The 144,179-nt window shown below is 33.4% G+C and overlaps 1 protein-coding gene, 1 long non-coding RNA gene and 1 other non-coding gene across 4 annotated transcripts; 1 reads left to right on the plus strand and 2 right to left on the minus strand.

Moving 5' to 3' along the window:
* Positions 1-12,227: 12,227 nt before the first annotated feature.
* Positions 12,228-103,263, minus strand: LOC125060362 (connectin-like). 2 transcript variants are annotated; one of them, XM_047665238.1, is made up of 3 exons: positions 103,172-103,263; positions 14,117-15,155; positions 12,228-13,392 (listed from the first exon to the last, which is right to left on the minus strand). In XM_047665238.1, the coding sequence occupies exons 2-3, from the start codon at positions 15,144-15,146 to the stop codon at positions 12,920-12,922; spliced, it is 1,503 nt and encodes a 500-aa protein (XP_047521194.1). In that variant the 5' UTR covers positions 15,147-15,155; positions 103,172-103,263; the 3' UTR covers positions 12,228-12,919. The 2 variants fall into 2 exon arrangements, with proteins under 2 accessions (XP_047521194.1, XP_047521193.1); XM_047665237.1 differs by having other exon boundaries at positions 103,136-103,261.
* Positions 19,667-19,785, minus strand: LOC125060567. Its single transcript, XR_007118890.1, has one exon. It is a non-coding gene; the product is annotated as a 5S ribosomal RNA (ribosomal RNA).
* LOC125060363 lies at positions 53,523-54,631 on the plus strand. Its single transcript, XR_007118850.1, has 2 exons — positions 53,523-53,578; positions 54,271-54,631. It is a non-coding gene; the product is annotated as an uncharacterized LOC125060363 (long non-coding RNA).
* Positions 103,264-144,179: the final 40,916 nt, after the last annotated feature.

A 144,179-nucleotide genomic window follows, 5' to 3' on the forward strand; every position in this document is an offset into this window, starting at 1 on the left:
TAATTTTACATTTACTGCCAGTTCTCAAATCAAGGGCGTAGAACGGAAGAGGAGAACTGGCAATAAACTCTCCACCACTCTTTTTAATCGCCATGTTTTTTTTTTTACACAACGTTTGTAAGGAGCTGCAACCATCACACCATGTCCCACATGACATTTTAAGTAATTAATAATAATAACGTAAATAAAAACAAAGACTTGTCCCCTATCAGCAGGAGGCATGGTGAAATAGGAGCACGCACTTACATTCTCGTGGGAACAACACGCAAACACATAGTCGAAATAATTAACATCACCGCATACACGAATTCAAGTACGACCAGTCACCACAAGCAGCACCCGTTCACGAGTATGATGCATGGCCAGCCATCGGCCCCCTCGCCATATTTTAGGGAGAGAGACAACCCGACGCATGGACGCCGCCACAAGCAATGACATTTAAGCGAGCATGAACACAACCATTAGAAATAAATAGCGAAGTGAGGTTAACACTTCCTCGTATGATGAAATATAGCATGAGGTAACAGGCTGATCCTACTTAATATTAAAGAAAAATGATCACTCAAATGGATGCAAAAATCTGTTCAAGGATTCAGGGTCGTTGAACCACTGTTTTAATATTATTTATAAAAAGGCTAGTTCCCTGTAAACACGGACTAATAGACCAGTGCAGATAGCCTTTAAAATAAATAAAAAGTGAAAAAAATTACAGTAGGATGAAACCCATTAGAAAAGGAGGGGAATATGATCAAAATGAAAGGAAAAATAAATTACGGTCGATCTGAGGTCGGGAAGGGAAGGGGGGGAGTTTTAAGGGTAAAAAACGGTTTATCTCGATTTCCGGCAAAACTAAAAGTCCTATCGAAGAAAATTAAATGGCAAAGTTGTAGGTAATAAAAAGATCTAAAACTTTTGTATTCACACATTTTTCACATAACCTCAAAATTTATGTGAAAAATTCAAAAAACCAAGTTTTTGGTTTTTAATTTTTATCTTTTATAAATTTCTTTTTTTTTTAACGAAATTTGGTGAAAACTTACCTTTCTATGTCCCAAATACGCTGTAATTTATTTGATTAAAAATATTTATTTGTTCACCTTATTTTGAATTAATATCGAAAAAACACCCTAATTTTCAATCGAAAATTCTGACGTCAAAATTTCAGCTTTTTTCAAAAAGTTGGTGTGCTTTCAGTTCGTTGAAATCTCTACTTTCTTATGGTAAAAATATATATAAATATTACCATAGTAAATCTTCTCAGAAAACGCAAAAATCGTATGCAGTAACGACCAGACCTGTCATCCCCTTCCTTCTCTATGAATCTTCTTTAAATTATAATCAGATGCCTATTTATTACTATTTTAAGATAACTTATATATACCTGAGTGACCTAAAAAAAAAAAAATAGCCTTTAGATGGGCTAAAATTTTCGTATTTCATAGAGAAGTAAGGAAGGGGATGACAGGTCTGGGCGTTACTGCATACGATTTTTGCGTTTTCTGAGAAGATTTACTATGGTAGTATTTATATATTTTTTTACCATAGGAAAGTAGAGATTTCAACGAACTGAAACCACACCAATTTTTTGAAAAAAGCTGAAATTTTGACGTCAGAATTTTCGATTGAAAATTAGGGTGTTTTTTCGATATTAATTCAAAACAAAGTGAACAAATAAATATTTTTAATCAAATAAATTACAGCGTATTTGGGACATAGAAAGGTAAGTTTTCACCAAATTTCGTTAAAAAAAAATTATTTTTGTTAAAGATAAAAATTAAAAACCAAAAACTTGGTTTTTTGAATTTTTCACATAAATTTTGAGGGATTGTGAAAAATGTGTGAATACAAAAGTTTTAGATCTTTTTATTACCTACAACTTTGCTATTTAACTTTCTTCGATAGGACTTTTAGTTTTGCCGGAAATCGAGATAAACCGTTTTTTACCCCTAAAACTCCCCCCCTACCCCTTCCCGACCTCAGATCGACCGTAATTTATTTTTCCTTTCATTTTGATCATATTCCCCTCCTTTTCTAATGGGTTTCATCCTACTGTAATTTTTTTTGGTTTCAAAAATTATCGGCACTGGTCTATAAAATAGATTTACAGTTTAATTCCTCAGGGGTTAAAAGTGTTTTGAATTCGGAATGTGGATTTTGTTAGTACATAACCATAGATCACGAAAATTTTATGAAAACTGGCTACTAGCTGTCAAAACATAATCCCCGCACGGAACAAATTTAAAAAACGTTTCTGTAAACGTAAAATCTTTGGTTCTTGTTTGTTTAATTTCGGATTTAAAATACTCAAATATAAAAATAGAAACGTAATCATATAATAAAATATATTCTCCCAATTAATACAGCGTTATTTTATTACTAAGTATTTTAATATCGTATGAAAGTGGTTATGATAATAATAATACATACGGATAGTTAACTTCAATTGTATTGAAGCACTTAGGAAGGTTGATGAGCACAGTTTTTTCACAATTATTTTCTAATTTTACTTAATATTGATTTAAATATTCAATTTAAATCACTTCTGATTATAATTCAGATCCACATATAAAATTCGCACTTGTATAATGAAAATAACTAGGTATGTTTCATAACCTTTTAACTAAGTAACAATAGGTCTTTGTGAAAAAGCATTGCTAAATTTCTTTGAAAAAATAATTAATACTCCTTTATTTGTTTAAAACGTACTACAAAGGTCATTATGGTCATTCAAAAATCTTGTCATAGCTGCTAACTTCACGCATATTCTTTTTTCTTTTTACTTGTAGATTGTCTTAGGGGATGACAGGTCTGGGCGTTACTGCATACGATTTTTGCGTTTTCTGAGAAGATTTACTATGGTAGTATTTATATATTTTTTTACCATAGGAAAGTAGAGATTTCAACGAACTGAAACCACACCAATTTTTTGAAAAAAGCTGAAATTTTGACGTCAGAATTTTCGATTGAAAATTAGGGTGTTTTTTCGATATTAATTCAAAACAAAGTGAACAAATAAATATTTTTAATCAAATAAATTACAGCGTATTTGGGACATAGAAAGGTAAGTTTTCACCAAATTTCGTTAAAAAAAAATTATTTTTGTTAAAGATAAAAATTAAAAACCAAAAACTTGGTTTTTTGAATTTTTCACATAAATTTTGAGGGATTGTGAAAAATGTGTGAATACAAAAGTTTTAGATCTTTTTATTACCTACAACTTTGCTATTTAACTTTCTTCGATAGGACTTTTAGTTTTGCCGGAAATCGAGATAAACCGTTTTTTACCCCTAAAACTCCCCCCCTACCCCTTCCCGACCTCAGATCGACCGTAATTTATTTTTCCTTTCATTTTGATCATATTCCCCTCCTTTTCTAATGGGTTTCATCCTACTGTAATTTTTTTTGGTTTCAAAAATTATCGGCACTGGTCTATAAAATAGATTTACAGTTTAATTCCTCAGGGGTTAAAAGTGTTTTGAATTCGGAATGTGGATTTTGTTAGTACATAACCATAGATCACGAAAATTTTATGAAAACTGGCTACTAGCTGTCAAAACATAATCCCCGCACGGAACAAATTTAAAAAACGTTTCTGTAAACGTAAAATCTTTGGTTCTTGTTTGTTTAATTTCGGATTTAAAATACTCAAATATAAAAATAGAAACGTAATCATATAATAAAATATATTCTCCCAATTAATACAGCGTTATTTTATTACTAAGTATTTTAATATCGTATGAAAGTGGTTATGATAATAATAATACATACGGATAGTTAACTTCAATTGTATTGAAGCACTTAGGAAGGTTGATGAGCACAGTTTTTTCACAATTATTTTCTAATTTTACTTAATATTGATTTAAATATTCAATTTAAATCACTTCTGATTATAATTCAGATCCACATATAAAATTCGCACTTGTATAATGAAAATAACTAGGTATGTTTCATAACCTTTTAACTAAGTAACAATAGGTCTTTGTGAAAAAGCATTGCTAAATTTCTTTGAAAAAATAATTAATACTCCTTTATTTGTTTAAAACGTACTACAAAGGTCATTATGGTCATTCAAAAATCTTGTCATAGCTGCTAACTTCACGCATATTCTTTTTTCTTTTTACTTGTAGATTGTCTTATTCCCATCTCGCTCGCGCACGTTCGGCGCCCGGCTGGTTTAAAAAGAATTCGTTAGTGGGCAACTTCATACTGATAATTTTGTGTCACGGTGCGCGCGCATCGTAAAATTTCACTCTCATCAATTTTTCATAACGCGGTTATAAGGTTACGCGTATATTACGCGCATAATAAGGTTTACGCGTTTCGGTTGCCTGTGTGAAGCTGCTAGTGATTAATAAACAAGTTGGAGATACAGTATTGTACTTTATTTGCTCGAACCTACACACTCCAAAAAAATCAATTATTTAAAACCTACATCGTTTTCTTGTATTTTTATCCACCTCAAAGCTTCTTTGTTGACCTTTTGTTTGAGTATAAAAGCAACACAAAATACTCTGAGTACTTTTGTAGGTTGGCAGAGCTAATGTGATTAGATACTGCCACTTCCAACCATTAGCACTGTGAGATATGACTCGAGTTGAGACTTCGAAGTTTTTGAAAGTTTAAGCTGACTCTTTAGACGAAAATTCTGTATGAATTTTATACTTTCGTTAACTTTAAATGATCAGTTGCTCGATACAAAAAACGTGATTGTTGGAAAAACATATTTTTTATATCATAAATTTTTATCGTATAATATTATATATTTATTTATATAATCATATTTTAACTCGGCCGATCGTCGTCACATTTGATACTAACTTTTTTGTTTTGCTTGGGTTATGCTAGACGCATTTTGAATTTGTTTATATATTTATTAGTAAAGCCTTCAATTGTATATTTTTTTGGTGACTCTTTGTGCATATTTGAATTTTTTCAAGCCAAAGTATGTGCTACTATATTATATATCTAACCACTTATTGTTCTCATACTAATATCCTCCTTATCCTCACGACTGACTATTGTCTGCCTTTCTTCATATTAACAATATATGGAAACGAGATTAGTACGCTTATTTAATTAAGATAAAATTGTATATCGACGGCCACCGAACCGTTCTTTCTGACAAAACAGTGAAACAGTTCACTCGCCGAAGAAAACTAATTTAAAATTGGAATGTTTAAAAATAATAAAAATAAAATAAATCAATGGCGCTACAACCTTTTTAGGTCTGGGCCTCAGATTACTGTATGGTAGGTGATAGTAATAGGCAAGTAGGTGATCAGCCTTCAGTGCCTGACGCACGCCATTAACTTTTGGGGTTTAAGGCAAGCAGTTTTCCTCACGATGTTTTCCTTCACCATTCGAGCGAATATTAAATGCGCACATAGAAAGAAAGTCCATTGGGTTCACAGCTGGGGATCGAACATACGACCTCAGGGATAAGAGTTGCACGCTGAAGCCACTAGGCCAACACTGCTAAAAATAATATTGTATATTAAAATTTTCTTCACTTCTCACTAGAAATTCTAAAATCATCAAAACTAAGCGGACATAATTTTTTTAATGAGATAAACCACAAAATTCGTTATATTGAAAATTCAATATTCAACCTGAACTTAATGTACAATACAGTCAGATATTACAAAATTCATTAAATACCAAAGGTAATATCAACAAAATAAATAATAATATACCAATAATATTGCTTATTATATTGCGTAGTTTACTACACAGCATTTTGTTCCAGTATAATTTCCGTTTATAAACCTTGAAAATACTCCAAAATCTTCAACTGAACCGACAAATTAACGAAATAGATTTCGATTCACGAAAAGTTACTCTTATAATCATTATGAAACTCATTTCGGCAAAAATTGAGAAATTCACGTTACGCAAAAATTGCTTATTTCGCGTAGTCGAGGTGAAATAACAGTTCCCGGGCCTCTTGTACTGTTAAATTAAACCGTTATGCCTCAAATATACGATTTTCGGTCTTTAAATGCTAGCCGTTTGTTACAGAGCGTGTGATGGAAATGTACGCAGTTTGCGTTTTAAATTTAAACTGTATTTTACATGTAAAATGGTGTATTTTAACGATGCTACTTTTAGCATATCGCACTGATAAAATTTTTGTTGCGCGTTCATATTCAAACATTTAAATTTCGAATTTTATGACCAAGAAATTGATAAATAAGGATAGGTATTGTATACCAGTGTGTGTATGCAAAGAATAGCAATATTTTTTGATATATTATTTATTTCTTGGTTTTGTTTTTTATTAAACACGCTGATTTCATAGATGAAGTTTTGACTAATTGATTATAAATACTCAAAGCGTTCGTTAATTTAAAATATTAACTGTCATTAATCAATACCGACGTTGATAGAACTTTTCACTTTAGCTAATGACAAAAGAAAAAATATAACTTATATTTTATATATTTTATAGAATTTAAATCAAATTATTTCAAAAGGAAACCAGGTGATTTAAATAGTCAGTAAATCTCATATGATCATTATAAATGAAAGAAAATTTTAGCTTGGATTTCACCTGGTAAGCAAAATTGTAATAACAGTTAAGATACTTCGTTCTACTTAACACTGCGGCTTTAATTTGATCCCATGAAACACAGGTGTAGGAACTCGTACATAAATACTTTTCATACGTATCGCGTTTGCGTTTATAATAATACGTACAATGTTATTAATGTAATATTTTTTTTTTGGTTTTAGTTATTATTTCTTTTGTTTTTATTATTTATTTTGTCGTTGCTTGTTTAAGCTTTTCCCTTGCTAGCTTGCTTATGTGATGTGTATGTGTGTAAAATTTGTGATGTCATATCTTCTTGTATACTTTTATGCAAACACGTTAATTTAGAACTTATAAATAAATATGTATAGGTATAAAATTTACATGCACACATGATGTCTCAGGTTCAAATTCCGAGTTCTTCTTCTTATAGTGGCATCTCTTTGCGGTTGGCGGAAGGTTGCCGATCATCATGGCTAGTTTAATTTTGAATGCCGCGCTTCTAAACATTGACTTGGTGCTTTGACCAAACCATTGTCTTAGGTTTTTCAACCAAGACGTGCGTCTGCGGCCAGGTCTCCTTCTACCTGTCACATTGCCTTGTATGATTAGTTGAAGGAGCTCGTATTTTTTGGTGTTACGTTAAAGGCGGCCGAAGTAAATTCCGAGTTGAGGTTGCTAAAAAGAGAAATATCGATGATAATGTAAGTTTACATAACTTAGCAGAATCTAAACAATATAATTACTTCGGCTAACATACATATATGCCCTACTTAGATGGACTCTTTTGAGTGGAATTAAACGCAAAACAGTTTTAAGAAATTAATAAATTTAGACGTTAATAAATCTGTACTAAAATTGTAAAGCTTGTGATGCGTGATCTTTAATATATTTTTACTACCTTATATCTCGGAGTTCGGTGTGCCTCTTGGCAAAGGCCTTCATTTCACTCCCATTTTGTCAATATTTTGCTCCATTTTTCATGGAATATAAATACTTATTTGTTGTGAACAAAATCCACCTTCACGTCATTTGACATCTTAAGAGATAAAATAACTCCGCGAGGAAATAATTCAGAGCTAGTTATACTGCTGGGAACGTTTCTATAAAACCGCAGCCCATATAAACAGCATCTTATCTGACGTATCCTTACTCCAAACTCCATAACTGCTTGAGTGTTTCATCCATTATGATATAAAGGTGCGGAGTTGGACAATTTCGTGGCTTCATTTATGCCAACTAATTAAAATGGTGTTAAACTTAGGCCCTTGGGCGTCGTAAAAACTTCTGTGAATACTTAAAGTGAGGGTGCAAGAGAAGGTTTTGATTTAGTTCTGTGTTGAAGTATGTTGGCTGTCTTGTGAAAGTTGCTTGGATTGCACCTAAGGGCTTTGTGGAAGTTTGAAGAGGTTTACGTAGAATTAGCTTGAATCAAATTGTATTTCTTTTAAAAAGTTACAAGTTAATCAAAGCTTATTTTCGCGGAATATAACGTGATTAAATGTTCCTAGTTTTTTATAGAACAGGGGGCAAACGGTCAGGAGGCTCATCTGATGTTAAGTGATACCACCCATGGACACTCTCAATGCCAGAGGGCTTGCGAGTGCTTTGCCGACCTTTTAAGAATTGGTACTCTTTTCTTGAAGGACCCTAAGTCGAATTGGTTTGGAAATACTTTAGTAGGCAGCTGGTTCCACAATGTGGTGGTGTGCGACAAAAACTGTCTTGAAAAACGCTCAGTTGTGGAACGGTAAGAGCATTAGCTCTGGGGTATGTCCCGCTGAAGTTATGATTTGATTTGTGATTCCCGTAGAGATACAGTCAAAAATTGCGTGGACGCATTTGTTCTCGTGTTTACTTAATAGGATCCAGCGAATATTAAAACATCGGCTATAGATAGGCTTTAGAAATGACATTTCAATAGACTTTAATAAATCTGTCATCCTATTGTAGCAGTCTCTTGTTTATAATTTTTCTGTCTTTTCTTATTTTTGATACTAAGTAGTAGTATATGACGCTACTTTATGTATCGTAGCATAATGTATTTTAGATGTGGATATTTATAAATCATTGGTATGTTATTTAATTTAAATTGTATTAGCAAATAGTAGCTTATTTCATACCAATAGTTAAATGACCCAGATTTTTGCGAAGTTATTAGACTCCAGTGCCAACGAACAAAGCATCAATTTGTTTCTTTACGAACTCCAGACTTCATCTTCAGGCTTCAGTGGTACAACTATCAATGTGTCTAAAAAATATATAAGGTTTCTTTTGACCAAAAATATAATCTATAACAAGTACTGTGAATAGAGAAAGCTGATCCTAGATTCCTGACGATTGAGATCCTAACGATTTTGTTCCTAACTTTAATATGGAATTTGGAAGCTGGCATTGAACCGTGTGTCTACGGTATAAAAACCCTATATGGAAGTGAGTACTGGGTCTGTTCTTGTAAAAAATAAATGAGTGGCACTAGAAACTTTTTAGGTCTGCTCCTTAGATTTCCTTATCTGTTTCGAGATCATTTGTCAATCTTTCAGGTGATCAGCCTCCTGTGCCTGACACACGCCATCGGCTTTTTGTGTCTAAGGTAAGCCGGTTTCCTCACAATATTTTCCATCACCATTTGAGCTAATGTTAAAACCGTACATAGACAGAATGTCCATTAATGCACAGCCTGGGATCAAACCTACGACCTCAGGGATGAGAGTCGCTCGCTGAAACCACTAGGCCAACAATGCTATCTGTTTTTGTAGGTTTCAAATAAAACAAAGTCTTCTTAACATCAACCTTTATTTAAATTTATAGAATACATTACACGAGTCATTCCATATGCCACAATATACATTATACCTAAATTAATATGTAAAATAATATTATGCGAAACAAATTTAAATAACAATATTAATATGCCGTATTATCCCCGTAATACATTTATGTACGAATCGTTAAGTGGTTTACTGTTAATATTTTAGCTGAATCAATGTACAATATATTAATGTTAAAGCAACATAATAAAAGGTTTTTGCGTAAAATGTGCTTAATAACTGTATTTACCTTAAGGGTACAGTAGGTGATGAAGCAATAGCGCATCTCCTACTCCAATGTGTATAAATTTACTGACTACGTTATTTCTGTCCCTGTGGAATAAATTGCTTTTATATTTTTCTTAAGTAAGAGGAAAAGTCTAGTTTAATAAGTATTGTAATGAAAGCTTTTTATTGAATTTATTTATTAACATTGACGAAGGTTGATAGCGGAGCTTTTCCATTGAAAATTCTCAGTAATTGCAAAGAAAAGTCCTACGCATTAAAGGTTAATCCATAAACAGTTGGATGAAGTTATACGCGGCCATGTTTTACCACAAAATTTTCTTTGTATTGTGTTTTTGCGTGTCAAAATTTCAGCAAGGAAGGTTAGTTGCCATGGTAACCATTAGACGGCGATTAGGTCGTCAAAGACAGAGACGGTGGTATTTTAAATGTGGAATGAAAATTCTTTAGTATTTGTTACGCTTTCGAAGTTTTATTAAAAGAAAATGATTACCATTGTAATTATCTGTAGCTAAATTCTTATCAAAGGACGTCGTTTGCTGAATTTTAATCCTTTGGGCTTTTTGAAGTCCGTTATTGTTAAAGTAACTAACACGGTTTATTATACATTTTACAATTCGCCCGAGTTTAAATTTGACAATAGAAATAGGAGACACTAAAATATATTTTATCAGAATATTCTAAATTCTCAGCTAAGTGACATATTCGAATGGGCAAAATTTTAATTTTGAAAATAGATTAAGTTGAAAATAACTACGAAGAGGATTTGAAATGAAAAAGCGATTGTGCACTCACTGATGGAAAATTTATTCTAAAATTACCGCAACCACAGAAACGTTAATTAAAATTCAAGTTTAATTAGTAATGGACGTTTTGCGATCGTTTTTGCGGATTGGAATAACATTTTACTAATATGGTTTGTATTCATTGAATATATTTAAAATTGTTTTTAAAGTCCTGCCTTTTCAAACTTAATAAAACATTTTAAATAATCTCACTTAGCGCACAACCTTCTTTCTTGTTTGTTTCGGTACGGTACTTTTAGCCAAAAATTCAGTTAAAGACCCAATACGTTTTGACTTTTTTTTTTCATTTTTCAATACTCAGATTCGTATATTAATTTTCTTAACGTCCGATGAAAAAAGTATCTTTGTAACCTCTTTACTAATGTTTGTTTATCCATGACTTTTTGAAGTTATACTTCTTTAGGCGCGTTATGAAAAATTGGTGAGAGTGAAATTTTACGATGCGCGCGCACCGTGACACAAAATTATCAGTATGAAGATTTTAAACCAGCCGGGCGCCGCGCCTGCGCGAGCGAGATGGGAATAAGACAATCTACAAGTAAAAAGAAATAGAATATGCGTGAAGTTAGCAGCTATTCCAAGAATTTTGAATGACCATAATAACCTTTGTAGTACCTTTTAAACAAATAAAGGAGTTTTAATTATTTTTTCAAAGAAATTTAGCAATGCTTTTTCACAAAGACCTATTGTTACTTAGTTAAAAGGTTATGAAACATACCTAGTTATTAAATTGAATGAATAATATAATAAAAATAATAAATAATTATTATTATTATAATTAATATTAATTAATAATTGAATAATATATTAAATATTATTAAATTATTAACGTTAAATATTTATTATTAATTATTTAATATTTAAAAAAAAATAAAGAAAGCTAAAGAAGTATAACTTCTTACGCGCGTACATAAGTACACGCACCCTTTTTTTGTACTTGGGTTAATTATAGCTTAATGAATGATTCCGAGCGATCCCTTCTTTTTGATAAACCATATATGCTTGAAATGCTAGTTTAGATTTGAATTTCAAGTTTTGAAATAAATCCACTCTCTATGCTAAAATACTACAAAATAACTTTTCCAGTTATATAGGTTGTAGTGTGAAAAGTTTTTTTCATCACGAGGTCAAATGGCAAATAAAATCAGGAGTTACGACAGCTCCGTTCGCCAAATATTTTGTTATTTCAGATAAAATCTCTAAACGTCGGGAGGGCCTTTTAGTTAAAATTGCCTCTCCCTACGAGGTCACGCATCTCTCATTATCATCACTAACTGCGATAGTTTGTCCTTTAATTTGGTCCCCTTAATTCTCTACATAAGGGTACGGGTCAAAACTATTACGATGAAGAGACATTTTTGAAATTCGTGCCGAAATATTCGCTTTAATTATGAACTGACGAACATTGAACGAAATAAGTAACAAATTAAGAATTCTTTAGATAAAAATTATTTAACATATACAAACAAAATGCTTTTAGCTATCGTATTAAGCAACACCACAGTCAAAAACGATTTGAAATCCTTGAATATTGGAAAAAAACTGTATTTTAGTTATAATAACTAATAGAATTAAAATAGATTTTGTAGTAATTTTATACATTTACTAGCTGATCCAGCAAACGTCGTTTTGCCATGTATATCATTTATGATAAAAAATAGGGGTTGATCGGAGAGGGATGAAAGTTAGGGGTTGTATGTATTTTTTAATGCTGTATCATAAAAAAATAAAACAGAAAAAAATATCTAAAAATAAAAAAAAATATTAAGGGGTGGACTACCCTTAACATTTAGGGGGATGAAAAATAGTTGTTGTCCGATTTTCAGACATACCCAATATGCACAAAAAATGTCATGAGAATTGGTCGAGCCGTTTCGGAGGAGTTTAACCACAAACACCGCGACACGAGAATTTTATATATTAGATTAAAAAACCATAAATTACTGTATGCTGTCTAATTAGACAATAATAAGCCGCGTATTATTTTTCAAAGCTAAATTACACTGTTCTATAGATATTAATTATATATAATTGTTAGATGACTTTTACCACGACTGTTGCATACAGATGACTCAAATTATAACATTATATGATATATTTACAATAAAGTCTATACTTAAGAATTTCTTTAGTTACACATCTATTATTTACAAAACGAATCTATAACAAGAAAGATAAATGTCGAAGTTTCTAATAAAAACAACATCCATGATAAAACAAATATTTCTTACAATTATATCACATTTCTTTACAAAATCTCTATATTATATTTACAAAAGTTGTACATACAGATAGATTAAAATATCGATTATGTACATTTTCACAAAGGGCAAATTGTAAGGAACAGAGCACAAAGAATCTCATTTATAACTTAATCTATTCAATAATAATGCGGTGAACGCAAATGACAGGCTATTAGCACAAAGCTATTGAAACTATATTTTTTCCGCCTTTTATAAAATTACCTTATAAACAAGACAAATAGAATGCAACAATAAAATTCTATCGCGGAAACGTAACAAATATCTTTACCCTAACAATAAAAGTAATGATAGGAGGAAAACTGAAATATTTACGCCGATCGTCGATATAGACGATGTTGTGATGAGATTCCTATAATCCTTCGCTTCGTTTTGAGACGGGTAAGTGTAGGTCCTATCGGTTACGCTCTTAACCTCGGCGGGACAAGGCAATAATTCCACAGGAATTTGTAATAACGTTCTTTCGTTATCACCTCTCACTTTCTTGGGTTCGTCTAAGTAACTTTCATCGATTTCATCGTGAAACTCTTCTGTATTTTCGGCATCGTCTTTTATTTTATCGCTATCTACATTATTTTTCGTATCAATTCTCTCGTAGTACGTAAAATGGGAGTTGGGTAATAGAGTAAAGTTGAATTTACAGAGAAAATTTTCTAAAGACGTTCTCACTTTAATACTTTTTGCCTCATTACGTAATTTGTGCATCCAAGCCAGGTGGCAGTCGCAATCGAAATCGTTACCTGTAAAAGATAATTTCATTTTAATTTCTCCCCTAATAAGCATTTCATTACTATTTATTTTCCAACTTAAATATTACACTTGGCAAATTCACATTTTAATTGCCTACTGAAATACCAATGGAGGCTACAAGATATTAATTGCAATATAAGATACAAGTATCACTTATTCCACGTTATTAAATTGAAATAGGTAGACATCCTACTCATCGGCAAAGAAGACAGAGAGAGAGAAAAAGCCGGCGTAAAAAACTCTCGGTACTCTTTTAAAATAGCAAATCATAAAACATCACCTATTTTAAAACAAATATTGCAAATAATTTAGAAGTAGCTTGTCTAGCACTAGTCCCATGCCCTTTTATCAACTAGATAATCGTTAACTTACAGAAATACCAATGGACGCTACAAGATATTAATTGCAATACAACTACATTGATTTAATTTTTTACAGTGCAGCCTTGCGATTCTGTAACTCACACAGCGGTTTTCGCATCGGCGGTCGCTCTCAAATCAGTCGTGAAGCAGTCATTTTATGATTTTGCATTCTGATAAGGTGGGAGCTTGTAGTTTATTGTTTAAACTCGGATTCGGATTCGTTCGGATTTAGTTCGGATTTGAGAGCGACCGGCGGCCGCCGTGAAAACCGCTATGTGAGTTCGAACAGTGAGTTACAGAATCGCAATGCTGTATTAAAATAGAAATTCAATCGTTCATAATTCCGTCTTACCTTCTAAAGAAATTTCACTTTTCTGTAATTTGATGTTATCATAAATCGGACGTAGATTATCAATTGTGAATCTCTTTAACTTATTATGACGCAGGTTGAGTGCAGACAATCCTCGTACTCCTTCAAACAGCCCATCAGCTAATGTTATTAATCTGTTATAACTTAAGCTTAACTTTTTCAACTGTGATAAACCATCGAATGTCCTCTGAGCTAGTTCATATATTTCATTATAATCTAATAAGAGCTCTTGTAAGTTCCATAATTCGATAAATGTAAATGAATTCAATATAGCTATCTTATTTCTTCTTAAATCTAATCTTTTTAAATTAGCAAGTCCGTCGAAACATTCCTTTTTCAAATCGCTTATATTATTTCTATCGAGTTCTAATTCTAATAAATTAACCAGGTGTTTGAATGCACCATCCTCTATTACAGTGATATTATTACTTGTAAGGAAAAGTTTTTGAAGTGCTGGTAGCTCGAAAAAGGTTTCTGTTTCTAATTTTTTAATTTTATTCTCATCTAATGTTAGAACTGTTAGATTTGGAAGGTTGTAAAAAGCGTGTCTATTCAAAACGACAATTTGATTTTTTGTTAGCGTCATCTCATGTACGGATGTTAAGTTAGTGAATGTGAAACTTTCTATTCTAGGTATAGAGCTATATTTAATGCTAAACTGTGTTAACTTTCGGAGGTATCTCAGAACTCTGGTAGGGACAAAGCTCAAGCCGCCATCTGCGCGTACATTGAATGCGAGAATTTCGATATTCATTTGCGACGTGAAACTTGTCCACAGCGGGTCCGTTTTCTCTATTCCGCCATTGAACACCCAACATTCTGTTTTAGTGGCTTCGTTGATTTCTGGGCTGTGTTCGCAGTAGCAGTGCACTTTTGAATCCCTGTCGCTGATGTCGCAAATATTTATTGAGGTTTGAATGACTTTTTCTTTTTGCTTCCTTCTATTTGCGTGCAGAGAATCGATTGCGATGAGCAATAGTAGCAAGGCAGCGGGTATCCTTTGAGCCCGCATACCTTCTATCTGAAACAAGGGAATTTGAAATGTAAAAAACGTCGCCACACATCGAATTTATACACATATATTCTATACATATATGTGTATAAATACTGTTGCATTGTGTTTTTTATCTGACATCCAAAATACTGAATAGTATTATGTAAATCAATAAAATAAAAAAAACAAGTAATTTATTAAAACCATTTAGATTAGTCCAATTTATCACAGCGTAAGCATAATAATAAGAGAAAGAAACCTAAGTTAAAACAGGATATTAAGACTATATTTTTATTCAACAGATTCATATTATAATTTGATAAATTAATATTTTGTAGTTCCTAGAAACTAATTAGAAAATTTATTATTAAAAAAGTAACTAAGCTAAATTTGTTCTAGAAAACGAAATAACTATAAAAATTATTAAAATGATTTCCATGACTTATTTGTGTACTTTTCACGTTTAATAGATTAGTATTCAGATAATTAATTGCATTAAGATTTGTTTAGGTTTTTATTATGACTATTAACATCTAATTAAGGTAAATTAAATAGGTACATTAGAGGAAATTAAAAACATAAATTAACAACTAGGGTCACAAGACTGAGCTGAATTTTAATTGCAAAAAGGTTTAACCAGAGTTAGATGGACTACAAGGGGTTTCTAAGTAGCTTTAATTAAAGCCCTAATTGAAAATGAAATTTAGTGTTTTTATTAAAGTGGGATTTAGTGGAATTAAAATATCTACGCTTTAGTAAAAATAGCATTTAATTACAATGCTTAAACAAACATTTAAGGTTATTAGTTAAACCTTAATTATAATCTGACACACATAATTTAATAATTTATATACAGCAATAACATAATTTCTTCTTTTCTCAAGATAAAACTTTAATTTATATTTGCTTATAATCATTGTAAACTTCAAATATAAATTGAAGTTTTTTTGGAAATTAAATGAATTGATTTATTTTTTAGAAATATTGAGCTGTTAACGTTAGAGACATATCACATTCTGAAAAGATATTTTTATTTTATTTATTTATAAAAGTTTACCACATCATACATAGTACTAAATCTACGGTATATTTTACAAATCTTCCATCTAAAATGTATGACAATTTAAGTAAACATAAGTGTTACAAAAAAAATATAAAAAAGTACAAAATATATACAAGTTTAAAAGTACGTTCGTTTTTGAAATTTATAAAATTTGTATTGAGTGTAAAATAAAAATTTTGAATTCTTTTACGAGATATTACAAGTCTTTAGATCAATGGTGACTATGGTAGTAATGAACTAGCCAATGGATCATATAATCTTGTATATTTCCGTACATAGCTCGCTTCAGCCGACACCCTTGGCACACGCTGAGTGGTTTTGTTAAGCCTAATAGACCAGCCTACGAGCAATTTGATAAAGCAACGGCTCGCTGGTTTCAAATTTTTCGCTTCAATTTACAAATAACAAGTAAAAATTTAAAGAATACACGGTCGTAAAAAGTTCTTGCGTTTAATTACATTGAGTTATAAAAATTTAATTTAAAATTTACGGAATGAAAATCTGGTAAGTTCTTGATGAATTCATAAATTATGTTTTTTATGTTAATTTTGGAACGAAGTTCCTTATCGCGCGTTGTGAAAGGGGGCTAGTCGGAAAAAATTCTTACGAAAAGTTGTCACGACACTTTTTTGCTATTTGCTATTGTAATACACCGGTTCTCGTCCGATCACCGAAGTTAAGCAACGTCGGGCGAGGTCAGTACTTGGATGGGTGACCGCCTGGGAACACCTCGTGATGTTGGCTTTTCATACTGTACAAATCTATCATACTGTTATGATACCAATTAACATATAAATTAATCGAAAGGAATTTCGTTCCATCTGGGTGTCCCTTGACACCTCTAAAGTTTTTTGTTATTGTTAAAATAAAAAAGGGTATATATAATATGGGTGTTGATTATTGAATACCTCATAGTTTTTACGATAAAATATACTTAAAACCGGTATTATTGTACCATTTTAACTACAGAGATTCTGCTTTTCTTCACAGCGTAAGAACAATAGGAGAGAGACAAAGGAGTAATTTAGATACATCTTTATTTAGGTGTAATGAATTAAGTGTGACTATTAAAAACATGGAAAGCGTCTTTCCTCTTCAAACGCTTTCAAAGATAATACCATGAGTTGAACTATTTTTATTTCTAAGATATGTGCATTGAGACACACACACCCGCGCGCTTGCACACACACACTCACACATACGCACACACCCCAAATTCATTTTTACGACTCCGATTGCATGGTTTTCTTTTAGCCCTTACTTATTTTCTTCTATAGTGTCTTATGACAATGACCTAATTGTGCGTGTTCCGGTCCGGTGGTGGAGAGGCTGGCTAGCTGTCACTCAGGTCTCCTGTTACAGAGACCAGTCTCCACATAATAACCTTGTATGTATATGTGAGAGAAGAAATAAAGATTATTATTATTATTTGATTATTAAAAAACTTCAAGCAAACATGCTTCAGCTTTTATTTTTTTATTTTTTTTTTGCGATCTGATCAGTTTGAGACTTATTGCGGTACCTATATCATTTTTTTAAGAAAAATAAATCAGTGGCGATACTACCTCTTTAGGTTTAAGTCTCTGATTTCTGAATCTGTTTCATAATCATTTCTTTTCAGGTCTTAGAGGCGTAGTAGTTGATCAAACTCCTGTGCCTGACACACGCCGTCGTGGGTCCAAGACAAGCCGGTTTCCACACGATGTTTTCCTTCACCGTTCGAACAAAAACACAAAAAAGGCCATTGGTGCACAGCTGGGGATCGAACCTACGACCTCAGGATATTTTTCGACTTCTGCTATAAACTGTACTCAAAATTTAAACTATGTGCCAGGCTGTCCACCTATCACGAGTAAAAATGCAATTTTTACAGTGATATCAAAGCTATAAATGACTCCCTAATTACCGTTTGAAAACTGCACAATGTCAATTCCTTTGTAGTCAAACCCTCGCAGTTGTGGAGTTAATTAAGGGGCCATCCCCAAGTTAAATAGTTAGCTGATGCGCAAATTGGTTAGATTTCATAATAAATTGAGTTAGCGCTGACGCCGGCTAACTTTATTACGTGGAAATTGTTAGGTTTGTCGGGATATTTTATTTCGTTAAGACCATGTTACTGCAACTGACCTAGAAGCTTGAACGTACCTGGCGCGGTCTTTTCGTAATATTTGAGGTAGCATCGTATTCAAAAAGTAAGCTTACTGATTGCAAGTGATACCGCCGCCGCCCATGGACACTCTCAATGCCAGAGGGCTCGCAAGAGCGATTCCGGCCTTTTAAGAATTGGTACGCTCTTTCCTTGAAGGACCCTAATACTTCAGTGGGCAGCTGGTTCCACAAAGTGGTGGTAAGCGGCAAAAACTGCCTTGACAAACGCTCAGTTTTGGAACGGTGGATGTCGAGGTGATACGGGTGGAATTTCGTATTCTGCCTAGACATCCGATGATGAAACTCAGCTGCAGGTATTAATCCGAATAACTCCTCTGAACACTCTCCATGGTAAATGCGGTAGAAGATGCAGAGTGACCCCACATCTCTACGCAACGCCAAAGGATCAAGCTGCTCGGAGAGGGATGTTTGTTTATAACTATGTAATTGTTTTTATGCATTACTGGATACATATACTTTCTTTGATTTAAAAGACAAAAGATTTTGTAGTTTATTGTCCGTTACGTATTTGTCTTCTAAATAATCAAGAATACCGATGAGAAACTTAAAGATTAACAATTATTTATGAGAATCCAACCCAAGATGTCTTGATTATACGCCATAGTTAATATCACTTAGCTTCTTGATAATTTTTCTATTTACACCAACCCGAAAAAACATTGATTGAACTTGTACGCAATGATTTAATAATTCATACGTGAACCATGTGTTCGCGTCTTGCCCCTTTATAAGGTTAATAAAATAAGTATTTAAAAAACTCGCGTTTCAGTGCAGCGTGTTTTGTTAGTATTATAGCTTATCTTTGGCTGATACGCTTAACCAGAATTAACTAAATGAAATATTCAAAGCGTACACAACTAGGTAAAGAAACTGTCAGACATAAGAGGAATGGACGTCGTATCGTAAAATCGCATGAGCCTAAGCTTTACTGCAGGCAAAATGGCTGCCATGTGTTGGTATTTCAGTTTTAGTTTATACAGGAGCCACACGAAAGCGTTTAAATAACATATTTCTTATACATGCTGTGTATTCGTTCCTTTTATTATATTACTTGACTAGTGCAAGTAGTACTTGGAAGTAATTTGATCCTGAGATGAACCATGTTGATCGATGCCAAAACAGTGCAGAATACAAAATACCATCCGTATCACCTCTTCGTCCGTCGTTCCACACTGCCTTAAAAAACTTTAGAGGTGTCAAGGGACACCCGGATGGAACGAAATTCCTTTCGATTAATTTATATGTTAATTGGTATCATAACAGTACGATAGATTTTCTCGACACCAATCTTACGACGAAAAAAAAAAGCCAACATCACGAGGTGTTCCCAGGCGGTCACCCATCCAAGTACTGACCTCGCCCGACGTTGCTTAACTTCGGTGATCGGACGAGAACCGGTGTATTCAACGTGGTATGGACGTTGACGATAGATACATCGAAAATGTAAAATATAACAACTATAGCACAAAGTGTCGTAACAACTTTTGGTCTTAATTTATTCCGTCTAGGCCCCTTTCGCAACGCTCGATAACTTCGTTCCAACAAGACTAATTTAGTTAAGCGATTCCAAAAATAATTTTCATTTCTAATCCCTACAAAAAAAAGCCAACATCACGAGGTGTTCTCAGGTGGTCACCCATCCAAGTACTGACCTCGCCCGACGTTGCTTAACTTCGGTGATCGGACGAGAACCGGTGTATTACAATAGCAAATAGCAAAAAAGTGTCGTGACAACTTTTCGTAAGAATTTTTTCCGTCCAGCCCCCTTTCACAGCGCGCGATTAGGAACTTCGTTCCAAAAACTTAAGGTAGTTTTTTGCCTACTGAAGTATTTCCGACAAGGTCAGTACCAATTAGACTTAGGGTCCTTCAAGAAAAGCGTACCAATTATTAAAAGGCCGGCAACGCACTTGCGAGCTTTCTCGCAATATGAGTGTCCTCAGGCTGCGGTATCCCTTAATATCCATTTGCCTTCTATTACATAAAAAAAACAAAAAACGAAACGCAACTTGATTATAATTGGTCCACAGCTGAGGAATCACAGAAATGCAATACGTCTCTTGACCAATGACAGTTCAACGTAACGCAACAATGTACAGTAGGTGCCACGTTACCGTGCGGTCTATAACTTCAAAATTAAGCATCTAGGCTAGGCAAGGTTGATATTTTCGGATTCAGTGATGAAGATACTATAGTCAATAGTGCATAGAGGTCAGATGCATTTTCGAAAATTTCGACCTGTTCTGTAGGTGCATGCTCTAAGGTGCTAAAAATATGGGTCAAAGCAGCAGGTAACATGAATCGCTGGGGCCACAGAATCAGCATCCAAGGTAGCGCCAACTTATCAGAAACCTACAGCTCACGTTCTGGCAGAACGACACTTGGAACGCCTACAACAAACATACTTCTTGTAAACTTATCTACTTTGTTGACATGGAACGGTCACCCGCATCTCGTAGGCCATACATCGCTTCGCCACTTTTGTATAATCTAAGCATGCCTTCATAGCGGGTACTCACGAGACCCTTACTGCTAGAATTGAAGTTGTTTTGTCAACAAGAGTACTAAAGTGTGATGATACCTACATATGAGCACATTTAAACATGAGCTGACGCTGACATCGCTTGCTTATCACAAAGTCGGCCGATAACCAAACGGTTATCTTACTCAGGAAAATCCGATGAATTTTGTTTATGTCTATTACGTCTTCTGCGTTATCAGTATTCGGTTGAGTAAAGTTCAGCTGACGAGGTCTCGGCATTGTTTTTTATACTTAGAATCATTCATGTACCTAATCATTTGTTTACTACGAAGCAGGCCGCTTGCTGATAAGTTATATTTTTGAGGGAATTCCGATTTTTTTTTAAATAACTTCTAGGTTATCAGTGTTGACTTTCGTCCGGCAACAATACACCTATAAAATAAGCAGTCGAAACGACTGCTCATCAATTAACGTTCAACACTTCAGCAAGAAACATAAACAAAAGGCCGCACAACTTCATCGTGTCACAATGGCGTTACAAGAAGAAAAGAAGTCACAAAGTTTCACAGTAAATGACTTTGCGAAACGAGGTTTTCGTCTACCGTGTGGGGCCCCCTTCAGCGTGAACCGATATTTACATTTTGATAGTGAATATCGACGGTTTCTCCTGTCCATGAACAGAACTGAAGTAACTTTCTTCAACGGCAAATCCTTCCAAGTGCTATACAACTTCGATGGCACAAGAACGGAGGAAGATCGCTTGCTTATCAACTGGGATACCCTAACACCTCTATTCGGAGGAGTGGCCCCATCGGGTTATAGAAGTTTCGTCAGACTGTCGAAGATAGCGAAGTTCGTTGAAAGGCGCATCCATCTAGACCAGTGCAAGGTTGGCTTGCATAACTCCTGTTTCTGTGGAAGAACACCGCCAGATGACCTGGACAATTTTTGGGACTCATGCAGTGATCAACACTTCCATCATTTTTGTTCACTGCACGTCCGCTCGTGGTTGTATCTGTATCTGCATCCGAAGATTTTATATCAAGAATCAAAAGAACTGTTCTACGAGACCGTCTGGCTAAGACACTCGAACAATCTAGATGTCTTGGCGTATTATTCAACGGAGCCCTGTGAAGATACGGAGATTTTATTTAAAATAGGGGTTGTATGTATTTTTGTATGTTGTATCATAAAAAAATATTTAAAATTTGACACTGCGATGGTAGCGCCGTCTGTTGGATCCAAAGTAAAACGTTCCAAAATCAACAACTACTAATAAATTAAAAATAAAATTAATTTTTTTATTTTATTTTCACAATTCACCTATATTTCGAAGCTCTTCAATTTCGTCAAGCGCATACATATGGATGACTGTTCAATGGGTGACTACTCTTCTTGCTCCTGTCGGCACAATATCCGACCAGGTCAGGAGCATTTCGACTACAGTTGTCAAGATAATCACTGGCATCACTACTGCGCGGGCCACGTCGGTCTATGGCTGCAGTTCTACCTGGAACGTGCGATTCTGTTGAAAGAATCTAAGAAGCACTATGAACTATGAACTATGGCTTTTATTATTCAATCGGCGAGATGGCGACTGCAGAATATTGGCTACAGTGGGCTCGCAACGGTACTAACTGGCAGCGTGTATTTCAAAACGAAATCGATAATGTGTTGTAACAATGATGTAGTGAAATGAATATGTATGAGAAACAAGTTTTTTTTTTAAGCACAAATTCTTTAACAAAGTATCATATCTATGAGCCCGCATTACTCTGGCCGGTTATGTGTTCCGCGCCACGATGCCTGCTCGCGCAAAGCTGCTGCATACTGCCTCACGCGCTCCGCAATTAGCTCTTGCTCTTCCTGCTGACGCTTCCTCTCATCACGCTCCTTGTCTTGTCTGCACTTCTCTTCCTCGGCGTACCGACGAGCGGCTTCTCCGGAGTTTCCACTATTGTTCCCCCACATGGTGACTATGTCGAGGGTATTAGTGTTGATTGACTGTATAGCTCCTGGTGATTATGTCGGGGGTAATGATGCTAATGATTGAATGTATAGGTCCTTCCCTCAATTTATACTAATTTGAAACCTACCTAATGTGTTCCGGTTAGCATTTTATAGTTATCAGGATTTTTTTTGTTTTTAACAAAACTCGCTAATGATATCGAATTTAGGTAGAGAAAAGTATTTTGCGATACAAATTGGGCTATATTGATGATGTTAACGGAAAATACATATCGGCATTACCCAATTATTTTCAACGGAAGAAGGGAAAAATGTTGAAGATAATACATGCAGTTTTATCTTTTATTTTGGCACCGATGTCATAGACTGTTAACTTTCCGATTAGCTTGCACAATCATGCTCCGTATAGGAAAAAAATACAGGTAAGCTTCAGGAGATACTCGCTATGGTACAAAAATGCAACTAAAGAGTTTAAAATGTAACTGCAGGCTGCCTGGCATGAGGAGCATGCAGGGAGTCTTGCTACGTGACCAGCAGTCTTACATATGTTATATTCGGTGAAGGGTCCGTTTCACCGAGTATTCCACCACAGCGTTGCAGCGTGCACTCATGTCCGCAAAGAAGTTCACCACGGAACTTGAGAAACTTAGGTTTACATTGATTCATCCATCCACACAATCGTTGGATAATGAACACTCAGTTACCTTCATAGGTGTGCCTGTGTTTCATCGTAGGTATGACGTCGTGAACTATGGTGTATTGTTTTATTTCCCCGAACGATTAATATCATAATGAACCCCACCGGCCCGATAAGATTGGTTAGTTAAGCTCGATAACTTTTTTAATTGGATCACAGAAAATTCACATTGATACCATTTAAATTTAGCGATAACAGCGTTATCGCCGTCACGGTAGGTCGCTCTAATGTCATGACATTACGTGGCAATTTGCCGATATTAATTTTGCTACCTAGAACCAATGTGCACTCATAGGTTAGCAGTTAAGTGTTTTCGCGCTCGCATTCACAGAGACCTAAGGTTAGGGGAACTTGAATCTAGGTCTCATGTTCACATAGCACAACCTAGAACTTCTTAAACAATCATACTTTTCCTGAGTCCACTATGCATCAGAGTCACTTCTCCGCTGCATACATTGGTATCACCCTCCCCTTACCCCGGTCCACCATTTTGAATTTTTGCCCCGTACGGTCTTATGACCATGACTGTATCGCTTTGCTTTACATTCCCCATTTACACAAATTTCGGACGTGTGTAAAATATTATCACATTTATACTTTTGCGGTAAAAACAAAAACCCACCCTGTAGTTTAGTTAAGGGATATAATGGAAAGGTCTTCTATGGTTATTGCTACAATTTTATGTGAATCGAGGTAGCGAAATATATAGAGCAATTGCCTAGAGTCTAGACTTTAAGGGTGGAGGGCTAAAATTATCTTTTATATGTGATATCGTTTGTAGAATTTATTATTAAGTTAGACTATTTTTTGTCGCTCTTTTTATGGCTATAATGGTGAATTCCATAATTTTTAATTAGTGCGCTTTGTATGGCTTTAAAATTCAAATGAAATATTCATAATTTCCCGAAAATATTCTAAAGTACAGATACCGGCAAACATCATGAACAAGTGTCATTGCCTGCGCAGAAGCGATTTTTAGGTATCACTAAGGGGGGAGAGTGACGTGTCGATCGCGTGTTATACACGCGCCACAAAATATTTATTGTATTGTAAGGAATCGATCCAACACAAATAACCGTTAAACACCACCTATCGTTTAATCGTATTAAAAATATAAAGTATGTCAATAGTCTCTCCATAGAACGCAACCAGCCGCAGTCTACTTAAATGAAAATCAAAGCTTTGAATAATTGAAATATAGCCGGACATTTGATTCGGCATCGAGCGCAAGCTTTCCTTTACGATTTCATGAAACAAATCAAATCCGTATACGCAGTGTCGCAAAAGAATAAAAAAGTGAACGGGCTGCAAATTATTTTTTTCGAATCGAAAACCCGAGCACAAACGCTTCACTTTGCTCCGTGTTTTCTGGAACGTTTGAAATCGAAACGCTTTTGAGGAATGCTTTATATTAGTTCTGTGCAAAACTCGAACTAGAGTATTCTTACGATGACTCGATTATTCAAATGCATCGGTTTAATTGATTTCTTTTTACCTTATTTTAAACGATTAAAGTACAGTGTTTGTTGCCACGCTGTTATTTAGGACTAAGGACTAGCGTGATGCTCGCGCTCTCCATCCATATTCCATCACTTAATGCTAAACCTTTTTCATATCTCTAGAAGATTTCTTACTAGCTGTCCCCGTGAACTTTGTTTCTCCTTAATGTGATTTTACTTAGCCTACCTTTTTAGTACATACCAACATGGAAAAAAATTCTATGCTATGTTACATTTTTCGGAATGAAAACTTTTTAGGTTTTTCTGTGAATTTTTCTCTATATAACCCGCTGAATTCAAGTTATAATAGTTCAAAATATGGATTGCTTGTAGAGGGGTGAAAATTAAGGGTTGTATGTATTTTTGTATCTATCATAAAAAAAATAAAAACAAAAATGTATCACTTAGGGGTTTGAAAAGTAGATAGTAGCCGAGTCTCAGAGTTACTGAATATGCATAAAAATGTCTTAAGAATCGGTCGAGCCGTTTCTGAGCAGTATGGGAACGAACATTGTGACACGAGAATGTTATATACATATTAGAAGATTATAAGCATTACTTATCCATGATTCATGTGCATTTTATGCTTGTATTGTAGTTGTGCTGTGTATATGTAGTTTCACACATCTTGCACTTTACCAAAATATAATTTTAATTAAACTATAGGTAACAAATACCGTACTAACCTTAGTCCACGCTTTAAGGCTGCTAATTCTAAGGCAAATTCGGTAATGTTCAAACTACTTTTACTGATTGTTTATATTAAAAAAACTGTGCTTTGGTAATAAATATTGAAGAATATCTAGTTTATGTAGTATGTAGTAGTAGTAGTTCTACAATAATAGCCCAAATGGATAGGCCTTCTACCCAAAGAGCTTCGGCCAACTACTAGGAAATTGCTTACTGTTTCCAATATACGTCTTCTACCACACAGTGTCCTATATGGCAGTACAATTGCCATATGAAATACATTCGTCATCGAGAGAGGCGTGACTATTCTGTCAGAAATTTATAAAGATGGATTCCAAATTACAAACTTTAATTATAATCTATGCTTTGAGATTAATAAGACCCACAGCATAGGACCTGTATTGTGTGTTTTTGAAGCGAATACAATAGCAAGTTGTTCAGTGCCTCAATAGTTCATAAATAACTAACGAGAATGTTTTCTGTTATACCAGCGTAGCATTTTTGCCCATGCATTATATTCATTTTTTATTCATGCATATGCTGCAAAAAATCTTCTAGAATGTAAATGATTTATCGAAGATTGATTAAATTAGTATAAAAAATGTGACGCAAAATATAATTTCTTCATGTATGCTATTGCACCGGCCGCAGAGGCGACTACTGAAAATTAGTTTTTAATGTAGCGTAAGATCATTTTGTATATGTGTTATTCAGAATGAAGAAATAAAGCCTTTTTTGAAGTTATACTTCTTTAGGCGCGTTATGAAAAATTTATGAGAGTGAAATTTTACGATGCGCGCGCACCGTGACACAAAATTAACAGAATGAAGTTTCCAACGGAAGATGCTACGGCATTGTACATTATTTAAAAACAACATTCGAATAATAATAGAATTTATGTTACACTGTAAGAGAATAATAATAAAAAAATATTTATTTAATTTTTCAAATGTAAACTGAACTTTATTGACTATAATGACTCCTTTTCCAGTCTTTGATTATTTAATTGTAACTAATTATTTGCATGCAATCAAAAACTATTTTTACTAATGCCAAAGAAGTAAAACTTCTTACGCGCGTACATAAGTACACGCACCCTTTTTTATTGATATTACTTCTTCAAATGAACGTCAAAGAATAAGCAAGAGCATAGAACTGACGAGAAGAAATGTGAACTCTTCGAGCCCTTTTGTTTAACAAAATATTTTACCATGCTGGTATTACGTAGAGCTGTTGCTTTAGTGCTCCATTAAAAAAACCAACAAAGAAGATATATTGTACTTTCTCAAAACCATAGAAGAATAAAAAGAAGATAAAGGAACATGTTTATTTATTGATCATTTTACTTATTTGAAGTGTGTAGTATCAACTATGTGATCCTTATTTAGTCTATAAATAATCGCAAATATATATAATGATAATATTATGTTGAAGATTAACTATTAAATAAGGTGTTAATATTTGTTTGTACATAAAGCCAAGACGGCAAGGGGCTTGATATAATCTGGGAATTATTTATGAATATTCAAATTCCAGTTTTGACAGTCCCTATGTATTAATTCAGACTAAGTTGAATAACTTCAAAATTGGGGAATTAGAGCGTAAAATACCTTTACTCGTCCGCCATTCTATTCAATGATCTATAATGGACACAAATCGACAAATTTACTAGGAAAAGCTTTAAAACTCTGGGTTACGCCACTGTAAAGCTTACAAAACACGCAGCACTACGATCGCTGTATACAATACTCTTGAGCAAAGTACTCTGCAATACTGTAGTATTGTGTGTAACCTCCACAAAGAAGCCCACATAAAAAAAAGGGTGCGTGTACTTATGTACGCGCGTAAGAAGTTATACTTCTTTGACATTATTAAAAATAGTTTTTGATTGCATGCAAATAATTAATTACAATTAAATAATCAAAGACTGGAAAAGGAGTCAATAAAGTCAATAAAGTTCAGTTTACATTTGAAAAATTAAATAAATAAATATTTATTATTATTCTCTTACATTAAACAAATAAAACCCTATTTATCTTTAAAACATTTTTATTTCATTATACTATTTATTTTTAAGTGACTCTAATGTCTTCATCAGGATTTCGGTTTGTAATTTTAAATTAATCATTACTTGGTTGTGCATCTACGAGGCTTCTCCAAAACTAAAACTACTACTTGCTTTCTGCAACAAATAAGAGAATATTAATTTAAGCTCTGTCCATGCAAAACTTAAAAAATTGTATAATTCATATTATAAAATTTTTAACACATTTATATTAATATAATTATATAAATGTGTTAATAATATAATTTGTAGCACATGCTACAGACCTGGATAGCAACTTTCTTTTATTCTATTTAGAGATAGAGATAATTTAAATATAATACCGGTGTCTTCCTTGTAGGTTTCTTTTGAGTTGTTTGGGGATTCTTGTTGTTCAGTTCGACATGATTTTCTTTAACCTTTCTTTAATCCTACAAAATAATGAAATTGTTAAGTTATGTTGTCACTGTTGTGCACACCTTTGTTTGGCATTTTTAGTATTCAAGTTATGTCAAAACTGATTTATTACCTTGTCATTGTTGGCTTTATTTGCTTTTGGGATAGCAATTGTTTCCAAAATGATTTTATTTGTAATATCCTGAAATATATAAATAACATCTATTAATTTAAGTATCATGGTGAGTGGTTCGCACTCAGGTATTAAGGTGTATTATACCCACTGTCCATTATAAGTGGGAATGGGCTCACATCTGGCTGGACAGAGTTTCGGTACAACAAGAGCAACATGGATGTTTTGAGGTATTACAATATCTCTAACTACCCTGTAGGGGAATAAAGTATGTGCCTATGCTTGAGAGGTTGAACCTTGAACATCACCATCATATTTATAATTAACATTCCTTCCTCGACACCATCACAATCAAATTCATTGAAATCTACTTCAAACCGTTTCGGTATCATCTCTGCCATATCCATTGTGTCTGGAGAAGGTGATGGTGGCTTTGTTCCACCTCTAGTTTTTGATGTTTCACGGCGATAAGATGACAACTCTTTTTTTTTATTCAATTTAGTGCACTTCCACTGATTCATCAATTGTTTTTTGTCTCTTGTCCTTATATTTGCTAGATTAAATCTGAAAAATTACATGTTTTGATTAAATAATGTAATCATTTTTTTGAGATACAGGTACTTATTAAAATGTTTACTTCTCTGTAATATCGCTCCAAGCCTTCATTTTCTCCTTATTAGTATTCGTGTTTAAATCTTTGTTCTCAATTATTGATATATAGGGTCGTAGAATATTTCTAAAAAGTTGCTGTAACAAACGCAATAAACAAAAGCAATGAATAATGGTTCATGTTTCAATTTTAATCAACAATAATACTCGATAATACATACGGATAGTTAACCTCAATTGTATTGAAGCACTCAGGAAGTTTAGCACAGTTTTTTCACAAATATTTTATCATATTAATTAGTATTGATTTAGATATTCAATTTAAATCACTTCTGATTATAATTCAGACGCACATATAAAATTCGCACTTGTATAATGAAAATAACTAGATACATAGATAATCTTTTATTTTAAACAATAATTCAAACTCCTATATTTGTTTAAAAGGTAAATGTCAATGTCAGATGTCAATTGTCATGGATATTCAAAATTCTTGTTAAGCTGCTAAGCTAAGAAATAGAATATGCGTGAAGTTAGCTTATATTCTATTTCTTTTGTAGATTGCGCACGCTATAATCACACTCCGAATTTTGTGTCATAGGTGCGCGCGCATCGTAAAATTTCACTCTCATCAAATTTTCATAACGCGCCTAAAGAAGTATAACTTCAAAAAGGTTTTCTTTTGTAAAGACAAACATGCAAAAAAATATTTAAGCCTTGACTTGTTTAAGCTATCGCGGAATATGGTTAAAAGGAGTATTAAGCATGAGCATACCCCACATACACACATTCACGTACTTACCCTCACTTTTACACTATCATAGAAAAATTAGGTATTACTTAGAATGTATTGAATATTTTTTATTTGTTTGTTTCCTTTTGTAAATTTTGAACCTTTTTGTAGTTAAATGTATTATGTATTCCATCTCTGGCTATATTTTCAGTGTAACTGTTTGTTATTATATATAATTTATGTTAGCTGTAGGATTACGAAATAAATAAATAAATGATCGTAAAGCAAGCGTCTACAGCACTACAATTTAAAATCACTTCCTTTTTGTAGGAATCTCCTGGATGCTTGCTTTATAAACTATATGCTGGATTAACCTCAAATCTTGTTTAAATTGAGCAGAGGTTTGAGACTTTGCAAAAAAGCGGATACCTATATCCACGGAGCACATTAATTTGGGGTTATACGCTTGACTAAACAGAATGGCTAGAATGTGCAATCGGGTGCAGAGCATCTTGATTTTTTCGGATCGCTCATGCGATTACTGGAAGGGCATTCTGTTATCACTTAATTTTGCAATTTAAGGTATTTTTTGTTGTAATCCGTTTGTAATAATTATCTTTGTAATTATGTGTGCCCATTAATTATAGGCATTATTTCATTATAATCAATACGTTTGTGCACGCTGCGTCGTTTGTATTATCGTAGCTTCACATTGGTTCTAATTTTTATAACTACTTTCTTTCCTCTTTTTACTTCTTTGTTAGGTTGCTATAAATAAATAAATAATGGTAGAATAACTATTAATGAATTGCATTTCTTCGTATGATTATAATTTAATTAAAAATATTTCATAATTATTAACGCATTTGATTCACTAGAACCTTTTTAACATTAAAAATTTGTATCATATATGTTTGTAATTATGATTTATGTAATATATGTTTATATTCAAGTATACATTCATTATTTGTTTATAGCGTAAGGGTAATTAACAAATCCTTAATATTTATGTTAGAAGCAGGAATGTAAATGTAAATTTCAAATGTATATGAAATGTATGCATGCGACATGACAAAAAGCCAAATCCATTCAGTTAAAAGCAAGTTGTGGTTAGCCAGTCTCCGGATGACATACATCAAATGCATATTCAATTATTAAAATCATTGACTTGGCGAAACTCCAGCGAGATGTTACTCTCAACTTATATTTTAAATTATTTTGATTTGTTTGAGTTTGCAAAAGATATGTAAAGTACAAGGATACTTTGCAGAGTAGATAAGTTATTTATTTAAGGAAATGTATTTTAAATTACATATACTTTGAATTTTCGTTGCAGTCTTAAAATTAATTCTCTTTGTCGTAGCTTACACGACTTGTATTTGAGGAACGCGCAACTACAACTTGAACTTGTGTACACGGGACTAAAGTTCTCGATTTTTTTTGTATTTTGTATCTCAAACATAAAAAGATTTCCACAACTGAGCGTTTTTCAAGGCAGTTTTTGCCGCGCACCACCACTATGTGGAACCAGCTGCCCATTGAAGATTTGGGTCCATCAGGAAAAGAGCGTTCTAATTCTTAAAACGCACTCGCGGGCCCTCTGGCATTGAGAGTGTCCATGGGCGTCGGAATCACTTAACATCAGGTGAGCCTCCTGCCCGTTTGTCCCTGTTCTATTAAAAAAATCCAAAGAATCGCTCTGCCTTTACGCTTGTGGAATACCTTTCTAGTCGCTATTATTTTAAGAGTACCAAAAATAGTCCAATAGAAACTCATGTAATTTTTGCTATCGCTTATAACCTTAATACTATAAAATGAAGATTGCATGAGATACAGCGTCGAGACTCAGGGATAGTAGCGTAGCGTAAGGTCGTGGATTAGATAATAACCATTTTCTAATGAAATAGATTTTTTTAAATACATATTGTGAAGTAATTTATCTATCAGGCACGTATAACAGTCTTGGTCACACACATTAGTTGTTGGCTGTAGTTGGAAGTTGAAAAATACGTGTTGAGGTATAGTTTTGTATGTGTATCTACTTTGTTTGTGTCATTATTGAATGGCGAAATTAATAAGACTAATTATTTTGAAGCAAATTTAAATGAATCTAAAAAATGTAACGTAAGCTTGCATGGATTTCGTGGAACTTTTTTGTGAACTTTAATCGATTTATTGCAGTCAAATCACATAAGGTAAAAACTTAATTAGTAATAGGTTTTGATTCTTAAAAGATCGGCAACGCACTCGCGATCCCTTTGGCATTGAAAATGTCAATGGGCGTCGGTATCACTTAACATCAAGTTAGTCTCCTGCCCGTTTGGGGGCAAACGGGTTCCATAAAAGAAATATACTAAAATACTTAACATCTTCAGTTACACTATCCTGTTCATACAGACAGACGCAGCCATTTGAAGGACTTCTTATACCTGTAAGGCGATATAGGATACTTCCTGTTGTATTCTATTTTATTTTACAGAAAGACTGCCTTTTTTTACAACGTAAATAACTTTTGTTTTACTCTTTCATATTCTTATAGTATAAGATCCCGATATACAACGACCTTCACCGAGATGCTTATTTAATGAAACGTATTTTATATTTAATTTAATATATCAATAAATATAATACATATGGGTTGCCTAGCAAATTTCAGTCCAGAGTATGTTTAATTAATATAAAAAAAAAAATTTTTTTTATAATTTTGCATGTAGTAAAAAATTTAATTTTTTTTCAATCAATATTTTTAATCAGGGTAGTATTATATATGTATCACTATAACCTTCTTTTTTACTAAAGATGTATATATACTTTAGTGTCACATAAAAAATATACACATAAATAATTAATTGATTAAAAACAACCTAACGTTTGCATATTCTATGGGCTTCATACTTTCGATTGGTATAGAATTTATCAAATAATCATACCGGTGAAATTTTTAAAAAAATATATATTTTTTTAAATATTAATAAACATACTCTGGACTGAAATTTGCTAGGCAACCCATATGGATTATATTTATTGACATATAAAATTAAATATAAAATACGTTTCATTCAATAAGCATCTCGTTGAAGGTCGTTGTATATCGGGATCTTAGACCATTACGATTTTTTGTATATCGAATACGTATTATGTATAATATCTGGTTCAACCAGAACGTACAATGCTAGCTTGAAACTTCAGAAAATATATAATTTTCTTTATTAATATCCTTTTATGAAAAATTATTCCGGCCGGATCAAGGATGCGAACATAAAGCATGAAGGATGTGATTTACAATCTCATTTGTGAGTGGGCCAGACGTTTTAGAAATGCTGCCTCGGTGCCTGCCCCATGTCTGGGAAAACAATAAAATTGAATGATAGCCGAAGCAGTAAACTCTAAAATTATTATAATAACATCTGGAATGACCATTGAATACAGTTGGAATCGATAAAGTTTTGTTTTATTATTCAAAGTAAGTTGGGAGTCGGCAAAACGCATTTGGCGACCACTGTGGGTGAATTGTAGCTATGAATGCGTTTGTGATACAAATATTTATAGTAGAAACCTATATACTTCATTCTAAACAGTTGTTTGACTATATTCTCAAACTTCAAGAAATAATAAGCTTATATGACCATGCATCATACTCGTGAACGGGTGCTACTTGTGGTGACTGGTCGGACTTGAATTCGTGTATGTGTATGTTAGTTCTTTTGACTATGTATTTGCGTGTTGTTCCCACGAGAATGAAGTGTGTGTTCTTATTTCACCATGCCTACTGTTGATAGAGGATAAATCTTTGTTTTTTTTATATTATTCATTAATTATTAAATACTTAAGATGTCATGTGGAACATGGTGTAATGGTTGCAGCTCCTTACAAACGTTGTGTAAAACAAATAACTTGGTGAATAAAAAGACTGGCGGAGAGTTTATTGCCAGTTCTTTTCATCCGTTCTACGCCCTTGATTTGAGAACTGGCAGTGAATGTAAAATTAGAAGCATTTAGCATTTAATATGTATTTCTTTATTACAGTGTACATTGTGTTACCTAAATGAATAAATGATTTTGGCTTTTTGAATTTTATGCTCTCAACAGGTATACTCAGTTCATGTTCATATTTTGCTAACTAGAGTTAGCAAAGTAAAAAGGATGACACATAATATCAAAAATTGTCTTTACTGACGCCATTAGGTCACATATTTGTGTCAGGATTAAGAACGCCAGTAGGATAAGTGATTATTATTTAGGAAGTTATACTCAAGTAAACTTGATTCAAGTAAATGTAAAATTCTATGTTTTTGGCATGACGTAATAATAAATGATCGGAAATTAAGATTTGAGTTTCTTGGCTCATTATTCTGAACGCTTCTAAAGTACTCTTTTATATCTTTCTCATAACTTGATTTTACGCTGTGATGAACAGAGATAGAAGACATTTTTAATATTGCTGTTTTTCATGACCTTAGTTTTTAAGCTTGCGATTAAATTAATAGATAGACTATAGATATATTTTGATTTTGATCGAATTGATTCTTTGAAGTATTTAGAAGTAACTCGTAAAAACGTAGTGCGTGCTAAACCTTATTTGGTAGTCGGCAAATCGGACCGGGTAACTTTTGGCGCGACCCATCTAAGTCAGGAATGGGTATAGTTGACTGACTTGAATAATTTATGACTTGGTACGCCACTAGTCTTGGTTAAGTCGAAACAATCTGTTGTATATAATAATGTCGTTATGTAAAGCTGGTTACGGCGATTGTGCTTTGTTTTTTAAAATTTATACAATAGCATGAGTTATTAAGTACTTATTTTTATTTAAAAAAAGCTCTTTTGATTTCTTATTATCTTTACCTTAATTATGATATGTGATGGATATATTTTTGATAACTAATTACCAAATCGGTTTTTTTTAATTGATAAAAAGCTTGCCAACTTAGGCCGTGAGATTTAAGTGCACATACGATAATTAAAGATTTTTAGTTAACGCCTGGTAGATAGTGCCGGTGACCGTAGAGCTGGTGCTTTCCTCGATCAACATACATGGAATTTAACAGAGTATTGAATAAGAGATTTCCTTTCTCATTTCAGCATTAAAGGTATCATATTTACGCCTTTAGACATTAAACCGTTTTCTATCATAGGCAAAATATATTCCATACGTAATTGAAGGCAACTATCACGATTTTTTCGGCATTATAATTCAAGGTAAAATAGCTAGTAATATTGCCAATACACTATCAATAGTGGTTCGCCAAAATAGCTCCTGTTTAGACCTGCGGGAACCATTGATTTGTGGTCTGGGACGTACCGTCTTCACCGATCATCTATTGATGTTAACTGAACCGGATCTAACCGGTTATTTAGTAAGTTTCATTTTAATAGTTCAGTGATTTTAATGGCATACAGCTTTGTAGTACAAATTAATAAATGACTTTGAATAAAGCTGCAGAGATGTTGTGTTAAAAGGGGTTATCAGGAACTATTTTGAAATTGAACTTTAGTGGAGATCAATATATTTAATTACTTTCTAGCTGTAGCAAACAACAAATTTTCTCTGAATAAAGGAATAAAGTGATATTACCTACATTCTACGGTTACAATCACTGTGATGACGTCATACCCTGTATACCTTAGCCACTGGTCAGGTCAACAGCGAGATTCCATTCCAAAAAAAGCCACTGGTGTAACAAAATAAATCCAAAGCGCGGCAAAACCAATACAGACTAGGGTCTAGAAAAACCGCCGTCACCGGGGAAGGCAGTCACGTACCATGCACTTCGCGCGCTCCTGTGAGCTTCCATCCTATCCTGACCACCCTATGAAACCTGGAGAGACGCTCTTGCGCCAGTCGCTAGCTAAAACAGCCCAACCTGAGTTGTCCTTCAGGGCAACAGCTTGATTTCATATAAAAAAAACTGCCACTGGCTACTGGGCCTATCGAGACACCGAGTCAATGGTTAGAATGGTCGAGGGTCCTCTCAGAAGTTAGAAGGACTGTTTACTTTCCTCCACAACATTGACATGTTAAAAAAATCTTATTAATTACTAGCTGACCGGGCAAACGTCGTTTTGCCATATCATTTATAATAAAAAAATAGGGGTTGATCGTAGAGGGGTGAAAGTTAGGGGTTGTATGTATTTTTGTATGTTGTATCATAAAAAAATAGAAATTAAAAATTTTGTCTAAAAAATAAAAATAAAAATTTAGGGGTGGACTACCCCTAACATTTAGGGGTATGAAAAATAGATGTTGGCCGATTCTCATAGATACCGGATAAGCACAAAAAATTTCATCAAAATCGGTCAAGCCGTTTCGGAGGAGTATGGCAACGAAAACTGTGACACGAGAATTTTATATATTAGATAGAAGTATAATGAAAATTATTCACCTAACTCAGGTGTCATAAAAGCTGGCAACACACTCGAGAGGCTTCTGACATTAAATGCACCCGCATAAAGTCGAATAAGAATCACTTGACTACATAAAATGCAATGATTAATTAAATAATATTAACATCACAGGCAAACAAACAGTTGTGGAATAGGTAAGACAATACACACTCTTTATGTATTGTAAAGTTGATATAAGAAGGGTGTCCCGCTAACAAAATAGAGAACTGAAATCTGAAGAGATTTTTCTGGGGCGATTTATAAAAATAACGAATGTATTTCTTACTAAAATAATATAGATAATATAGTAAAAAATAGTTCCAATACCTATATCGCTCAAGAAAAATTATAACTTTTTCACCAGAGCACAAAATTGAATAGAAGTATTCACATAGTTGCAGCGGAATAACGTTGAGTTTTCTCTGGTCTGATTCGCGAAATGTTATTCTAAGCACGTACTCGCTGTTGAGAGAGACATTAGTTAAATTGTTACTGAAATTACAGACTACTAAAAGTATGCGAAATATGCTTATTTTTCAATTTTATTATGTTTTTATTGATTTTGGTCTATTCAACCTTATATTAATAATTTTTAATTTATATGGTAATACAAATGAATATAGTACACTAGCTGACCCGACAAACGTTGTTTTGCCACGTATATTATTTCTTGGAAACATTGTTTTAGTTCAATAAAAATAACTATATCTACAATAATAAAAAATAAGAGTTAATCGTAGAGGGATTAAAATTAGGGGTTTTATGTATTTTTGTATGCTGTATCATAAATAAATAAAAACAAAATAAAAAATCTCTGCCGCTTTGTGGTTTGAGACATAAATAGTAGCCGATTCTCATACTTCCTGAATATGCATAAAAAAATTCATAAGAATCGGTTAAGCCGTTTCGAACATTGTGACACGAGAATTTTATATATAGAGATAAAACATTTATAGAGTGAATTTTAATCAAATAAAGCACAAAAGTTACACGGTTTATATTTATTTAATAAATAGTGGTATCGCACAAAAGAATAATCACTTTTTTTTATGTAATAGGAGGTAAACGGGCAGGATGCTCACCAGATGTTATGTGATATCGCCGCTGTGCGTTGCCGGCCTTTTAAGAATTGGTACGCTCTTTTCTTGAAGTAAGAAAATACTTCTCAGTGGGTAGATGGTTCCACATAATGGTGGTGTGTGCCTAAAACTGCCTTGAGAAACGCTCAGTTGACAAGGATCAAACGTCAAGGATCTCCTGATACGGATGGTATCTCGTGTTCTGCCTTGACGTCCAATATTGAAACTCAACTTACTGTATCATATAATTCAAACGTACATACATCGTATGATTTTAGTAATTAATAATTTTACATTGAAATATAAAATTTTATCTAATTTATGCGTTTAGTTAGTTAAATTTTTTGTAACTTGGGGTTTTTTTATTTCAAAAGGAAAGCATTTTTTGAATTTCAAACATGCAAATTCAAGTTTGAAACAGTAAAATTCCTGTTTACATTATGTTTATAAAATGAAAAGAGAAATAAATTTGTAATTTTTAAGTTTATTAAAAAATACACCTTTCACCCTCTTTTGTTTTTTCTGTCAAATATATAAAAAAAGAGACTGCATTTCACACAAAGTATTTTATACTAAATAAACTGCAAAGCCACAACGCAAAACAATACAAACCACAACGCGTGGCTAGAGCTACAGCTAATTTCAGTTAATTAGTTCTAAACGTATTGTTATTCAGCCTTCATCGATAAATATACAATTAAATTAGGGAATTTGATTCATAATAGTTGTTCATGTTCAATCAAACCAGACCTTATAAAAACTCAGTGTCATCAATGGCTATACTTGCCCCTAAGCCTCCTCAAGTACACGTCAACATCGCAATCTATCCAGTGCTTCCCGCGTCCAACTTCGAGATCCTGGACAACTCCATCCCACCAACGCAGCCACGGTCTACCGGGTTTTCTCATAATCATCATAATTAATGTGACATGCCTATTTTTATATGGCTGATCGAGCGGGTTTTTTTGATTAATCAATCTGAATGTACAACTTTATTTGCAAATAAACGATATATTTTATTTATTTATTTGGTTTCACTGCAAGCTGTATGCCGTATTTCGCTATACTTAGGATTTTTATGATAAAAACTGAGCAAATAGAAAATAGTGGAGAGTTTCTTTACAGTTCATCATGTTCGTTATACGACGCCCTTGATTAGAGAACTGTAAATGTAAATTCTGAAAGCAGGACAGTAAAGATTTTCTTTTAAATTTTATTTTTAAAAAGATATTTAAAAAAAACTAACAAATACATTGCGTACTTTACGCAAATGATAAATACACAATATACTTTTTGGCGGATATTTGGTCAGACATGCACAGTATAATTGAAACCGCGTTCAAATTGTCGGTAAACTAATTGCAGTTTTCATGTATCAAATAGTGGTTTGTTTGTAATTCACGCGCAGTATTTATTCAATTAATTGTTGGATTGTTTCAAGAATAATACATTTACAATTAATAAAGGAAATAATCTTGTTTGAATTATTGGATATCACAGTGATAAAATACTAAGCAATCTTTCCAAAGCACTTGCAAGCCTTCTTCTTGTAGTGCCTATCCACTACTGAAGGTTGGCGGTCAGCTCGTCATACTTCTTATTCTTTCCAAGCGCATCAGCTGTTCTACGCTGGCCCATCCATTCTCTGATATTGCGGAGCCACGACTTCCTCCTTCTGCCAGCGCATCTTTTCCCCTCGACCTTCCCCATCATGATGATTTGAAGAAGTCGGTACGTGTCGAAGGTGTAATGGTTGCAGCTCCTTACAAACGTTGTGTAAAACAAAAAAACTTGGCGATTAAAAAGAGTGGAGAGTTTATAGCCAGTTCTTCTCTTCCGTTCTACGCCCTTGATTTGAGAACTGGCAGTAAATGTAAAATTAGAAGCATTTAATGTATTTTTTTTAACGTTTATAAGTGTACATTGTGTTACCTACATGATTAAATGATTTTTGTTTGTTTGTTTGTTTGAAGCACATGGCCCAAGTAACTTATTCTTTTTAATGGTCAAAGTGAGCGAGCCTTACGGCAGTTTAAATGCTGCCCGTTAGCCCCCTGTTTTATAAAAACAACAAACAAAACTCTTTATACGATAAAAACACATTCAAAATAAAAAACTTTATCCAACTCCATTAAAACACGTGGATACATTAAGTTTTTCCTATATCACTAAAATGTTCAGCATTTAGTCTTAAGTGCTACGCTCCACATTCAGACGGAATACGAAATACTTCCAGACTAACTGAGCAACGATTATAATTCTAAAAGGCACCCTGTTTACTTTAATGAGATGAAAAACTTTCACAAGACGACTGAGTTAACGTTAAAAGCTACAAAGTACATAAACTTGTTTTTTTTGTATTACCGTAGGTAGTACATATATATGTCACCGTAAAATTGTAAGCACCGTTAGATTGTAATCTATCTCGCGAAATTATAAACTGTCGAAAGATTGTGAACCTCAACGAACAATTTGACAATTTTAAGATTGTAATTTGACGTATTCACTTCGATAGATTACAATCTACCGAATAATACGTTAAATTGTAAGCAGTACGTTGAGTTCACAATCTTTCGACAGTTCACAATCTCGCGAGATAGATTATAATCTAACGGTGTTTACAATTATACGGTGACATTTATAAGATCTATCAAGCTTAGAAGCGTACTTTAGGACCAAAGAGTAAAATGGTAAGTTAAAACAGTCCTAGGCCATATTTACAAGATAATACGTTAACATTTCTAGACAGCCAATTTTGCATGAGTCACAAAATTATTACGGTAATAACAGTATCATCAAATAAAAGGGAAAATGAAACCGTGCGTATAATTGTGATTGGAATTATCTTATATATAAAATCCTTGTGTCACAATGTTCGTTCCCATACTCCTCCGAAACGGCTCGACCGATTCTTATGAAACGTTTTATGCAAATTCAGTAAGTCTGAGAATCGGCTACTATATATATATATATCTTTCAAACCCTTAAATGTTAATGGTGATCCACCCCTAAATTATTTTTTTATGGTACAACATACAAAGATACATACAACACTTCATTGACACCCCTTAACGATCAACCCCGATTTTTTATTTATAGTAGTTATTTTTATCGATAAAAAAAAATGTTTCCTAGAAATAATATACAGTCCAAAATAACGTTTGCCCGATCAGCTAGTGTGTGTTGCAGTCTTTCTTAACCAATGTACTAACCTATATCTGTTGACCAATCACGATTAAATGGATTGCACCGTCGTTATTTTTACTCACGATGAGTTTATTATGAACACAAACGTCTTAACGTCGCCGTTACATATTTATATGTGTATTTAAAGTTGTAGACCTCTTACTATTACGACGGTTTAAAGGCGACTATTACTCAGATGTACGGACTCTATTGGCGAAAAAATTTCATACAAAGTTTACATTAAAACTAGTATCGTAACATTGGAAGGCATTCATGAACTTTGTTAATATTTGCCAATTTTCCGGGAGTAATGATCGATCAGTGTCGAAATATTCATCGAGTCACCTTACAGCGGACGTACGACATTACCTTTATGAAACATACGTAGTGTTTTTAATACATTTAAAGCCAGATCGAAATTTCAATAGTACGATGACGTCAAGATAGATTCTTGCTAGTTTCATTAAATTTATTTTTATATTAAGGACATAATATGAGAAACGATTTTTGAATAATATTCGGCCAGACTAAATTCTTTAGACCATACCGCCTCGTCTTACGTATATTTTTGCTTGCAAAGTCTATAATCGCGTTGGGAAATATTTAGCAAAAGCCTCAATGGACAAGTGATTAAGTTTCTTTTTTCATATTCTTACTGTTAAAAGCTTTGTCACAGACTGCATAGTTTTATAGAATCGCTACAGACTATAAATATTCTTAATCTTTTCCAGGCAACCCGATTAAAATTAAAACAATGATGCAAAACAATCCAAGATGTACAAATCGTTTTGCCAAAAAACCGATTCAAAAATTCTAAAAAACCGATTTCAATTAATAAGTTTACAAATATTATTTACCTAGATAATAAAACTCCAAATCCTGTTTATTTCATACAAAAATTCATGCATATTCATTTCTCAAAACTGTTTCAGTGGAGACTATTTCATTAATTTATAATTAATATAAAATAATATATCGATATTGCTTCTAATTTCTGATAAATCTCTGCATATTACTCACATTTCTGAACAGGTGTTTAGCCTAAAAAATATCATACTCAATTATTATCCAAATCCACCAATATCACATGCTATAACCTCTTTTTTACGAGTAAAATTAAAAAAGTATATTTTACTAAGTTAATTCAAATAAACGTACTAAATTCATTAAACACTAAGAAGAATTATGGCGGAATCAAAACGACAGTTTTCAACAAAGGAATTGGATTCCGTTCTAGATTTGTGGCTGGGATATAAGACAATTTCTAGGAAAAATCACGACGCGGAAGAGAAAGATTCAGAAAAGCTTAATGGGTGAAATTGTAACGTTATCTACGTTATTCCTATTGATCGCTTTATCTATCTTTATTATCCCCTATTAGTTTTATATATCTATGTTGGTGATGGGCAATATTACCGACAAGCTGATACCTATAGATTTGGCGCGAAATCGTAAGACGTACTAGAGAAAGTATAAGCAATGTTTGAGGTGACGTAGTAGGCGACAAATATGAGAATGTATTTTTTTGAAGTGAAACTTCTTTAGGTGCGAGCAATTTTTTTTTTGCGGAACGTCGAGCGATTGATACCGATTGAGAGAGAGCGAGACGGGTGAATTTCCTTATAAAAATTCTATTTTTAAAATTAATATTTCTTATAGAGAATTTATGAAATCTAATATTTCATAAGTTATGCAAAATAATTTATTGAAATCTCAAAATACTAACTTGTTCTTATTATCGAAGAAATACATTTAGGCTATTTTATTTTATTCTAGGCACCTGCCTAGTGCGTAGGCTACAGACTATACTACACTAGGCAAAATACAAATGAATAAGTCTGATTAAAGTAGTATTAGTCTAAACCCACTTTAAACCCTGAATCACAGCCCTATAGATAGTATTAGAAAATAAATTATCGTTCTAAAAAAGTTCAATGTGGAATATACGATAGGTATCACTTATTCCACGTCCTTAAATTTGAATCGGTAGACATACCTACGCATCGGCAAAGAAGACAGAGGGTGTAGGCCGAGAGAAAAAACCGGCGTAAAAAACTCTCGGTACTCTTTTAAAATAGCAAAACATGAAACAACACTTATTTTAAAACAAATATCGCAAATTAATTGGAAGAAGCCTGACTAGTACTAGTCCCAGGCCCTTTTGTCAACTAGACAATCGACCCAAAATAGAATCTAATTCAACAAATCTTAAATTTCCAACACGGGTAATTTACGGCTTTGTGGGTGCCGCACGCTAGCAAAGTAAAAAAAATAATATTTATAAAACGTGCTTCAAAAACACAATAAAATTTTGAAGGGAGAATTATGTTTATAATTACAAAAACCTCTGCTACAGGTGATGTTTTTGTTATAAATTAATCCTATGAAATTATTCTTAGAATAATTTTCGCGAGGCTGTGTGCTTTTCTTCCTGTATATAACTTGCTTGTATAAAACTTTGCACGCAACTCATAAGACAAAACTTAGAATCACAGATTAAACTAGAAAATTATTTACTAGTTTAATCTGTGATTCTAAGTTTCGAAACTTGGGCAGTGAATTAATGACAATCGAATGTGATTTTAATTATACGAAAATAATTGTCTAAATAAACGCTATTAGACCCGAAAATAAACGCGTGACATGCACAGAAGGCTAGTCACCTACTTGCTAATTAACAAAACCTATCTATTAAAACAATCAATAAAATTATCTACTGTTGAGGCACAGACACAGAATGTTATTATAAATAAATAAGTAATTAATACAGTGCTTAATAGTGTAATCAAACCACATTAAACAGACTACAATGAAACCGTTTAATGGTCATTTAATTCGCGATACAATCCTAAATGCCTTATCTGGGTCGGGTCTATTAATCTTTGACCTTTTCAACCCTCAGGGCATAGAATAGCGCGATACAAACAATTTGATACTTTAAACCTCACACACGTACCAAATAAATGCGTTTCATTTAAAGAAAAGAACAAAAGAAAAGAGGCCATAATTCAAATACTGTTTGCGCTATATCGCTGACAGTCAAAAAGGTTTACAACCGTCTTAGGGATTTTGACAGCCCAGGTGGCTGACGGTTGACATCCCAGATGAAAAGAAGTTGTTATTGAGCGCGCGCACAATTTTCGTATTTTTTTTAAATTGTATGTTTATCACCATAGAGCACTGTTGGCCTAGTGGCTTCAGCGTGCGACTCTCATCCCTGAGGACGTAGGTTCGATCCCCAGCTGTGTACCAATGGTGAAGGTGAATACTCGAACGGTGAAGAAAAATATCGTGAGGAAACCGACATGTCTTAGACCCAAAAAGTCAACGTCGTGTGTCTGACACAGGAGGCTGATCACCTACTTGCCTATTAGATTGAAAAATGATCATGAAAGAGGTTGTAGCGCCACTGATGTTTTTTTTTTTATTTATCACCATGTCTTGTCAAGATAAATTGGGATCGAGAGCACTGTTGGTTACCATCATCCCCACCAAAGCTTAGTGCTAGCTAATCATAATATTTCCATCGGCATTCCTTTGTTTCTTATAGCACAGGTGGCAAAAAAGTAGAATGCTTACCTGATCTTAAGTGATAGCGTCGCCCATGGACACTCAATGCCAGAGGGCTCGCGAGTGCATTGCCGACCTTTTAGGAAGTCTCAATGGGCAAGTGATTAAGTTTTCTTTTTTTCATATTCCTACTGTTAAAAGCTTTGTCACAGACAACAAAGTTTTATAGAATCGCTACAGACTATAAATATTCTTAATATTTTCCAGGCAACCCGGTTAAAATTAAAACAATGATACAAAACAATCCAAGATATTCAAATCGTATAGCCTAACATTAAGATATAAAGCAATTAAAGTTATTTAAATACCGATTTCAAATAAATTTACAACTTATTATTTATCTAAGATAATAAAAGTATATATAAATATTTTATTATTAATTACTTAAACATGTCATGTGGAACATGTTGTAATGGTTGCAGCTCCTTACAAACATTTTGTAAAACAAAAAACTTGGCGGTTAAAAATAATGGCGGAGAGTTTATTGCCCCTTTTCGTCCGTCCTACGTCCTTGATTTAAGAACTGGGTGTAAATGAAAATTAGAAATATTTAATATGTATTTCTTTATTGACGTTCATTAGTGTAAATTTTGTTACCTAAATGAATAAATGATTTTGAATTTGGATTTGAAATGTATAGACACAAAATTTGTTTTCTTTTTTTTTACTCTTTAATGTATAATATTCTACGGTTTCGATATTTGTAAATATGTGAGGAACATGTATACTAACAATATGACCTACCCGCTGCATTGCTTAATTTGTAAGTAATACTTAGTGCCTATTTTAGTATAGTAGTTTTATTCTAGGAGTACATTGTCTTCACATATAATTATTTAACTAATGTAAAAAAAATATTGTAAGACATATTTTAAAAGAGTAATTGTGGTGTTTCTTGCCCACACGAAACTACCTTTTGGTAGGGGCAACTAGAATCATCTTTATATTTTATTTGACGTTTAAAAGTGCCATCATTAGGTGGTCTAATTGAAACAAATGATTTGACTTTAAATATATTTCATACAACCTATGCAAATTAATATTAAGATGGCGCCTGGAACGAACTTTTCCGAGATTAAATAAGAAACGCTTTTTAAGCAACAAAAAACTTAATAAAGTTACGTGTTTAAAGCCGGTTCAAACATTCGTATCTCGAATAATAAGAAATTGGAATCTGAGGCCACAGTTGCGCCATCCAACCCAATAAGCAATTCGATTAAATCGCCTAAATTGCAAATATGATTCAGATATTCTGGTACTCACCTAGAAACGAACATGTAAGTGAATTCGAATGTAGGTACGGTAACGTTAATATTATTCACGTGAAAGTGGGTTTAATGCTAAATCTGTCCAAGACATATTCCATAAATAACTGAAAGAAATAGTCTCTTGATATTGTAAATCATTAAGAAAGTTTTGTATCGCGCAGTCCGGACATACAACGACCAATATTTAGGCCTTGGCTTGTTTAAGCTTTCGCGGAATATGGTTAAGGAGTATTAAGAATATCCATAGCGCAAAATCAACTGCATCATGAGCATTCCCTACCTCACTTTTACACCATCACACAGCAGCACACAGCCAAATTAGATACCACTTAGTTTGATGTATTGAATATTTTTTATTGTTTGTTTTCTTTTGTAAATTTTTGAAGCTTTTGTAGTTAAATATTATGTATTCCATCTATATATTTAATTTTGTTTAGCTGTAGGATTACAAAATAAATTACAAAATCTTTACCGAATTACCCGCAGTATATAAATCGTTTTGGTCAAAATAATGAAACGCTACAAGCGTTCGAAAATTATTAGATGCGGTGTACCGCATCTTTATACAGGCGTTCATAAAAGCAGTTATAGCAAATATATTGATATATATTTCAGAGGAAGTGTTTAGGATTTCTAGAAAAATTCGACTAAAAACGAAAATTGTAGAGAGAATACGGCCCTTCTGTTCCTTGTTTTCTTGTGGGCAAGAAATATAAATTAATATTTAAACTTTTAATTAAAAATAAATATAATTACATTTAATATTCGTTTCGGCTTTAACCGACTTTAAATAGACATTAAATATTTTCTTAAATACCAAAGATATGTTGTCTTTAGTTGACATGAGTATATCTGTACCTTAAGGGATAAAAACACAAATTGATTAGATTTTTTACACAACTGGACATCAAAACCAAACATCGAGTGGCACTAGAACCTTTTAAGTCTTGGTCTCACATGTCTTTAATCTAAGAAGCAAGTGGGTGACCAGTCTTTGTCGTCTTTGAGTTTAAGGCTGGTTCTCACGCTGTTTTCTTCTATTTCCATTAAGACGGAAAGGTGATTTTGGTAAAGTTCCCAGGGCATCTGTACTTCTGGAAGGAGCTAGGCTGGCTTAGTTAGCCAGAACTTTAGACACAACGGACCGAGTACGAGTCTAAGTGTGGAAATGGAGTCAACCATAACGAACTTGCTGAGTTTCTTGCCCGTTCTTCTCAGAACAAGGCCTCCTGGCAGACTAATGAACGGATGGCGTAAATTTGACTTGCATAAGTGTACAAACCTAAATGAATAAATAACTTTTGAATTTGAATTACCATACCATAGTACATGGGAGTCGAACATAGGACCTTAGGGATAAGAATCGCACGGTGAAGCCACTTGGTCCACACTACTCACGATTGCTTTAAATCACTGAATGTAAATCTATATATATAAAAATGAAACCCGTTTTCCGTTGTCACGACATAACATGAAAACGGCTTGACCGATTTGTCTGATTCTTTTTTTATAATATTCCTTGAAGTACGAAGATGGTTCTTACGGAGAGAAAAATTAAAAAAAATTGAGTGGAAAAGTCTAAAAACAACACTTTTCTATATTCCCATACAAAATATTCGTAATAATACTTAAAAGTCAACTTGAACTTTAATACCATATGATAAAGTTCAAGCGTTAGTGGAGGGGTTCCGGGAAGGTAAATTTTAAATTTTTGACATAATGTATTTGTTGTCTTATCAACTTTCTTTTTTTTATCTTACTAGCTAGACCGGTGTCCCGAATAGCAGAATAAGTATTTAAAAAAAATAAAGAATCAACTGTTAGGCGGTACGATGTTCGCCAGGCCAGCTAGTAATTTAATAAATTCCGTATTCAATGTTTATTAAGCCCACGAAAGGGGGAAACTTTTAAGCAAGTAATAAACACAATTTATTGAATGGACATCCTCCGCTCTCATTACATATACCCAATATTAGATTTTACCGTGCGATAAATACTAATAATGTCATAATATGGAGCGAACGTTTTCGGTTTAATGAGGGTCTTCATATTAACCGAAATTGTCTCATTATGTTAAATAAATACGCGGTGTTCCCAATGTTTGTAAATATCTACTTTTGTGGCTGTAATGCGATTTTCTAGGATTTCATCTTGTTTTATTATTTAAAATGTTTCAAGCGTTATTGTCTCCTTAAAGCGTTTCGCAATTTTTGTTTTTTGAAGTGAAACATCTTTAGGCGCATGAGGTAACATTTTAACGGATGAAACGCAATAATAATAATATTAGAGTTCGTTTCCAGCCTTTTAAGAATTGGTACACTCTTTTCTTGAAGGACCTTAAGTCGAATCGGCTCGGAAATAGTTCAGTGGGCAGCTGGTTCCACATAGTGAACGACAATGAAACTTAGGTCAGCAGCAGGTATTAATCCGAACTACTCTATTATTAATTTATTATTAATAATAATAATGACATAATTTTGTTCAACGAAGTGTATTGTAAGCCGTAATCCAATAGCACCACATACGACGATACTAAAAAATTACTCACTATACAAGTCAGTTAAAATATACAACCCTATTAATATATAAATCCATATATTTAAATAGAACAACTTTATCTTCTTATAGTGCCATCTCCTTGCGAAGGTTGGCGATCATCATGGCTATTTTAATTTTGTATGCCGCGCTTCTAAACAATGACTTGGTGCTTTGACCAAACCATTGTATCAAGTTTTTCAACCAATTTATTAAATTTCTTGTACATAGTTTTTTTTTAAATAAAACCTATAATAGATGCTATTTTAATAAAACGGTATGAGTTAAAGTTTTTTGTTTAGAAAATCGCATGTAAATAATATATATTTAACTCAAATTGTGGAGTAAATAAATTCTCAGTTAATATTGTTTGATTTTAATAGCGTAATAGTTGTATTGATTGCTATCATATTTAATTACCCTTCTGTGAATCATGTAAAGAATTTTTAGTAAAAATAAATTGAGTCGGATAGTGTTTGGGTTGAAGTCTAACTTCAATAGAAGCAGAAGTTGGAATATATACAACCAAATATCTCTCTAAATGTATTCTGAGGATGTCGTGAAAGCCTTCTTACGTGAAAGAGCGACGTATTGAGCTTACACAGACTAAAACGAACAGCTTAGCTGGAATCTTAAACGAGTCCATTCACTGAAATATGAACCGGGAATGGATTAGTAGTTTGTATAAACTATACTAAATTCTTTACAACTTTTTACTATTTACAAGTTCGAATACACGACTTATATCACACGAATTAAAGGAAGAATTAAAATTTCGTAAAGAGAATTTATGAAATATTAGTATTCTTATAAAACAATCTCCACAGAGCAAGTCGGACCGAGTGAGGGGTAACAGAGAGGAGTGGAACTGGGAACACCGGAAATGTGGCGATTGGCGCGCGGACGTGACAGACGCGGGAGTTTTTTGTTATTTATGGTGGCGTTGTGTAAAAGATTGTCTTCTGGTTGCGTATAATTTTCACTGTGGTATTTTAGTTAATTAAAAATTGTTTTGTAAGGAATAAAACTTCCTAGGTTGAGTGTTTTGTTACTTTTAATATTTATCGTTTGTGATTTCCAAGATCAGAAGTGGGATAACCACGCGTTTAGACCGTTTGTTATCTAAATTTAGTACTTATTAGTGTTCAGTATTGGAGGAACCTCATCTCGGCCGTAAGTTTTATTTCTTATAAAAGCAAAATGTCTGGTCTTTCGTCGCGACTCGAGGGACAAAGGCATAGTCGCGAAAACCGGCGTTCTAGTTGTCGCGAAGCACGTCGCGATAGTGTAGATTCCCGATATACGCCGCCTGGTAGAAGTCTCTATAGTAGTTCATCAAACCGCCGGAATCGGACTTCCAGGCGTCGTGATGTATCGCACGACCCTCATAGCTCTCGTAAACGCCGCGATAGTTCACGCTATGTAGCTTTTGATAGGATTCTTAGTAGATTAGAAGTGATCGAAGCTACACTACCTGTATCCATAGATAGCGTGACTCCGTCGCGTCCTGTGAACGGGAGTAATTTAGTTTCTACTTCATTGGCTGTACAGAGTTCTGCTAGTAAGCCAGGCTCAGGCATGGCTGAAGAGGTTATTGAGGGTAGTATTCCACACACACTGGATATGAAAACCAGTGAAGCAAAGGAGGAGGGGAGCGGTATTGTTGAAGCATTGACTGCATTGTTCAAAGAAAAGTCTCACAACTTTTATATATCGCCCTTTGATCCAAATGTACACGACTTTGATGTTTGGTGCAACGAGGTTGACCGTGCCCGGCTTCTAAATAATTGGGATGATCACGAATGTTTAGGACGGATACGTAGTTGTTTGAAAGGAGATGCGAAGTTGTGGTTAAACGATTGGGTGACAAATGATCGATCGTGGAGTAATTTTAAACTAGAATTTAGATCGTTATGTCCACGTAACGTTGACATGGCTTCTGTATTATTTGAGGTAATGAGTACAAACTCTAATAAGTTTTCTACTTATACGGAATACGCGCGTAAATCTTTGCTACGTCTTAATATCGTTAAAGGTTTATCTGATGAGCTGAAAACCGCTATTGTTGTTAGAGGCATTAGTGATCCCCAAATAAAAGCCGCGGCCGCAAATGCTAAATTACACTCAAAAGGTTTGATTGAATTTTTATCTGTTTATATAAAACCTAAATACGATTACCGCCAATCTAACAATACCGTTCGTTCTTTTAGTAGTTCAGGTCCGTCTTACACGCGAAACCGCGAGGCATCTAGGTTTGATAATAACAAAATTACTTTACATTACATTAGGAATATTTGAAAATGCCCTACGAGTTGGCCAATGCACCAATTGTTTATCAGAGAATCATTTCCAAAACTTTAAAAACTAATAGATGCTGGCAAAGCCCTTACGTATATAGACGACGTTTTATTACTGTCAAATTCAGTAGAGTAAGGTCTTGACACGTTGAAAGAAGTTTTACAGACATTAAATACAGCAGGGTTTTCGTTTTCTATTAATAAAAAAAAAATTACCTTTTTAGACTCAGAAATTGAATACTTGGGGCGATTGATTGGTCATGCTCAGGTTAGGCCGAGTCTGGGGAAGGTCGATGCACTTATTAGATCTCCAAAACCCACAAATGTCAAGGAGGTTCGCCAGTTTGTAGGCTTAGCGGGATATTTCCGTCGCTACATATCGGGTTATGCTTCTAAGACTGCATGTATTGGTAGGGGAGCCCACGATGCTAAATGGGGATTTACTCGAGCGTCGTAGAGACCTATTGGGATGCAAAGCTTAGATAAAAAGAAGAAGAAAATGTTATATGATAAATTCCTTTTCATCGGTGGGGGAAGCGGCTATAGATAGTTAAATATGTAAAAAAAAACTGTTGCATGGACATCCTCGAGCGCGTCAGATATTGATAGCATCTATGCCCTACGTATTTTTAATAATGTACGTATGTTAATCTGATCGTTTGCATGATGCGGGTGGTTGTATTTAAGGGTTGAAAATTAAAAAAAAAAAATTTTATCGAGCGCGTCAGATTTTCTAAGGGAGTGTTAAGTGCACCAAAAAAAAGCTCTCATTCACTAATCTGACGATTTCGATGGGACGCAAACCCACAGCCATTTTCTTAATTTGCAAAAAAAAATCGCAATTTTGAAATACTCAAGCGCGTCAGATTAAGATATATGTGGTTCATCTTTATGTTCTAAACATACTGTCTCATAATCTGACGATTATCTAGAGGGATTCGCCTGATCTGACAAAAAAATAATAGAAAAACGGTTCACCTAAAGGGCCATCCCTGCAACTTCCCGCTAATTCCATTCCTGGGCCCTTAAAATTAATATTTTGAGCTCGCTGAGTTCAAAGAAATAACATTTCTATGCATTTGAGCTCTCCAAGCTCGAAAGTCTGATAGAAGTTTCATAAAACACTATTTTTGGAATTTTCAAACCGCAATAACTTTTGAATGGATCAAGCAATTTTCACGCGGTTGGCGGCATTCGACGCAGTTTTATCTACTTCATAAGTCATTTTGCAATTTTAATTGATCGAACCACAAATTTCGGAGTAATCCCGAAAAAACACTTTTTCGGGTTTCTTTCGTGTACGATATCTCTCGAACGAATCAACCGCTTTTGACTAGCTTGGTGGCGATCGACGTGGTTTTTTAAGCTCAAAGGCGGATTAGTTTTTGAAGTTGATCGATAAAGAAACCACTTTAAAAAAAATATTTCTTATTTTTTTAAGATTTTTCAAAATTTCTCAAAATCTATCGGTACGAATCGGTTCAAATTCACAGGAAATGTAATTTTGAGGGAAATATTTAGAACGCCGTTTAGTAGATTCCGATCGGTTTAAGGAAATGTAGGCATCACGCAGCTGCACGCATTTAACTTTATCGACGAATTTTTGTTATTTCGGCTTGCGGAAATCGTCAGATTATATATTTTTCATTATTCTTGAATTATTTCCTTCAAAATAAAAAAAAAATTAGCTACGCTCGAGAATGTCGAGATGACGTTTTTTTTTTACAACTTTGTTGCCCTCCCCTTTTTTTCCGTCACTCTCAAATTGTCAGATTAGTGGAATATACACTTTTTAGGATGTAATTAACTCACCCTACCTTAATCTGACGCGCTCGGGAATTTCTGATGGTCAATTTTTTTTTACTAAACTGATCCTGTCTCCTTCACGTGCGGCCTTATATATGGGCCTCATATTTTGTGGAGGTACTTAACCGGGTACAAGGTATCCCCCTATATATTAATCTGCCGCGCTTTAGTAAATCCCGAAATCCCCTCTTGGGCTCCCCTACCATATAGCAAAGTTGTTAAGAAAAGGGTTACCATTTTTGTGGGGTGCTGAGCAGGATACTGCTCGCGATTATATAATTCACTGTATGACAAATGAACCGGTTTTAGCGATATTTAATCCCCGGCTGCCTACGGAACTTCACACCTAGTGCTATTGGTCTTGGTGCTATTTTATTACAGGAACATGCCGGTGGGAGAAAGAGGGTTGTCGGTTATTTTAGTAAGTCCACCCAGGGCGCAGAGTCGCGGTACCACAGCTATGAGCTGGAGACGTTAGCTGTCGTACGTGCGCTCAGCACTTCCGCCACTATTTGATTGGTAATTGGTATAGCCTTTAAAATAGTGACTGATTGCAATTCATTAAAATTGACGGAGCGTAAAAAAGATCAGTTGCCTCGAGTTGCGCGCTGGTGGGTATATTTACAAGATTTTAATTTTACTTTAGATTATCGAAAAGGGGCTTAAATGCAATGTGTAATGTAATCCTCCTCTTCCCACTGCCAATGTGTCTCATATTCGGAATCTGAGCAGCTAGGCGAAGATCGCTCAAACCGCTGATGTGGAGACACAAGAGTTAATTTCTAGATTAAGAGACGGGCAGCTTGACGATACTAGGTATGCGATAAAAAAATGATTTGTTGTACTATAAATATACACCAACTGGGGAAGACCCGCGACTCTTGTGTCCGACCTAAAGGGTCACAGACTCAGCTTGTTGAGGGTGTTCCACGATGAACATGATCATATTGGGACTGACAGAACAACTGACTTAATATTAAGACACTTTTGGTTTCCTAGTTTGCGACAGTTTGTAAATAAGTACATAAGTCATTGTCTTGTATGTTTAGCACGTAAAAAAAAAAAGTTCCCAGGGCTCCGAGGGCTACTTTCTGTACAGACAAAACACTGACGAGCTAAAACGAGTTTTTTCAAATGCGGTGTCATTATTTGGTACGCCGTCTACAATAGTATGTGACCACGCTAGAATGTTCGAAAGCGCTACATTCCAAAATTGGGTCAGTGATTTGGGATGCTCGATACATTTCATCACGCCTGGTATGCACCGCGAAAATGGGCAAGCGGAGCGGTACTGCAGGACAGTTCTCAACATGCTACGTGTTGAAGTAGGCAACAAAGGTTCCCAATGGTCCGATGTGCTGTGGAGGATGCAGTTCACTATGAATATCTCCAAGCAAAGTACCACGCAGAAATTACCACTACAGTTACTGGTCGGTATTGACGCAGTTACTCCAGTCATCAGATCGTTAGTGCGAGATGTGGCATTTACTAACTCTAATCCCAATCGGGAGGCTCTTTTAACTCTTCGCAGACAACGAGCTTCGGAACTCCTTGCAACCAATCAATAGCGCCACGATGCCTACGTTAACGGGGGTCGACGGCAGCCACTCACTTTTGCTATCGGAGACTTTGTGTTTGTAAGCAAGACTGCATAAATCACCGGCAAACTGGACTCCGGCATGCGCGGGCCTTACAAGGTTATTCGCGCGTTACCGTGCCACCGTTACGAGTTAGAGCTACTAGCTGGTTCCTATGGGAAAAAGACCCAAGCTGCAGCTGAAAACAAGATGTTGTGGCAAGGCGAGTGGACGCCGGATGCGTGCTCAGTTTTTTTTGAGACTGGTGAGTGATGTCAGTGGTGCTAATGTGTTTAGACCACATAGAGAACATGCAAAGGTATGGGTCTCTGTTTCAAATTTTTGTGGTGCTAATGTTTTTAGGCCACATAGAGAACATGCAAAGGTATGGGTCTCTGTTTCAAATTTTTGTGGTGCTAATGTGTTTAGGCCACATAGAGAACATACAAAGGTATGGGTCTCTGTTACAAATTTTTGTGGTGCTAATGTGTTTAGGCCACATAGAGAACATACAAAGGTATGGGTCTCTGTTACAAAATTTTTGTGGTGCTAATGTGTTTAGGCCACATAGAGAACATACAAAGGTATGGGTCTCTGTTACAAATTTTTCTGGTGCTAATGTGTTTAGGCCACTTAGAGAACATGCAAAATGTATGGGTCTCTGTTTTAACAAATTGTCGCTTATGAGAGCACTAGAAGCCGCTGTCGTTACAACAGTGTATGGCAAGATACTGAGTTTTATTTTTATTTGTGTTAAGTCTGAAGCTATCTAATTCTGTAATATTTGCTTTTTGATAGACCTTATCTGTGTGCGCTTGAGTGCACGCTTGCGCACATAGTACTGGTAATTGAGAAATAGAGATAAATGTCATTTTTCATCCCTCTAATCCAGGATATATGCTTCAGGCTATAACACTAAACTAAGTAAATTACTTACAAGTTCCTTCTATGTTTCAGAGACTGCATTAGACAATAATGAGCAGGTTGCAAGGGATGAAACAAATGAAGAGAGAAATGGCTCTGATGCTAGTGGTGCAAGTAATGCTGCGGTCGAGGACGCCGCACTGTCAGGAACGGCCGTCTTATAAAACAATCTCCACAGAGCAAGTCGGACCGAGTGAGGGGTAACAGAGAGGAGTGGAACTGGGAACACCGGAAATGTGGCGATTGGCGCGCGGACGTGACAGACGCGGGAGTTTTTTGTTATTTATGGTGGCGTTGTGTAAAAGATTGTCTTCTGGTTGCGTATAATTTTCACTGTGGTATTTTAGTTAATTAAAAATTGTTTTGTAAGGAATAAAACTTCCTAGGTTGAGTGTTTTGTTACTTTTAATATTTATCGTTTGTGATTTCCAAGAGTATTTTATATTTTATTCAAAATAAATTGTAGATATCTCAAATGACGACTTTTGTTTGTTTTGAAAATTGTTTTTATTACTGAAGAAATGAATTTAAAGAATTAAATTTATAATTTGTATTAATTTTCGACACTTAATATTTCAATGACAATTAATTCATTGAGAATTCCTAACATATTATCTTCCTTTTTCCCTCCATCTAAGTCTCGGAAATCTAAAGTTTTAGATTTGTATAAATATGAAAATGGTGTATGGTTGTATAAACATGGTGTAATGGTTCCAACTCCTTACAAACATTGTGTTAAACAAAAAACTTGGCGATTAAAAAGAGTGGCGGAGAGATTTTGCCAGTTCTTATCTTCCATTCTACGCCCGTGATTTGAGAACTGGCATTAAATGTAAAATTAGAAGTATTTAATATGCATTTATTTTTTTGACGTTCAGAAGTGTACATTGTGTTACCTACATGAATAAATGGTTTTGATTTGATTTGTTATGTTTAGTTAAATTAATAAAATTAAGAACGTAAACAAAATGTATGTTAACCCAATTATAAGTTTGATTACCAATATAATATTACCTAATAAATATATTGTGTTGAAACCCATATAAATTAGGGACCTATTCAGCTGCCTCGCATTAATCGAACGCAAAGGAATTGCTATCAAAGGCTCACTGGCTATTATTCAACAGTATCCTCAAGACGGGACACGGTTTTGCTCTTGACATGCTTTTGAACGCTTGGATTTAACTTACGATCCATTATAAATTGTTATACCTGAATAGATGTGGGCCAAATGGAATCCTAATTGAGATACGTGACATTAAATGTTATATACACAGTTGCTGGACGTAATTCAGTCATTTTTTTTAGTAAATTAAATGAAATTGATTAATTATGTGTTACAAAAGGTAACTTGTAGGTCGAAACTCAAAATGATTTATTAAGGTTACCGTTTTATAAAAGTCAAAAGTAAAAATGATATTTAAAAAAATCAGTGGCACTACAGCCTTCTTAGGTCTAGTCCTTAGACTTCTGTATCTGTTTCATGATCATATTTCAACCTAATAGGCAAGTAGGTGATCAGTCTCCTGCGCCTGACACACGCCGTCGACTTTTTGGCAAAATTTCCCTTCACCGTTCGAGCGAATGTTAAATGCGCACATAGAAAGAATGTCAATTGGTCCACAGCCGAGGATCAAACCTATGACCTCAGGAATAAGAGTCACTAGGCCAACACTCCTCTAAGATATATAAAAATGATATTATAAAATAGAACAATTCAATAGTTCTTGCAATGAAATTAATTATCAATATAAAACGCCTAAACGCTGCAGTCAATTGTCATAATTGCATTTAAGATTCTGCTATTTATTGTAACAATTTATGTTAGAATATGTAGGATATGTTTATTGTAACAAACTATTACTACTTCAAAGCTTAAAGTTAAATTAATATAGGAAAGTTTCTCGGATACGGAAATAACAAACCCATCGCAAGAAAAAAGATGATACAATATATAAATTTAGACGAATCTTAGAACATTTCACAAACAATACATATATAGTCTAAATTACCACCACTTAAAATCATATACATTTATTAATTCTTACATTTATGAAGGTGTTGCGCACCCTAAACACTATTGTTTATGAGACGGATATAATTAGTTGAACGCTGGCTACAAGAATTGGATTATTTATAAGTAGTTATAAAATGGTTTAGGTCTTAAGTTGTTAGTTGTTATGTTTATATTATGTTTTTAGTGTAGTTTTCTATTGTATTAGTATTTAGTTACTGTAAAAATAGGAAATAAGGAAAATAAATAAATGAATAAAATTTAGGTAATTTTATAGCTAACATACATATTATAAAACAAAACACTTAGACAATATACAAAGCCAAAACATATTACATTGATAAACAATATATTTGAAATAGAAAACATAAGTAAGTACATTAATAGACAAACCGAAAAAAAATAAAAGAAAACTGAAATTTAACATTAAATTAAAAAAAAGACAATTAATACTTAATATTTAAAAAAAAACTAAATTGTTATTGCCAAACAAGTTATTATTATTATTAAAAAACAAGTTAAATTAGAGGAAAAGGGAAAAAAAATCTACGGAATGAAACTCGTTCAGCCATTTTATTTTACTAACTATACATATAACTGTGACAGCAGAGCAGTGTTGGCCTGGTGGCTTCAGCATGCGACTCTCATACCTGAGGTCGTAGGTTAGATCCCCGGCTGTGCACCAATGGACTTTCTTTATATATGTGCATTTAACATTTGCTCGAACGGTGATAAAAAACATCGTGAGGAAACCGACATGTTAGACCCAAAAAGTCGACGGCATGTGTCAGGCACTGGAGGCTGATCACCTACTTGCCTATTAGATTTAAAAATAATCAAGAAACAGATTCAGAAATCGGAGGCCAAGACCTAAAGAGGTTGTAGCGTCACTGATTTTTTTTTATTTTACATATAACTGTAGTGTAAAAAGGCTGCAGTGAATTCATACTCGGTGTCACTTATTGGTTCATATATCATTTTGTTTTAAGACTTCCTCTACCGGTTCAGGGTCCCGTTCTCGCCTACGATGTAATGACTTATGTGTGACCCTAATAAATTTGTACCAACAAAATATATGTAACAACCGTGAGGTTGGGTGTTTAAATCCCTGATGATTAACAAGGGATCTTTATATATGCGCAATAAACATATGTTTTGAGTAAATCAGCTGGGTCAAATATCCACGAGACATGTTAGGCACTGAAGGCCTTTTATCCATCTAGATGGTATGGTTGCTGGACTCAGTATCCGCACTTAGACTCTTACTCGATCCATTGTGCGTAGAGTCCTGTCGAACTAAGTCAGTCTCCTTCCAGGAGCAGATAATTCTCCTGGGCAATTCGCAGGCTTCACGGAGCGACCTCACTGCTCCAAAGATGTATGCACGTTGCTTAGCTACAGCCTCGCATTCCAAGACTACATGGGTAACTGATTCCTCTGCGCTGAAAAAGCCTCTGAACATATCCATCTAAATATATATAAAAGAAAACACCAACGAAAAAGCTAATTAGACATGTAAAAAATAAAGCTTGTAGCACAATTATTTACTGCGATCTTTAAAAACAAATGAAGAACGAACAAAACCATTTCACGCAAACAGTTTAGCGAAGAGTACAAGTGGTCGGATCACAAATCGGTTGTTCAAGTAGCAACCTAAACGAAATCCCAAGTACACGTTATTCTGTTGCACGGCCACGTACTAACTCGGTTACGATGGTAGCTTTGAATTTGACAATTTGTTTGAGTTTGCGCCCGTTTCGCATTTCACAAACGAACTTGACGATGTTTGGCGACTGCAAATTGTACGAACAATGTATTCAAGTGGAGAGTTCTGTTGCTATTTAAAGAAAGTTAGTACTTTAATATTGTTTCAAGATTTTGGATTTTCTGTGTAATAATTAGGTCTTTTTCGGTGAAGTCAATATTTATATGAAAATTTGTTCATTTGTTACCTATGAAAAACAGCCATTGCGCTTCTCCTCTTTTCAAAGAAACTCTTCTTAAAACCACAGCCGGCATCGGAATACTTAGCGTTGACATATCGAACGACATTCAGTTTCGCGGTCATTTGGAGGGAGCACACCAAGCTTTTTGAAATTAGCCTTCAAAAAGCTTGGTGTGCTCAGCAAGGCAAGACGGTACCCCTCCGGGCCTCCGCTTGCAACTATATAAAGCTGAAATTCGGCCCCACATGGATTAATGTTCTCACCTCTGGGAGCTCCCCAGTACCAGCTCCTTCCACTTGACCGCATTCAACGAAGAGCGGTTCGAATCGTCGACGACCAATCACTCTCTGATCCCTTGGCGTTGCGTAGAGATGCGGGGTCACTCTGCATCTACTACCACATTTACCATGCTGAGTGTTCAGAGGAGTTGTTCAGATTAATCCTGCAGCTGACTTTCATTATCGGACGTCGAGGCAGAATACGAAATTCCACCCGTATCATATCGATTTCCGTTGCTCCACTACTGATAGTTTTTAAGGAAAGTTTTGCCGTGCACCACCACTATGTGGAATCAGCTGCCCACTGAAGTATTTTCGAACCAATTTGACGAAAATTTCAAGAAAAGAGCATACCAATTCTTAAAAGGCCGGTAACGCACTCGCGAGCGCTCTGGCATTAAGGGTGTCCATGGGCGGTATCACTTAACAGTCTTCTACCCCTTTTCTCCTGTTCTATAAAAAAAATACGTAATTTCAATTAAGTTAAATCTTTAATTATTATCTTTCCATGAATATCATGGAAAGTATAATCACAATTAAAATATTTTTTATAAATAATATTCTTATCTTTTAACCTTCTGTTATAAAGTATACAAAAAATATTTTTGAATAAATACATTTATAAAACAAAAGAAAGCGTTTTCATTACAATTGAATAATTTTTTACAAGTGGGAAAAACCTCAAAGGCGAGCAGACGAGACCGTAGTAGCTATGACAAACTGAAATACCGTTGTTTAATTTCTCATGCCTCTCCCGCAATATTCTTTTCTATCTTTTCTTTTGCTCGGACGCTCACCATCTTGTATTTGTCTCTTTTGTGTGGTTGAGTTGAAAATGTTTTATGTCGTAACGTATGTGCCGCTGATTAAATTCTGTCAGCGCTCGAGTAGGTAAATAAATTACTGTCCCGCAAAATTATCGAATTACTTGTTCGAAACCTTTAATGCTCAGTGGTTAATAACTTCTATACCATTTAAAATGCAATTAGCAATAATTAATCTATTTTTTTTTGTTTTTTTGTTAAGTCATTTAATCAAGCTACATACGTATAATTTATATTTACAATTTTCTTAACCTACAAAGAAATTAAAGAAAATTTAAAAAGTTTGGTCCCTGTGGCAGTGTACCTTTAACGCTGGCAGCATTTCCTCGCTGTATTGCGATACTTATTTGTAGAGGAAATCACCAGCTCTGTGGTCACCGGTACAATCTACCAGGTGCCAACTGAAATCTTTGATAAGCGTCTGAGCACTTGAACCCCACGGCCCAAGAGTCTGTACTCCAAAGTTTGACGGCTCATTGGTCTAGTGGTTAGAACCCCTGACTGCGAATCCATGGGTCCCGGGTACGATCCCCTGCTGAGACAAACATCGATGTGATGAGCATTTGGTGTTGTGCTTAGGTCTTGGGTGTTTTAATATGTATTTATATGTCTATCTATCTATAATATGTATGTATATCCGTTGCCTAGTACCCATAACACAAGCTTCACCAGCTTAACATGGGACTAGGTCAAATGGTGTGAATTGTCCAATAAAAAAAAAGGAACAAATTTACATTACATTTATGAAAATTAATAACAATAAAATAGTTAATAGTTGGTACAATTTATTTTATTTTCAGCATTACATTTCAGCTGAAAACAATACGTAAACGCTCTAAAACTGATATGAATAGTTCATTATTCCAAACAAAATTCCAAATTCAACTTTTCATCCACATTCCGCACAATGCCTGATGTTATCACAAAAAAAAACAAAAGAATTCTTTTCATTACTAATGACGTTTACCTATTTACCCCGTTCTCCCCTAATGATACGCACGTATGAGCATTAAAAACGTTCGTAATAATAATTCATAGAGAACAAAGGCACGTGATCCGCGTTATTGCTAAGATACTTCATTATCCAGCGGAGACAAACAAAGAGCCTTTTATAGAGAGAGCAATAATGGCCCGATAGTGCCGCCCTCTATAACGATTGTCTTATAACAGACCGTTTTAAAGATAAAAAATGAATTGTCAGCGCTTGTGACGCTATTTCATTTAATTGAGTCTCTTTGTTTCGAATGTGTGACTTGCTTTAACAACTTGATATTTACTGTTTAAATTTCTTTACTTAACAAATGTTTGGATAAATTATCTTTATGCGATTTTTTCATAATCATTTTGACCCAAATTGTTTTAACAACGCATTACATGACGAAAATAGATTTTATTTGAGTATTCTTTTGTAAGTGAAGCAAGACATATTCTCGTTATAAAATTCCAATAATATGAATGAAATAGAACCTACCTACTCTATTTGATTCTGTAAGCTGCTGGCGTGGGTGTATTTGTTACAATTGTTATACTCCTACCTGACATGTTAGTACCTTTTTATTGCGTTGTTCGCATTCAAGGCAGCTTGCTTTTTGATTGCTTCGGATATTTAGGATAATTATTTTGAGGATGATGTCCTTCGATACTGTTTTTACACGCTTTATATTAGCTTCACGTGTATGTATGTATGTATGTAACCGACTCCTTCGGACTCGATTTTGACCCACTTTTAACGGACAGATATAATTCAAACTTTGCGCACCTGTCAAAGATCGATGACAATGCAATAATCCGAAAAAATAAATAAAAAAAATTTAACTAAAAAATAAATAATAGTTAAAAAAAACTAAAAAACACGCTTTTAAAGCACATCAAACTAAAAAGTGAAAAATAATTCCTAATTTAGGCTGAAAATGGTAATGAACATAAAATACTGGTATTATTGTGAAAAAGCGTGGGTTGCTCGATAGACGAAAAATATGGCACAGAGGCTCAACTGGTGTTAAGTGACTCCGCCCTCGATATACGTTCACATTGCCAGGAGGCTTGCAAGTGCGTTTCCGGTCTTTTAACAAATGGTAAAAACAGTATTTTGGATGCGTGAAAAGGTAACAGACATAGTTACTTTCGCCTGTATTATATTTAATTATTATAGAGCAGTGTTGGCCTAGTGGCTTGAGCGTGCGATTCTCACTCCTGAGGTTTTAGGTTCGATAACCGGCTGTGCACCAAAGTACTTTCTATCTGTGTGCGCATTTAAAATTGTATGTCATGTCATGCATGGTATATATTATGGTTTTTGGGCCTAAAACATGTTTTCTCGCGATGCTTTGCATCGTATGAAAAATCATTAAAAACCTTTTTATTTAATCTACTAAAGTCTAGCCTAATTTAATAACTAAAAAAAATAAGTTACAGTTTAATATAAAATACTTATATTGTGGTCTAATAAAGTCCGCCCTTTTGTGTAACTAAACCTAGAACTTATGCTCACACTAAATCTTAAAACAGACTTGGTCCATTTGAGTTTACTACCCAAAAATTACCCTCATGGAAAATAATCAATCGTTAAACCACTAGGCTAACATTGATTTCTATTACATTTTTAAGTTACTTAAAAATTCTAAATCTTTAGCGACGTTGCAGTATTTTACACCCTCGACGTGAAAAAGGCTATTGCAACATAATATATGAATAATATACATATAGTTTCCCTTCTATGTAGTATGTACGTAGTAGAAGTGTACTCGTGAAAATCAATATTTTTATTAAGTTATTTTGGGGTTATAATGAAATAATTTATTAAGAAACAAAAATTACATTCCTACGTTTATTAAATAAATTAATGAGATGGATTTATTAATGAGATGGATTTGTATTAATTATTTCAACATAGAAAATAAATAGACCTATTTCCCTACACTGAATTGTAATTAACTAAACAAAGGGGTATTTGTTGAAATAATATAGAACAGTCGTGAAGTGGTTGTGAATGTTAATTAAATTCTAATTTCTACTAGGTTAATAATTTAGTTTGAGCTACTGGGATCATGTTCCTTGCTTAACAAGTCCCTTTAGCAGATGCTTCTCTAGGTATTAATAAATGTATTGTTACACATAGTCTATTACAAGATAGGAAGATTACATATATTACCCAATACCTCTGTACATACCGCATTTACCATATAAAGTGTTTGAGGAGTTTTTTCAGAATAGCTGCATTCATCATCAGACTTAGAACACGTTCGTTTTTAAGGCATTTTTGCCGCGCACCACTGTGTGGACCCACCTCCCTGTCTAGGTACATCTGAACCAATTTGACGTAGGAAAAGAGCTGACCTATTGTAAAAAGGCCGGAAAAGAACTTTGCCATTGAGACTGACAATGGACAAGCTTATGTAGCTTATAAGCCTATAAAGCTTATCACTTTACATCAGTTAAGCCACATGCCCGTTTTGCTCTAAAACAAATATAAGACTAACACTAACGTAATTGTACCTACTACAAAGAACGGTTCGGTAGCCGTCGATACACAATGTTATACTAAAACTAGCTGACTTGGCCAAGCGTTGCTTTGGCTAAGATTTTGTTATACTACTTAGTAGCAAACTATTCAAGGGAAACGGTAGGAGAACACCAGTCATGAGGACCATGCTTTTTTGGTGGTTATGCCATTAGATTATAGCTTATGTGAAACGTTGGTACTTTCAACACAGCGCCCATCTGTTAGAATTGTGACTATCAAATAATAAACAAAAATTTTGCAATAAAATAATATTGGTATAAATTGAAATGTAAGCTATCCTATCTTTTAAGTTAGATCAAGCTGGACACGGTGTGCAAATTTGATTGATATCGGTTCGGTAGTTTAGGAGTCCAAACAACGTGACACGTAATTTATATATATTAAGATAATAAATACCTCGTTCCAATATATCCTTAACAAGAAGAAAGGCACACACAGTCTTATAGAGAAATAATATTATTTTAGGAACAATAAGAGAGGTGAGACTGATAACCTACTGATACCTTGCCTTACAATAGTCACAAAACCCACAAAAACACTTAAAATTATAAAATTAAGGACGTAACTACTAACAAATGTAATTGGAAAAAAGGTATTCAAAAAAAGAACGCGTCCAACACAATCCGAGTGAAACAAAGAAGTCCGTCAATCAAAAAATGTGACGATCGGCCGAGTTAAAATGTTTTTGATCACCCTTATCAAAATTTATGAAACTAAACTTATGTATTTCGAACAGTAGTAATTAAATTTTACTTTTATTTAATAATTACAGTTTTAAACTTCACAAAGTTTTTTTTTTTTTATCTCGTACAGACTAAAACAATATACACAATCTCTATGGTACACAATTCGAATTTCAAATTTTTAAACATACTCATGATAATATATTGGTTCTTTGATCTTAATTGCAATACAGATCTTCAGAATAGCTTACGGCCATTAATTCAAGTATTACTCACGGGACTATTCATGCGGTGTTCACGTCATTAAATTGTTACGGAAACGTTCAAATTGCTTCAACGATCATTATATTGTACCACAAGAACGTATATTAAACTCGTAATATAGGAGATACCGCACATATTAAACATTTTTGTCATATTAAATTTTTTATTGCTTTGGACATATTGAATGTTTTGCATACTTTGAGTATCAATTTAGTAGAGGTGAATTTGTTTTTGCAGGTTAATAAAGGTTAAAATTCATCATCACCTATATTTATATAATTTCTTAAGCCTTTAACTGTGTTTTGAGGAATACAAAAAAAACGTGTGTGTACTTATGTACACGCGTAAGAAGTTATACTTCTTTGGCGTAACAAGATAAAAATCATTTCAAAACTTTTATCTTTCGCCTTATTACGTTAGTAGAAAAAACTACACTAACAATAGAAAAAAAATTACTCTCATCATTTTACCCTAACGCGTCAAAAGAAGTATAACTTCAAAAAAATAATGTTATGTATTTATAGCTATTGATAAATATAAACAATACTTTTCAAGAAGCAAGCTTCATAGAACATTATTTTGTACTATAATTATCTTAACTGAAATTTACTTTTACAAATGTTAACTATTTGTGAGCGTGTGTGTTTAATTAACCCTGGAGTCATGGGTTTGGTACCCGTATGTGCATCAATGAATAATTATTTAAAAAAACCATATAAGCGAAACTATAAGCTAGCAATTGTCAATTTAAATAAATTTAACTACTAGTCTACTTTTTCTATGGACAACGCCGTTTTGTATACGGATGTGTTGCTGGTCTTTGAAGGCATGGTACACTCTTCTCTTGTAGGCCTAAGTCGTATTAGTTTGGATGAACCCCTTTTAGAAGCTGTTTTTTTTTGGAATGTAATCTCGCTGTTGGCCTTAAGGGCCTTTACAGCTCAGCTCGGGCTACTTTGGCGAGCGTAGCTCGGCCGGAAAGGGGGGTTTTCGGTTTTCGCGCGACTAGCTCTAGGGCGTCTGCTGTGAGATTCGAACCTCGGCTTGGGCCGTCGCGGGTAGGTCAATCGCCTGAATGGCAGGACGGAAGCTCACTGGAGTGAGCGAAGTACGCAGTAAAGGTCCTCGCCTTCCCCGGTGAAGGCGGTTTTTTACCCTAATCTGATTTTGGCTATTATTATTATTGTCCGCGCGGGCGGCTTTTAATTTGTCATTTGCTATCGTGATTGGATCATCCAGATCCGTTAGTATGTGTCGAGGCCTCCTTCGAGCTTTTTTTGTCGGGAAGGGGTAAAATTTATGCTTTTACGCACCAGCGGGTTGGGATGTTGTTTAGCCATGTCGAAGTGGCGTGTGAACGCTAACTTTATTCATTGGGCTATGGTAGGAATGAGGGGGTACACGGCACAAAGTGCTTTATAAAGCGCTCTGTTGTGCAACACCAGACGTCAAGGTGATACGGTAAAGCATGACAATTATAATTGATAGCATGGAAAGATATGATATTAATATGCATTACGACGAACTTATTACGTAAACAAAACTCCAAAATGAATTATTCTAGAAACATCGGCATAATTTTGATATCTATGTTAACGACGACTGCCTTTTACAATAATTATTGCATTCATTCCGAGTTGCTTTTAAAATAATAAAAGTCATAATGCGATGTATTCATATTTACCTACTTTCATAAACAAAAGACTATCAGTTAAAACATACATTTTAAATATGGAACCTTAAATTTATAGACTGAAGGTATAAAATGAAATGCATCAAACTCAACGTTGCATTAAACGAAGTTGTTGACGTAAGTACTGACATTTTTGTACATACATCGCGGTAAATAGATTCAAAGGATACTGCGGTTTCGTAATTTATCATAAAACATGTATGCGGAAATGTAAATTTTAATTTAGCTTCGTAAAAATGAATATGTAAAAGTTAGAAAATACTAATGAACAACTTTTGGCGTTAATATGGCAATATTTCAATACATTTGAATTATTGGAACGAAGTTTTGGAACGAAGTTCCTTATCGCGCGTAGTGAAAGGGGGCTAGACGGAAAAAATTCTTACGAAAAGTTGTCACGACACTTTTTGCTATTTGCTATTGTAATACACCGGTTCTCGTCCGATCACCGAAGTTAAGCAACGTCGGGCGAGGTCAGTACTTGGATGGGTGACCGCCTGAGAACACCTCGTGATGTTGGCTTTTTTTTGTAGGGATAAGAAATGAAAATTATTTTTGGAATCACTTAACTAAATTAGTCTTGTTGGAACGAAGTTATCGAGCGTTGGACCAGTACTTGGATGGGTGACCGCCTGGGAACACCTCGTGATGTTGGCTTTTTTTTTTCGTCATAAGATTGGTGTCGGGAAATCTATCATACTGTTATGATACCAATTAACATATAAATTAATCGAAAGGAATTTCGTTCCATCCGGGTGTCCCTTGACACCTCTAAAGTTTTTATATCAAATTATAAATAACCTATTATTGTACCTACAGTATATTCTTGTTAACTGGTCACTTTAGCTCATAATCGCTTCATGACCCTGGTTGTATATGGTCAAAAGCATAGGGGTTTTGAACTATCCTTTTGTGGGAATTTGTGACTTAAAGTCAAATACATTACTGTAGTTAACGAGGGCCAAGTACAAAGCTTTGCCGTTCTCTTGAAATTTTTTAATTACCGGCTGTGATCGACAGTCAAAAACCCTTTTCTAAAGCTACCTTGCTTTCTCTGTTATTGTTCATGTATAATCTTAGTCGATCTATTTAGTGTTAATATGAAGAATACTTCGTAAACATTTGACTTACATTAGACTTAAGTCTGAATGATCGATTCTACTTTTATCGCCTCTTTTATCATTAGCAATAGTAGTAATAATAATAATATAGGATTGTTACTGGTTTTATTTGTTATCTAGTAAGGATGTCTTATCTTTTTCCTGACTGTTGACGGCTTTTTTCAATTTCGGAGTTGATGAACGGTAGGTTTTAATCATTGTCACCTAAGCTAGGTTCTTCCTTCAGCTCGCTATGTTTTTTTATTTTGATTCAGGTAGGTTCTTGTAAAAATAAGTTGCTATTTTTATTATCGATATTCGATTTGTCTCTGTTTTCCCTTTTTTTGTTTTTTGCATCCAGTTAATTGTTTTATTCTCTTTTTATGAGTTTGGTACTTCTGTTCTCTCCTTAAGCCAATCTTTTTTTATGAATTTTTAATCTTCTCGCTAAGATCGGATAGAGACTTTAAGTTTTTTTTTATTATTGTCGCTTTGTAGAGAGGAGGTTACTTTTATTTAATTTAATTTAACTCCTCTTTTTTCCTATTTTTCCGTTATCGTTACCAACTATTGCATGGGTTCTTCAATCCTTATGACAGTGATAGAAACAATCCGTATTTTTCAATTGCGCAATTTATTATAATGGGCATATAAATATAACAAATGGTAGTACGTCATAGTATAGAAAATAGGAATATCGAAATACAATATTGCAAATTGCGTTCTAGTGAATTTATATTTTTTTCTAAGATAACAAGCTGCATGTTATAAAGTTACTTGGCTAAACAATATTTTAGATTACTCTTTGTTCGCTCGCTTCAGATACACCTATAATGATGTATAAAGCTGGAGTAGAATAAGTTCACCGGTGCTACGAAGATTTTTTTTATACATATTGTGTCTTCTAAGACATCATGGAACATTACGATCAAGCCTAACTTAAGACCTAAGCCTTTTTTTTATGTAATAGGAAGTAAACGGGCAGGAGGCTCACCTGATGTTAAGTGACACTCACAATGCCAGAAGGCTTGAGGGTGCGTTGCCGGCCTTTCAAGAATTGGTACGCTCTTTTCTTGAAAGACCCTAAGTTGAATTGGTTCGGAAATACTTCTGTCGGCAGCTGGTACCACATAGTGGTGGTGCGCGGCAAAAACTGCCATAGAAAACGCTCAGTTGTGGAACGACGGACGTCGAGGTGATACGGATGGTATTTTGTATTTTGCCTTGACGTCATATGATGAAAATTACTAAACTAATTTACAAATATAGATTAAAAATAAATTAGAGAGATATATTATAGGAGGTTTTTTAACAATAGTTTTTTAATTATCTATTCGTATTTACAAACCATAATTTCAGATTTTGACTACTCGAAATTATTGACTTGATTTATTATTAAATACAATACAAATAAAATATTTCGTTTATTTCCAAATAGGCCCACTCGGCGCGTCTCTTTAAATTTTGTGTCTTGCTTACAAAAATCTGTCGTTACTTTTCTATACCTATATCATTTACGTTCCAGTTTAGCTCCGGTGCTGGGCTCATATAAAGGAGTAACAGGAGATTTAAAGTTTAAACTAAACACTTTGGGGTATTACGACACTCCTGGTATTGATATATGATGTATTTTATATAACACTAGCCGTTTCGCGCCCGCTTTGCTGGACGAATTAAAATAAATTTTATGTTTCATTATTTTATTTTTTTTCATATTTTATTATTCTTCTTTTTAACTTCCCGCTAAGAAAATTGAAATATTTCGAAAATCGAGTTTTTAACAGATGTTGACGTTTAGAGGTTCTAGGAAGCATGGATAAATTTTCATAAAAGTAAAACAGCAATAAAAAAATGAAGGAACGTTGGAATTTAATAAATAAATAGCCATAAACCATCTAGGAAAAATTTGGTATAATGGAATGGTGGTAGTTTCATGTCGATACGATCAGTGGTTTAGGCGTGATTGAGCCTCAAACGAAGACCATTTTCATTATATATATATAGAATTTAAACTTTTTAATATAACAGCTATTAAAAAATCCAATTTATTGAAATAAACAATAATAAAAGATCTAAAGGTAAATACACACACTAAAAATTCAAGAGCTGACGAAATGAATCAATTGCAAAATTCGCGTTCATCAACTTATATAACAAAGCTTGTTGATAGAAAATGATTATAGAAAATAGATTTTGCTCCATTTATTTACAGAACTCATTAAAAATTGTTTAAATTGAAACAGATGTTCACATATTGAAGTTTTGCTTCATAAAAGTGTTACTACCGCGGCAAATGTTTCAGACGGCAAACTGAAAAGTTTGTGAAGTGTTTATTCGGCGAGCAATTCACGAACAATGTGTCTTTTGAGTTGTGAAATTTAAGTCTGTTGTCTGTCGATAAAATTTAGTCGAAACTAAATTTAGAATTAAGATTTAGGATCTGATAAACACTTGTTGCAAAAGATTTAGTCAAGTTTATTACTAGTGCAAGTTGTTCATTGTGCATTTTTTTCCCAGATTTAACATTTTAATTTGTTATTTCCTAATATAATACAAATACGAAACGTCGTAAAGCGCATCACATCTGCCCCTTCACGGGCGGATCACGACCGCTCTGTCAAGGGTACCGCATAAGAAGAAGAATATAATACAGCTGTTGGCTAACTTAATAAATAAATTTATTTACGATATCATAGTTAGTAAAAAAAGTCCCTGACTAAGTTTACCATGGCGTACATCTGTATTGTAAAACAAAAACACTTTTTAAATACAGCATTCAAGCAAGCTACAAAAATAAAAAAAGCAAAAAATTTCACCCACGTTTAGGTTTAAAACTAAGTCTCTTTCTTCCACAAATATTCGTTAAAATTCATGTAAATTATTCATTTATTTACGGTAGATTTGATCTACATTTCTTTGTCTTGAAATTCATCGAGAGCAAAATAGCAATTACAAAGATAAGAAATGCTACAGAATATATAAAAACTCTAATTTCTTCGTCTTAAGGTCTTACAGTTTGAACTGTAAAAAGCGAAAAATTATACTTTTAAAGAACTATTTTCGAGCGCTGGGATAAAGCTGCGTGAAGAGAGAATTTTTGCAATTAAAATTGTCTGACTTTAAAAACACTATTCAAGTAGAACAACTTGAGTTGCTCAAAGTTTGGAGTAATTGCGCTTATTGAATTTAGATGGAGCACCTAGTTATAACGGCGGTTTTAATTAATTAACCATAATAATTTTTGTATGTTCCATACGTGTGTAGAACAGTGCTGATGTCGTAGGTTCGAATACCGGCTGTGCAACAATGGACTTTCTTTCTATGTGCGCATTTAACATTCGCTCGAACGGTGACGGAAAAATCGTGAGGAAACCGGCTTGCCTTAGACCCAAAAAGTCGACGGCGTGTATCAGGCACAGGAGGCTGATCATCTACTTGCCTATTAGATTAACAAATGATCATGAAACAGATACAGAAATCTGAGGCCCAGACCTATGTATAAGTAGGTGTTGGTTTAGGCGAACATACGACTCTCATCCCTGAGGTCGTATGTTCGATCCTCATGTGCACTTTTGACATTCGTTCGTACAGCGAAGTAAAATATCGTAAGAAAAGCGGCACGCATTTTATCTAAAAATTTAACGACATGTGTCAGACACAGAGGGCTGATCAGAAAACGTGCCTATTAGAAAAGGTGATTTTTATAGTAATCGAAATACTTTAGTTCTCGAATTAAATGTAGTGTGAACATAATATACAACAAAAATGCTCGCCAGTCTCTATCCGTCACAGTGTAAACACCATTCAATAGAATAGGACAAAAGATTACTTTGGTTAAAAGAACGCAATTAGATTGACTTAATTTGTGGGGGCAACTAAAATCACACCAACAATCTGTATATAATATTATGATAAGTTGTCTTCCCTTAATTTTGCCGCAATGCAGTAAGTTTACTAATTCTCTGTGAAACCCGACCGTCTAATGAAAACTTCATCTTACTTCATACGAACTATATAATCGTAGTTCGTACAAATAAAATATACTAAAAGTTTCGTAAGTTTTGATCTCGCATAATCCTACATTAAATCCCTTAATTTTCAAACACTCAATCAATGTGTGATTACCTGTTTAAAGAACGCTACAATACTCTAAAAATATATTACAAGTTAAGTTACATATAAATAATTGAGATAATAATTAGAAGCATTACCACACTCATAAATTGTATTTTAACATTCTCGTTTCCGATAATGTCCTATAACATAAGTTTCATTTAGATTTGTGATGCCTTAGATAAGCCTTGGCTTAAACTTGTTTTTGTTAGCGTCGCAACCCCAGTACCCGTAATTTTATGTTACTTATAATCTCATATTTTAAACCATTAAAGTCAGTTGTTACTTGTTTTTTTATTATTATTATTAGAGCTTTATTAATCCATACAACAATTGGTTAGTTTACATTCCTTAATATGAGTATTAGTTACGTTAGTATGAGTTTTAAACAAAATTTAAGTTATATTTATATATAAAAAATGAATAAATAAATCTAACTCAAATTTTGTTACCTGTTTTACCCAGCTTCAAATAAAGAGTTTTATTTAAACATCTCCATACAGCAATCTGTATGTATGCCATCGAACTTAATTCCAGTTAGACCACAAAAATTATATGTAAACATTATATGTTCCTTAGTATGTTCTACCTTTTTAGGAAAAACGTGTCAGTTTAGGTAATGAGTTGTATTTTTAATTTACTGCTTGAACAGATTAATAATAATAATTAAGTTTTATTCATACATTTAAAACCCATAAAATTGTATATAAATTAAACAAAAAGGATATTTGAAATACGAAACGTAATGCATGATTGTGTTAAACTAAAGATTTGACCATAAACGTAGCGAGGAGTTTATTAAAATAAATTAGTACACAAATTGTCTATGGGGTATTACTATGATAGGTTCCTGGTTATAATGAGTAATGTCATCAACATTTCAGCAATAAAGAGAGCTTTATGAAAGAATATTAATATCGTGGTCGCGTGGTTGATGGGTACGTGTCAACGAGGTTCCGCTGTAATTACTTCGCTCAGAATATTGTATTTTGATGTGAGGCCACGAAGCTAATAAACATTTTTTTATTGTTTATAAGTACACTGTAAAATAAGTACCGTTATATAAATCTATTGGAGTAAAATGAAGGTGACGATGTGTGACTGTACCTTCAGAAATTTGAGCAGAAGATGTATGTGAGAATTTTAAGTTCTATTCCCTACTCATAAAGCTTCTGGGTAAAGCGTTACTAGGCTTTCAAGTATTAGTATAATTCTTGTGTTTAACAGGTGTTTTATGATTGATTATGCCTTACAGTAATATTCTTTTAACCCTTTTTAACGTAAGCGCACATATAACGGATGAACATTTTCCCCTTTTTAACCTTTACACAAACATTTTAGTTTAGTTTTTTTGTTCCTGTTTTAGTTTTGTCTAAATAACTACATATGTTATGTATTCTTGCACTTCTTTCTTACCTTATCTAATTTAATCTAATTTTTTCACAGTGATCAAAGTGATCTCTTCCAGGCAATGGAAGAGATCGCTCGAAGGCAATAAACCGCCAGTACTATTCATTTAAATATGTCAATTAATTTATATTAATGCAACGAAATGTTAATAAACATTTAAGGTGGCCATTAATCTAAAGTTTATACAGCTTTATTGTGTTTAGATAGATAGTGTTATGTACAATAAACGTTTATACATTTCTGATACGGCTTAGTAGCAATAAACAGCCGTTATATTTGATTTATGACATTAAAATCGATATTTCATTGCAATAATTTGAGTTTTATTCACAATGAACACAGCTGTGAAACTGTTACCAAACTGCGTGTCAGCTTCACTCAATGGATTTTTAAATTCTCGTAAAATAAATATTTATGAAGGTTCGGAGATATACAGTGAACTGATTTTTATTTGAAACAAATCATAGTTTATGTAGGAGGAAGTATTTCCGAACCGGAAAGTTGAATTAAAAAATCGGCAAGAAACAATCTTTGAAAAAACAAGCCGATTCTCAAAAAGCCGGCAATGCTCTCACGAGCCCTCTGGCATTGAAAGTGTCCATGGGCGGCGGTAGTGGGCTCACTCCAACCCGTTTCCGCCCTGTTCTATTTTTTTTATTGAACCCTACTCTCAACTTTGAGCCCTTGTATTCAAGTTCTTGTATGCTCATGGGAAAACTTACATACCTAAGATTCGAAAACCGAAAGTGTGTCTCAAGAACCTATAAGAAATACAAATAATCACAATACATACAGAAATCTGAGGCCGTGGAGTTTTTTGTGACTTATGACTTTTATCACTTCTTTTATTTATTCTTTTTTATTTGTAATAATGGAACAATAATGGATCTCTAAGTTCTCTAAAACAGGCAGGAGTTTCTGCTTTGAGGTTCATGATGTTAAGTGATACCGCCCATGGACACTCATATTGCCAGAAGTTAAGTGCGTAGCTGGCCTTTTTAGAATCGATACGCTCTTTTCTTGAATGACCCTAAGTCGAATTGATTCGGAAATACTTCAGTAGGCCGCTGGTTCCACATAGTGCATCCAACTTTTCAAGGGACAACTTTTGTATTTATGTTTTTATACCTTTTAATTGTATTATTTTGTTTTTGTAAATACAAATATAAGTATCAAGTTTTTAACTACCAGGTAATTAACTATAATATTTTGGTCTCGTCCACGTTTCTTAATTACATAATAAACATCAAGTAGGCTTAATAACATTTTGATGGGAGTATTATATTTATGTTTCATCAGTAGGGTACCCATAAATTTAAACGCTGATTTAGAATTATGTTTCATAATATAATGCAGAAAGTCTATTAAATTATCAAGCTTTGAGATTTTAAATTTCGCATTACATTTTTGTAATGTGAAATATTGACGTCTCACGAAACAAAATTTAAATCAAATTATGTTTTTACCTGTCCTAAAGAACTCAAAAGGAGTTATACGTAAAATTACTGAGCTACATTTGTATGCAAGGGCTCGATGTGTGGTAGAATAAACTTAACTTTAGATTGTACCATCATTACATTTTTTACTATATTCTTGCAAATAAATTATTATTATTTATCATTTCTAAAGGTGTACACGACGTCCAGGTAAAGAACATCTTACAGCGACCCCTCTGTAATGCGGCTTTGTAGGAACTACTCGATGTGGTTTTAGTGGGTATTGCTCACTTAGTCTCTGAATAGCAGAGATTTAGGCGTTGGTCGAGTCCCACAGTTCAGGGGATGCGCAAATGCATTTCCACCACGGATATTTAAAAAAAGAAAAAAAAAAGGTTAAGAATATCTTATTAAAACCACCAGGCTACACATTTGATTATATAAACATATGTGTATATTAACAATTATTTATTTATCCTTGTGGATTTGAAATTCCTTTATATGTAACAATAATGGTTTCCCTACATACATAAAAGGTGTTAGCAATACTAAAAGCTAAGCCATGTTGTGTGGACGGGAAACATCTCCCATTTATTGTTTTAATTTACCCTGAAAGCATTCTAAATGCAATATAAGAAAAATGTGTATTTATTAAATGTATATTTTATGTGTATCCATATCTGGTTAACAAGTATGTACTCATGGGTTGTAAAATATATTTATATATACGTATAAATGTATATAATATGTGTTTAAATAAATAAAAATAAATAAATATTTTTTTATCAAATTAAGGGTGATTTTCAGGAGAGGAAGAAAGTGTTCTTTGATTTTTAGGTTTTATTATGATTAGTTATATATAATTAATTTTGACTGTGTTGCCTTTTCCCGTCAATGTTATACAATGCTGTAATTCTTTTATATTTTCTAAAATAAACTGTGGATTCCTTTATGTAATATTGCGAATTTTTCAATGCTCCATTTTCCTTAAGGACATTTATTTTAAGACCCAGAGTTACTATTATTGGCCGGGGTCTTTCACTGGTATTTATTTTACACACTTTTCCGACACCGTTTTATATATAGAAAACTAAAATATCTTGCTGAATTAATGGAAATGGTGCCCGCCCTCTCTCAGTTAAAAGTAATAAATAAAACTATATTATTCCTGAAAATAGAAATGACATTTATAGCTTATATGCCAATATACTTACTATTCCTTTCTTCTATTAAATTACTTGTATTAATGTAAGTTTAAATTAATTCATTTCTAAATTGTAAGTCAAGTAATAATACTGTATTGTCGTGTACTGATGATTCTGTTACATTTGTGTTATGGCGCGTCTAAACGGGCCATGTTTTGCTGCAATTGATGGCTGCACTGTTGGCCACTAATTGCCCGGCCATTACAAAAATATTTTAATGCAGCTGATGGCCGAACAATCTATGGCTGGGCAATGTGTTGCAATATGTCTGCAATAGTATGGCCCGTGATGCAGACTCCTAAACGGGCCACACAAACCGGCAACAATGGCTGACGAAATCACACTTGTCGCAGCAGCTTATATTGTTTTAAAAAAGAAACAGAAAAAGAAGAGATTGTGGATTCGACCTTACTTAAATAGGCGTGAAACTGTAGACAATTTGAGTCTAGAAATAAGTCTTGATAATAAATTATTCAAGAACTAGAATGTCAAAAGTAGTCATTTTTACGTATTAATCTAACGTCAAATACAGCTGATCGCAAAACACAGAATAAAGCACAAAACACTTCACTCAAAGCAAACGTCATGTCGCGAAGAAAAGGAAACACTATGCCATAACAAAGGGAGTGACTGAAACAACAAGAGAACTGGCTGTGCAATATTGCAGTTGAATTCGATAGCCTAGCGATCGTCCGGCCACCCATCGGGGCAACATCGGCCATATGTGGCTATACAAAACATGTTTGGCTATATGGCCGGGACATTACTGCAATATTGCATAGTGTGGCTGCTATTGTTTGCAATGTTGCCGGCCACAGTGTTGCAGCCATCAATTGCAGCAAAACATGGCCCGTTTAGACGCGCCATAAGTTTTAGATTCGCAATGTTTTACATAAATCTTATTTTATTATTAATATATATAAATAGTAAGTTAATACTTATTGTACACAAAATGACCCCAACTTGGTTTAAGGCTGCTTTAGAGGGGCCAAAAATGCCAAACCGTTTTTTTTGGCAATTCAATTCTGAATTAATTCTATTGTAATCACTTTCCGTGTACACCATATAACGTAGACATCAAAGTGTATCGATAAAACAATTTATTCATGAGTTGTAGACGTGACCCGACTCCGAAGAAATATCGCTTTAATAATTTTGTTTACTATCCTCGCGGTACTTAAGATATTGCTCGGTATAAAGATAAATTTCAAAACAAACAGGAAAACTCTTTACAAATCAACCGGCGGAAAACATAAATCGAGTAAGGTATCGATTGAATTTATTGTTTTTACTTGAGAAAATTGATTATTCATGCAAAAGAATTAGGCGTTCTTTTGTTATTATTTAAACGACTTCAAATGGTACTTGGAAATTCAATAATGGTTTCGTTTATATACAGGAGCATTGCTGAGAACTTTGAGGATCTCCGTAGCTATTGTAATATTTCTTTGATTTGATATTGCTGTCAAGTACCATCGTCATTATATCATAGATCTTATAAATTAACAACATTAAGGTCAAATCAGCTTATACTAGTGATTGGTAGTAGTCTATAAATTAGCGACTAGTAAGTAGTAGATAGTACTAGTGATTCCATACTTCCTAGGTTTTTTTATAACTGCGGGCAAATGGGCAGAAGGCTCACCTGATGTTAAGTGATACCGCTGCCCATGGACACTCACATTGCCAGAAGGCTCGCGTTGTTGGCCTTTTAAGAATTGGTACGCTCTTTTTTTAATTGGTTCGGAAATACCTTAGTGGGCAGCTGGTTCCACATAGCGGTAGTGGGCGGAAAAAACTGCCAAAAGTCTCAGTTGTGGAACCGATAATGATACTCAGCTGTACACTGTCCATGGTAAATGCGGTAGAAGATGCAAGGAGATCTCACACTTCTACGCAACTCCAAGGGGTCAAGCAGCTCGGAAAGTGACTGGTCATCGACGATTCGAATCGCTCTTCGTTTAATACGGTCAAGTGAAAGAAGTTGGTACTGGGGAGCTCCCGCTCGGAGGTGAGATCAGTACTTCACGTGGAACCAAATTTGCGCTTTATACAGTTTCTAGCGGTGTGAAGTACTGTCTCGCCTTTCTGAGTTCCCTTTGACTTTCTTAATGTTTAACCTACTTCCCTGTCAAATCCTAAGGTCTAAATCTGTCAATAGTCATTTTCTGTTTCTCGTCTAACCCATCATTTCGTCATATATAAATAGTTACTAAGTGAGTTACATTATTATAATCTTACCGTAAAGAAGTTATATAGTTTGACAACTAACTAATGGTAACTTTGCCCCGATTATTACTCCTTTTAAAATGTTAAATAATGTAATTCGTTTCTTATTATTATAGCGTAAACACAATTTCACTGAGAGAGTCGAACTTGATTTAAAATAGTGCAATTAGTTTATATGAATATGGGCAGTGATATCACAACAAAATATTCGTAGAAATTATAATATCATATATGAAAATTATTCCCATGGACCAAACTAATTAGACCAGAAATAAAATTAATAATATAACATTGTTAATTGGGTCACTGGAAGAATATACTGGTGTTAATTCCGACTTTGTATGAACGTTGTTTTTATTTGCAATTGAGAATATAAAATGACGTGGTTAGGAACTATTCCATAAGGAAAATGCTGTTTTTTCATTAAAATGACTTATTAGGTTTAGATTTATAGATATTTTAGTGTCAAAAACATTCAATTAATCACTTTTATGAGATACTTTAAACCATTCGATTTAGTGAATTAGTGTAAGGGCACGTTAGTCAGCGGTAAGTGGAAAAATAGTACTCAAAAAAGTGTGCCTTCCCCTTCATAGACACTGTAAGTAGTGTTATTGGGCACTTTCTTATGTCCTTCAAAAATCCTTCATAATAAATTAGGTTAGTTTTAAATTACTAATTAGTGTTAAGGACCTATCTAGTCGGCAAACTCCAAAAAAGTACATTGTTTCTTTCCATTTTTCGTCATCGTTTCTTGAAGTATGGCGAATAGAAATAATAAATGGTGGAGTTGAGTAGTTTATGTATTCATTTTGAAAGATCGATACACGATTTAAATAACTTCGCTCGATAGAAAAAAATTTAAACCATAGCCAATTTTCAACACTTTGAATTCGTTTTATGATGATAAAGTATATAGAACACGATTTTGATTTACACGATATATTTTATCGCAAGCCGAGTAATCCATTTCAGAAAAAAAATGATTTAATGTTATACATAACTAATTGTTATTACGGGCCGGCGCGCCTCAGTGCTCCAGCTCTCCACTGCGCACCGCAGTCCACGCCGAGACACTGACACAGCAATTCGTGCTGGGATAGGGCCTTAAGTTCGTAATGTTATAAATTGTCTCTGCACAAAGAGAAATTTATAAAAAAAAAATGAGATTATAAAGAGTTTCTTGAGGATGTTCATTGGCTTAAAGGAAGACTTTGTTTAAAAAAATATCGGTTGTCTGTAAAGTTGGTTTACTGACGATAGTTGAACGTGACAATGTCATAAGAAAATACTGATGGAATGGTTGCATTCTTCAAAAGAAAATTTTAATTTTATTTGTTAGATTGAATTGATCAAGTTACATTTATTTGTACGCATAAATACAATTATGCCAATTTTTGTGTGCAAGCGAAAGCGCAGAACGAGTGCTCTCGCTTGCATTTCAAGCCTTAAATGGAACGCCTCAGAGGTAACGCCGCATGAGTCATGTTTTTTCGTGCGTGCAGCTGGCTCCATCGAATTATAAGACGTTGTCACGTCAAAACCATTTCAAAGTGAAACAAGAAAGATAAAGTAATTTTTTTTTGTTGAATTGAAGCTATCCAAGCCATTTGGGTCATTATAATTCTCATACACCTATGCGAATGTTATGCAATATCCGAGTTAATGCGCAAGTTGTTTTTGTATTTTATCAGTCCCATCAGAGAATTGAACACCTCAATTCGAATCAAATTGGATGGCTTTAGTCTGTATAATATACAGTATTCATCAAATTGCAATTCCTATGATTCCACGTTCATATATTACGTGTTATCTTATGTAGTATCTGGCTTCTATTATAATAATAATTGCAAGTATATAAAATGTGAAGTACTATAAACACTAATAATTAATGGGCAAGCCGGTTAATCTCAACAGCTTGTCCTTGGGCATAGGCCTCCTTTAAGAGCTTCCACTCTTCTTGGTGTCTAGCTTTACGTAGCCACAAAGCCACTTACATCATCTTACCATCTTTTTATTTTTCTTCCTCGTTTTCTTTTGTAATAGCCCGGAAACTTTTTAGTCCTTAATCTTAGTCTTCTCTCATAATGTGTCCTGCCCATTTAAATTCCAATGTTTTACTAGAAGAAACAGCATTTCTAAACTTTGTCATATCTTCAAGTTTTACTCTATCTTTCAATTTAAGACCTAGAACACTGCTTTGGCTCATTTTGACTTCATTACCATTAAGTAAAATGAATTCTAAGCTCTTCAAAAAACTTGGGAATTTATAAGAATATTATAGCAGAAGTTTGTAACATAAACATTCAGAAAAGCAATATCAAAGTACCCTAAAATTATTATGCCATAACCAAGAATAAACTCGATAGTATTCAAAAGGAAAATAGGTGGAACCTTTGTTCGTTTGCACAATCATTGAGCATTGAATAAAGCTTGGCCAGAGCAAGTTTGAAAGTGCGCTGCGAGTTAGAACAGTCAACTTCAGCTCGCGTTGTGCTTAACCACTAGATTCCAGTGATTTGTTACATATTACAATTCTATTTCTAAATTGTCAGCGTATTTGTAAAGTAACTGTTTAGTTATGACAAATATTTATATATTGAAAAATTTCTCTACTATGTTTTAAAAACTTGATAAAAGCAGCAGTGGCCCAGGACTCGCCTATGCATTGTAAAATTATCGTGGCATATAATAGCATACATATCTTCATAATCAAACATAATAAATAAATTTAATTATTAATAATTTAAAAACACTGCGATACCATCTCGTCTTGAATGTCTAATTAAGTAGATATAGAAAATTGTTTGTCTTAAAACTAGATTTTGTTTTGAATGATGTTTAGACTTCAGGACTAAGTCTATTTTATTAAAATTAACTTTATTACGCTTTTCGTGGTTTAGTGAATGACGTAAATGTTACAAGGTGTGTGTGTGAACAAATCGAATGGAGGACGTACCATGTCCCGACTAAATTTTACCTCTTAACTACGTTTAAGTGTTAATGATCAGGAAATAAAATCGCCAATATTTGTAATTAATTTTTTTATTAATTAAAAAAAATAGAATAGGCTAACCTTATAATTGCAACTTGACTGGTTTCATTTAAAAAAAAAGAGTATTATACCACATCCTTTAAAATGATATCGCCTTGAAGGCGACGATTCATTGAATTTAATTATATTTATACGTAAATATATTCAATTTTTACGTATAACAATGTTACTGAAACAAAGGCTAAGTTGGACTCTGACAAGACAACAAAACTTGTCAACTTTCCCCTGAGTACGCTTAATGATGCGGAAACTAAAAGCGACACTTTCGGATTTTCTTGTTTTTCGTCACGTGAATGCCTCTTTTTATAAGACGCTTCATTGTGACAAGAATAGAATTGTATCATTAGAGCATTTTCCTTAACCTTACATTAATGTGTTCACATAAAATATACATGTTGGAGAATATAACTTTTTAATGTCTATAGATGTTTGAATGAATATTGCTATATATAATATTGCTTGCAAAATAAAATGTGTGTCATTAAAATACTATTTAGGAAATAAAAGTCAGAAAAGTATCGACACAGAAATGCGTTTTTAATGAGTTCAAAGTATGAACATAAAATAAACTATAATTGATAATTTTCGGATACTATTTTGATTTAGAATATAAAATAAAAATAAGTCTGGACTGGAATACTACTTAATCAAGGTTATATTAAGTTTATGTTATTATATTTAATAGTAGTATACGACGGAGTGAAGTTCTCCTCCTTCTTCCATTTATCTCTCAACTTCGCTACTATTCTCTAATCTTCTCTTCTCTTTTATTTCATTATTACCCAGGTTTCTTGTGGACGTCCTTTTTTTTCACTTTCCCATTTTTGTATTCTTATAATCTAATGTGGAACAATACGAAATGAAAAGGCTTTTATTAATAAATTGCAGACTCTAAATTCACTAATTGTATAGCAAGATGTTGATATCTTCTGCCATCTTGTAAATAAGTTTTAAGTTTACTTAACATAAGTTCTCTCAACTGAATCCGAAGCAAGTTTAATGCAGACTCGTAAATACTTAGATAACATATAAATTACTTGACCATCTCTTACCATGCATTTATTGCCAAAATTTTATTTACCTTATAATTAAATAAATTAGTTAGCTTAAGTGTCAGTCTTGCGGATGTCAACCCTTGGATCATGTTTTCGAACCTCTTCTGAGTTTTTAAGCTATTGCATAGATTTTATCGCGGTCTTTCAGCGCGGCGACCGAATCAAGAAATTCCGTAACGAAATATACCTAACACATGATGACGTAATATAGGTGCGGCCAATACGCGTTAGAGCGCGACAGAACGCATACTGCGTCTCACATCGGTTAAGCTTAATCGGATAGGCTTGTTAGTCTGAGTCTGGTAGGAGGTAGATTGAATTAATATCAAAGAAATAACTTGAATTAATACCAAAGTATAAAAATACTGCAAAAATAAATAAATAATTATATTGTACAAGTTTATAAAAATGCTTGCTATGCAATAGCTTTACCGCGGCAGTCCCCGAGTGGCACACGATTTTTTTCTATATTAGTTATTGATGCTACGGTGATTAACTAATTGAAAAATATTTAAATTTAATACCTATCACCTACTTATTTTTAAACTACATACTAGATATGGGGAAACGAAAATGGTAGGCTTTAATACAAATTGTGTACTTTTTTTATGAATGCAATTTGTTCTACAGATACTAATATTAGGTAAAAAAACTACTTTTTTTTAAGACGTGTTAAATAAGTTTTATTATTCTTGGCTTTTATCAGTCAATTGTAAAATACCAGTGGCGCTACAAGCCTCTAGATCTTGTCATTAGCTTTCTGTATCTGTTCTGAGATCAATTGTTTTTCTAATAAGCAAGTAGGTTCCTTCTGAGTCTGACAAACGCCGTCAACTTTTTGCGTTTACACATAGACAGAAACACTATTGGTGTACAGCCGAGGTTCGAACCTACGACCTAAGGGATGAGAGTCAAACGCTGAAGCCACTAGACCACCTCTATTACAACTGCTGTCAATTGAGCCAATTAGGTTGATAAGTTAAATTTTTTAGAGTGTATAAACGAACATACCTACATAATAGTTATAGTTATTTTTGTAAATATCAACTATGTCATTGACAAATCAATTGTGATAGTTTTTTTCCATATATATGTTTTCGTATTAACAATATTCTCACTTAAATAATATTTTTCGTACAAAATTCTTACCGTGGAATATGATGTAAAGAGGTACACGATCACACCGTCCTTTAAGGCCAAAACAAAACTCCTAAGCGGTTCAATTACACTAGTCTAATAAGTATAATATAAATTACAATGTGATATTTTTAAATTATAATAATACATATTGTATTACGGTAAACAATATTATAACAATGCGTCATTATTTAATCATAGAAAATAGTCGAGAGCTTTAATTTGCTAATTATATATACAATTACCGTTATGTATGTAAATTGAAGAGGAATATAAAATTATAATTTTCAGTACGCACACGTATCAAATGTATGAAAACAGAAAACTGATTAGCTAAAATAACTTTTATATAATTCTTATTTAAACTGCGTTTTTTATTTAGATGATTAAATTGTCTTGAAAGAAAGTCATTTTAAAAAATCTATTATAGTGTGAAATTTTCCAAACCGCAATATAAAACACAATACGGAATTATTTGTTATAAGCTTTTTTTTATTACATTTTTTTCATTCTATTGGGATAGTTTTCATATTAGACCCCCTCCAATCTGGATTTTGCACACGACTGGACGACTGCGTTAGTTAAGGTTTCTGACAACATCCGACAGATAAATGGTACGCAACTCACTGTTGTCACTCTGCTTGATTTCAACAATGCTTTCAATAGTGTGGACATTGAAATTTTCTTATTATTCTGTATTGCATTTTAAATTGTGATTTATGAACTGTAAGATCAGCTTTTAGTTTATTTTATTTTATATTAAGTTTGGTAATTGTATAATCGTTTGTTTTCTTGTAATTGAATTTTTGTTAATTCGGTTATGCACTTATTGCACGTCACCCTTTTTTGTTTTTTTTAAGGCCTAGTAAGGATACTAGGGTTGCCTCGCATGCAGATATCGCTTCTCATCGGTAAGGAGCAGGGGTGACGAGAACCTAGAGAAGGTCATCGTGATTGGCAATACCGAAGGTAAAAGATTGCGTGACGTTTGCCAAGGAGATGGACTGATTAACTCACAGACATAACTTTAAAATTTTACATAGTTGTAAAACAAGTGCAGAACCGAATTTGGTTTAAAATTATTCGCGCCAAATCTTACTTAACATCTGACCACGATACTCAGACATGAGTTACCGACCCAGAGAGAGATATCAGTAATTGGTTTAACGCGATGAAAGCACTACTAACTAGGTTAGATTGCAATCTCGACCTTGGAAGCCTTTCGTTAAATCCAGTAGTTATACTTGATGTTAAGTGATACCGCCGCTCATGGACACTCTCAATGCCAGAGGGACTCTTGAAAGATCCTAAGTCGAATTGGTTCGGAAATACTTCAGTGGGCAGCTAGCCACATAGTAGTGGTGCTCGAAAAAAACTTAAAAAAAACGGTCAGTTGTGGACCGACGGACGTTGACGTGATATATACAAAATGATTGATTTCTTTTAATATATGCAAACAGGCCGATAGTTTTATTTTACTAAACTTAACACTAGTTTAATAAATCAGTAAGACAACTTAATTCATTGTAGGTAGATAAAATAAATGCATTTGTGAATGAAACTTTTTTTTGTGAAACAATTATTATTCAGAACTCGTGTCATGCCACGAATCTTTAGATATAAGGCACATTTCTGCTTATATTTTATGTATTTACCGCGGTTAATAAACGGAGTCATTTTACCGTAAACTATGAGCAGTGTTGGTCTAGTTGCTTCAGTGTGCGACTCTCATTCCTGTGGTCGTAGGTTCGATCCCCGGCTGTGCACCAATGGACTTTCTTTCTATTCTATTATTTCTATGCGCATTTAACATTCGCTCGAACGGTGAAGGTATCGTAAGGAAACCGATGTCTTAGACCCAAAAAATCGACGGCGTGTGTCAGGCACTTGAGGCTGATCACCTACTTGCCTATTAGATTGACAAATGATCATGAAACAGATACAGAAAGCTTGCAGCGCAACTAATTTATTTTATTTTTATATTATATTTAGACGACTTTATTCTGTAGTTAATTAAAATAAATGTCTTAAATTTGTAATTATATTTGGTGGAATATAGTAAAATAATAAAGAAATTAGTCTGTAACAATTTTTTGCGCATTCGATGCTTCATTATATCTTCGTAGAGCCATAAAGATAAAATTAAAACTATTATGTGCCGCGAAAAACGAGTTAAATGCAGAGTATTAAATTACACAGAGACTGCAAAAGTTATTACTCGTGATATATATTGCAGATGTTACTTCTCTACCGCATTCGATTTAAATAAGTTTCGCGAACTTGGAATTAATAAAAGGTATTCTTATCATAATGGGGCAAAGGGTAGACACATTTTTGCGTCTTTATGATTTTTATTTATCATCAAGGGGATTTTTTTTGGGTTTACACACTGGGCATGTTCTTGAAATCGTCTATGAAATAATGGTACTCCATAAAGAGAGTCATGGGTATGCCATGCACGTTTAGTTTGCAAAACCCAAGGGAAATACTCTTGGAAATGGATTTTGTTTTTGAACACTGTGTTGGCAGTGTGTAGGCATGTTGTTTATATATTGACAACTGTGGCATTCTAACATACCTACTACAGATCCATTTTACAATCAATGTGTTTTTCGTATATATATTATTAGTATTTTAGGTTACACAATTCAAGTTTTTCTGCATGTAGTATTGTCACATCGAAAAAATTTTCTTCCGCCTAGAAATAGTTCATAATTTGTTTTTAATTATATAATTTCTATTTTCTCATTTAATTGGTGTATGTGTAAAAAAATTGTAATGCCATATAGTTTATATGCTGTATTAAACTGATAAACAGAAGATTTTGATAGAGTGGAGGAGGGCCTGCTGCAGCTGAAAGCCAGCAGTTGGCACGAGGTGGCACAGGTCAGGGTGCGCTGGAGAATTTTTATTTCGGAGGCCAAGAAACTTTTGGATCAGTTAAGGAGTAAGTCATAAAAAATAAGTCCCGCTTATAAGCGCGGTAAGCATGTGAGGTACATATATAATTAATAGCCCAAAAATTATATTAAGTAACATGCAATAAGCATACGTAAAAAATAATTAAGACCTTATTTTTCGTCCAAATTAATTTGTATATAATGTAATGTAATGCGTTCTTCGAGGCAAATAAATTAATAATATCAAATAGTTGTCTATGAATTGTGACAGTCTGACGACAATAATAAAAAGTTATGTACAGTGCATATTTACAAACGTCCCAGTAATATTTCACACGGATATTACGAAGCCCCTAGTATCCATTACAATCAGCTAATGGAGTTTTTCGAAACAAAGGTGATAAAACAACCTTCCCGAGGGCCTGTGGGTCACAAATGAGGTCACAGGATGCATGGCACGTCTCCAAACGTTCGTAAATGGACACTGTCGAGTGGCTTCATATTCACATTCTCTGCTTACACTTAGAATGATTTAGGAGTGGTATTTCCTAATTATTCTTGTATAATAACTGTTGTATTGGTAACGAGAGTGAGGATCTGTACTGTACATAATTATAAAGGGTTCAGGTGTTTAAATTTTAAATATTTGTACAAAAAAACTAATTGTATTTGTAAAATTATAATTGCAGTAAATTAGTCAATGTATTATTATTGTTATTTTATCTTTAGATTGTACTTTATTTTATTTTAGTTAAAGTAACGTGTTATTTTGAGTTTTTTTTATTAATAATTTTTGCATTACTTGTACTCTACCCTCTGTAGGTGTTTCTTTTTCATTGTTCCACTTTAGAGTTGCCTGGAAGAAATCGCTTGTTAGCGATAAGGCCGCCCTTTGCCTTATAACTTTTGTATCCTGTTTTTTTTATTTTTTTTATGTGTATGTTTTTGATTAAGGTAATAAAGTATAACTAAATAAATAAATAAATATTAGTGCGGCTTTTATGTACGCGATATTACACCGTCAAGATAATAATAAAAGTGGCGTGTCTCCAAGTTTAACACCATGAAATAGAGCAAGGTTTATAGACTTTAATTCAAATTGTATTCACTTTAAAATAACAAAGCTTGTTCTTAAACCCTAGCCTAGATTAACAAATGTCGCAGAAAAAGACATGGCGACTAAATAAGAAAAGTGCTGAACATTTTTCATACATCAAGCTGGCACTTTTTCGCTGAGTGTAGCCAAAGGCGCTCGCTCCTAAAATGGATCATATTATTGGAGATGACTAGCTTCTTTGGATTTATGATTATGAATTTGAGGCGATTCTTCACTTTTGGATATTGCTTGTGTTTGAGATAGGTAAGTGGACTTGTTTTATTTGTTTGTTACGACAAATTATTGTTTGTGTACTATTTTATTGTTCCTTGGAATTGTTAATAAGATTCAATACTGTTTCAACTTGATTAGATGACTTTTGTTTTATAGCATATTTATACTTGTCATTGCTGCGATCTTGCTCGTGGCGTGGTGTGTTCTAATCAATATTGTTTTTTTGTTAATATCATCAATCTGATGATGACGGTAGTATTTGCGTGTTGTTTCCACGAAAATGTAAGTGCGTGCTCCTATTTCACAATGCCTCCTACTGATAGAGGACAAATCTTTGTTTTTAATTATATTTATTATTATTTAAGATGTCATGTGGAACATGGTGTAATGGTTGTAGCTCTTTACAAACGTTGTGTAAAATAAAAAACTTGGCGATTAATATGAGTGGCGGCGAGTTTATTGCCAGTTCTTCTCTTCCGCTCTACGCCCTTGATTTGAGAACTGGCAGTAAATGTAAAATTAGAAGCATTTTTTTTTCACATGTATATTTCTCTTTTGACGTTCATAAGTGTACATTGTACCTATATGAATAAATGATTTTTGACTTTTTTGAATCCCATATGGCGGTCAGTCTTCTACACGCGTACGCGAAGTTTGGGGCTAAGAAGATGTCTTTCCTCAAGATGCCTGCTATTACTCTACCAGTAAGCTTTAAATGCGCACAAAGAAAGATCCATTAACGCACAGCCGGAGATTGAACGCACGTTTCGCTCATTATCCGCTTCTATAAAGGTCTTAATATTAAGGTCCGTTTATGAGAGCGATTGATGCGAAAGGAAGCAAAAATTTTATATAAATTGCTTGGTAAAACATCTTAGTATGTATAAATTTAATTTAAACTTATTTTTTCAAAGCTTCTGCCACATATTGAAAATGACAAAATCCTTGCTGGCGGTTGCTTCGTTTAATATCCGGCGCAGAGTACAAATGTACTGAGTTCGGGGACAAATCGACTTTTAATGATATAAGACATTTTTCAAGTTACGGTAATAAGTGAAGTTTTAAACATTTTCGTTGAATTATTTTAAATATTTATAGTTTTGAGAATAATAACAAAGGCATTTCAATAATTTGTTGTTTTAAATCTTTAATCGACATTTAAACCTGCTAAGGAAGTAACTTTAATACTGTTGAAAAAATTTAAAACGTACTACAGTTTAGAAGAGTATAAATACCTACAAAAAAGTCGCGCGCATACAACTACAATTTGAATTTAAAAATCCATTTACCGAGAACATCATGCCTTGACCATCTTAACGCACCACACAACACCGCTAAGTATTTATAAAATAACGAATACTTTCTTTAAAAATAATTGAAGTAATGATTGTCTTCGTTGTAATGAACTGTAAGCAGATGAGAAAAATACAACTCAATTACACCATAAGATCTTTATTTCAAAAACCTTCGATTTGAATGTTGCTTTACGTAACATTGAAATATCGTCAACATAAAATCAATTTGGTAACATCTCGATTGATATGGAGTCATGACAGGAGAGGCAGGCAATTAATCAGAATTGCTCGTGTCAACATTGCGCTCATAGTAATTTACTTGTGATAAATTGACATGACGATGTTAACAACGACATCTAGTGGGCAGTTTTCGTATCCGCTTTATGACGGTTAATACTTATTTTATACTAACACTAGTAGGGGAGCCCAAGCGGGGATTCCGGGATTTAGAACAGCGTGGCAGATTATTATACAGGGGGATACCTTGTACCCGGTTAAGTACCTCCACCATATATGACTTATATGAGCCTCATATATATGGCCGCCCGGCAAGGATAAAGGATCAGATTAGTAAAAAAAATAATCATCAGAAATTCTCGAGCGCGTCAGATTAAGGTAGGGTGAGTTAATTAAGAAGTGTATATTTTACTAATCCGACAATTTGCAAGTGACGTAAAGAAAGGGGAGGGCTGTAAATAAATAAATCGTCATATTATAGGTGTGTTAGCAAAATGGCTAAGCATATTTTCATCATAATTTTCTAAGACGTTTGAGCCAGCTGTACTAGCTAGCTGCCCCCACGAACTTCGTTTCGCCTTATATTGCGATATATGATTTACGCATTTATGGGATAAACACCTAAATACTAAATAAATCAATATTTTTAATTTTTTTAAATATATTTTTTTAATATTTCCCTATATAATAAATATAAAAATCTAGTATTCGTCAGCCGTCTTCGAGTTTTACGCGTAGCGACATTTTTTGCGGTTCATTTTTATTTATAGATGAGTGTGTAATAAAAAAAAACAAATGCACCGATTTAACTAGTTTTTTTTTTCATTATAGCGTCATCACAATTTGATAGAAAAAGACGAAATAGACTGACTTTTTAAATGTAAGGGGGTAAGTGTTTGAGTAACATCTCATCTCTGATCAAACATTTTAAAAAATTATTCTTACTTTCAAATAAACCAATCTAAGTGAAGAAGTATCTTCTAGTTATTTTGCTGTCGACAAATTAGGATTTATTAATTTGCAAACATTCACATTAATTGTCTTGCACACACCAGCCACACCTAAGGGGTCGTATTACATCATAATTGGCGTACTTACTTAACAATATAAAAAGGTAAGCGGTCTTTTTAGCAGAACTGTGTAAGAAAAGAGTCTGGACTTCGAAGAGGTGATATTTAAGCCACAACTTCTAACTATACTAAAAAAAATCAATGGCGCTACAACCTTTTTAGGTCTGGGCCTCAGATTTCTGTATCTGTTTCATGATCATTTGGTAATCTAATGGGCAAGTAGGTGTCTAAGCAATATAAGTATTATGTGCCTGACACGTGACTTTTTGGGTCTAAGGTCTACGGTTTCCTCACGATGTTTTCCTTCACCGTTCGAGCGAATGTTAAATGCGCACATTAAAAGAAAGTCCATTGGTGCACAGCCGGGGATCGAACCTACGACCCAGGGATGAGAGTCATACGCTGAAGCCTCTAGGCCAACTAACTATACTTAAAGTCTACTAATAACTTAGAAAGTTTATAAAAATCAAACCCTTTACGATCGATTAAATATTGGAATAGAAAAATCTTTAACTAACTGAAAGACACTCGTTAAATAGAGCCTTTTCCCATTAATCATAAGACTAGAGATTGTCTTAACTTATAGTTTAACTAAGACTAGATAAAACTTTAGACTTCAACTAATGTTCTTAGAAAAAGTCCGGAGTTCGGATCCTTACAAAGTTGTAATTAATTTGTGTTTTAATGATAATATTATTTTATGTCATTTTATATATTATCGGTGTTATATTATATATTAACTAATTTGCGATTATTAAAACCTAAACATAACAAATACAGTATTTAAAATTTTCTTAACCTAGATAGTAATAATAAAAATTAATAAAATAAATTAAAACATAATTAAAAAGTTTGGTCTCTGTGTACCTTTAACGCTGGCAGAATTTCCTCGCTGTATTGCGATACTTATTCGATAAGCCAGGAATGCAGCAGCTCTTGGGTCAACGGTACTATCTACCAGGCGGCAACTTAAATCTTTCATTAGCGCCTGTGCACTTGAACCCTACGGCCCAAGAGTCTCTACTCCAAAGGGAACAAAATTGAAGTTGGCGGAGATTCCTATATTTTTCGCCCGCTCTGCGGCCCTCCCAGCTTTTTTGCTTGTCCGAGAGAGGTGAGAAGGGGCTAACATGTCCACACTAGTATTATCCCGTACTAAAGCCCATCCCATTTTCCTAGGTATCAACGACATCCCATCCAGCTGCTTGCCATCGTGTTTAGCGATTATTTGCCTTTATTTATATTTTTTTGTGTTCTACATTAACAATAACTTTAGTTTTTATTTATGGGTGGATGCCCATATTGATCGTCATATTTAAGAAATGCTATTTATAACTTTTAGTCTTATGACATGACAATATTTAATTGCTTATTTTTCTTTTTATCAAAGATATGTCATGGACCAAAAATGCCATTAAAAGCTTCATAACTTCAGCAAAGTTTGTGGAGTAATAAACGAAATATCAGGATAACGTATCAAATTGGACGAGAGAGCTCAATGTTTTGGAATGAAATATATCGACTAAACCGGTTGTGACTTCTTGATTGTTTCACTTATATATATATATATATATATATAATATATTGCTGCATATCGTATTTCCGTATTCTATATATTTTTATATATTAAACAACTAACTTATCATAAAATTTTCGATATGTAATAATTAATCTACTAAATACATGTGCTTCAAATCCTATTATCCCACGATGTTGATCTCCGATTAAGAAAACTGGCCTAGGGTAACCCATACTAGATCAGTAATCCTAACCTTGTAAAATATTTTTTTTAGATATTCGAACGCGCACAGCGGTTTTCGCAGCGGCGGTCGCGCTCAAATCAGTCGTGAAGCAGTCATTTTACGATTTGGCATTCTGATAAGGAGGGAGCTTGTAGTTTATTGTTTGTGAGTGAGTTACAGAATCGCAAGGCTGGGCTGAAAATCTAACATCCACTGTAAACTTAATTTGGCCTAGAAATTTCGATATTGTTTCCAGCTGATTAACTCGTATTGTAGTTAATAAAAGATATCAATCAAGCCTTCTCGCTATGTAAAATAGAATTATCCCGAATTCCCTGATAGCCTGAAATTGGAAAAATTTAAATTGTCTCCGTATAATAGAATTTCTCAGCTGCTACAAAATGGAGTAAAGAATTGTATTATAATTGTAATAGCTATTAAACTTGACGATTGGTTTTACTTTATTAAAAATTCTCCCGTCGCAACGAGGAAGTTTCTGGGAAAATTATTATTTACGTATAAAGTAATGTTATATTATTTATACAATTGTAATTTAATACTGAGAACGCACACTTACTCTAGTGGAATTAAAATATTTTAATAAATTGATATGTTGCTGTATACAACTTAAAATATATCTCTATCTCTATATATATAAAATTCTCGTGTCACAATGTTCGTTCCCATACTCCTCCGGAACGGCTCGACGGATTCTTATGAAATTATTATATAAGCTACTATCTATTTTTCAAACCCCTAAGTGATAAGGTGTCCACCCAATTTTTTTTTAATTTATTATAAAAAAAAATTATTTTAATTTTTTTATGATACAGCATACAAAAATACATTCAACCCCTATTTTTTGTTACAGTAGATAAATAATTAAATTCCACTAAAAATAGGTTTCCTAGAAATAATATACATGGCAAAACAACGTTTGCCGGGTCAGCTAGTAATTTTAAATATTTTTCAAAGAACAGGGTGCCAACGGGCAGGAGGCTCACCTTATGTTAAGCGATTCCGCTCTCAATTCCAGAGAGCTTCCGTTACCAGCCTTTTATGAATTGGTATGATTTTTTCTTAAAGGACCCTCAAGTCTTATATATTTAAATGCGTTATACCCGAGTGAACCAAAGAGCAAACCTTTTTTATACAAAATTATAGATTTACACAATGAATTGTATTTATTTATTTATTAACACTTCGTTGCATATACATAAATAAAGTACAATTGACATAATTAAATAAAAAGGAGAGCAACTGGCGGCCTCATCGCTTTCGTGCGATCTCTTCCAGGCTGTGAGAAAAGAAAAAAAATGTATTAAATTACATAAGCTAGGCAAGAAGTGCAAAAATACATGTATTACATATAGTTGTTAAGAAAAATAAACTAAACAGGAACAAAAAACAAACTAATAAAGGATACATGAAAAAAAAATTAATACCTAATTATTATTAAAAAGTGCACATGAATCATTATAATTTAATTAAAGATCAGTCTCACGTCAGTTAGTAGGTATTATTAAAGCACAAGCAAAGCAAGAACATAGTTCGTAGAATTGAATTAAATTATTAAATACTTAGTGCTGATTCGGCCATGCCATTTCTATTAGAACTGTCAATCTACTTAGGTGATATCCCCAAAAAAAAGCTAGAGCGTAGTTTCTATGAAAAGTAGTCTCTTAAGTAGTCAAACTATATTCCTATTATACGGGCTATTCTTGGTAAAATATGTGTTACAATGGTGTAAAAAAATCAGTGGTGCTACAATCTTTTTTAGGTCTCATGCTACTGTATCTGTTTTCAAGATAATTTTTCAATCTAATAGGCAAGTTGGTGATCATTCCTGTGTCTGACACACTGTGTCAACTTTTTGGGCCTAAGGCAAGCTGGTTTCCTCACAATATATTCCGTCACCATTGGTGCTCAGCCGGAGTTCGAACCTAAGACCTCAGGGATGACAGTCGCACGCTGTAGCCAGTAGGCCAACGCTGCTCTTGTTTTAATGGTATACTCACACTTAATCATTCAATTTAATGACAATTTACTGTCAATACATACAATTAGCAGACAAATGAATGCCCTTTGAGCCGGTTGTGGAGTGCAAACACACATTGTTTCATTAGCGATTCTCTATGTCGGCTTGATGGATTTACACTCGCTAATTATCCGGGTTTTATGTATTTAGCTTAGATATATTTATGTGAGCAGTGTAGGCGTGGGAATATCAGAGCCATGTCATATGTCCCTAGTTGTATTCTCTAACATATTTTGTACTAAATTACTCTTAACGTTCAATTATCTTAAATCAAAGGCGATGTAAAATCTCTCCGCTTCTATTTTAAACCACCAAGTATAGTTACATGATGATACACGATGCTTATAATGATTTGATATTTCTCTCTGTGGGCAAATAATACCTGCGATATGGTGAAGGGAAATAATGGGAGGTAGCCAACACGCCCAAGAACAGAATATGTAAGACACAGAAGTTCCAGATCTCGTTGGAAATAAAGTATCTTCTTGATCATTTTAATGAAGAAGATGCAAAAATCAAAGGCCAATATAAATATTCTCGTTTCAGAGACCAACATATTATGTCTCAGGGTAAATTTCGGTAACGAGACCTGGCGCTAGGAGGAGTCGTACTTTGCGCTGTCGTGTTCGTATCAGGAGCACGAGTTAGTATATTATATGTTAAGATCTTCAATTAGTATTGAATTATGTAAAGATAGTATTTTCGGCAGAGACTTATAATAGCTTAATGAGATTTTCATATCCCTGTTATATAAACTAATTATAACACATTCATTTCAAAAAGTATTGTTATTTATTACTTTTTAGTTTATATTGGTGTCGCCTATTCCTATTCCTGTATCCTGTTGAAAAAAAAACATTTCTTTTGAAAAGTTAAATAAAAAGTCAATAAAGGTTTTATATAAATATGTGCATGTTTCTATATACTTCCTAATTACTCGCGTAAATATATTATATAACCATTTTCAGTGAACGCGCGATTATCGTAAATATAAAAGGGATGACAGACGTGAAGGAAAAATGTCTTTTGCCCTCCGGAAAACCGGTACTGTGTATATTTTGGTGGCGAAATATCCGTAATCCTTTCAGTTAGGGATTATTCTTGAATTTTCACTGAGAAATTGTTAACTACTTAATAAAAATATGTGTAATTAAATTCGTCAAACTGATTTTAGAAAATTCATTCTGAGAATAATAGGAGTGCAGTTAGCACTTTTATTTCGAACAATTAATTCAACTTAAGGTTAATCGCATGATTATTAGCCCTGAGGTATAAAATATAATATAAACACCGTGACGAAATCAGCATTGTTTTAGGTCCGATGATGACGATGGTGACTGATATTGCTATAATTATAAATGATTACCTATGTACGATTCCTGGGTCATCGGGTTGCTCTTAATATTAGAGAATTTTAGTTTCACTCTATATTTACCACTCGCGTATAACTATAGAATATAAGCGGAATAATGAAATGTTAATTGCTATGTAACAAATGAATGCGATGTAACAGTTAAAGAGAGTGCCTGCGTCTGGCTATACTCTCGGGGCGTAACTCCGACGATTTAGGAAATCACCACGCTTATAAAACTAACAAAGCCTGAGTGACCAAAATTTACAGCCTTGGCTCGTACAACCTTCTTGTTACACAGAAAACAGACTCAGAAATGTGTATGACATATCTATAGGCGGGATATTAATTAATATATAAACGCCTAATTCAAACGCAAGGAATATGATATTACGTACCCAAACAAGCCTTTATGAACCTTCATTTAAACCTAATTATGGTTACTATTACCTATCATGTTGCTAATTAATAGCCTATGAAAGCCTATTTTGAAATTGTAATATTACTGACTATACATTATACAATGAAAATATGATTTTATTTTCTATAAATGCTAAAGGAAATTAATCACTATTATTAAATATATATAGAAATGTGTTGATAAGGCTCTAGTCTAGACATTAAATAAGAGTATGTTAGAATAATTGCGTTAAAACATTTTTAACACCATTCATAAAAAAAAATGCAGCCAAATAAGTTATTTAAACTTATAAGCAGGTGCCGCGGCATGCGTAACGCTTTTCCTCACGAAAAAAAAATGGTTTGGTTAACGCATAAAACACGTATAAAATATATATATATACATTTGGGGTAATCTTTAGTTTCTAGATACCTTTTATTATTAAATTTATATATAAAGAAAGATTTGCAGTAATAAATATAATACAACAAGGTACGAAAATAAGCGGCAAAGCAATTGCCTAGAAAATATTTTATGGAATATTTTACTCAAATAAGTAGCTTAAGCTCCTGATTCTTGTCTTATTTGAAAAAGAAATAGGATTGAGATTGTGAGATCTTCGACATTCGGGTAATATTATTTTTCTTTTGACAAGTCACTCTTTGACCTAATATCTTGTTTCTAGATCAAACAAATAAATTTATCTGGCTTCGTATATTATATCTTAGAGAGCATTTATCTACATAAAAGCTTTCTTAAGAGCAGTGTTCTAGATTCTCCCTGATATTGGGCGTTTAAACCCGTCTATTTGTAATTATTTTGCGAGTTTTTTTTTTGCTATCAATGAATAATTGGTGACAAAAAATTGTATATTATTTATATAATTATAAAAACAAGTTTAATTAAGTCAAAAAACTTTGATAAAAGAAAAAAATACAATTTATTAATTGGTATGCGTATTAGTCGATACTGTATCAATTAAATGTGATAGCCACAGCGTTTTTGTGTGGAATTTTGATGTCGTACTCCCAATATGCGTAGCGCTGTGGTCGCACACGGAAGCAAATCACATCGCACACATCCGGAGATTCGACTAATACGTATTATTGACTAATTATGTTTATTTTTTAGAATATGGAAGCATGTTTCCTTAAACAAAACTTTAGTGACACCACCGCCTGCTCATAGGCTATCACAATTTGAGAAAATCTTCACTATCATTTTTTAATTTATTTATTTATTCATACGGCATACTAACAGTTTACATATAGACACTGATAGTGAAAATATAACACGAAAAAACTCAGCCCAACGCGTATACATCAAAATATATAATATAAAAAAGTGTGTGCCACGTGCGTGTAACCTTTATGCGCGATTGAAGTAAAACTTCTTTGGCGTTGACGGCATATATTAGACCAGTGCCGATAATTTTTGAAACCAAAAAAAAGTACAGTAGGATGAAACCCATTAGAAAAGCAGGGGAATATGATCAAAATGAAAGGAAAAATAAATTACGGTTAATTACGTTAATTACGTTTAAGGGTAAAAAACGGTTTATCTCGATTTCCGGCAAAACTACAAGTCCTATGGAAAAAAATTAAATGGCAAAGTTGTAGGTCATAAAAAGATCTACAACTTTTGTATTTGCAATTTTTTCACATAACCTCAAAATTTAGGTGAAAAATTCAAAAAACCAAGTTTTTGGTTTTTTATTTATATCTTTTTCAAAAAAAATTTTTTTTCTACGAATTTTGGTGAAAACTTACCTTATTATGTCCCAAATATACTGTAATTTATTTGATTAAAAATATTTATTTTTTCACCTTATTTTGAATTAATATCGAAAAAACACCCTAATTTTCAATCGAAAATTCTGACGTCAAAATTTTAGCTTTTTTCAAAAAGTTGATGTGCTTTCAGTGCGTTGAAATCTCTACTTTCCTATGGTAAAAATATATATATATATTACCATAGTAAATCTTCTCAGAAAATGCAAAAAATCGTATGCAGTAACGCCCAGACCCGTCATCCCCCATACTTACGACCAATCCGAATTATTATTTTTAAATAGCGGAACTACACAGACTAAGTAACTACTCAAGTAAGCGTTACTTCCGTCAGAAAAAAAATCTGAGTTACTCCCTAGTCGCGCCTAAAGAAGTTTTACTTCAAAATCTTTTTCGATATTATTTTAGTTTTAGTTTATCGGTACAGGAACAATAGCTGAAGGCAACATCCTGAAGACATAGAGCCTATCGCTAAATAGATCAACTACTCGTCTACAAAGCATAGTTAATAACATAAACCCCCCTTATATTGCATCAGAAATACATGAAAATAGTATAATTTTACTGAATTAAGAAAACCATTAGAAACTTTAACAAATTAAATCAGATCCAATATTTAAACTTAGCGTTATCTCCGTAGTCAGAAAACTAGAAAAAACTTCATTTATTTTGTAAGGATTTGTACAAGTTCTAGTTTAAGTTAGTTCCAGCGAAGTTATCAGGAAGAGGGGATTAATTTGAGATTTAGTCTCGGATACTTTAGAGACGGGATATATAAACAGATTGAATTTACACTTTATACACTTTTTAATACTGATAATATGAAGAACTTTATATGGAAGATAATATGTATAGGGAAACAAGTGTTAGCCTAGTAGCTTCAGCGTGCGACTCTCATACCTGAGGTCGTAGGTTCGATCCCCAGCTGTGCACCAATGGACTTTCTTTCTATATGCGCATTTAACATTTGCCCGAACGGTGAAGGAAAACATCGTGAGGAAACCGACATGTCTTAGATCCAAAAAGTCGACGGCGTGTGTCAGGCACTGGAGGTTGATCACCTACTTGCCTCTATTAGATTTAAAAATAATCATGAAACAGATTCAGACATCTGAGGCCAAGACCTAAACAGGTTGTAGTGCCACTGATTTATTTTTAAATATGTAAAGGGATGTCTATGTTTACTGTTATTGTTAAATTAATTCTTAAATTTTATTACTATTAATATATTATATCGTTTATATAACCTAAACATAACAATCAAATAAACAGTATATTCACAATTTTCGTAACCAACATAGTATTAATAAAATAACTTAAAATTAATAAAAAGAAAATTAAAACACATGTAAAAAGGGTGGTCTCTGTGGTAGTGTACCTTTAACAGTGGCAGCATTTCCTCGCTGTTTTGCGATACTCATTCGTTGAGTGAGGTAAGCACCTGCTCTGAGGTCACCGGTACTATCTACCAGGCGCCAACTTAAATCTTTAATTAGCGCCTGTGCACTTGAACCCCACGGCCCAAGAGTCTCTACTTCAAAGGGAACAAAATTGAAGTTGGAGGAAAGACTTAAGATTCTTATATTTAAGCCGTTTGTTTAAATTATCACAGTAATTTATAGAATAATAAAAAAAAACATTCAATATTTTCTGTAAAAAATTTAGTCTTTGCTTACTAAAAACCTTTGGTATAGTATATATTCGATAGCAATTTAGTTTGGTTTTAGAGGGATTAATCATAACTTAATTACCTAAAATGTGAAACCCATTCATTTTAAAGAACTCTGAAACCATTTTTTTTGACAGCGCTGAAGACGAGATATGAAAATTGTATTATAATATTACAAAATAAAAAGTGTAAAATGACTACATCACCGTAAATTACATTAGCTGTGATATACTAGTAAATGAAGACATTAAATCCAGGTTCAATTCCCGACGAAACAGTTATTAATAATAATAATAATAATAATAATAATTTATTGCAAGAATATGGTACAAAAATGTGTCAGGTGGTACAATCATAAGTTCGCATATTCTGCCACACACAATGGCGCGCAAATTTGTATTTAAAGGAATTTTACATTTTACATTATACATTATTGTTTTAAGTCTTTTAAGTTATGTTCACTTACATTAAAAAAATCAGTGGCGCTACAATCTTTTTAGGTCTCAACCTCAGATTTTTGTATCTATTTCATGATCATTTGTTAATCTAATAGGCAAGTAGGTGATCAGCCTCCTGTGCCTGACGCACGCCGTCGACTTTTGGGGTCTAAGACGAGCTAGTGTCCTCAGAATGTTTTCCTTCACCGTTCGAGCGAATGTTAATGCGCACATAGAATGAAAGTCCATTGGTGCACAGCTGAGGATCGAACCTACGACCTCAGGGATGAGAGTCACACGCCACTAGGCCAACACTGATCTCTTAAGGAACATAAGGAAGAAGAAATTATTTGTAAAAAGCCATATTTCATAATGGATAGAAATGAATTATCTATAAAAATATTATTACAAATTGAATTTCAACCCACAATACATGCTATGCTACTCACCAAGCCATTTTCTCGTTCATTTTTCGGAACATAAAAGTCGTCATTTCTATACGTCTCTCTAAATGATAGAAAATAAGGAAAAATACTTCTGAAACTTAGTTCTAAGGCCTCTTTTGGGTGAAAGTTACTTTGCGTAATTGATTTTGTTTTCTATGTCAACGTGATTACTAGAACGATTAATCCTTTGTAGAAAAAGTGTAATGGCGCCAAACTCTTACAAGTAATGACATCTAAAAAGGTTGTGATTAAGTTATTGGTGGTTGAAAGCCTGATAAGCACCTATGTATTATATTATTTACCAACAACAAAGTAATTGAATGTTCTGAAAATAATCCCTTATATGAAGATTGTCAACTCGGAGGTCATGTTCTAAGTCTGAATGTACACTAAAGGATTTATTTCTATGAGCACCATTAATCAACTAGTGCCATCGTAAACGGTTACAACTTTCATATTTTTAAGTAAAATTGTGATAAAAATATATTATTTTAAAGTTTTGGAGATAAGTCTAGCTTTGATTTTGAAACATTATTTAGTACAGTAACAATACTTCTAATAAAGGTGGTAGGTGAAACCTTATCTTATATTTGGTTAAAAACCATAAAACAGTGTCGGTTTAAAAAAAAAATCAATCATAAATATGGTTTATAAAAATACAGTTTCTTTACATTATAGTTAGTTAAATAATACTTGGATAAAATAATTAGTTTAAAGTACTTTTTGCATTTCTTTGTGTTGTTGTTAGCCAAATTGCTCGAAAGAGATCGCTTATAAGCGATAAGGCCATCCGTTTTAGCCTTTAGATTTATTATTAAGGTTTTTGTTCACTGTTTTATCGCGTGCATTGAAATGTGAAATAAATAAATTTGGTTTTTTAACAAAATTTTTAACTATTTGTACTTGTCACAACTGATTTTAACATCATCTATTTTATTACTCAACATTGTCACGCCTAAATAGCCATATCAGTGAACCGAATTTAATTAAATTCTATAGTCACTTTGAATGATGGACATGATCGATACAATATACAATGTATCCTGTATATGTTATATTGTATATATGTATTATATACATTAATCAAGTTTTTCGCTTTATCTTCGCTAACTATGTGTCAGATATGTTCAAAGTTTCTAGAAGAATATAAAGGCTTTATGTATTATTTGATTAAAAATTAGAAATTTATGCAAAAAAAATAATATAAGCAACCTTTCTATGCCTCTACGAATGACTAGCCGTCTCTTGCCGATCAAGAAGTTTTACTATCACCCATGGATACTAACACTGCTCGTGAGTGTGTAGCTATCTTTTGAAAGCAACTACTGTCTTTTATTCATAAATCCGATTTTGTTTATTTGAAGTGTAAGACGAGAATAATATTACATAATTACATACATAATATACAATATTACATGCATACAAGCAAAGAGCAGACTTAACATGTTAGCATACATTTCATTACGAACAGTAAATATTATATGCAATATATATGCCAGTACTCCAGTACGCTTTGACGTTATTTGCATCAAAAAGGATCAACTCGAACGCTTACGACATAGCTTTGGTTCGTACTTTATGTTTTAACTGCCGAAACCTGGAGTGCATTTTGATAGTGGAATTGTGAATTTGCGTATTTGTAATTGTGAATAATTTGCTGAAATAGTATACAGTGACCAATTGGCCGCTTTTAGAGGTTATATTTTGCCTCTAATAACCGCTATTATACTGTAGCGAATCGTAGATACGCACTTAAAATATACAAACTATTTTGTGTAGTATTTTCTATATGATTTTGATATATGTGTTAACATAAAGATAGGACACTAAGAAAAGTAGAAAGCGAACGTCACTCAGAACAGACTTTTAAGACGAGTAATATTCATGTTTATTTTTCCTTGAACGTTTCTAAATTCAAATTCAAATTCAAAAATCATTTATTCACGTAGGTAACACAATGTACACTTGTGATTCGTCATTAAAGAAATAAATATTAATGCTTCTAATTTTACATTTACTGCCAGTTCTCAAATCAAGGGCGTAGAACGGAAAAGAAGAACTGGCAATAAACTCTCCGCCACTCTTTTTAATCGCCATGTTTTTTTTTTTACACAACGTTTGTAAGGAGCTGCAACCATTACACCATGTTCCACATGACATTTTAAGTAATTAATAATAATAACATAAATAAAAACAAAGACTTGTCCCCTATTAGCAGGAGGCATGGTGAAATAGGAGCACGCACTTACATTCTCGTGGGAACAACACGCAAACACATAGTCGAAATAATTAACATCACCGCATACACGAATTCAAGTACGACCAGTCACCACAAGTAGCACCCGTTCACGAGTATGACGCATGGCCAGCCATCGGCCCCCTCTATGTTAATATAAATTTATTACTGTTGTTTGTAAGGAATAAATCAATTTACAAAGATAAAAATGGGCTGCGTTTTATAACAAGATAGCACATCCCATATTACCATAAAATTTATAATAAAATATTTTATTTTCATTTAATAATGTAACCTATCTATTTATATAAGTTTACTTGTGTACGTTAAATACATATAAAGGATCAAATGGCTGTCGTGACCGGATTATAAAATTGTAGAGTTGCGTTTGTTTTTCGTAAAGCTTTTTCTTCTAGCATTTGGATTTGTACATTCTGCTAGAAACTTGATTATTTCCATTTAAAAGAGACAGTGAAATCGTTTCGAAATTGCTTTCCGTTCGATTAACAGATTATTCAATTAACACTCATAATAATTGACTTTTTTAATTGAATTTCTCTAAAATTTCATACCATAGTATCAAAGCACATGTATCACAAATTATTTGTAAAAATCATCGCCAAAATCAATTAATTTAATACGTTACCAACCTATTTCGTTTTGAAAAAAATATTCGTTCTTTTCATTGTATCTTTTATAGATCTTCATCACCTTATTAAATGAGACCACCACTTATGAACAGTTAATGGCAGGAGACTAGCTACGGTATTGAAATATCTTTTTAAGAATTTATAGTACAAAGTTATAAGTAATTTTTCTGATAAGTTAATAGTATGTATGTCGTTTATAAATCGAGAAATCCTATTGGAGTACATATATTAAGTTCAATTTATGTACTGAATTAAGTCCCATTGTATCTTGTTAAGCGTAATTGCACTTTAGAGTGATTATTGAATAGCAATGTTACCAATTCCATAGCACTCGAAGCGAATTGAATTGATATAAAGCACTTTTACTATTGCTTATTTAAAAAATAGCAATATATTTATTCAAAAAGTACAATTAAACATCTACGGTAAATTTGGGTATATGTGGAAGTAATTAGCAGAGATGTGAAAATAATATGTTAATAACGATTTTTGTTGCATTGTAAATGTTCAAATGAGAATAATTTCCTTTTTGACAAATCTTAATTTATCATACAATTTTGACAACAAATTAGGTTTGGTGTGATTAAAATGCATATCCTACGAATTCTCGTATAAAAAATAAAATCCTCTGTAAATTACTAACTCTAGAACAAATATTGGTGATAGGCTAAGCAAATAAATAATCAAAGAACTTGAATTTAACATTTCTTAATTTTTAATGTTAATTAAACTAAATTTAAATTAATAAATAAAATTAGTAAAATAAATTATACTTAACTAAGACAGAACACAAAGATCCTTTGATTTAGTCAAAACATATAAAGGTAACGAGAATGCCACTTCTAAAATTTAAACCAAAAATTATCGAGTTATGTGAATAATTAAAATGTTAAGATTTATGATACAGATAAAAATTCTGTTATTGTCTGATGTAGTATCATAGAAATAAAATAAAATGTTTTAATAATTATTTTTATAGATTTAACATAATATTGCAAATAACTTATTGAAATTGTATAATTTACTATTAATAAGTCAGTAGTTATGATTGACACGGTTCAGATGAATGAATACGGCAACCAATTTTATATATAATATAATTGTGAAAAAAAACTGTTTAAAACATAAAAAAACGTATAGAAATATATTTAGTCAAGAAGTCATTTTTAATGCATGTATGACGTTTTTATTTATTTAGAAGAAAAAAGATGCATAAAAATCCTCATTTTTAGTATTAGAAAGTTAACAAAATAAACGATAATATAAAGAGTTTAGTACCTTTAACAATCTAATATAAGAAAAACTTTACAAACCTATATGTGAATAAATAAAATTATCTTACCAAAACTACTTGCCATAAATCACAAAAATCACTCACGTATCCGTCACCGGTTAAAATCACATCAGTTACGTCAAACGAGGTTTAAACCACAGTTAAAAACTGTAAAGGACACTCACTCACAACAAAGGCTCGAGTCAAACTGACGGGGCGCGCAGGCTCCGAAATTATACCGCTCGTAGCGCCGTAGCTCTCGGCTCTACGAGCGTAGCACCGTAGCTATAAACAGAGATAAATGACGTTTAATTAAGGTAACTTTTCCAAAGCAGGTAAGTATTAATAATTCGTAAAGTGAAGTACTAATTGATTATCTTAGAAGAGTTATTGTTATCTTATGGATATTGTTATGAGTACTTTTTAGTTAAATTTAAGTATTATTTTTTAATAAATAATAATAATAAGTTTTTATTTGCAAAGAAAGTGGTACATTTAGTTTAATTAATTATAAAAAAAAGACCGCACAATCAACCATATAAAATAGGCGTGCAAATGTAATTGATATCAATTATTATGATGTCATAATTATAAGAACAGTTAAGTATAATTGTTGTCAAAACTTATGATCAAAACCTCTCCCACTATATAATTGGCACCTTGTCTTTAAAAATTTATTCACCCTCCCCTTGATAGCACTACACGGCAGTGATTTATAACTTCTAGAAAGGTGATTGAACAGTTTGATAGTCATGGCCTAACAATTTTTACAATACAATACAACTTGCAGGAACCTACAATCGTGTTGGATCACTCTGTAGACAAGTCATTTATAAGTAATTAATTCTTAAATTTTTTATATTTTTAATATAAATTTAAAATGGGGGATTTTGATTTGCGACGCTAAGCAGAATATAATTGAGGGGAAGCTTCATTTTTGCATGTGCTTAGCCGGGTTTCAAACGCACGATCTCTGGGTTGAGTATTGCACAAGATCTCTGGGTTTTGGTATCGCTTAGTTTGTAATAGATTTATGTAACAAGTTTTAAATTACAAATGTATTTCTGTAACTAATTTAATACTATGAATAATTTCAAAATACATATCTTGGATGAAATTGTAGGCTTCGTAAGAAATTACTTTTTGGCATCAAAGAAAAAAATGTTATTACGATAGCAATTTACAAAGGTTTTTCAATTATAGGAAAAAAATTCAATCTTAAAATATGTACATAGAAATAAAAGTATAATTTATTCGAGTGGATTGAAAACGCCTTCTGTTTGATAAATTTATTACGTTTAAAAAAAAACTTAAATACGCAGGTAAAATATTTTTTCATTTAGTATGGGGTAACTATTTATCGAGTATAAATGCAAATCTTTAGTTACTTCTAACCCATGTGACAAACAACACCAAATACTGGTGACTCCTGGTTATTGAACGTTGCAATTATTATATGTATTTAATATTTCTACAAAGTCGAGTTAGTAGGGTCTATATTATAATGGTCTTTGTTATGTATTTATTTATTTTATTAAGGTAGCCAACAGCTTTTATAAAAAATTATAAAACCAAATTAATAATTAACAAATAATTGTAAGTACCCTAGTAAGTAGTAGTGTTTTTATGTGTGGGAGAGAGTGTGTGACTATGTAGTTAATATTTTTTTTTTAGTAAGCCTTTGTATTATTAATAATGTCAAGTTGAGTAAATAAATCATTATACTGGACACAAACTCTATGGGGGCGTTACGAGAAATGTATTTTGGTCTCCGCGCTCCTCTTCACAAAATGTCTTGATTCTCTCACTAATGTCGACCTGTTTTCAAACTCCTATTCAAATTAAAACAGTAATTATTATTATTCCGTTCCTTTTATTTTTTAAATTGTTATAATTATTTGTATTTATGTCGCCTTATCTTATCGTTTTCCTGCCATGTTAGTATATTAGTTCATTTTGGTGTCTGTAAAAGAAATTTAGGATATTTTATTTGACTTATTTTTTGTTTCTATATAATATTTATAAATAGCAACTACATCGTGCTTTCTAATTCCATTTTTTTAATATTTGAATTGTACACTGTTTTTGCTCGTAGTGTCCTAAGTTATATTATAAATCACTACATAGTATAAAACAAAGTCGCTTTCTCTGTCCCTATTTCCCTTTGTATGCTTAAATCTTTGAAACTACACAACGGATTTTGATGTGGTTTTTTTTAATAGATAGAGTGATTCAAGAGGAAGGTTTATATGTATAATAACATCCATTAAATAGTGAAGAAGTTACTGTTATTTTTGAGGTTTCTAATGTGATGTCGTAAATAATTACATTTTTTCCGCTTACATTGCAAACGCAGGCTGAACCCTACGAGTTTTATCAAAATAATGTACTAAGTATTGTACACATTGAAAAGGTCTACAGAAAAGTCCGTGATGGTATATGTCTATCTCTTATGGATAATCCACAATAACTTTTTTTTGTCATTTACTTTTTACGACTAATAATGGCTAGTTTTCGAAGCGATTTTAACCAATACAGCATTAATCCTTAATTAATTAAATACCTTGAATACATTGTTCATTTAATATAGATCTATATGGCCCTTTACACCGTATGATTTAAGTGAATATTTTCGAAGATATTACAGATTTAAAAATTGCGGGACGTAGCGTTTGCGGCGGTACCGGCCGTAGTTTCTGTAGTGTATTTAGTATCAGCATTGCACCCGTGCGAAGCCGGGGCGGGTCGCTAGTTATAAATAAAATAGAAATAAGTTAACAATTAAGTAAAAAATGCGTGGCGTATGCAATGGCGTAGTGGTTAAAGCACCTAGTGTGTAGCTTAGGTTCATGGTATGTTCAATTATATATCCGTATGACTAGGCCTAGGTGACATATTATAATACTGAATAAAAAAAAGAAAAATTTGTTGAATGTAAAATATAATACATACTGTATTTCCTATAAATGTATGAAACTTGAGCTAAAGTCGTTATAAATATAGTAGCTTTTATAAAGAGATTACCTTTTATGACATTGAACTACTGTGTATAAGGGGTAGAACACATAGGTTGACTAAAATAAACTGTAGGTATAGAGTATATACTCTAGGGATTCTTCGTACAATAAAGCATAATCAACGAATCTGTATGTTTTGGGAAAAAATAAATATTACTGTATTTTTTTATTAATTATTTTCCATAACTTTGCAAGGCATTCTTCTGCCGATTTCATAAATTTCCATTTTTTGCAAAATCTTATCTCAGTTCTAGAAGTCAGAAAATGCTTGCGAAAAAGCCAAAAAGTTAAACTAGTCTTGCCACCCCGTCACTGTAAAATTATAATAATATGTACATAGTGCGCTATTTTCAACGAATCTTTAGTACCTACATGTAGTTTGTATTTATTATTTTTCAACAGACTGCGACCCCCTTTTAAAACAAACTCGACCCCCCCGCTAGAGAAACGATGCATTAGACTATAGATAATCACTTGTTTCTGTTATCCTAACTCAAGTATAGTCTGCCATCTTTCGAGGATCCTTCAGTAGTTTCTGTTTGAAACTTCGAACGAGCAAGCTCATTGAGATATGATTGATTTAGGAGCTTAGTTAATTTTATAGATTAATCAGTTATAATAAGATACGCTAATCGCAGACGTTAAGAATATGGTTTATAGGTTCATATAACTAATTAGTTTGATGCACAGTTTTCCATAAACATTACGAAAAGCTATGCTACTAACTAAATACTGCCGTCGACCGAGTCAATATATTTTTATGTATACAATTCCTTGTGTAAGAGTTTCTTATTATTATTGTATGTTAGAGATAGACATTGATTACTAAAAAAACATACACACATAAAAATAATAAGAAAATAAAAAAAAATTGTTTTCCTTTTCGGTTCATTGCAAGTGAGTAATGCGTGTGTGCTGTGGTTGTATGGTGTTCCACAGCGCTGGTCATTCTGACAGACACCACAGCAGCTAGTGTTAGTGACTATTGTATTATAGTATAAGATCCCGCTATACAACGACCTTCACCAAGATGCTTATTTAATGAAACTTATTTTATATTTAATTTAATATGTCAATAAATATAATCCATATGGGTTGCCTAGCAAATTTCAGTCCAGAGTATGTTTAATTAATATTTAAAAAATTTTTTTTTTTTATAATTTGCATGTAGTGAATTTTTTGAACTTTTTTCAATCAATATTTTTAATCAGGGTAGTATTATATATGTATCACTATAACCTTCTTTTATACTAAAGATGTATATTAATTTATTGCCACATAAAAAATATACCCATAAATAATTAATTGATTAAAAACAACCTAACGTTTGCATATTCTATGGGCTTCATACTTTCGATTGGTATAGAATTTATCTAATAATCATACCGGTGAAATGTTTAAAAAAATATTTTTTTTTTAAATTAATTAAACATACTCTGGACTGAAATTTTCTAGGCAACCCATATGGATTATATTTATTGACATATTAAATTATATATAAAATAAGTTTCATTAAATAAGCATCTCGGTGAAGGTCGTTCTATAGCGGGATCTTAGACCATTATTTTAGACTATAAATATATTTTGTAGGTATGTACATTTACATAACTTTACTTACTGTCCAATATATAAGTATTACAATTTCTGTATGTACTGTTTTAAAGAGCTAATCTGAGATGCTGGACTTGTCTCATTTAATACATAAGTTTAACAAATATGTATTACATACAAAATATTTGTATATAATTCTTGCCAAAATGAGTATGCACAAGGACTAATTCTCCATATTAAGTCCCGTATTATTCATACCGAGATACGCATTAATTGGGGCGTTACGTCTGTTAATTTGGCGCAGGTGCGTCGCTTGTGTGCCGAATTTATTATCTTACAATTTACTTAGCTCATGCCTATATTACAATGCGTAAGTTATGTTTATGGAAATCAGAGATTTTCTTTGACAGCCACAAGAATGATATTACAATTTTATAAAGCGTTACCGAAGTATTTTCATGATAAAGCTGCTTCGATACGTTGTAAATTTTTTTATTTAAATATTTATTAACGGAATAATTTATCTCTTAAAATTTCACCGGTCATTAACATCTAAATGATTAATAAATAAGGCATTGATCTTGTTGAAATTATTAAAATCTAGATAACTAACCAACAAATGGTCACTAAACCTGAATTACTCGCCTGCTACGCTAGCTTATTTCCTAGCACTTACAACATCACTCCCTTCCTAGGTTCGCTTCTCAGATTAACCTACACGGTAATAGCTTAATAGTCCAGTCAAAATAGACAAAAATAAGTCATAACTTAGCCAAAATTCGCATAGAGCTGAAAATTGGCAGAGACGTTAAATACATCATTATAAATGAAATGTCAAAAATCCCCTTCGATCCTACTTCTGCAAAAAAATTTATTCAAGGTCAAAAGCATAAAATTAAGGTTTTTTCCATTTTCCTCGAAAACAGTTAGTATTATCGTGAAAATAGATCAGACAAAAGTTGTAGATCATACAATTCTCTACAAAAATGGTTCAGTCACTTTTTCTCTTACGACTCACCATTCATGAGATATCGCGGTTTTAATCATTAGAAAATTCATATTTTACATAATATGCACTAAAATGCAGTCTGTATACGTCACCGGACGTTCAATATAAATGAAAATAAGAAACTATTCGTTTGTGTTACTTACACAATAAAACTTGTATAAATTAAATGAGGATTTTAAAATATAAGACTATACTGTCAGTCCCTAATTCCCTTCGTCGGTAACCTTGAGTAACATCTGCTAGCTACGTCATTGTTTGAGTGTGGAGGGTCGCAATACCTGCCTATTTTTGAAGGAAGTAAATGAAATGACTCAGTATATACTGTTAGTTTTGAAAATTCCTGTGCAGTGAGCTGACGTGCTTATTGGTAATATTTTCAATTTTAATTTGGCTGTTAAATAATTTAAACAAAATGTCAGAAGTTTGTTTTATTTGTGATAAACCTTTGAAAGAAAGTGAAGTCGTTGTTGTTGATCGTGGAATGAAGACTTTGATTGATGCAAGTGTTGAAAGAAATGATAATTTTTTTGAATACTTAAAAGACAAGCAATCTGTGACAGTCCACGTGCAGTGTCGTAAAATGTATACTCGAAATAGTAGTATTGTTGCAGCTAAAAGACAGCGCGAGACAGAAGAAGGTAGTACATCCACGATAAGTCCACCTCATACTAGAGCACGGGTAAGTGAGCCAGATTTCAACTTTAAAAAATGTTGTTTATTTTGCGGCGATGAAGCAAATGAAGAAGCTGAAAAGAAGAAAGCGCAGAATGTTCGTCGTAAAATGTATAACGTATCTACACTTGAATTTAAAGATTCCATTTTAAAGGTAGCTCGGACTCGTTCTGATGACGTAGCAAAAGCTGTTATTGCCCGCATTGGGTATGAATTTGACTTAGTTGCTACTGAAGCTAAGTACCACAATAACTGTTATAATATCTTTCTGAGACCTACCACGGGATATAAAGTCGGTCGTCCCGAAGATGATTCAGTAAACTTGGCGATGGAGGAAATATTTCAATACATTGAAAATAATGATGATTGCCAATTTTCATTACAAGAATTGAAAGATATCGGCAAAAATCGAACTATAGATAATAAAACAATTAAAAGAAGATTAAAGTTAAAGTATGGTGATAAAATTATTATAACTGGGAAGAAAGGAAGCTTAACAATTATCTGTTTTATTGATAATCAGTACGATATTCTTAATAAAGCTTGGTATGAAAATAAAAAACTAAATACAAACGAAGAACGATTCAGAATATTGAAAGCTGCTGCAGCAATTATTCGAGAGGATTCTAATGATTAAAACCGCGATATCTCATGAATAGTGAGTCGTAAGAGAAAAAGTGACTGAACCATTTTTGTAGAAAATTGTATGATCTACAACTTTTGTCTGATCTATTTTCACGATAATACTAACTGTTTTCGAGAAAAATTGAAAAAACCTTAATTTTATACTTTTGACATTGAATAAATTTTTTTGCAGAAGTAGGATCGAAGGGGATTTTTGACATTTCATTTATACTGATGTATTTAACGTCTCTGCCAATTTTCAGCTCTATGCGAATTTTGGCTAAGTCAAATGCCTATTTTGACTGGACTATAAGCCCTTCTAGCTCTGAGACTAAAAGCTCCTAAACCTACCTTCACATACACAAACGAGTGTAATTTATTTCATTACATTATCTAGAAACAACATTATAAAAATATGTTAACTTTTGATATTTAAAACCCACACTTGCGTATACAAACAAATCAGAGTTAACTTAAAGGTGGGAACTGACCAACGTTACGAGGTGTAATGTAACATGTAATGTAATGTTACACAGCGAGTATTCCGTGCAGTCAGTACGTCGTGTTACGGGGAAAAACAACGTAACACGACGTACTGACTGCACGGAATACTCGCTGTGTAACATTACATTACATGTTACATTACACTTCGTAACATTGGTCAGTTCCCACCTTAACACAAATACAGTTAAACACGAGTTCAACTCTACTTCATACAACTAAGGTGCAACTACTTACTGCAAATAGAGTTTGTAAAAAACTTTGGAGTTGTTAGCAATATTTTATAAAGTTTTTCTTGAACTTTGACAGCGAATCCTACTAATAATGCAAACATTGATATTTATGAAGTTCTAATGCAAAACTGCTACGTCAAGTTTAATTAATTTAGGACTTATTTTAAATTCTTGTATTAAGAAATCGCCAGTCAATAATAGCCGTTAATGCCGAATGTCTTGCTTTTTTATATTAAAACTGGCTTTCACCATTAAAATCACATATAACAAAAAAAAAGATGTGGTGTCGTGGGACACCAGGTAGGAACGAAGTTTCGGCTAATGTAGAATTGACACAATTTGCAAAAAAAATCGTGCTCAGTTTTATGTAGGTTTTCTTGATTTTTCTCTTAATTTTTGCTGAATAGTTTTAATTTAAGTACAGGAAAGTATTTAGGAAATTCAGTATTTTAGGAAATAATAAATTACGTAAAATAAAAAAAATCGTAATTCAAATTATCGACTAAAAGAACAAAATATGTCTCTTTATTTTTGTTTGACAACATAAAATTACATAGAAATATAAATAATTACAAAATGGAGAGAGAAGGGATGAGAGAACGAAAAGAAAGAGGGAGAAAGAGAAAGGTATTATACACTACTCGCTTGTGTATACGACTGTCTGCGCACGTCTCATTTAACGGTTTTATTCCACGGACTATTTCTTACGGTTTTACTATCACATTTTTTTCAGTTCGGTCGCGCAGTAAAATCCCTATCTCCTCCAAGCCTGCCGTAAGAAACTTTGTTCCAAAAATATAACTCCAATGAATCAAAACCTCCACCAATGTATTAAAAACCAATGTTTCTCTTACCCTATGACTTAACGACGGTTTATACACGGGCTATGAAGATACTTTTAGGCTATTTTTGAAAGTCATAATTCGTTAGTCTTTATGCTTCCGATCATCAAGCCAAGTTTTATTATATAAGGTCAATGATTGTAATTGTTATACTCATTGATGTATGACACCGATATGTAATAAATATAGTTCTACAGACTCAGAAGCTTTGCTTGAATAAAAGAAAACACGACGAATTTGAGGTGGATTGAAGGTTCGTAGACAACAAGCGAACGTAGCTAATGTTGAAAGTAGTTATTGTAACAATGGTATTAAAGGACTACACATAATATCTATATTTTTCTGGAGTTTTATTGTAATTTTCTATGACATGGCCTGTTTAAAAGTTGACAGGTAGTGAGAAGTTTATGGCAACCTTCCAGTTTTTTTTAAGTATTTGGTCAGTTGTTGATTTGACACGTTGCCAATCGAATGTCGCTCTGTTGGTTTTTCAAAATTATTACAGAACTAATTTGAATTCAAAAAATGAAATACTACGAGTATCATTAATATACTATGTAAATAAGTTTAAAATTACATATTATTGGATAACGCTAGGCTTTCACTATTCATATAAGGCCTACCTATGGTTGAAGTGTGCTATTTAACCAAATTTCACACAAGTCTAATCATTGACACGAAGATCGACACGATTCCAAACATTGTCTTAGCAATCAGACAATAATTTATACAACATAAGTATATGAAAACAGCTAAATCATCGGATAATATCGACACTCGTGATGTATCGGAAACGAGCTCTTATCTCCGCGTTTGTCCTAAATGCCTTCATGATTTATTACATTGTAATACGTTTTATTTTCGATTTTGATAATCGTTTGAAGTTAATCGCTCAAGTTAGGAGCTTTGTGAATCTAATAATGTCTTACTAATAATATATAATAAAAACTTTATTCGTGACAAATAGGTTGTGACAACATTCATATATCGCTAGTCCCCACACTAGGGAATCCCTGTGTAACTGTTGAGAAAAAGTAGGTTTAGTATTACAACTATTCAAACACAAGTCTTACAAGAAATAAAGTATGTGTGAATGGTTGTGTGTGTGAATGTATCTCAGTGTCATGCTAAGATACTTAGTAAAGCCTAGTTTTTGTATGATTTATGAGATTGTATCTGGATAGTTTGACTATCTCAGAATCCATAGATTGGGAGATTTTATTATAAAGGAATATTTTTAATATGAAATTGCCTCATACTCTACTACGAATATTGCATTTAACATCTACACCATAGGGACTCCCTAGTGTGGGGACTAGCGATAGATGAATTTTGTCTCAACCATATTTATGTCACGAATAAAGTTTTTTTATATGTGGTAATTGTTGAGTGTATGAAAAATTTAATAGTTATTTATTTACAACAAAGAAATGATGGTTATGGTATTAATATTCTCATGATAATTACGTCTAAGCGGGAGGTATAAAATGTTGATATCAGAAGTTAATCATTTAGTATTTTTAACGCATGGAGGAATGGAAGGCTAGTTAAGAAAAATAACTTTATTCATATATTATGTGCGGTACTGTAATAACGTAGGCGAATTGAAGTTTTTACAAAATAGAGAAGCAAAGTCGCTTAAGGCCATAAAATGTAACTAACGCAGCCCACGGACACACGTTACTGTGTGCGTTGCAGGCCTTATGAAAGAAATATTCTCTTTTTAAATACTTGAAGGTCGAATTATTATAGGAAGAATTCTTGAGCCGATTCTACATCTCGCAAGGTCGCAAAAAACCTACTGAAGCTATGTGTGGGTCTTTCAGCCCTCGTTTTTTTTATAAGTAGTCGAATTCGGTTTATTTTATGACTATATAAGACAGAAATCATTTCATCCATTTTCTAATAAAAACTACTTAATATTTACTAGTACTGAGACGAATATACTAACTATTGTACCAATTTTCACGACTAATTAGAGATACGTAACGCTAAAATGAACACATTACTTGTAGCTTCCAAGTTCCTAATTTGTATGTCAGCGGGATGTGAAATTATCGCCTTTGAACGTTACCCTCACCCTGATAGCTGACTAATAGTTCTAGTTGTAGACAAAGTTCGCTATAGACGTCACAAATGCCTTTTAAAAGTTGCGTCGCTGTTTATACACTTAATAGTTTAAAACGCATACATTGTGGCTCAAGTTGGATAACTTTTGTTCTAACGTTTAGAAATTTAGTTCTTAATGTAGACCGCTTCTGTCTAATAGGCAAATTATTTCAGTTAAGATAAATAGCGTTTGTGCCTAATAATTTATTTTTACAGGTTGTCTCTAGATGAAATCTCTCTCCTACCAGACACTCAGTGGGTGTTACTCCTCTAGCAGCGTTTTAGTCTGACAATTCAAGTCTTAAAAATATAATATACAAGGCCCCTGGATAAAGAAAGACATTATCAAATTATTCAATTTCAAGTATCATTCAATTGATAATAAATGGTTTATTATCAAAGCCCTATTTGGGTTTCGTTATATTTATATAACACTAGCTGACCCGGCAAATGTTGTTTTGCAATGTATATTATGTCTAGGAAACATTTTTTTAGTTCAATAAACATAACTATCTGCTATAATAAAAAATTGGGGTTGATCGTAGAGGGGTGAAAATTAAGAGTTGTATGTATTTTTGGATGATGATGAACAAAATAAAACAAAAAAAAGTTGTCTGAAAAATAAAAAATCCTCCGTTTGGGAGGAGTCTGACACGAGAATTTTATATACATATATTTCATATAGAGCCAGGTTTTTGTTTGAATCTCATCTTTGTGCGCATTACACGAACGGTGCATAAAAATAACGTGAAATAAAATATAGTTTAAAAAAACTATAAAACACGCTTTTAAATACGGTTGCTCGATAGACGAAAAATATGGCACAGAGCGCCCCACGCTTTTTCACAATAATACCAGTATTTTTTGTTCATTATCATTTTCAGCCTAAATTAGGAATTATTTTTCACTTTTTAGTTTGATGTGCTTTAAAAGCGTGTTTTATAGTTTTTTTTAACTATATTTATTTTCCACTTGTCCTAGCAGCAATACGTGTTGTCTCAATTTACTCGTATTGCTTTGTGGACTTAAAAAAAATGTCATTGTTTTTTCGAGATAAACCTATGAAATTATTATATTGTCGCTGATTCTTTATAAGTGTACAAAGTTTGAATTAAATCTGTCCGTTTAAAGTGGGTCAAAATTGAGTCCGAAGGAGTCGGTTACATACATACATACATACAGGTGAAGCTAATATATAATATAATATGCAGAAACTCCAAACCCATGAAATTTTCTAGCACTATACACGTATGTTTGATGTATAACTATAAACAAAATTCGTACAGAAATCTGTGATCAATACTTTTAAATGCCGCATGGTTCATACAATGTGTTTGTATGTATGGTGGACTAAATTATCTTACTTAGACGCTCATTTGGTACGTTGTGCGTAAAGTCCACCATACGCTCAGAAGTTTCCAGGGCACTTCGCAGGATACGGAGCGTCCTCACTGCTCCGAGGATTTCTGTTCGCTGGGAAGCCACAGCTGCATTCCAGGACTACGTGGATGACTGTAATATATTTAGACATAGACATAGACATAACATTTATTACAAACAAAAACACACACACATAAACACACAAAATAACAATACTTAAAGAAAACATAAAATAAAATAAGACATCACAAACAATTAAAATTAGAAATTAAAATTAAGAAATGTTCTTTTGCCATTCGGTTCGTTTCTAGTGTGCAATGTGTGTGTACTGTGGTTGTAATTGGAAAAAGTTCCACAGCGCTGGTCATTCTGCCAGAGACCACAGTAGCTAGTTTGCGCCTCTAATAAAATAAAATAAATAATTATAAATACCAAGTAGAAAAATAATAATAATAATATTACGTATTATGATCCCTTTCATGTATACTACTAAACTAATATATCGCTGAGTATAATCTTACCAATGTGCTACCAAGACGCAATTTGCTAAAAGCGTTTACCTAAATCCCGAATTTTCAAAGTCACCTGCTTCATAAAAATTTCATCAACGTTTCCCAATATCCGAGCTAAACCCTATAAATAAGTCAAAAACTTGTTATACGAATCGATTAAGGGATTGGAGTGGAAAAATGGTATAAAATTAATAGGGGTCGGAGAGTCCCTACCAACAGTTAACGTAAACGTACCGCTTCGGTTAATTAATTAAACGGCCTTTTGCCTCCGAGATTACACAGGATGTCCCGTCATGACCATACTGAAGGAATCATGCTAGGGTTATTGCGAATAAATTTTTATGTAACTGAAATTGATTAGTATTATCTATATCTAATGGGTATATGAAATTCTCGTGTCACAATGTTCGTTCCCCTACTCCTCCGAAACGGCTTGAGCGATTCTTATGAAATTTTTTATATTCAGTAAGTCTGAGAATTGGCTACCATCTTTCAAATACCTAAATGTTAAGTGTGGTCCACCCCTAAATGTTTATTTTTATTTTTAAGACAAAATTAAATAACCCTTAATTTTCTTGAACTCTGTAGACCAGTCAGTCAAGACAATTAATTCATAATAATTCCAAAAGTTTTCAAATTTTGATGTAAGGTCGGGAGTGGTATTAAAACAAACTATAAAATTTTGCAACCTGCTCTGCGGTCCGGAACATTGTTAAAAATAAGTTTTGGTCGTGAAAAAAATTCCAAAAGTTCTGCAAACTTGGGGAAGTTTTCGATATAATATTTCATATCACGTATAAAATTTGCAACCAACCTAAGTGTACGGAACATTTTTTGTTATTAAAAATTAATGTTTTTCTTTATTAAACTGAAGGAAAACGTTCCAAAAGTTCTGCAAATTTGACAGATATATCGAAAATAAAATAAATAACAAAAAATGTTCCGTACACTTAGGTTGGTTGCAAATTTTATACGTGATATGAAATATTATATCGAAAACTTCCCCAAGTTTGCAGAACTTTTGGAATTTTTTTCACGACCAAAACTTATTTTTAACAATGTTCCGGACCGCAGAGCAGGTTGCAAAATTTTATAGTTTGTTTTAATACCACTCCCGACCTTACATCAAAATTTGAAAACTTTTGGAATTATTATGAATTAATTGTCTTGACTGACTGGTCTACAGAGTTCAAGAAAATTAAGGGTTATTTAATTTTGTCTTAAAAATAAAAATAAACATTTAGGGGTGGACCACACTTAACATTTAGGTATTTGAAAGATGGTAGCCAATTCTCAGACTTACTGAATATAAAAAATTTCATAAGAATCGCTCAAGCCGTTTCGGAGGAGTAGGGGAACGAACATTGTGACACGAGAATTTCATATACCCATTAGATATAGATAATACTAATCAATTTCAGTTACATAAAAATTTATTCGCAATAACCCTAGCATGATTCCTTCAGTATGGTCATGACGGGACATCCTGTGTAATCTCGGAGGCAAAAGGCCGTTTAATTAATTAACCGAAGCGGTACGTTTACGTTAACTGTTGGTAGGGACTCTCCGACCCCTATTAATTTTATACCATTTTTCCACTCCAATCCCTTAATCGATTCGTATAACAAGTTTTTGACTTATTTATAGGGTTTAGCTCGGATATTGGGAAACGTTGATGAAATTTTTATGAAGCAGGTGACTTTGAAAATTCGGGATTTAGGTAAACGCTTTTAGCAAATTGCGTCTTGGTAGCACATTGGTAAGATTATACTCAGCGATATATTAGTTTAGTAGTATACATGAAAGGGATCATAATACGTAATATTATTATTATTATTTTTCTACTTGGTATTTATAATTATTTATTTTATTTTATTAGAGGCGCAAACTAGCTACTGTGGTCTCTGGCAGAATGACCAGCGCTGTGGAACTTTTTCCAATTACAACCACAGTACACACACATTGCACACTAGAAACGAACCGAATGGCAAAAGAACATTTCTTAATTTTAATTTCTAATTTTAATTGTTTGATATGAAATATTATATCGAAAACTTCCCCAAGTTTGCAGAACTTTTGGAATTTTTTTCACGACCATACAGCAAAAATTAATTTAATTGCAATTTTAACAATGTTCCGGACTGCGGACAAGGTTGCAAAATGAGATTTATTGTCGTCCCAATGTACCATTCACTTGACCGAAGTTTGAAAACTTTTGGAATTATTATCAAATTTTCGATTTCGAATGTCTATAATGACTGGCCTACTGAGGTTTATTTATATAGAGAAAATTTCACCGAAAAACCTAAAAAGTTTTCATTCCAGAAAACCGAACAGTCTCTGGTGTAGCATAGCAAAATGTTCCAGGTTGGTATGTACTAAAAAGATAGGCTAAGTAAAATCACATTAAGTAGAAACGAAGTTCGAATTTTCCAAATTCCGTCTGCAAAATCCAACCTAGGAGTTCAGGCACCTCTCATTCGAATTCTTCGCGAATATAATAGAATAAACAATACTTATCCAGCCCTGCGATTCTGTAACTCACTTTTCGAACTCACACAGCGGTTTTCGCATCGGCGGTCGCTTTCAAATCAGTCGTGAAGCAGTCATTTTATGATTTGGCATTCTGATAATCAATAAACTACAAGCCTTTTCCGCTGTGTGAGTTCGAAAAGTGAGTTACAGAATTGCAAGGCAGAGCTTGATATATTCGGTAGTGGGCTGATCAATTAAAAAAAGCAATTTTCAGTTTTCCTCCACCGTTTGAGCTAATGTTGAATGCGCACAAAGAAAGTCCGTATAATATTATGCATACATGTATACGAATATTATACCTTAAAACAAAGAATAAATAAAATAAAAAGGAAATTAATTATTATTAAATTAAAGGAAATTATTTTCAAATATGTATAACAAACTGTACAGATAAAATTTGTTAAGCTATAAAATTGATACTGTTTCAAAATTAAAAATATTTTATTTTATCGATTTTGATAACATATTTTATCGAGTTAAAAGGCACATACTGTAGTAGATTTTTGTGAACCTTTTTCTTGCTGAGACAAATCGAATCCTATGATTTTGCCCTTTCATTATAGTGAGTCTTTATTGACTTAAGATTTTTCAGAAAAAGATTATGGAAATTCGATGAAACTTTTAACAATTACGTATTCAAGATTAAATTAAATTACATACATTATTTGGTTTATATAATATAAAACATGTACCTATCAATACAACGTAAACATAACAATAAAATATACAGTTTTTACATTTTTTTAACATTAAAAATTATTAAAAATTGATAAATTAAAAAACAAATTTAAAAACTTTGGTCCCTTGGTAGTGTACCTTTAACAGTTTACCTTTTGTCTATCAATTATGTATACATAACATTATATATCAATTATGTAGTCATTTAAAAAATAAAATAAAAAACATTTAGTAACATCCTACTTCGTTTTTTTAAATCGGTTAACAAATAGATTTTTTTTAATATTGTAATTTTTTATTACATGTTTTTCTAAAGGTTTAAATCATTCGAGTTTTATTCAGTTCCACAAAAACCAGTGTGCACATTTGATCTTGCCCTCATATTTTGTATCTGCTTCGTGGTAATTTTTATAAAAGCATTTTTTAATAATATTTTAGCGATTGTTAATTGTAAAGAAAAGTTGATTGGTGTTGGTGTAGTTGGTGCCTATTAGGGCGAGGCCCCACTACTACGTTGCGTCGCGTCGTCGCATTGGATCGCCGCATTGTATGCCACATCTGCGTATAGGGTATACACGCCGTCGCATCTGCGTCTCAACCTTCGCAATGGACAGACACAAACGTGTTCTTTTGTTGATTTTATTACGCCACCACCGAATTAAACTACGAAACCATAAAAGATTCTATATATCTCCTCTGATAGCATTAAGAAATAGTGATCACCCTCCCCCCTGCTTCGTCTCTTGTCCGTCGATCCGTTGAAACATCGCGCGCGACGACGCAACGGTGTAATGGGGCATGTATAAAAAATAATATGGGAAACGTCCTAGTGGCGACGCTGCTTCGACGCAACGCAGCAGTGGGGCCTCACCCTTATTTGAACGCACGTCTTAACGGTTTGCGGTCGATGAAGCTGAATCCACTAGTGGATTGGTGGGTGTTAGGCCAACACTGCTAAAAAAAATTGACAGTCAAATAAATTTAAAAAATGAATAGCTTTTTGGCTTTGTAGATATTGAGCATTAATTATTTACACAAAAGGGGTACCTTACAAACTAAATTCAAAATACTATGTATGAATTGAAACTAATTAAATTGGTACAAAAGGAGGAAAAATGTGAAGGGATGTTTTTGTAGGGTTGATGTATTGTCCCTATGTTACAAAAAACACACGTTTTCATAGGTTTTGTGCGAATGTAATTAATTACCCACTTCCTGATGTGAGCTTATTGTGTATTGTTTGTATAGAATATGTTCTTTGCTCGAACATCAAACTAAGTAATAATAAATAATTGCTAAAGTTTATTTCATCCTTGATAATTTTAATTGTTAGATTTATTTATTATTATTTTACTTACCACGGAGAGTGTTCAGAGGAGTTGTTCGGTCTAATACCTGCTGAGTTTCATTATCGAACGTCAAGGCAGAATACAAAATACCATCCGTATCACTTCAACGTCCGTCGTTCCACAACTGAGCGTTTTTTAAGGCAGTTTTTGCCGCGCACCACCACTATGTGGAACCAGCTGCCCACTGAAGTATTTCCGAACCAATTCGAGTAAGGGTGTTTCAAGAAAAGAGCGTACCAATTCTTAAGGCCGGCAACCCACTTCCGAGCCTTCTGGCAATGGGAGTGTCCATGGGCGGGCGGTATCACTTAACATCAGGTGAGTCCCCTGCCCGTTTGCCTCCTATTACATAAAAAAAATACGTATGGCACTCGGGGACTGCCGCAGTAAAGCTATTGCATAGCATTTTTTATAAACTTATGTAATATAATTAACTATTTATTTTTTGCAGTATTTTTTTTCTTTGGTAGTATTTTTTTTCAATCTACCACTCTACCAGACTCAGACTAACACGCCTATCCGATCACGCTAAGCCGATGTGAGGCGCAGTATGCGTTCTGTCCCGGTCTAACGCGTATTGGCCGCACCTATATTACGTCATCGTGTGTAAGGTTTATTTCGTTACGGAATTTCTTGATTCGGTGGCCGCGCTCAAAGCCCGCGATAAAATCTATGCAATAGCTTAAAAAAAATTTCGTCTTCTTAAGAGTATCTAACTTTACCATTCTGCTGACATGTTTTAACATAATTTGATTTGAACTTTACCATGCTTATATAAAATTCCAGTAATGGACGTTCCAAGTCTCCCTTATTTTCGATTTTTAACAAAGCGTCTAAACTCAATATACTTTGTATCTTATGTTCAACGAGTTTATTTTTTAACAATAGATGCATGAAAAGAACAAAGGCTATATGAATCCTCAAATGCAGATAAAACCGTAGACATCAGCCAATTTTGATATAAACAGCAATGGAACTCACTTCGAAAATATATCGAACATTATCAGCGGTTAGAGTTACACTGGCTGTCAAAGCAATATTGCTACAAGAAAAGAGGAATAAAAGAGGGCTTGGCGTCCAAGGTACAGTTTTAAAGCGATTTCAGATAACGCTTCAATGTAACAGTCGTACGTTATATGTATTAAAGTGTACAGGCGCTAATTAAAGTTGGCGCCTGGTAGATAGTACCAGTGACCCAAGAGCTGGTGCTTTCCTCGCTCAACGAATAAGTATCGCAATACAGCGACAAAATGCTGCGAGCATTAAAGGTACACAGCCACAGGGACCGAAAATTTAGAAATTTGTTTTTGGAAATATTTGTCGTAATAAAATTATTAGTTTATCAATTGAAAGGGGATTTTTCATGAACTTAAAATTGGATACATTTAAATTTGTTTATGGTGCTTGACTTAGTGGTTATGTTACACATTTTATGTAAGGTAAAGATTAGCAGATATGGAAAAGTCACCAGTCAGACATTTATTACTGAAATCTATATAGTTAACTTTATTAATTTTAAGTCAACTCCAAGCAACTGACTTGAACTAGGTAGTAGATTAGCTTTTTAGTTTATGATTTTTTTTTATTATTTAAGACTAAGGATGGTGATTCTATATTTGTTTTTTTATGCAAGAGCACATAACCCATCATATTTCTTTTTTTTGTTTATCTCCCAAACTAGAACTCGCCTTGAAGAGATCGCTTGTTAGCGATAAGGCCAACCGTTGCATCCCCAATTTTTATGTATTATGTTATTTGTTTTACTATAAATGTAACTAAGTGTAAATAAATATATAAAGAAAAATTTAAATCTCCGCTTCGAAGGTAAAATAAGGGAATGTATGAAAGACGACACTCAATATGAATTCTGTTTAAAAAAATAGTGACCAATCAAACCAAATTAAAATTTAAAGTGTTTATGTATTACGGGACGAAATACTTGGCCCACACCCCAGCACATTTTTACGATGTATTCAAATGAAATCCACGACCTCAAGACTGGGTGTCATTAGTGGTGCAAAATAAAAGGAGGCTGACTCGACAGCTTTTATCAACGCTGCACATTGTTATGAAGTTTGACAAGTTGGATTTTACTTTGGGAAAAGCGAAAGTTTTAATCGGTAAAAATGCTATGGTTATATTATCCTGGTAGAAAGCGGTTGTGACGGTTTTAAATGATACGTTTATTGCGTTGTATCTGTGGCGATTTTGATAGCGATTGCCACCTAGTAGTCTAATTATCTGAGGAATTGGATAAGTTAGCTTGGGTTAAAACACTATTTTGACCGGATTGAAGTTATGTATTATTATAAATTTACAACTATTTAACATAATTTTAAATTTATCCGACGTTTCGCGTGCTTTACAGCGTGCGTGGTCACGGTGACTGAAGACAAAAGATGTTGAATGTCAAGAAGTATCACAGCTGCAGAGAAAGTTGCATTATCTGTATTTATTTCCCCGGAGTTGGTATCGACTAAAAGATGGAGGGTTTTGGCAAAAATGGCTCACGGTGTCCTCTATTTTCGCGGATTGTGTTTCTTTTTGAGATTTTAATTTGGATATTATTGGATCCCAGGTGTTTGACAATTTTAGGCCGTCTTCTCTATTGAAATTGGGTTTAAAAAAAAAAGTTGAAAACAAACAGTGCGAAGAAAGTGTAGTATATGTAGTTTATATTCTATAAAAGGTATTTTGTCCTAGTTACGACTTATATACTTTGAGTTTGGGCGTCTTCATCCTAGCTTCCACCCCTACACACCGCCACAGTTTTCTGTGCGTATCCAAATAATATTCGCTAGATATAAAAAAAAACGTGTGTACTTATGTAAACGCGTTAGAAGTTATACTTCTTTGGTGCAATAATTTTCTTCGAGCACTTTAGAATTGCAGTTTTCTTGTCCATTTTAATGGTCACTTCCAATCGAAATGATATAATATGTACTAATCATGATATTTTACATATACTCTGTGTTTTTTATCACATTGAAATGGGTTTTCTTGTATAGAAATCATTATTTTGGTTTAATAAACACGACTCTGAAAAACACTACGCCATGACAGACAATGCAACTTGGTGATAAAACAGAGCAAGCGCCAACTAGCGGCCCAGACTGTTTTACCGACGTTTGAACAGATATTCAGGGTGTCGGTGTTTTGTGACGGTGTGCGCTCGCATCGTAAAAAAATACTCTCATCATTTTTCTCTGACGCGCCAAAAGAAGTATAACTTTAAGAGCAAATATTTTTAAGTGAGTTGCTTTGGGGCCGTTAGGCGTTAAAAACCCTGAAACCACTAGCTTGAATTTTTTTATACAGAGATTTTAAATATTAATACTAAATATATATAATAGGGAAAATTTATAATCGAAGTGAATTTTTTTACCAAACTCTGACCCCACTCTGAGAGCGGTCCTTAATTAAAGAGTTTCATTTAATTCCGAGAGGAATTCCATAAATTTAATTATTCAAATTTTAGCGTTAATGTTTAGCTTTTATTCAGTGAGCGCTTCAAAGTTGACTTTGTATTGTTTATAATTTAATAAGTGTTTTGAATATCTAAATGAGTTTTGCCAGTGCAGATAGCCTTCAAAATAAATAAAAAGTGAAAAAAAATTACAGTAAGATGAAACCCATTAGAAAAGCAGGGGAATATGATCAAAATGAAAGGAAAAATAAATTACGGTCGATCTGAGGTCGGGAAGGGCTAGGGGGGGGGGGGGGGGGGTTTTAAGGGTAAAAAACGGTTTATCTCGTCCGGCAAAACTAAAAGTCCTATCGAAGAAAGTAAATGGCAAAATATACTGTAATTTATTTGATTACAAATATTTATTTTTTAAGTAGGGAAGGGTATGACGGGTCTGGGCGTTACTACATACGATGTTTGCATTTTCTGAGAAGATTTACTATGGTAATATATATATATTTTTTTACCATAGGAAAGTAGAGATTTCAACGAACTGAAAGCACACCAACTTTTTGAAAAAAGCTGAAATTTTGACGTCAGAATTTTCGATTGAAAATTAGGGTGTTTTTTCGATATTAATTCAAAATAAGGTGAAAAAATAATTATTTTTAATCAAATAAATTACAGTATATTTGGGACATAATAAGGTAAGTTTTCACCAAATTTCGTTAAAAAAAAAAGAAATTTGTAAAAGATAAAAATTAAAAACCAAAAACTTGGTTTTTTGAATTTTTCACATAAATTTTGAGGTTATGTGAAAAATGTGTGAATACAAAAGTTTTAGATATTTTAATTACCTACAACTTTGCCATTTACTTTCTTCGATAGGACTTTTAGTTTTGCCGGAAATCGAGATAAACCGTTTTTTACCCTTAAAACTAATTCCCCCCTGCCCCTTCCCGACCTCAGATCGACCGTAATTTATTTTTCCTTTCATTTTGATCATATTCCCCTGCTTTTCTAATGGGTTTCATCCTACTGTAATTTTTTTTGGTTTCAAAAATTATCGGCACTGGTCTATAAAGCTAATTTTATTATGTAAACATAAATAGTTTACACACAGTACATAAAGAAAATGTCTCTTTAGCATGACGTATTTTTAGCTATTCAAAGGGAACGAACGCTGCCAGTATCTTCGGAACCTTGCCTATAGGGACTCCTTTTAATAATATATTTTAGTTATTATATTTTAAGGTTATTTATTGTTCTTTTTTTGTATTTATAAGCTAGGTTTAATTATAAACCATTGTTCTTTATATAAATAATACATGTATAATCATAGATATAAGTAAATAACCTGAAATAGATGCTATTATATCACACCGTCCCTCAGGGCTTATATTTAGTGTAGCGGAATAGACAAGAAAGATGACTCCAGCAAAATTAATTGCCATAACTCTGGTACTACACCGCGCATCACGCAATATATGATATTTATTTTAAAACCGAACAACTGTGCGACCCGAAAAGCTGATGTCAAATGAGATCAGGTATTCGGGTCGCAAAGACCAAGAAACAGACTTATATTATAAGTCACAATGGCTTTCATTTCCGCATCACATTATTGAAGTGCTCATAAGTCGTCGATTTTTGAAGTGAAACTTCTTTAGGCACATGAGGATAAAAATTTTACGGAACGTCACGAAGATGTGCAGCGTTTTTTGTAGAAGAAAAGGGAGAGAGCGATTGAGAGAGAGTGAGAAAGGTGAATTACCTTATAGACATTCTATTTTTAAAATTTAATTTCGTAAAGAGAATTTATGAAATATTAGTATTTTATATTTTATGCAAAATAATTGATTGAAATCTTAAATGACGAATTGTAAATTAAAATGCAATCTATTTATTATACAAGATATAATTTAAAAAAATTTATAATTTGTATCACTTTTTGACACTTTTAAAATTTTAATGACAGTTAAATTGATTAAATTCATAACATATCTTGCTTTTTCCCTCCCTATAAGTCTCAGAAATATTAAGTTTTAGATTTGTATAAATATGAACAAGACTTAAAAATTTGTTTGTTTAATCTCGACATAATTAAAAATACTCACGCCTTAATAGTACGATAGGAAGCCGAAATATTAATGAATATTTACTTAAGGTACAATATATGGAAAAAATCATACATTTATGTAACCCATTGTGTTGGCTTCAGAAAAACACGAATACAATTTGAAAAATAACCAAGTATAAAGTCAATGGAGAAAAAATGCAAAACCTCTGCAGACCTAGAATAGGCTAGACTGCGTGGCTCGAACATGAGTTAATTCTTCATAGTAAATGTAATAAACAGTGTTGGCATAGTGGTTCAAGGTGCGACTCTCATCCCTAAGGTCATAGTTTTATTTATTTACAGCTTATGTATTCAAATTTTAACTAAAAATATTATAAATTTAAGTGTTTTTTGTGAAATTACCGGAACACCTTTTGCTATCAATAAATTTTTTCCTACACTTAATAACATGGCCAAAAGCCTGTCTGCCTATTGCATTTGACACTCACTTTAGACGCAAAACGCGTGTGTGAGGCACAGAAGACTGATCACCTATTTACAGAAAAAAATATTAAAAACAAATATATACATGAGACCCAGACATAAATACGTGTCACTGGTTTTTTTATATGTTTCTTTATTATTTTTTATTCTGTTCTTGACAATTGTAATTACCAATATATTGAAATCATATAACTTATCGAATAAGCAGTGATAGCGAACTGTCAGCTATCATTATAAACGTTAACAATATTTTGACAGCACAAAAACTGATTTATATCTGTAAAATATACGTCATGCACAGTCAACGAGCTCTATAATCCTCGATGAAGCTCACTCTATGTTCATTCCACGTAGTTTGCCTCATACATTGTTGAGGGCACCCTTTTTATGAGGTCCGGTCAATTGTGCGATTCAGGTCAACATGGATTTGTTTTTGTCACCTTTATTTGGGGATTAGAAGAAAAGTGTCGTTAAATTCTTTATGTGCGACACTTAATGGGCACTATACGCGACCGATGTTACTTGTTTACGGCTCTTGTGTATTTTTAGGAGTTTTTATCCTATAAAGAATTGCTATTTGAAAACACGTTTATTTAATTTATTTACTGAAATAAAGTAAACATATTTTATATTTAATTGAATTTATTATTATTAGAGTAGTGATAGCCTAGCATGCGACTCTCATACCTGAAGTCATACGTTCGATCTCCGGCTGTGCACCAATGGACTTTATTTCTATTTGCGAACGATGAAGGAAAACAACGTGAGGAACGGCCTGTCTTAGGCCCAAAAGGTCGACGGCGTGTGTCAGGCACAGGAGGCTGCTCACTTGCCCATTAGATTGACAAACGATCATGAAACAGATGCGGAAATCTGAGGCCCATACCTAAAAAGGTTGTAGCGCCACAAATTTATTTTATTATTATTAGTGTGTTTAACTAAATTTTGTATTTTATACGCTTTATACGTATCTATAATATAGTTATCTAAACTAAATATTGAGATAAAATATATATTTTTCTATGTTGCTATTTCCGCTCCAATTGGTTGTATCTGTCATAGCCAGAAACGTTAATTATTATTAATAGGCATGGTTTTACAAATGTTACTTATTTTTTAAATATCAATTTTAAGCTTGTTGACAAGATAAAATAATGTTGACTGTCTGTAATTAGAGGCGCTTTAACGGTGAACCTTTGTACGTATATTTTTATTTTAAATAAATAACAAAAAGTAATTAGCTATACGATTTGAAATATTCTTTCGTTTTCAGAACAAAATGTGTGCGTCTCGAAAAGCTCGTCAGAAGTTATAACTTAAACTAATCTAAGTTGAACTATTTAATATTGAAATTGTAAAACTTGAGAAAAGCTTATTACTTAAATTGTATGTATATTAATATGATAATATAAAGAAAGGTTATTATACAATGTGTCTCTTTGTCTTTATAATCACTTTCAAAAACGGTGATAGTTTGAGGTTATATGCTCATTGCTCACTGTCAACAGTAAATGTCAAACGCACACTAAATACTGAATAGAGAGAGAGGAAAGCGTTGCAGGTTAGAGTGAGACAGAAGAGCCTACCTACCGGTGCCGTATGCTTGAGAGAAAGGGATGCTAGACAGACTGGCGCCGTAACGCGTTACGTAACGAAACGGTTTACGCTCCCATAAGAAGTTATCACTTCAAAATTACACTTTTTACCAGTAAATTATGATTAATACAACAATGTTTTTTTTACAGAAGAGGCGGAAAACGGGCAGGAGGCTCACCTGAGGTTAAATGATACCGCTGCCCATGGACACATAAAGAAAAATCGAGTTACAATTTGGCTACGTGCTTTCTCTACCTAAACCCATTCACATATTACAACACACGTAAATGTTACCAATTAATATTTACCAACGTCGATTATAAACAATGTTAAAGTGAACAGTGGAAAATTATTATTTAAAAATCATATTTAATCCCAAAGATGTTGGAGTAGGCAAATTTTGCGTAAAATTAACGCTGCCTAATTATAGAGTCCTCGAACATAGATATATAGAAATAGAAGTATCTTGTTTTGTTTTTCATGGGTCTAAGGTAATTGACATTAAAATATAACAGTGTTGGCCTAGTGGCATGAGCGTGATACTTTCATGCCCGATGTCGCAGATTCGATCCCGAGATCTGGACCAATTGACTTTCTACATGCTCGTTTAACACTTCATCGTACGGTGAACGCAAACATCGATAGGAAACCATCATACCAATTTACCAACCAATTTTACAATATAGAGAAAGCCTTCTCCTCTGTCTCTTTGAAGACACTCTCCTTAAAGCCTCAGCTAGCATCGGAATACTGGGCGTTGACATATCGAATAACGTTCAGTTTCGCGGTCATCTGGAAGGAAAGGCCTCCAAAAAGCTTGGTGTGCTCAGCAAGGCGAGACGGTACTTCACTCCGGGCCACCGCTTGCAACTATATTAAGCGCAAATTCGGCCCCATATGGAGTACTGCTTTCACCTCTGGGCGGGAGCTCCCCAGTACCAGCTCCTTTCACTTGACCGTATTCGTTGGCGTTGCGTAGAGATGTGGGATCTCTCTGCATCTTCTACCGCATTTACCATGGAGAGGGTTCAGAGGAGTTGTTCGGTCTAATACCTGCAGCTGAGTTTCATCATCGGACGTCAAGGCAAAATACAAAATACCATCCGTATCACCTCGACGTCCGTCGTTCCACAACAGAGCGTTTTCTAAGGCAGTTTTTGCCGCGCACCACCACTATGTGGAACCAGCTGCCCACAGAAGTATTTCCGAACTGATTCGACTTAGGGTCCTTCAAGAAAAGAGCGTACCAATTCTTAAAAGGCCGGCAACGCACTTGCGAGCCTTCTGGCATGGTGAGTGTCCATGGGCGGCGGTATCACTTAACATCAGGTGAGCCTCCTGCCCGTTTGCCTCCTATTACATAAAAAAAAAAGACTTGAAACAGTTGGGGTAATTTTGAAGTTATTTAAGTAATCACCCTTCTGCGCCCACTGACAATAATTATTTTCTCATCTAGAATTGGATTCTCGTACCACTTAATTCTTTATAAACGCTCATATTGGACAGCCGAAAAAACCTGTAATATTTATTAGAAAATTGTGATGAAATTTATCTAGTATTCTAAGATCTATGTAGGTAGCTTGCTAATTGCTTACCGTGCGCTCCCGTAGAAATTTCGCAATTTATTCGCTTTCGTTTCTGTCATGTTTCTTATTCAGCTTAAGTTTTTCCTTGTCTGAAAGGCATATAAGAATAATTATAAAAATTGTTTTCCGAGAATTATTCTATCCCCAACAATCTTGTTTAAGTAGAAATTCATTCAAAAATAATTTGAAATAAATCTTCTTTGTTCTACTGTGTTTTAAAGGCGTATGTATTTTTATAAGTTACTAGCTGACCCGGCAGACGTTTAGCCTTATTATTTCTAGGAAACATGTTTTAGTTCAATAAAAATAACTATCTACTATAATAAAAAATAGGGGTTGATTGTAGAGGGCTGACAATTAAGCGTTGTATGTATATTTGTTTGTTGTATCATAAAAAAATAAAAACAAAAAGTTTTGTATAATCTAAAAAATAAAAATTTATCACTTAGACCTACAACGCACTAGCGGCTGGCCGCAATGCGGTGTGCCGCTGCGGCGGGCCGCACATCGATTATTATATGAAACCGCACGATAACAACGCACTGACTTGCGGTCAACCGTCAACCGCTCCGGTTGATCTGGAGCTGCGGCGAGCCGCACCGGTTGAATGATGCGGCGCGCCGCGTCCCCTCCACGCACTCGGCGCGGTTAGCCGTCCTACCTACGTCATCACATATAATTATTTAACAAATGTAAACAAAATATTGTAAACCTATTTTAAAAGAGTAAAAAATAAAAAAATAAAATATGTTTATTAGGGAACGTAAGATACATGTATCACTTATTCCACGTCATTAAATTTGAATTTGTAATATTTCAAGAAGCACTGACGAGTGACGATTGCGGCAGACCGCAATAGGACCGCAATAGGGACGGTTAGCCGGAATACGGCATGCCGCTACGGCAGACCGTATATACTGCGGCCTGCCGCAGCGGCACACCGCATCACGGCCAGCCGCTAGTGCGTTGTAGGCCTTAGGGGTTTGAAAGATAGATAGCAACCGATTCTCAGATTTACTGAATATGAATAAAAAAAAATATAAGAATCGGTCGAGCCGTTTCAGAGGAGTATAAGAACGAACATTGTGACACCAGAATTTTATATATAGAGATTGTTTTATAAAATGTAAGGTTATGATATACAGTCAGGACATGGAATACAAAGTAAGCTAGGAAAAGTCTTTGGTTGAAGCCTTATAAGCGAGCCAGTGTCGCCGCATTAAATATTAACATTCGATTAACATATCAAACATCTACATAATATATATATATATATATAATATTATATATATATATATATATATATATATATATATATATATATATATATATATATAATTGTTTATTCATACTTTGTACTTGCGGTACTTGCGAGACTTCAAAAACTTAATTACAAAATAGACGTTAAAATACATGGCATAACTTTTAAAAGGGATTTTTCTATTAACAATAAACAGCTGTTGTTATAGAGAAAACATTAGTGTTTTGTATGCTCCGAAAGTGTTTTATTAAACATAGAAGTAATATTACAAATAATACCGAAATTGCAAACGCAATTACCAGCAAAACAGTATATTTTCCTGCAAACGGTATATTTTCAAGGTAATCTAGAATCCGGTGTGTAATGTAATTTTCATTAGACAGGACGTACCGAGTGCTCAGTGGCGCGTCGATGTCAACATTTTCATGCAAACGCCTCAGTATTAAGCCACAAGTATGCTTTGACATAGAACTTGTAAAACTTAGATAAGGCGAATTAAAAAAAATAGATTTGTTTCAACGGTAAGATTTTATTAATTATAATGTCTTAGTAAACAAAAATAAGTATTTTTAATATTAACCGCACTGGTGTCGGTAATTTAGATGTTAAAAAAAAGATCTATGCGCGTTAGAAGTTATACCTCTTTGGCATTATTAAAAATAGTTTTTGATTACATGCAAATAATTAATTACAATTTAATAATCAAAGACTTGAAAAGGAGTCATTATAGTCTATAAAGTTCAGTTTACATTTGAAAAATTAAATAAATAAATATTTATTATTATTCTCTTACATTAAGTGTCACATAAATTATATTATTATTCGAATGTTGTTTTTAAATTATGTCCAATGCCGTAGCATCTTCCGTGGACAACTTCATTCTGTTAATTTTGTGTAACGGTGCGCGCGCATCGTAAAATTTCACACTCATCAATTTTTCATAACGCGCCTAAAGAAGTATAACTTCAAAAAGAGTTAACTCTATACGGGCCAGGTATTCCGTGGCAAACATACGTAGTATCTAGGCATCGCACTCGATACTGGCATGTCCTTCGGCAAATAAACACCGTTCACAAAAAGACCGCGTTTGTCCTCTTTCTTCTATACAGTTTACTTCTGGACAAAAGCAGTCCTGCCAAAGCCATGTATCATGCATGACCAATGCTAACGTATTTTTCGCGCATTGTTCCCTTCCATATCCGGCTGCAGGTGCTCCAGCTTGTGTGAGGAACGTCTATTTCCACCATGACCTGGAAATATCACTCAATGTCACACATGCCCAAGCCGAGGTCCGAGTCTCGCAGGATAACGCCCGTGCTCAACAAACACCTTTATTCGGCTGAACTGTCAAGACTCTTCAGGCTAAATGGTTAGCTAAGGTTTGAAGTATATAAGCTGGTGATTAATTTGCTGCTTATTTGTTGTGCTTTTAAGCGGGCGTTTATATCACGTCGATGTTTCGCTTGCAAGCTGCGCTTACGGACTGGTGTTAATATATCGGAGGTAATAATCTGTGGTTATTGCCCTATACAATGATAATTCATACGAGCTGACTTCATCAAGACAATTAATATTGAAGCGCGTATTAATTGCGTACATACAGCAATGTTGGTCGAATCTATAGCTACTAACGGCTCTTGTATGAAACAATATGGGAGAAGTTGATAATTAAATAGCATCTCTATTCCATTAACACATTTAAACAGGCCCATTTTACCCATCTTAAAGAAAAGTACGTACCAATTCATCAAAAGTCGGCAACACACACGCAATCTCAGCTCCGACAGTACGCCCCCCAGCGTTGCAGGACAGCGTAGCACTTTATTCAACATTAGCTGGTGCCCGCGACTTCGTCTGCGCAATATTGAAATAATATTTGTCCAAATGATGTAGCATAAAAACATATTTTATCTTTAGAAACCATAAGCAATAAATGTATTTATTTTCATTTAGAAATCTGTTTACGAGTATTACTACCAAATGTGCATTTGAAATAAGTTACCAATTTTTATTGTAGTTATGGTTCACTATTTTAGCTATAATGGCTTACACATAAGATATAGTTATATATTGTGTCGGGTTTTTTTTGTAGACCTACTTAAGATAAACATTTCCATCATGCATAACATATGTGTAACTCTAGCTGTTTTGGCAGCGCACGCCAGAATAACTCGCAGATGGTAGATTTTTTCCTACTTGATATTTTAGACAATTCACACAATATCTTTTTAATGTAGCCTATGTGTTATTCTGAAGTATGAGCTATATTAATGTAAAGTTTCAATAAAATCCATTCTATAGGTTTTACGTGAAAGAGTAACAAACATCCATCCATACTTACAAACATTCGCGATTATAATATTAATAGTATAACCCGCTGCTCGTTTTCCTCCTACCATTAAAAGGGGAAATATAAGATGTGTTTTTATATATCCGTGGTAGCGAATTATTAATAAACAATGCACTTTAGCCGACGCTAACGGGGCAGTGGTAGCATCTAAATAAAATAAAATTTTCGGAATGCCATATCAAAATTTCCCTAGTGAATGCTATAATTGGAATTCCTTTGTGTTTCGCACGGTGCATATTCCGAGTGCATAACATAACTTGTGAAAATTTTAGGGCAACCTGCTAGAATAGCATCATTAGCGATATCTTATTGGTTTTTACACCTCGTAAAGGATTCTGCTGAATCATTTGGGACCAATTTGAAATAAAAATAATATTGAGAATATTTTATTTTAGAATGTGTTTATTCTAGTAATAAAGCAAATGTGCAACGCGAAATGTCTAGATGTAAGAAAAATTCTAATGTTTTTAATTCTTACGCATAGGGGCTCGCGATTGCGTTGCCGACATTTTAAGAATTGGTACATTATTTTCTGGAAGGACCCTAAATCGACTTGGTATTGCCCACGGAAATACAGCAGTGGGCAACTGGTTTTGCATAGTGGTAGTGCGCGGCAGAAACTGCCTTAAAAACGGACGTCGAGATAATACGGGTGGAATTTCGTATAACACTAACAACTCCACTTCGAGTTTCATTTCGAGATTAGCGTCGGTGGTTTAGATCGAGCCGATTAAAATTAAATAAAATCGGAATGGGTTCGTCCCATACGGGACTTACATAATAAAGTAAATAGAAAGCTCAATTAGGTAATGGATGGTTTTACCACAACGAATAATAAAATAAACCTTATTTAACACCAATAAACTTGCGTCCATTCATTTAAATGTTATTGTATTTCCGATTGTGTTGACTAATTTATGCAAAATGGATAAAAACAAATTTAACTTATCGATGCATGAAGCATTTACAATATTTTTAAATAATTTAAACTTCGTTTTAAAAACGTCATAATGGTAACTGGTACTTTCATTCTTCGAACTCAATGGTGTCCATAGAAATCAATATTTACTTATATACTTATAGTTACGGTGAAAATGATTATAATAATTAAAACAATTAAATTGTTTTTTGTTAAATCGTACCACGTTAACGATTGGTATATTCCATTCATGGTGTATAACTAAATCATAATAATTCAAAGTAAATCTATCAAGCTCTTTACATTGACATGTGTCAGGCACAGAAAGCTCACTTACTTGTATATAAACATAAAATGATAAACGGATGCAGTCAAAGACCCAAAGATAGGGTTTCTGAATCAATATTTTGTATTATTAGCGTAAAATATATATGTATTATTATTTATACAATATTATTAATCTGATGCAGTTTGTATGTTTGACTAGATGTTATTATTAAAGTGATAAAACGGAGGACTTTATTTAATATTTTATTGAAAACAATTATTTTAAACGACTATTGTCTAAACATAGTTGTATTGTCTTGAATATTTGAAAATTCTTTGTGCGAATATAAAGATCATTTTTAATTTGGAATTCTTGAAACTTTTGTATTATGCAAGTGACAGTGGTGCAACACATTTCAACATACTATACTCGAAAGAATATCTTATCTAAAGGCCGATTTACATTATCTTAGTGTTTAGGAGAGTATTTTAGTACAACTTGAAAGGTTCTTTAGTCCTTTAGTGCGTTGCGAGTGAACGTTTACATTTCTTCCAGTAGACTATCATTACAGCGCCACAATGAACGCGCAACGACGTCGGCAATACTAACTGTAGTTATGGAACAAATAGAAGACGAGATTTTATTCGAAATAAATAAACTAAATATAAATAATAAACAAAATAGCTTCTTTTAAGGCAGTGTATGCCGTATGCCTAGCCTGTATAAATTGTTTTTAACGTTCCACAAACATTCGTGAACTACATATTCAGACACAAATTTAATAGCTGTATCTTCCGACCATTTAGCCATCTTTAAAAATCAAAAAACACGCACGCGTTTGACGGCACTTATGCACTCTCCTAAAGATTTTACTAAATTACGTGTTTACACACAAAGATGGAGGATCTCGGGGGGTGCGCGGGCGCGGGAGGGGTATCACTTGAAACAAAAATAAAAAGCGATTCTATCTTGATTCAACTTGAAAGTCAAGTAGAACCGTACTAAAGCAAGTAGCGTTTACATGTTTCAACTAAAGTACTATCCTAAAGCACTCTCCTAAACACTAAGATAATGTAAATCGGCCCTTACTCACCGTATGAGTATTTTTAATGTGTCAAAAAAATTACTGTTCTTTGAAACAATCTTAATATTATTATCGGTTACGAATAATCCTTAATGCAGAAAGAAAAGTAATATTTTGGTAATATAATTTCTCAGTGTTATTTAGATGTTTTTGTAAAAATTGTAAATAAGATATAATCAGCTTATGGCTTAACAAATCTGTTATCTACATTTTATCTCAAAAATCTTCTCAAGATTTTTCCTTAAACAAAGCCACATAAAATAAGATTAGTTGGTCCATTTTAAAATCTCCTTAGAAATAATAATATCTTCAAATAGATAAGTCAATAATGTTTAATTTATTAAATAAATATATATTTAATAAAAAACCAACAACAATAAATTACTTCTTACAAAGTTATATGCTTATTATATGTCATATATATGTCGCAGATTGGATGTGATTAATATTTGTCAAGTTGTTGTCACTATCGTCGTCTGACATTTTTATTTAAAAGCAGGCTTCAACTTCCGGCGCAAGCGCCGATCAGAGAGCAACTACACTCAACGATCGATTTAACGCAGTACATATCGACTTTGACACACTGACATCTTAAAACAAATGACAACTTGTTCTCTTATTACATAATCTCTGACATATATACTTTAAGAAATCCTCGGCCACCATTTTCTTAATAATTCGTTTGCGATAATTTGTCGGACACAAAACTAATACAAAGATTGAATATCTTATCATGGTATATAGTTGTATGCTTCATACAAACCATTTAATACGAATAATAAAAGTTTTCATACTAAATCGCAACAAAGCATAAGCTTAAATCTTGAAGGCCATGAACAAATACATATTCGCCGAAAGTCAAGTGACATTTCAAAATGTTTGTGAATGCTGTATACAACATCAGAATATCTTTCTTATGAAATCTTAAAATATTCTTTGTATTCGAAACAAAGGCAATTTTAATAACAGAACAATACCTGGATAGAAATCGTATGGACTTCTTTGTGAAACACTAACGTGTATGTAAAGATTGCTTTATTCAGCAGTAGTTTCAGTTGTATGTTATGAATATGTAGACTTAAAATGCTTCTTTATTTTAAAAAAGGTAAAGTACGAAGTTTAAAATCTTTTAAAATGAATACTGCTTTGAACGTTGGCTGGTTTTGTGACAACGTATTGGGTACTTAGATGTTTCCATGTCTCTGTAGGAAACTACAGCGGCACTGCATTTTCGCGCCACGTGTTTTTAATCTTGGCCACGCAGACGCTACAGCAGGGGGAGATGGGGTTATATGATGATGCATTCATAGATTGAACCTTCCCTTCCCCAGCTCTACAAACCATAGTGGCTAGGCTTTTCAGCGTATGGTGAATGGTGATCCAAGACTCAATTCACTCACTAGATGGCATAACGGTTGATTTCGTCGCGGAATGTAAACATAAAATCGGTTATTAAATTTATTATAATATATATTACTTAAATAGAGTTCGACAGGAACTAAATGGGGCATAATGAAAAAATAATATTACGATTTGCTTCCTGAAAATGATAACTTAATAAACATCTATTTTTATTAAATACAATTTCAATTTTCATTCAAATTTCGACCACCATCCAACATCACCACGAAAATAATCGATTTTACCCGCGGTTATGTTTCACATGAAAAAAGTATTTGTTCTATAAGTTTTATGGTGAAAATTATGATGGCTTCGTTGTTACCAAGTCCTCGAGGGTGATTCCTAGTATGCTTATGGCACCACAATAATTTTCTTAACAGATAGTAGAAAAAGGCTGGTCATAAAAAACAGCATATAAAAATTATATCGGCTTATTTTCTTGCCAAAGTAGCAAGTACAAAGTACATTGGTTACTAACAAATATCTTACGGATTGATTTTAAACGAAATTTAATATAAACAGTGTCGAGTTCGTTGTTCAGTAGGCTCTATTGAAATTTGTGTAACATAATTTACAATCCAATCTTTTGTCTAAGCAGAATTGTTTACGGAATTAATTGGAAACGGTTACCTAAAAATATGATGGTATCGATAGATTTTGTAATTAAATTTTGCTTAATTTTGGTTCAACGGTCATTAAAACCATGTTTTTGCTTCTCATCAGAATATAAACACAATGTTAACCTAAGAGTTTTTTTAATATCAATAATAAATCATTTATTTGCAAGAAAGTGGTATATTTATATCGATCAATTATAAAAATCCGCACAATCAGCCACACTAAAATAGGCATGCAAATATCACATTTATTTTCATTAAGTCGTATAATAAGCAAGTTTTGCATGCCTATATAAAGCAATGGAAAGGTCGACTTATCTAAATAATGCATTAACTTCCCATTTTTATCCGCTAAAGAAGTTCTATAAAACGTGTACTTTCGTGAATCAACGACATAATATGCATAATAATTACTAAAATTATAACTTAAAGGGATCCAACGGTTCAAACGCAGTGTTAACCCAGTGGGTATAGCTTGCGGCTCTTACTACTGAGGTCGTCGGTTCGATCATCGGCTGTGCGCCAATAGACTTTCTTTCTATGTGCGCATTTAACACTTACTCCTTTAGTGAAATATCGTGAGGAAACCGGCAAGACTTAGGCCCAAAAAGTTAACAGCTTGTGTCAAATTTAAAATTCTGATCACCTACTTGCTTATTAGAACAAATGATAAACGAAACAGATACATAAATCTGAGACACAGGCCGAAAAGATTGTAGGGCCATTGGTTTTTTTAAGGAAATTGGTTTCAAAAGAATGTTTAAAGTTACTTTAAAATCTCAAAAGAAAAAATACATGTAACTTTTTCCTATTAAAAGTAAAGCTGCATTCATAATCTTGTTCAAACATAAGTGCATAAACATATGTGCATTAACATGCATAAATTATTTGAGTTGCAAGTAGCACGCTAAGTACATAACTTTTCATCGTATGCGCTAAAACCAACGCGACAATTTCGCTGTCTCGAAAGCTTACAAACTTGTGAGCTTTGTTTTAAATAGTCGTAAGTCTCACTCGGAGTGTCACAAGCAGCGCTAAAGGTTCACTGCCAAATTTTTTACATTTGTTTTAATTTTTTATTATAAATAATTATATATTTTGATTATTATTATACTATATGGGTTAAGAATATTGTAAATACTTAGTTAAATTACGTTTTCATTATGATAATGTTAAATTTAAAAAGATGTGGCGTCGTGGGGCACCAGGCAGGAACGAAGTTCATTAGCCTAATGTAGAATTGACACAATTTGCAAATCTCTTAAAAAATACAAATATGAGGGAAGCAATACCACCTTTTCAACGGCTAAACAACGATAAACTCTCTTTCCTCAACTTTCGTATTATCTTTTTATGACATTTTTGGGAAGCGTGCACGCGTGTATCCTCCTTGCCGACGAAACACAGACTAAAAAATATTGCGCAATACTCGCTTTTGTATACGACTGTTGCGCCTGCGCACGTCTGATTTAACGGTTTTATTCCACGGACTTTTTCTTACGGTTTTACTATCACGTTTTTTTCAGTTCGGTCGCGCAGCAAAATCCCTATCTCCTCCAAGCCTGCCGTAAGGAACTTCGTTCCAAAATCATATTTTATATTAATTACATTAAATGTTGTCTATAACTCTGCTTAACTCTGCTTACAAAAGTGGATAAGTTAGGAAAAAAATGATAAAATATAATAGTTAATAAAAATTGACAAATATTTATAATCATTGATTTATTGATAGTTCATCAACTATATATGGCGCGTTTTCGACCGGAGGCACCGGTTGACCTGAAGTGATGCGGTTCGCGCGCGCTCTCCGCCCTCTATCTCGAAAACGGTTCACCGTATAAAATTTTTTTAAACAAAATTTGTAGAGAATTTTGTATTCTACAATATTGATAATACATACAAATAGCAAAAAAACCCATAGGAAATGAGATATTTCCAAAAAAAGCGCAAAAAATGCTACAGATGGAGACAGTAGAACGAGAGAGGGAGAGCTTTAGGAAGAATCCTAGTTATAGTTATAGTATTGTGTACTAAACCGGAGGCTAATTACATACCGCTGAGGTCCCGGTAGAATGGGAGAGCGACCCCGGAGAATCTGTAACGCGGCAGTGCAGTGTAGGAAGTACTTGAGGCGGTTTTAGTGGGTATTGCTCACCCAGTCTCTGAATAGCAGAGATACTGGTGTGGGTCAAGTCCCACATACCCCTGCAACTTTTGGGGCCAGGGGATTCGCAAATGCATTGCCACCTCGGATATAAAAAGGCATATATATCTGTTTATTATGACAACGATACAGCTAGAAGCTAATTTAATTTCTATTAGTATTTTATATAACTAATTTCATATAATTTGCAATACAAATATGTAACTGCGGTTAAAATTCTTGTAAGTCACTTAAGCTCTTTCGTGTTACGCACACTAAGTAGCGACACTACAAAGTTCACAAATGAAAAGCTTCAAAATGTTAAGCTGCATTTTACATGTAAAATTCTTTGATGATAAATAGAATGTAAGGTTTGTTTATACGTAGCAAATATACATAATGTTTAAGTACTGGTATACTATTATGTTACCGAGTATGTAGGAAGTACCTCATATGGTAGACTAAATGAGACCAAAGTAGTTGAAGATATCCCCGAAATAATTCTCTAGTGTATTTTGTTATATTTTGACGTGACAACGTCTTATAAACGAAAAAACATGACGCATGCAGCGTTACCTCACTCTGAGGCGTTCCATTTAAGACTTGAAGTGCAAGCGAGAGCGCGGAACAAGCGACAAAGAGGCATAATCGGCCTCCGCGTTCGGCAGCGTTCGTTTGTTAAAAAATTGACATAATTGTATTTCTGCGTACAAATAAATGTAACTTGATTAATTCAATTGTGATTTCCATTTACCTCCTTCTCTATATTCATACAAAATATCTATCAAACAAATAAAATTTTCTTTAGAAAAATGCAACCATTCCATCAGTATTTTCTTATGACGTTGTCACGTTCAACTATCGTCAGTAAACCGACTTTACAGACAACCGATTTTTTTAATACATAACTGGACAGACGATTGGCCAATATTAATGAGATGTGGCCTATCGGAGGGCACGCCAAGAGATACCTATTTAGCCGCCACTTTAATGAACCAATGTTATCCTCTTTAGGAAATATTGAAGTGGGCAACGAGATCCACTTCTTACCGTATTTATTAAACGGATTATTGGAAAGACAAATACGTCGTGCGTCTACATTATGAATAGAATATCTAATAAATGCTATGAAACGTTAATTGTTTCATCTTGAAGGACTTCATATTTTGAGACACTTATTACGCAATTAAGGTCCAAAGAAAGCCGCCACCTAAGCTGTAGGTCAAAGTTGAAAAGTCGCCAATAAAAGAGTACTCATAACTGACTAACGGCTTTGGGATAAACCCGGCAGCGAGCAATATTGCAATGTACGATGTGAGAATTGTCCTTCTGACCTAGTCCCCAATGCTTGAGATTTTCAACTGTAATTGTTTCTACTACTTATTCTTTTAATAAAAGATTGCTGTATCATTTATTATACTTCTAATATTAAATATGCTCTTTTTACACGCTTTATATTAGCTTCACCTGTATGTATGTATGTATGTAACGGACTCCTTCGGACTCGATTTTGACCCACTTTTAACGGACAGATTTAATTCAAACTTTGCGCACCTGTCAAAGATCGATGACAATGCAATAATCCGAAAAACTGGCGCTCTGTGCCATATTTTTCGTCTATCGAGCAACACACGCTTTTTCACAATAATACCAGTATTTTTTGTTCATTACTTTTTTCAGCCTAAATTAGGAATTAATTTTCACTTTTTAGTTTTATGTGCTTTAAAAGCGTGTGTTCTAGTTTTTTTAAACTATTATTTATTACATAACATATTTATGTTGCATGTGCTTGCATACAACCTAACCACCACTAATATAAGTACTTATATTCTGTAAGATAAAAGATTACTTAACACTACTACTACTTGTCTATGGGCGCTTTTAATATTAATAATTTAATTTGATAGTTAAATCGTAATTTGTTTATTTAGGGGTATGAATATAAATGTGATTGTGCGTTCTCACAGTTTGAGATTGTCTTCAAAGTTAACGCGTTTGCATATTAATTCTTAGGGGAGAATCTAAGTTTTATTTAACAAAACATTGATGTTTTTATAGACTTATTTACACCCTATTTGGGAATAGGCTCTAAATTTAACGCGGTAAGCAAATATTAATACATTTATATACAAAGACGGGTTGCAACAGTAAATGTTTTGACATTACTACAAACACTAGGTTTTCTAATCACCTGAACAACTTGAATAGCTTGAAACATGGAAATTCGTATTTTTAAGGAAAGTAGATATATTTGCCTACCGAATGGAAACGATTCCCATTTATTATTTCATCTGGAATCGTAGCTCTGGAATTTTTGCCATATGTTACCTACTGAAGCCATAGAGAGTGTAGGAAATTACGTGAATTTTTCGTCGGGAGACTTTTTTTTTTTTTATAGAACGGCGGGTAAACGGGCAGGAGTCTCACCTGATGTTAAGTGATACCGCCGCCCATGGACATTCTCAATGCCAGAGGGCTCGCGAGTGCGTTGCCGGCCTTTTAAGAATTGGTACGCTCTTTTCTTGAAGGACCCTAAGTTGAATTGGTTCGGAAATACTTCAGTGATCAGCTGGTTCCACATAGTGGTGGTGCGCAGCAAAAACTGCCTTGAAACGGGTGATACGTACGGGTTGATACGGATGGAATTTCGTATTCTGCCTCGTATTAGTTTCTTGTTATATTAAAGCCCCAAATAGGTTTTATTACCTTATTAAAATAGATTAACTAAAACAAAGCAGTTTTAGTATTAAATAATTTAATCAATATAATATCTGCAGTCTGAATACATTAAAATATTTTTTATTGCTAAACCACGTATTCAACCTTCCCAGTTTCACTGATGTCTTAGTTTCTAGCAAACAAACTAGATGGCGCGGTGTTCAAATAAATAACGTTGCCACTGTTTAAAGGATCTAACCGGATACGCAAACTAAAACTGAACTCGCGTCTAATGAAGGGTTCTTACCTTGTTTTAATTTTTTTTTCACCTAAAAAAGGGGTAATATATATTATAGGGGTAACTACACTGAAACATTAATTGTTATTTTCTCAGTACCTACTGACGATATCTTCATGAAATAGAAACTGTACATGACTATCGACAAACTAATAAAAATTTAAATTTTTTTAGAATCTTTTTAATATAAGAAAATGAATAAAACTGTGCACTCTATATCTATATAAATACATTCTTATAAATTGTGGCAACAAAATATGTATCAACTATAAACAATTTGCTTTCTGACGGAATCCGACTGCGCAATTTTTAAACGGCGTGTTGTTGACTCAGTACAATGTTATAGTGAGATAAAATGTGTTTGCGTAAAAAACATTTAGTGACTTTGTCAATTTATAAGAAGATAACTAGTGAGTCAAAACATAATTGTAGAGTGCTATACGTAGATTCTTTAGTACATAGAATGAAAGACAACAATATTGAAAAAAAAAAGTTTAACAAAAAATCCTAATAATAGCTGGTTAAGTAAGCTTCTTAAATTTTCCTCTATCTATCTTCATACCTTTTTACTCATTCCAAAGAGTAGTTTTTCTACGACCTCAGAGATGAGCTTCAAGCTGAATACCAACACTAAGCAGTGTTGCAAAGTATACTTATGCATATATAAATATATATATATTCATAAAGGTCCATAGTCTAATTCGTATCTCAAGTCACGATCTCATTTTCAGCGCGGTCAAATATAATAAAATTCATATAGAAAAAATGGTTTTAAAGCTCTTAACTAAATTGAAATTTAATTGACCTAAATTCCACTGAATTGTAGGTTAACCAACTCAATCGTGTGGCTCATTCCTATTGTGTATATTAAATTAAGCCAGTGCATTTGCCATCAACAAATAAACAGCTCTAAGCAAACAGTTCGGCTTCCGTTATCGGTGTCAAATGTCTGCAATGTACTTTGCAGTGAATAGAAGCTGTTGGGTCCACGAAAATAGCGGGTAATTATGATTTGTGTATGTTACCTACACGTTTACACATTTTTTCATTGAAAATATATGTCGCGGATTCAAAACGATTAATATTAGCCAGTTATCATAGTCGTCCGAAATATAGATTTTTTAAAGATAAATCAGTGTACACGTTGGACGCAGGCGCAGATTAGAGAACTTAACGAACGATTTAATGCACTACTGACCAATTTACTTTGACACATTGACAATTTACAACCTGTAATTTGTTTATGATATTGCGTGGTTTTGCCATTCTAATAAAACTTATTACATGTTTTCTGACTATATTTTATACAAGAGACAAGTTATTAAACTTCTTAGTATTGATAATAAAAAAAAAGACTTACACAGTCATTGGTGTACTGTAGGTGCTGGTGTACTAATAATAAGAGATGTAAATACATTATGAGGCGAGGAAAAACAACTTTTGATTTCATATTCAGATTTTACATTATACACATAATTATCGTTAGTGGGCGTCCATAGTGATCATTTTGTATTATCTCGGTTCAAGTATTATATCATTAAATCTCTTTGCCTCATCTGCAAATATCGCCAGATTTGTTTAGGACGACCACGTTTACTTGAGGATTCCAGTCATGCGCCTGAGAATATGATTAGAAACTTTTCTGAGTGGCCTATCTAGTTCCACTTGTGAGGCTTGACTTGCTGGGCAATCGGGAAGTTCGCAGACGAAGCCGCTAGTTTAAGGTCGCGATTCTGTTAGCTCCACGCAGTAGTTAATTGTATTCGATACAGCGGCGGCCGTGTGATCAAATCTGACCGTTATCAATACGGTACGTCAATGCCGTTATCAATTACAATCTTGGCTTGTCAAGTGAATTCAATATTACTCACTACTGCCTGTAATCTCCTGTTACAAATTATCCTGGCTTCAATTGATAGGCTTGTGTCGGGTCTATTAATCGAGGTTAGGA

The sequence above is a fragment of the Pieris napi genome, chromosome 21 (assembly GCF_905475465.1).
Source record: "Pieris napi chromosome 21, ilPieNapi1.2, whole genome shotgun sequence".
NCBI lineage: Eukaryota > Metazoa > Arthropoda > Insecta > Lepidoptera > Pieridae > Pieris > Pieris napi.

Coding starts and splice junctions, on each gene's coding strand:
- LOC125060362 (XM_047665238.1), bottom strand. CDS start 15,146: ATGCGGGCTCAAAGGATACCCGCTGCCTTGCTACTATTGCTCATCGCA. Junction 13,393..14,116: donor AAGTGAAATTTCTTTAGAAG/GTAAGACGGAAT, acceptor TATCTTTTACAG/GTAACGATTTCGATTGCGAC.